The sequence below is a fragment of the Eucyclogobius newberryi genome, unplaced genomic scaffold, assembly GCF_026437365.1.
Source record: "Eucyclogobius newberryi isolate DKJ021-1_F unplaced genomic scaffold, fEucNew1.0.hap1 SCAF_13, whole genome shotgun sequence".
Lineage (NCBI taxonomy): Eukaryota > Metazoa > Chordata > Actinopteri > Gobiiformes > Gobiidae > Eucyclogobius > Eucyclogobius newberryi.
The window spans coordinates 34384364-34524571 of NW_027315757.1; the positions used below are offsets into that span (position 1 = coordinate 34384364).

At 43.2% G+C, this 140208-nt stretch overlaps 11 protein-coding genes, 1 non-coding gene and 1 pseudogene across 21 annotated transcripts in view; 7 read left to right on the top strand and 6 right to left on the bottom strand.

Annotated features, from left to right (window-relative positions):
- The first annotated feature begins 2938 nt into the window (after positions 1-2938).
- Positions 2939-4172, top strand: LOC140357740 (pleckstrin homology domain-containing family F member 2-like). The gene is made up of 2 exons (XM_072442255.1): positions 2939-3221; positions 3510-4172. Exons 1-2 carry the CDS (start codon positions 2975-2977, stop codon positions 4145-4147), a joined length of 885 nt encoding a protein of 294 aa, XP_072298356.1. The 5' UTR covers positions 2939-2974; the 3' UTR covers positions 4148-4172.
- A 13882-nt stretch (positions 4173-18054) lies between these two features.
- On the bottom strand, positions 18055-29341 carry LOC140358826 (MICAL-like protein 1). Its single transcript, XM_072443875.1, has 15 exons — positions 29167-29341; positions 24271-24319; positions 24039-24180; positions 22774-22844; positions 22544-22686; positions 21914-22118; positions 20923-21761; positions 19969-20500; positions 19356-19442; positions 19158-19284; positions 18839-18929; positions 18704-18777; positions 18391-18505; positions 18270-18316; positions 18055-18196 (listed from the first exon to the last, which is right to left on the bottom strand). The coding sequence occupies exons 1-15, from the start codon at positions 29307-29309 to the stop codon at positions 18102-18104; spliced, it is 2760 nt and encodes a 919-aa protein (XP_072299976.1). The 5' UTR covers positions 29310-29341; the 3' UTR covers positions 18055-18101.
- A 1122-nt stretch (positions 29342-30463) lies between these two features.
- LOC140358702 (ADP-ribosylation factor-binding protein GGA1-like) lies at positions 30464-37967 on the top strand. Its single transcript, XM_072443720.1, has 17 exons — positions 30464-30543; positions 31247-31331; positions 31750-31825; positions 31920-32018; positions 32091-32214; positions 32286-32386; positions 32456-32536; positions 32926-33063; positions 33165-33246; positions 33486-33599; positions 33673-33810; positions 33890-33957; positions 34310-34497; positions 36438-36661; positions 36769-36938; positions 37018-37128; positions 37253-37967. Exons 1-17 carry the CDS (start codon positions 30501-30503, stop codon positions 37361-37363), a joined length of 1953 nt encoding a protein of 650 aa, XP_072299821.1. The 5' UTR covers positions 30464-30500; the 3' UTR covers positions 37364-37967.
- A 1613-nt stretch (positions 37968-39580) lies between these two features.
- On the bottom strand, positions 39581-45321 carry LOC140358703 (transmembrane protein 184B-like). 2 transcript variants are annotated; one of them, XM_072443721.1, is made up of 9 exons: positions 45080-45307; positions 43848-44013; positions 41303-41393; positions 41157-41232; positions 41005-41096; positions 40689-40858; positions 40415-40609; positions 40281-40307; positions 39581-39838 (listed from the first exon to the last, which is right to left on the bottom strand). In XM_072443721.1, exons 1-9 carry the CDS (start codon positions 45305-45307, stop codon positions 39609-39611), a joined length of 1275 nt encoding a protein of 424 aa, XP_072299822.1. In that variant the 3' UTR covers positions 39581-39608. The 2 variants fall into 2 exon arrangements, with proteins under 2 accessions (XP_072299822.1, XP_072299823.1); XM_072443722.1 differs by lacking the exon at positions 40281-40307 and having other exon boundaries at positions 45080-45321.
- A 12233-nt stretch (positions 45322-57554) lies between these two features.
- LOC140358706 (casein kinase I) lies at positions 57555-68487 on the bottom strand. Of its 2 annotated transcripts, none has more exons than XM_072443726.1 (11): positions 68279-68487; positions 65573-65663; positions 63101-63211; positions 62787-62935; positions 61934-62162; positions 60968-61138; positions 60167-60315; positions 59893-60088; positions 59668-59774; positions 58835-58894; positions 57555-58754 (listed from the first exon to the last, which is right to left on the bottom strand). In XM_072443726.1, the coding sequence occupies exons 2-10, from the start codon at positions 65646-65648 to the stop codon at positions 58862-58864; spliced, it is 1221 nt and encodes a 406-aa protein (XP_072299827.1). In that variant the 5' UTR covers positions 65649-65663; positions 68279-68487; the 3' UTR covers positions 57555-58754; positions 58835-58861. The 2 variants fall into 2 exon arrangements, with proteins under 2 accessions (XP_072299827.1, XP_072299826.1); XM_072443725.1 differs by having other exon boundaries at positions 59668-59807.
- Positions 68488-69978: 1491 nt separating this feature from the next.
- Positions 69979-85727, bottom strand: LOC140358707 (uncharacterized). 7 transcript variants are annotated; one of them, XM_072443730.1, is made up of 21 exons: positions 85412-85727; positions 84421-84500; positions 84218-84239; positions 83638-84045; positions 80887-83508; positions 80347-80499; positions 80067-80251; positions 79856-79918; positions 79004-79162; positions 78778-78915; positions 77938-78120; positions 77159-77272; positions 76867-77074; positions 76640-76789; positions 75696-75851; positions 75456-75605; positions 74518-74610; positions 74107-74322; positions 73955-74019; positions 72630-72769; positions 69979-71917 (listed from the first exon to the last, which is right to left on the bottom strand). In XM_072443730.1, the coding sequence occupies exons 2-21, from the start codon at positions 84475-84477 to the stop codon at positions 71350-71352; spliced, it is 5850 nt and encodes a 1949-aa protein (XP_072299831.1). In that variant the 5' UTR covers positions 84478-84500; positions 85412-85727; the 3' UTR covers positions 69979-71349. The 7 variants fall into 7 exon arrangements, with proteins under 7 accessions (XP_072299831.1, XP_072299829.1, XP_072299832.1 ...); XM_072443728.1 differs by having other exon boundaries at positions 84421-84503; XM_072443731.1 differs by having other exon boundaries at positions 83638-84039; positions 85408-85727.
- Positions 85728-85989: 262 nt separating this feature from the next.
- On the bottom strand, positions 85990-96321 carry LOC140358708 (caspase recruitment domain-containing protein 10). 2 transcript variants are annotated; one of them, XM_072443736.1, is made up of 24 exons: positions 96300-96321; positions 94450-94692; positions 93266-93403; positions 93003-93189; positions 92271-92409; positions 91152-91412; positions 90608-90727; positions 90409-90534; positions 89519-89692; positions 89336-89431; positions 89187-89223; positions 89037-89074; positions 88875-88963; positions 88733-88779; positions 88558-88672; positions 88325-88499; positions 87885-88008; positions 87536-87776; positions 87389-87458; positions 87085-87187; positions 86851-87009; positions 86655-86767; positions 86460-86575; positions 85990-86321 (listed from the first exon to the last, which is right to left on the bottom strand). In XM_072443736.1, the coding sequence occupies exons 1-24, from the start codon at positions 96304-96306 to the stop codon at positions 86120-86122; spliced, it is 3120 nt and encodes a 1039-aa protein (XP_072299837.1). In that variant the 5' UTR covers positions 96307-96321; the 3' UTR covers positions 85990-86119. The 2 variants fall into 2 exon arrangements, with proteins under 2 accessions (XP_072299837.1, XP_072299836.1); XM_072443735.1 differs by having other exon boundaries at positions 91146-91412.
- Positions 96322-108442: 12121 nt separating this feature from the next.
- On the top strand, positions 108443-115914 carry LOC140358827 (uncharacterized). Its single transcript, XM_072443876.1, has 3 exons — positions 108443-108923; positions 113219-114082; positions 115076-115914. The coding sequence occupies exons 1-3, from the start codon at positions 108476-108478 to the stop codon at positions 115873-115875; spliced, it is 2112 nt and encodes a 703-aa protein (XP_072299977.1). The 5' UTR covers positions 108443-108475; the 3' UTR covers positions 115876-115914.
- Positions 115915-122035: 6121 nt separating this feature from the next.
- Positions 122036-129494, top strand: LOC140358828 (interferon-induced very large GTPase 1-like; annotated as a pseudogene).
- A 293-nt stretch (positions 129495-129787) lies between these two features.
- Positions 129788-130828, bottom strand: LOC140357741 (galectin-2-like). The gene is made up of 3 exons (XM_072442256.1): positions 130744-130828; positions 130505-130676; positions 129788-129956 (listed from the first exon to the last, which is right to left on the bottom strand). Exons 1-3 carry the CDS (start codon positions 130812-130814, stop codon positions 129810-129812), a joined length of 390 nt encoding a protein of 129 aa, XP_072298357.1. The 5' UTR covers positions 130815-130828; the 3' UTR covers positions 129788-129809.
- A 2271-nt stretch (positions 130829-133099) lies between these two features.
- Positions 133100-136709, top strand: pick1 (protein interacting with prkca 1). Its single transcript, XM_072443737.1, has 12 exons — positions 133100-133154; positions 133404-133515; positions 133586-133714; positions 134113-134179; positions 134276-134365; positions 134436-134489; positions 134569-134631; positions 134716-134849; positions 134922-135014; positions 135086-135136; positions 135214-135358; positions 135974-136709. Exons 1-12 carry the CDS (start codon positions 133114-133116, stop codon positions 136234-136236), a joined length of 1242 nt encoding a protein of 413 aa, XP_072299838.1. The 5' UTR covers positions 133100-133113; the 3' UTR covers positions 136237-136709.
- Positions 136710-137189: 480 nt separating this feature from the next.
- trnar-ccu (transfer RNA arginine (anticodon CCU)) lies at positions 137190-137262 on the top strand. Its single transcript has one exon. It is a non-coding gene; the product is annotated as a tRNA-Arg (tRNA).
- A 230-nt stretch (positions 137263-137492) lies between these two features.
- plbd1a (phospholipase B domain containing 1a) overlaps positions 137493-140208 on the top strand; it is a 7052-nt gene continuing 4336 nt past the window's right edge. The window contains exons 1-4 of the mRNA XM_072443738.1: positions 137493-137614; positions 137916-138135; positions 138360-138443; positions 138539-138677. Of these exons, the coding sequence (XP_072299839.1) occupies positions 137536-137614; positions 137916-138135; positions 138360-138443; positions 138539-138677 (522 nt within the window). The 5' untranslated portion in view covers positions 137493-137535. The remainder of the gene's footprint in view (positions 137615-137915; positions 138136-138359; positions 138444-138538; positions 138678-140208) is intronic.

Sequence of the window (140208 nt, forward strand, 5' to 3'; positions counted from 1 at the left end):
TATTAAGTTGGTATAACATCCATATGCCTGAATTTTCCCAATTCCCCAATAAAAAGTACTACTTTTTGTTGTTTGGGCCGACACAGCAGGAAGCTGGAGGACCAACAAAAATTGGTCTGACGGCCGCATTTGGTCCCCGGGCCCTAGTTTGGACATGCCTGCCTCAGAAGAAGGATGAGATTAAAAAAGGCTGCACAGGTTTAAAGGTATTTGAGTTTAACAGAATGTTATCTAAAAGATTACAAACTAAATCTAGCTTTGACTCAATTGGCATCATCCCACGTGGCTCCACTACAATCATCAAAATGAATGGAAATCATGCTTTATTGCTCATTCAACTTGGTTTTTCTGCACAATTAGAATTACTGGTTAAATCCTCCAAATGCTGCCATTGTTCTGTAGGAAACTGCCGCGGTTTGTAATAAAAGTCACAGCCACAGATTAGAATAATGCAGTCCGTGTGTTTGGGGCTGATTGCACCTATTGACCTTCTGATGAGGCCTGACCTCTGCAGGCGACACAAGGAACTGCTCCAAAGTGACATTGAAAAATGTCATTAAATGTCACATGTTGTCAACTTTATTTGATTTTAAGGCAACTATCGCATTTAAACTATATATAATTTTATACACGAATCATTTTAAATAAACAACATCATTTTGGGACCTTCTTTCACAGACAAAGCACATTCTGGGTCCTTTTTATGTGCATTTTTCTTTGGAGAAATGTGCCAATGTGGGTGTTTGATACTAGATCACATGGCCATGCTACGCTGTAATGCCCACGTCTGTAAAGCTGCATTGACGTAGCATATGGATGTCAGAAAGTGGGGACAGGTTACTTTGAAGTGCTGCTGCCTGAAGGAACGTGCTGAAGACTGTGGTCATCCTGCTGTTTGTGGGGCGTGTCCACCTCACTTCAGGTCAGTGTGGGATTCTACTTGTTTATGATCAGGCTTTTATGCTCCAAATCAAGTCTAAATTGCAACACAGTCTTAAATTTCATCTACAGCAGAGTTAAGAGAATAGTACACAGACAATATGTTTCTTTATAATACTTGACTATGTAGTGACAGATTCCAACACTGTTTCTGTTTGCACCATAACAGTTCAGTTCAGCATCTGAGGCAGATCAACATGACCAAGATCCAAATGGCAAGAGTTGGGTTTCTTTTTTCCTTCAGTTGGGGCTTGACTTGCTGCATTAAAAACTCTGCCCTAATAGTATAAAGTATATATTTTTAAATATTTAATAGGTTTTACAGGGTCTGTAGGTCGACTAGTAATTATGGATGTCAAAATACATCAGTTTCACCTAAACTGCCAGGCCTACATTAAGACATTTAGCAGAAACTTGCATGTTTACTACAGGTGCAGTCTGCTTTAGTGTGGCCTTAATCTGTTAAAAACCCAGTTAGAATTCAAAATAATGCTACATGCAACTGAAAAACAAAGTAATTCACTAAAAACACAACAAGAACAACAAATGTTTCTATTGCTTTGTGTGTCATTTTCTCTGTAGGTGTGTTCTTGGAGCCAGAGCAGGCTGACACTATCAGCTGCAGAGGTAAACATCACCCGGAGTTACAGCATTCCAAAAACAATGACGCGTTTCAACCAAGACTCTACAAAGAACCTCACTGCAAAACAGACATTTCCTCATGCCAGACTCCACACACAGACTGGTGCCAAAGTGTTCTCTTTGCAGGGACCATTAGGTTTATAAAAGTACTTTTGATCAAATGATGTGTTTGTCCTCAGCCTGAGAGGTGTGCGAGGTCAACCGGGGATGCGAACGTATGATGGACACCAGTGGACCCGTCCCTCATCAGTATTAGACTGGACCTTATCCTCCGCTGACAGTTATTATGGGGACAGAAGCCACAAGTTCTGCACAAAAAAGGGAATAAAAAAGAAACTTGCATGAAAAAAATATGTTACAAGCTGTTTTACTCAGCAAATGTGCAATAACCCGATTAAAATGTCCTGTTGAGCCGACATTCAGTCGTCAGGTTGTGTCTTTAACCATCTTCCCCCTGCATGTTTTACAGAACTGTTGCATTTACATTTATTTTCCTGTACTTTCCAAGCACACAGTTAAGTATTCTTGGGTGTCAGGGTGGAGTGGAACAAAGGAGAATGAAACCCACCTTTATATTAGTCAGAATATACAGTATAGACCATGAAAATCCTCGAATTCCTCGAATGACATTGACCAGGCAAACCAGCTTGTATTTACCGTAAAGAGATTGTTGTTTCATGTCAAGTGTCACAAATGCAGTCAGACAGGTCTCCGAACACACAAAACACTACAGGATGAGGATATAGTGCCAGTAAAAGTTCATGTCTTCCATCTTTCATGCAGTGTTATTGGCATAAACATGTTTTTTCAAATCTATTGCCTCTATTGACATTGAAAGATGGAAATTGACCTTGCAGAGAAATGCACCTCGTCATAGTGACATTTCACCGTAACAAGTAATACATTTCCAATTTATTTTTTCTGTTGTTGGAATGTTTTAATCCTTATGAAATGAATGTTAAATAAAATCATAAGTTACACAAGTGTGATCCGGGGTGGGCCTGAGGACGTAGGAGGAGCGTGAATCCATCAATATACAACAAATACATCTATGATGTGGGGACACACGCTTAAATGCTCATAAAAGTTGATTAAGTAATTAGGTAATGTTATTTATCTCTGACAAACCTATAACTTATAAAATATTTTGTTGAGAAAAATGTCCCTTCAAATAAGATTAGAATTTGAACTCTTCACTTCCGGGTCTAGTCTGGATCAGCATTTACCAGAACGTGTGCAGAAAATACACCTACTACCTGGAAAAATACCTGTGCTCTGCCTCATGCGCATGCGCCAGAGGACTTATAAAGCACCGCACCTGCGGCTCGACGCGCACTGCACGCTCTGCTCCCAGACTCCACTGCACACTCTGCAGACTCTGCACACTCTGAACATGCAGAAGACACTGACATTTGAACAAGAGAACCATGAGCGCATCAAGGCCGTGAGTGACTCCTTCGGCCCGTCCGGTCACTCTCTGATCAAACCCGGGCGCATCCTGATGGGAGAAGGCCGCCTCCTGAAGCAGAGCCGCAAGAAACCCATGCCCAAAATGTTCTTCCTCTTCAACGACCTGATCGTGTACGGCAGCATCATCCTGAGCGGCCGCTGGCACAAGAAACAGAAGATCATCCCTCTGGGTCAGTGACACGCAGTTTGGCTTATTCTGTTTATTTTAAATGTGTGTTTTTTGCAATGGCGATTAACTAGATTTCACACCAACAAGTATAATTGAGTAAATGTAATATGGATATGTTTATGCAGTGGAACATCTCCATAAAGACATGCAGGCAGCGGCCCCTGATCAGGAATATTACTTTGAGCTTCAGTTTGTGACCATGATGTACCGGACTTTCAGAATATGATGATCACATACATGAAACTATTGTTTAATTCATTTATAATCCACCAAACTCCCTTCTCTGTAGAAAACGTCAAGCTGGAGGACATGGAGGACAATGTCCACCTGAAGAACCAGTGGCTGATCCGTACACCCAAAAAATCCTTCTACGTGGCGGCGTCCTCGCAGGAGGAGAAGCGAGCCTGGATGGACCAGATCGAGGAGTGCAAAGCCACTTTACTGCAGCAGGGCCTCAGTCCCTCCAGTGAGTTTGCAGTGTCCTGGATGCCTGACGGGGCCTCACAAATCTGCCTTGTCTGTGAAGCCAAGTTCACAGCCACCAAACGGCGCCACCACTGCAGAATGTGTGGCATTCTGGTCTGCCTCAAGTGCTGCAAAGAGAAGGCTGTGATTGGACACATCAGTGCCACCAAGAAGCAGAAGCTGTGTGTCCATTGTTACAGCAACAAGAAGCAGCAGCAGGAGGAGGGGCCCCGTATCCGGGGCAACTCGGCAGAGGACGACCTGGAAGAGTCCAGCGATGAGGAGGGCGACATGGACGAGTCCCTGGTGTACCAGTCACACAGCTCCTGGCTGGACGCACGCATGGGCACGTGGTCCTGTGTGGGGCAGTACATGACCATGCACCCGGTCAACACTTCCACATGTCGACCTCCTCTGACCCAGGACGCCCAGTGCCCAGCGGGACGGAGGGAGGACATGTAATTATCTAACACTAAATGTATATATATATATTACACCGTATTTCTCTTTCTTTTTGTCCAAAAACATTGTGTGTCTGTATTTTTTACATTGGAAATACTTTCAAACATATATAATGTATTATTATTATTATTATTATTCTATAGTTTCTTTGTAGCACACGATGAAGAACAGACTTTTGCTCTGCATTTTGAGGTTTTTATTTCGTTACATTTTCCCAAAGGGGGGGTGAGGGGGTTGAGACATTCGGCAAATGGTCGAGACTGGGAAACACTCCACCACTGACAAGAAAACGTATGTGAAAAAACGGATTCATTTAATATTTTAAATCCTTCTCACCCTTTGAACCTCTTTAGAAAGCACATGCTTGTAATAAACTGTGAAAGAATGATTTAACCTTTGAATTGTGTTACTTTCAACTGTAAAAAAAAAAAATTAAAGAAAGTATGTTGTTATGTAATGATAATGATAAATATAGCCGCAAGCGGCAATGATCGGCCCTCGCCACGCCGCCGCCACGCCGCAAGAGGAGGGGGCGCTAACGCGCCCCAATTGTCCTTTTATTACATCTACTGCTGAATCTGTGAAGCTGTCACATCTTCTCCCCTTTGTTTTACCATCAAAAAGCAATTTTATTTTGAATTCTTTGCAAAATGTGCGGCTTTGCCGCACAGACACCGTGACTTTTTGAATAAAAATGTGGATAACTTTTGATGGTCCTGAAGATGAGTCTCACCAAATTTCAGGGTAATAGGGCTGACGCCCTGAGGGGGAGGAGTTTGTGAAAGTCTAAAGTGTAAACATGTTCTGGCGATTTCCCCATTGGAATAACACGGAAAATGGTTACGGCAACGCCATAACAATTATGACATGGGTCTCATTGACTTTTTTGATGGGGATGCTAAAATTGAGTTGTGTGTCAAATTTCATATAATTTTGCAAAACTAAACATTTAACCTCCATATAAAATCTGTAGGGGGCGCTGTGGCGCCAAATGAATTTATTTCACTTCAAGTAGGTTTAGGGCAAAGAGTTTAACAACTGATTCTAATTTGACGCAATTCGGACTTTATCTGCGCAAACGGCAGAAATTTTAAATATGGGAGATTTCTGAAATTCTAGCTACAGTTTGCGCCTTCGCCGCACAGAGACCGTGAGAGGTATCAATGTCATTTGGATAACTTTTGATGTCCCACTCCTCAGTAGCATTTTCACCAAATTTCAGCTTTTTAGGGCCAACGCCCTGGGAGGAGTTCGTAAAAGTACGACGTTTGGAAAAACTCCGAAGTCATGTTTAGCCATTTTTGAAGCAATATGGCCGACATTTGGTTGGGCGGACGGCGTTGCCGTAATAATATTTTTTACTTCTCTTATCACCATCTACCTCTGCGCCAAATTTCATGATTCTACGATCAGATTTTTTTTGGGTCATTTCCCATCTCTCAATGCATTTTTGGTACATTTGGGGGCGCTGACGCGCCAATTTTTTTATTTTAGAAAAGGGAAATAGCCAGAATGTAGAGAGGCACGATTTTTAGAGGTGTGAACATTTTTGTGACTTTTCGTCAATGTTCACTGGGTGAAAAATAGGGGGGTTGGTCCTGAGAAGAAAGAAGAAAGAAAGAATAATATTCCGATGCGAAAACAATGTTTCCCATTTTTCAAATACCATAAACTATACATTTTCGGAAAGCGCTTGCGCTTTCCTACCTCATGGTGTGGGTCCCTGGTCACTGACGGGTACTTTCGTTAATTTTGAGTGGGCTCCGCCCACTTTGTGTTTTTGGCCCTCTATACAGTAATAATGTTCAATTTTAGCATTACATGTTTATATGCAAGGAACATGCAAGAGATGGGGAACATATTCGTGAGCTATTTAGCGCAAATGAGTGCTTTATATGGGGATGACGACCGCTTCGCGGTCGTCATCTCAATGTAAAGTGCTCGTTTAGTGCGCACTTTTGCACGGGCTTCGCCCGTTTACAACGGTAATGTTCCATTTTCCTACTACTAATTAGTATGCACGGGGCGTGCATGAGTGAAGGAGTGCGTTAGTGAGTGTTTGGAAGTGGGCGAGCGCTTCGCGCTCGATTTCGTGCGCACTACGTGCGCACTTTCGCAGCCGTGCTTCGCATGGCCTTACGAGATTAATAGGCCTCTCGCCAGCTTGTGGCGCTCGGGCCTAATAAAAAAAAAAATAATAATATTTTTAGCAAAAACAATATAGCCGTTTCCACTATAACAACAAATGATACATCGTTTGAAAGCTCTAAGCCTTCCCGATGCCGTCATGGGGTGGAATCATCATTACGAGCGCTTACGCGCTCGTCACTCCCTATTCCGTCGGGATGCCCCGCCCACTCCCCATAGACTTCCATTGATTTGAGCAGATACAAGCATGACCCATGCCTGCGGCATGGATTTTCGCGTACGGGACGATGCCAGGAGGGTTTTTGGAGGAATGCAGCGCTTCGCGCTGCTGTTGTCAACAATGAGTGAATGGGCTACGCCCATTCACTCATTCTTGACTATTTCTGTCATAGCAGGAGTAAGTATGCATGATCCATGCCTTCGGCATGGGCTAGTTCACTGTACTTGCCAGGGGCGACGGGGTACCAAACATGCGGGCTGCGCCCGCATGTTTGGTCAGACAGTTGCAACGTTGCCTTCGGCAGCGTTGCGGGAGCAATAGGCCCTCCGCCCTGCTGGGGCTCGGGCCTAATTAAAACCGCAAGCGGCATCCAACGGCCCTCGCGGGCCGCCGGCCTTCCGACTCTGCGCTTTCGACTTGATAAAGATGGCGCCCTTATTGCGTGTTGAATTAAAAAAGAACTTGACAGACGGCGACACATTTGACATGGCCAATCCAGTGCAAATGAACACAAGTGTCAGTCAAATGTGCGGGTCCGCCGCACAGAGACCGTGACACTTGGAATAAAAATATGACTGACTTTTGATGCCCCGCTTGTGTAGATGATTTTCCCCAAATATGAGCTTGATCGAGCTATTGCCCTTAGAGGAGTTTGTTAAAGTGTGAAGCGTAAATGTGAACATTTCAGAGATTTCGCTGTTTTCCCATTTCTGACATATATTTGCGGGTCCGCCACACAGAGGCCGTAGCAATTAGAATCAAAATATGGATAAGTTTTGATGCCCCGCTTGTGTAGATGATATTATCGGACAATTTCCCTAGGAGGAGTTCGTTAAAGTGTGAAGCGTAAAAATGTGGTGATTTGAGCGATTCTACAATTTTCCCATAAGGATAACATGGGATGTTTCTGTCATCGCTACGGTTACGCCGTACAAAATATGACTTTGGCTCTCATACTTTTAATTTGGGGATGGCAAATGAGAATTGTGTGCAAAATGTCATGTCATTTGGAAAAACTCTTGTTTATAGGCCACTCTGAAGGCCAAATAGTCCAAATTCTGCGAAAAGTTTGCGGCTCAGCTGCACAGAGACCGTAAATGTTATACATAAAATTTGAATAACTTTAGATGCCCCACTTGTCTAGAGGAGATACACCGATTTTGAGATCGGTGGGCCAAACGCACTAGGAGGAGTTTGTTAGTGTGAGGCGTAAATGTGAACGTTTCAAGGATTTGGCGTTTTTCCCATTTGTGACATATATTTGCAGCTCCACGGCACAGAGACCGTAGCACTTAAAATCAAAAATATGGATAACTTTTGATGCCCCGTTTGTTTAGATAATTTCCCCAAATATGAACTTGATCGGGCAATCGCCCTGGGAGGAGTTCGTTAAAGTGTGAAGCGTAAAAATGTGGTCATTTTAGAGATTTCGCTGTTTTCCCATTTCTGACATATATTTGCGGGTCCGCCACACAGAGACCGTAGCACTTAGAATCAAAATATGGATAAGTTTTGATGCCCCGCTTGTGTAGATGATATTCTCCAAATATGAGTTTAATCGGCCAATCGCCCTAGGAGGAGTTTGTTAAAGTGTGAAGCGTAAAAATGTGGTGATTTGAACGATTTTGCGATTTTCCCATAAGGATAACATGGGATGTTTCTGTCATCGCTACGGTTACGCCGTACAAAATATGACTTTGGCTCTCATACTTGTATGATCAGGATGGCAAATTAGAATTTTGTGCAAAATATCATGTCATTTGGAAAAACTCTATTGTTTATAGGCCACTCTGAAGGCCAAATAGTCAGAATTCTAGGAAACGTTTGCGGCTCCGTCGCACAGAGACCGTAAAAGTTATCCTTAAAATTTGGATAACTTTAGATGCCCCACTTGTCTAGAGGACGTAAACCGATTTTGAGGTTGGTGGGCAAAACGCACTGGGAGGAGTTCGTTAAAGTGTAAAACATAAAAATGGGGTAATTTGAGAGATTTTGCGGTTTTCCCATAGGGATAACATGGGAGGTTTCTGTCATCGCTACGACTACGCCGTAAAAATTTAGGCATTTTTGTGATTGGCTTTTGTGATCGAGACGGCAAAATAGAATTTTGGGTAAAGTTTAGACAATTTTGGTAAAACTAATTTTTGACCTTCAATGTTAATTCAAAGGTCACTCTGTAGGGGGCGCTATTGTGGCCATTTCAATTTTGTCAGCCTTAACTGGTCCAAACTAGAAAGTTTAACAACTGATTCAAATTTGGTCCTAATCGGACTGGTTTTGATCAAATGGGAGCAATTTTTAGATCTGCAATATTCCAAAATAAGTTGTCCAACTTTGCGGCTGCGCCTCACACAGACCGTAAAAGGTATCTCAAAAAATTTGATAAATTTAGATGCCCCACTTGTCCAGAGGACGTACGCCGATTTTGAAGTCGGTGGGCAAAACGCCCTAGGAGGAGTTCGTCAAAGTTTGACGTGAACAAAATGGCTAACACAGCGTGTTTTCATTTTCAAAGGAAGATGGCGGCCATAGGGTAAGTCTGGGGGCGTGGCCACAATAATATATATTTTTTGTCCTCACGAGAGGAATGCGTGTCCCGAATTTCGTAGCTTTACGCCAAAGTTGACCTCGGGGCGTCTCCCATAGGCGCAATGTATTTTGACTTTTGTCGGTGGCGCTGTCGCGCCATTTTTTAACAAAAAAAAAAATGGCCCAGAAAAAACAAAATTTTTCGCCGATTCTGAATTTTGGGCAAAGTTTGGTGAGTTTTTGAGCATGTTCAGGGGGTCAAATTAAAGCTCAAAGCGCAGATGAAGAACAAAAAAAAAAATAATAATAATATTTTTAGCAAAAACAATATAGCCGTTTCCACTATAACAACAAATTATACATCGTTTGAAAGCTCTAAGCCTTCCCGATGCCGCCATGGGGTGGAATCATCATTACGAGCGCTTACGCGCTCGTCACTCCCTATTCCGTCGGGATGCTCCGCCCACTCCCCATAGATTTCCATTGATTTGAGCAGATACAAGCATGGCCCATGCCTGCGACATGGATTCTCGCGTACGGGACGATGCCAGGAGGGTTTTTTGAGGAATGCAGCGCTTCGCGCTGCTGTTGTCAACAATGAGTGAATGGGCTACGCCCATTCACTCATTGTTTACTATTTCTGTCATAGCAGGAGTAAGTATGCATGATCCATGCCTTCGGCATGGGCTAGTTCACTGTACTTGCCAGGGGCGACGGGGCACCAAACATGCGGGCGCAGCCCGCATGTTTGGTAAGACAGTTGCAACGCTGCCCTCCGCCCAGCTGGGGCTCGGGCCTAATAATATTCCGATGCGCAAACAATGTTTCCCATTTTTCAAATATCATAAACTATACATTTTCGGAAAGCTCATGGTGTGGGTCCCTGGTCACTGACGGGTACTTTCGTTAATTTTGAGTGGGCTCCGCCCACTTTGTGTTTTTGGCCCTCTATACAGTAATAATGTTCAATTTTTGCATTACATGCTTATATGCACGGAACATGCAAGAGATGGGGAACGTATTCGTGAGCTACTTTGCGCAAATGAGTGCTTTATGTGGGGATGTAAAGTGCTCGTTTAGTGCGCACTTTTGCACGGGCTTCGCCCGTTTACAACGATAATGTTCCATTTTCCTACTACTAATTAGTATGCACGGGGCGTGCGTGAGTGGAGGAGTGCGTCAGTGAGTGTTTGGTGGGCGCGCTCGATTTCGTGCGCACTACGTGCGCACTTTTGCAGCCGTGCTTTGCACGGCCTTACGAGATTAATAGGCCTCTCGCCAGCTTGTGGCGCTCGGGCCTAATTAGTCACTCAACGCGCCGCAGTAACGATGACGGGAAGAACTCCACAGACCAGTTTATGACTCAGTCACTGTCATAATAATGTCTTTTATAAACCAGGTTCCTCAGGTGGACAAAGTGCTTTTCATGACTAGAGTAACGTTACACCTGGTCAAATATAAATACTCCAATACAAGTCAAAGTAACTCTGTGAAATGAATACTAAAGTTAAAGTGCTTAAGTGTTCGCTTAAGTATCCAAAATACTTTGAACTCATTTACAATTGCGGCTTTCAGCTCCTGGAGAAATTGCAAATTGTGTTTTTGTTGTATCCTGTCAAACTGGTGTTAAACTATTAGTATTAGTCATTAAAAGTTTAGGTTAGAAAGAAATTTGACTCAAGTTAAGCACCGATCCTAAACTACAAAAACATATATTCTATAGGAACTTTCTACTATATTATTAATTATTCTATAATACAATAATACAGCAGATGCTGCTCATTGTAAAAATGTAAAACCCTCGATTGAAATGATTGTTTTATGTCATGTTAAACTGGTTCTAAGATGATCTGGATAATCTGCCAGAGGAAGTTCTGAAATTAAAATGCATTGAAACAAGTTCAATAGAATAACATTAAAACCCTGAAACAAAACTTTAACGTACTTAAATAATAGTGCTTAATAACACTTTTTACTGTCCAAAACATTTGATTCATCTGATGAAATTCACAAACTGAAAGAATTGGAAAAGGTTGATGGATTTAGTTTAATCTTTGTAAAGACACTGGAAACATTAAGATTGAAGTTCTGATGATTCAAGTAAAGCACAAATCTTCTCAAACAGAACTGCTCGTCTCATTAGAGCCACGTGAAGTCGAAAGATGAAAACAGCCCAAAGGAAACATGTGGCTGACGTTATAAAACTGCACAAAGACCTCCACCTCCTCCTCCATCTCCACCTCCTCCACCTCCTCCATCTCCATCTCCTCCTCCTCCATCTCCTCCTCCTCCATCTCCTCCTCCTCCATCTCCACCACCTCCACCTCATCTGTGATGGAACTACAGCACTAGGAGTTTGGTTTGATTTGTATTATAACTATAATTCCCGGCAGTGCATCGTCGCTATGGAGACACCAGGTCAAACTTGGGCCACACATTGTTATGAGATCACATTAAGGTTATGAGATCACATTAAGGTTATGAGATCACATTAAGGTTATGAGATCACATTAAGGTTATGAGATCATATCATTAAGGTTATGAGATCACATCATTAAGGTTATGAGATCACATTAAGGTTCACTAGCAAGGACCACGCCACAACAATGAAATACGAAAGAATGTTTATTGATAAGTCATGATGGGTCGATATATGAGAGAGCGCGAGAGCGAGATCGATGAGATGGCTGGGTAGAGACTCAGGATGGGGGCTCTGTCTCAGGTAATCAGCCCAGCCGATTCAGAACCCCCAAAATTATTTAAATGAAGGAAGTTGATCTGGATCTTGACGTAAGCCTGATTGAAAATAATGTTACGAGTGGCACGGGGGAAGAGGAGCTGGAAAGCCAAGCACTCTTGAAGAGTAGCTGGATGAAATCGAAAGCAGTCCGTCCGTTACTGAGACGAGGGTTAATTCTGGTACATTTGAATAGTGTTTTAGCGTTTGTGGTCGTCGACGGAAGCAGATGGAGAATGAGATGCAAGAGTGATGGGATTGGACGAGCAGTCGATAGAACTGAATTTATGGTGGAGTCTCCTTGCTCCGGAGTGGAGAGCGAAATGTTTGCATGGATTTAGGAGTTGACGAGCTGCGGGTAGCAAAGAAGTCAATATGAGCGATGAACGAGGGAACTTAATTGAGATGAATGAGATTGGGAATGAGAGGAATGAAAGATATGAGGGTAGTAGTATTGAGGAGTAGGAATTGAAGCAATCGTAGAGCGTCGGATTTGGGACGGTGCATCCAGAGTAGGAGTTGGTCAATTACGGTGACTTGAGTATGAGCAATGCAGGAGACGGATTGATAGAGGGGAATAGACTGAGTATTATGAGTTGCGCATAATAAGATATCCCTTATTGATCTACTAGAGAGGTGTAGAATAAGCCTTCCAACTGATCAAACCCCCAAAATGTCCAGAACGATAGTGGGGTATAATTCTGGCATTATGTGAATGCCTGGTAGAGGAGACTAAGAGCCTGAGGACCGTGTAGTACGCACGGCAGCTGGAATGGGTTGGAAGGGGCCGGAGCGCTCCGAGCGGTCTCCAATGCACCGACCGATGCGCGGTGGATAAGGTGCACGTTGAGAGATGTTTCTTCTGAAAAGAAGGAGGGAATGTGAGATGGCTGAGCAAAAGTGCGCACGAAATAGAGCGTGAAGCGCTCGCCCACTTCCAAACACTCACTAACGCACTCCTTCACTCATGCACGCCCCGTGCATACTAATTAGTAGGAAAATGGAACATTACCGTTGTAAACGGGCGAAGCCCGTGCAAAAGTGCGCACTTAACGAGCACTTTACATCCCCATATAAAGCACTCATTTGCGCCAAGTAGCTCAAGAATACGTTCCCCATCTCTTGCATGTTCGGTGCATATAAACATGTAATGCAAAAATTGAAGGTGCCCGGTGACTGTTCCGGAGAGAGACTGCTTCCCGGTGCCCGATGACCCTGGTGAGGACACAGAAAAGCTTGAGTGGGATGTGGGATGAATGGGGAAGGGGTCGAATGGTTTGGATGAATGGGGAAGGGGAGGGGAGGGAGGGGGAATAGAGCGGGATGAGTGATTAAGGGAGGGATGAATGAAGAGTCGAAAGATCGAGTGGAGAACGGACTCTGTGCGAGCAGAGGGTCGAAGGAGAGACTGTTGAGAACCAGAGGGGCGTATCCCGGTGGCTCTGTGGTAGACGTCCCTGTGCCCGGTGGCTCAGAGAGAGGCTCTGGGAAATGAATACATGGATTGGGGCGAGCATGCGGATGCTGCCGTGGGTCGGGGCGAGCGCGTGGGCGCGGCTGCTGATGAGATTCGTGCTTGGAGTGAACATGTTGCCGGCGGGGCTCTTAGCGAGCGTGTGGCTGCGGGGCGGGGCTCTGAGCGAGCGTGTGGCTGCAGGCGGGGCTCTGAGGACGCGGAAAAGCTTGAGTGGGATGTGGGATGAATGGGGAAGGGGTCGAATGGTTTGGATGAATGGGGAAGGGGAGGGGGGGGGGGAAATAGAGCGGGATGAGGGATGAATGGAGGGATGAATGGCTGCTCTGGGGGGAGCGAGGATGCTCTGGGGCGAGCGTGGGCGAGCGAGGATGCTCTGGGGCGAGCGTGGGCGAGCGTGGATGCTCTGGGGCGAGCGTGGGCGAGCGTGGATGCTCTGGGGCGAGCGTGGGCGAGCGTGGATGCTCTGGGGCGAGCGTGGGCGAGCGTGGATGCTCTGGGGCGAGCGTGGGCGAGCGTGGATGCTCTGGGGCGAGCGTGGGCGAGCGTGGATGCTCTGGGGCGAGCGTGGGCGAGCGTGGGCGAGCGTGGGCGAGCGTGGATGCTCTGGGGCGAGCGTGGATGCTCTGGGGCGAGCGTGGATGCTCTGGGGCGAGCGTGGATGCTCTGGGGCGAGCGTGGATGCTCTGGGGCGAGCGTGGATGCTCTGGGGCGAGCGTGGATGCTCTGGGGCGAGCGTGGATGCTCTGGGGCGAGCGTGGATGCTCTGGGGCGAGCGTGGATGCTCTGGGGCGAGCGTGGATGCTCTGGGGCGAGCGTGCTGCTGGCGGGTTCTGAGAGTAGTAGCTCGGAGCTGTAACTGAGCTGTTGAGCTATTGAGCTGTAACTGAGCTGTTGAGCTATTGAGCTGTAGCTGTAAGTTGAGCAATTGAGCTGTAGCCGTGAATTGAGCTGTAGCTGTGAGCCTGCGCCGCGTTGAGCCTGCGCCGCGTTGAGCCTGCGCCGCGTTGAGCCTGCGCCGCGTTGAGCCTGCGCCGCGTTGAGCCTGCGCCGCGTTGAGCCTGCGCCGCGTTGAGCCTGCGCCGCGTTGAGCCTGCGCCGCGTTGAGCCTGCGCCGCGTTGAGCCTGCGCCGCGTTGAGCTGCAAGGCGAACATGGTAAGATGAGGTAGCATGAAAAGCCAGAGCTGGGGAATTTTTTTTTTTTTTTTACTTCAGGTAATATGCGAATGAGAAGATGAGAACCTGCCGCAATGCTAGAAACAGAATCTTTGAAGATACCTGTGGCTAACATGTGGCGGCGAAGCCAGACAGCTGAATGTGACATGAAAGTAATTTAGTGGAAGCATGAATTGTGAGCCTACGAGGTGTGAAGGTTGCATGAGAAAAGAAAAGGAAGCTTGAGAGTTCACGTGAGAAGAGTAGGAACGATGAACAGCATGAACAGAGGGCTAAAGAAAGGTTAGCTTAAGCCAGAATGATAGTGGATGGTAAAGAGCCAGCGCAGAGAAGATGGTACGTTGATGGTACATGCAGTAGAATGTAGGTACAGAGGAGGGATAGAGGAAAGCATGTTGAGGGAGTCGAGTGCAGCTGCAGCAAAGGTGATGAGAATTGATGGGAAAGTTTGAGAAAAGAGGGAGCGTTTGAACACATTGTTAAGACAAGCTGGGACATTGCAGAGTCCCTATGAACGTTGTTTAATCTGGCTTTAAATTGAGTTGTACAACCTGGCTCCCGCCACCAGGGGGAGCTGAGAGGTCGCACTGCGGCCCGTGGAGCAATGGTGACGTCATCAACTGCGCGCCTCCGGACGGACGTGGAACCAGGAAGTGAGGCTGACGAAAACATGGATATTTATTGACGTAGCGTCTGAAAGAAATGTCCACCGGCTTCGGCCCGGTGCGCCCGCTGCGGTACGGCCTCTGGTGTCCACCTGAGTGGAGACGCGTGCCTGGCGCAGCACGCGGAGCGGCACACGGAGCGCGGGAGCCATGCCCCGCTACGGAAGCTCGGATAGCGCCCGGTTAAAATGAGGGTCAGAGAGCGAGAAGGAGCGCGTGGGTCCAGGCCGTTGCTGTGGAGGTCGGTGTTCTGTGTGGACGCCCGGAGGTGACATGGAGTGTCCCGGAGGTGGGGTCCGTGAGAGACGCAGGTGCGGAGGAGCTGATGGTGTTTGGAGCTGTGGAATCACGCTGGGTGAGTCCTGGGGAACTGACCGACTGAATATTTCAGACTGAATTGCTCAGATTAGGAACGGATCAGAATCTGAGGAAATGGCTCATGGTTGGTTTGAATGAACGCGCTGTACTGAGTGTCTCTCTGTCAAGAGAGCAGAGACAACAAGAGATGCTGGGATTGGCCTTTGCATATATAGGCCTTCTGGGTAATAAGAGGCGTGGTTAAAGAGTGGAGGTGTGGTTGCTGGGGAGGTAAGAGGTTGAGGCGTGGTCCTGCTCCCGAATCTAAGTTAGCGATTACATCTCCAACTACACATATGAGATCACATTAAGGTTATGAGATCACATTAAGGTTATGAGATCATATTAAGGTTATGAGATCACATTAAGGTTATGAGATCACATTAAGGTTATGAGATCATATTAAGGTTATGAGATCACATTAAGGTTATGAGATCACATTAAGGTTATGAGATCATATTAAGGTTTGATCACATTAAGGTTATGAGATCATATTAAGGTTATGAGATCACATTAAGGTTATGAGATCACATTAAGGTTATGAGATCATATTAAGGTTTGATCACATTAAGGTTATGAGATCATATTAAGGTTATGAGATCACATTAAGGTTATGAGATCATATTAAGGTTATGAGATCACATTAAGGTTATGAGATCACATTAAGGTTATGAGATCATATTAAGGTTATGAGATCACATTAAGGTTATGAGATCATATTAAGGTTTGATCACATTAAGGTTATGAGATCATATTAAGGTTATGAGATCATATTAAGGTTATGAGATCATATTAAGGTTTGATCACATTAAGGTTATGAGATCATATTAAGGTTATGAGATCACATTAAGGTTATGAGATCACATTAAGGTTATGAGATCACATTAAGGTTATGAGATCACATTAAGGTTATGAGATCATATTAAGGTTATGAGATCACATTAAGATTATGAGATCATATTAAGGTTTGATCACATTAAGGTTATGAGATCATATTAAGGTTATGAGATCATATTAAGGTTATGAGATCATATTAAGGTTTGATCACATTAAGGTTATGAGATCATATTAAGGTTATGAGATCACATTAAGGTTATGAGATCATATTAAGGTTATGAGATCACATTAAGGTTATGAGATCATATTAAGGTTATGAGATCATATTAAGGTTATGAGATCACATTAAGGTTATGAGATCATATTAAGGTTTGATCACATTAAGGTTATGAGATCATATTAAGGTTATGAGATCATATTAAGGTTTGATCACATTAAGGTTATGAGATCATATTAAGGTTATGAGATCATATTAAGGTTATGAGATCACATTAAGGTTATGAGATCACATTAAGGTTATGAGATCACATTAAGGTTATGAGATCATATTAAGGTTATGAGATCACATTAAGGTTATGAGATCACATTAAGGTTATGAGATCATATTAAGGTTATGAGATCACATTAAGGTTATGAGATCACATTAAGGTTATGAGATCATATTATGTTGTAGTTGATGACAGAGTTTAGTCAGTGGAAACTTAAAAAACCAGTTGGACCATAATCTTTTATTAGATTAGTCGGAACAAGGAAGTTAGTTCTTCATTTGCAGTAAATATAAAGTTGTGGTATTTAGATATATAAGATGTGTATGTTATATAGACTAAACTCCATCCATCCACCTTTACTTTAAGTATAAATATATTTCTCTTCATACTCCACCAGTAAAACAGGTTTGAAAAGGTAACAGACCTATTCATCCTCATCATTTATGTTATAATCTATGTTATAATCCTGTGGAAGAACAATATCACTTCTGTATAAAGCCATCCTGCAGAAATAATTGCAGACCCTGATTATAGAAGCCTTAAGTAATCCTGAGTACACTGCAGAATACAGAATACGAAATACAGAATACATGCTTTTGATTGGTCTTGGAGTTCATGAATGACAAGCTGCACATGAAGAACTTCCTCATTTGAATTCCTATCTAGAAACTGCACAGGTCAGATCAGGTCAGATCAGGTCAGGAAAAAGCGGTTAAAAGTGACAATGACTCAGGTTTGACTTTATTTGAAATACTTTAACCTTGTCGTCAGATAAAATGACTGCTGTAGTAAATTAGATCAGGCTCTTTCTGTGAGAACATCATGCATCATTCGTAGGAAACAATAAGTCTGGACACAGTTGTGGTCAGGAGGATGAGGTGAGGACCGATACATGTGAAATGAGGCCCTCTGCTGGTCAAAGAGAGAAGTACAGCACTCGGCACCACTTATGAAATGTGAATCTGTTGTTACATGAATGTGCTGCATGTAAATCATTTCTCTTAATGTCTTGTATGTTCAGTTAAGTCTACAGTAAACAATGAAATTAATCAGAATCAGAAAAAGCCTTTGTCAATGAACACAATTCACAAACATAGGAACTTTCTCTGTTGATTTGGTGCAACATAAAACAATGAACAATGATAAAACAACTTATATCAAATCAGAAAGGACATGCGTTAAGAAAAAATATTTAAATCTACAATAGGATAAAAATAAAAATAGGTTTACTATGTACACAAATCTTAGTTAGATTTACAGATGCAGAATAAAAATAAAAATGACGTCTGACAAAAATGTACCTCGTCTCTTTCATTTCTCTTTTACTCTGATTTCTTGTTTAGGATTTTAAAAACACTGCTTGTTTTAAACTTTCCCTTTGACTTCTTCAGTTCTTTTAACTCACATTTCTGGACGTCTGATGAAGATACAAAAAAAGACTGTAAACCACAACTGCTGCAAAAAGTAAAGCTGTTTAAACGAGGAAATACCTTTGTTTTTCACCAGAGTTTCCCACTTCACATCATTGTCTCTTTCTCTAAAGTCAGAAAACAGACACAGTCACATCGCGGCAATGAATCGAACCTGGGGTGTTGAAGTGGTTTGGGGCACCTCTGTACGTCGCGGTCCAGACTGCTGATGATCTGGTTCCTCTGCTCGATGATGTGGAGCAGCTCTTCCATCAGACGCTGCTCCCGCCGTCGCTCCGGCTCGCTCCACTCTCCCTCTGAAATCAATCAAGTCCACTGAGCCGTGTTTAAACCCTCTTCAACAGACAGAAAACACCCGACACCATCACATCTACGCTCATGTGCAGTGCCAAGAACACACCATCTCTCCAAACGTGCTTAAGGAAGAAATGATCATGAATGCGAACCTTTTCTGCCTAACAGTATTTGTGTAAAGATGTGATCAAACCTCTGACCTGGTCTATGAAGGAGACACCGGAGTTTGTACTCCACGTCCTCCTGTCGCTGCTCCAGCTCCTGCTGCTTCACGCTGGAAAGACACAAACGTTACTATTACTTTAACAAAGACGTGATCAGAACTTTGAACTTACAGGTGAACGAGCTCTTTGTCTTTCCGCTCGAGTGTGTGTCTCTGGTGGACAAGAGAGAACCAGTCCAGCAAGAGCTTTTCCTCTTCTTTATCTGAAAATTCCCACATTAAAGAAGTCACAGTCAAATCAAATGTTGACCTGGTTGTGCAATGAACTGAAACATTCATTACAATTTAACTCGATTAACTGAAGTAACCCTAACCCTATTAGAACACAATAATTACATTGGGTCAACTGACCAATACGATGTCAGGAGTTTAATTGTAAGATGCACAGTCTAAGACAAACATGTCCTTTTGCTTATATAGTGCAACTTAACTGTTTGTGCAGCGCCGTATGTCCCTCTCCAGCTCCACCCCCTTCTCCTCCAGAGCCTCCAGCTCTTTGGACACGTGTCCCATCTGCTGCTGCAGGTCTTCACTGGACGAGGGCTGGTCAGTCTGCACCTTCTCAACACATGAGTTCAAATCATTTGACTTGAGTGACTTTTAGAGGGCAAATACTGAAGCTGCTGCACCTTTCTCTTGATGAGGGGGAAGCCTTGTGTGGGACTGTGACACGGCAGCTCTTCTACAGCCTCAGACGGTTCCTCTTTGTTACCAGTCTGCAACAAGAAGCATATGTATTATTATGTCAAGGAACTAAAGTGGCTCATGGCAGAATGTTCCAATGATGCAAGGATAAGGTAAGGTAACTTTATTTGTACCCGAGGGTAGATTTGGTTGCAGGTAAAAAGAGTGGGCTGCTCACACACACATTGACATTGGATTGGCAGTTCCATCCCAGCACCAGCGTTTGTATACAGTCATTGTGTCTTTGGGCAGGACACTTAAACAGCCTGAGACTATGTAAGATAGTTTTGGCATCTTACATAGTCTCAGGCTGTTTAAGTTTGCTTAACAGTTGAAAATGGTAACAATCCGATGTGTTAACATGAAATGTATCTCAACCAAATAACCAAAATAGTATAAATAATTATGAGTGTCATGTATATTTAGTCAGAGCCAGAAGCTGGAAATTGGTGTATTTATTGTCTCTATATCTATATATTTACTTAATGTTACACTTTTGTGGAAAACTCTTGGTTTTTACATTTTTAATAATAATCTTGATGTGATCTTTTGCAGTACCTGAGTTGTCCATGGGGGGGCGTGTTCTTCTACATCAGATAACACTGCCACAGCTGCATCAGGAGTATTCTGAGCTCCTGCAGATGCTGAAGTTTGGTCCGGATCCTTAACTGTGTCAGTCATGTCACTCTCTTCATCATTTACATCTGTAACTCTCATATTCTCAGTGGGATTCTGTTGCGTGGCCTCGTCGTTTCTCTCCTGGTCAAAAGGGTTGGGGGCCGGGGTCCTGGGGGCCGGGGTCCTGGGTTTGTACCACACGCCCGACAGGCTGCTCACTGACTTGGATCTGAGCGGGTGAACCAGAGGTGGGGCAGGGGGCAGCTGGGTCCAGGGGCCGGGGTGAACGATCTTCAGCCACGGATGGTCAGTTCTGACCCGACAACTGCCTCTGGTCAGACCAGAGCCACTGGAGGAGGAGGAGGAGGAGGAGGAGGAGGAGGAGGAGGAGCAGGAGGAGGAGGAGGAGCAGGAGGAGGAGGAGCAGGAGGAGGAGGAGCAGGAGGAGGAGGAGCAGGAGGAGGAGGAGCAGGAGGAGGAGACATATGTGACAGATCCATTTCATAAACTACATGAATACACATGACAAATACATGGGCAATAAACATATGGTCAAACATGTATTTACAGTAAAAGGGTTTCACTGAATAAAATCCCTTTACCACAGTCGACCCGGAGCAGGGCGTGTCTCAAATACTCACTGGTGTGTTTCAGGAGCGGGGCCAGTGGTTTTGTCTGAAGCTGCTGCAGATTATGTGGGAGGAGGATAAACATGCTTTAGAAACACGTACAACTGAGGATAAGAATCTGACAGAATCTGATTTAGATTCATTCAAAAATGTAAACAATTGCATGTTGGAACAAATGTAAATGATTCAACATTTAAAATTGTGTCCTTTAGTATATGTTTTATTAACTGCAACACAAAAATACACTTTTGTTTACCTTGTTTACCAGTTGTGCCTGTGTTTCTGGACGACGTAGTCACAGGCGTGGTCACAGACGTGGTCACAGGCGTGGTCACAGACGTGGTCACAGACGTGGTCACAGGCGTGGTCACAGGCGTGGTCACAAGCGTGGTCACAGACGTGGTCACAGGCGTGGTCACAGACGTGGTCACAGACGTGGTCACAGACGTGGTCACAGGCGTGGTCACAAGCGTGGTCACAGGCGTGGTCACAGGCGTGGTCACAGACGTGGTCACAGACGTGGTCACAGGCGTGGTCACAGGCGTGGTCACAGGCGTGGTCACAGACGTGGTCACAGACGTGGTCACAGACGTGGTCACAGACGTGGTCACAGGCGTGGTCACAGACGTGGTCACAGGCGTGGTCACAGACGTGGTCACAGACGTGGTCACAGGCGTGGTCACAGGCGTGGTCACAGGCGTGGTCACAGACGTGGTCACAGACGTGGTCACAGGCGTGGTCACAGACGTGGTCACAGGCGTGGTCACAGGCGTGGTCACAGGCGTGGTCACAGACGTGGTCACAGGCGTGGTCACAGGCGTGGTCACAGGCGTGGTCACAGACGTGGTCACAGGCGTGGTCACAGACGTGGTCACAGGCGTGGTCACAGGCGTGGTCACAGGCGTGGTCACAGACGTGGTCACAGGCGTGGTCACAGGCGTGGTCACAGGCGTGGTCACAGACGTGGTCACAGGCGTGGTCACAGGCGTGGTCACAGGCGTGGTCACAGACGTGGTCACAGGCGTGGTCACAGGCGTGGTCACAGACGTGGTCACAGGCGTGGTCACAGGCGTGGTCACAGGCGTGGTCACAGGCGTGGTCATCCTTGGCCTGGACGCTGGTGCCGGGCCTCGTCCTCTCTCAGGTCCTCCTCCTGGAGCGATCCCAGCTTCATGTTTGACGCTCTCTGACTGTGTCAAAGTGTTTTTTACAACACAGTAAAATGCGACAGAAGAGCATCCTCCTCCATTACAAACCTGTTTGTCCGGTGTCTTTGTTGTCCCAGGGTAACGAGGGACAACAGGGTAACGAGGGACACTGCTGACGGCCAATCCGCTCAGAGACAGATATCCACATGAGTTTGTCTGTCTGTGTTTCACGTGGTGAGAGCAGAACAAGGAGTCAGCCGTGTTTCCTTTAGTGTAAGTTCCAGGGAGAAGGGAAAGATGGCAATGTCTGCACCTGGAAGACAAAACCAAGGCCATATTCATGTGCATATAACTGCATATAACTATAAGAGTGTTTACTTACCATTAGTATCAGTATTATTTAGTCTTATCCTAGCTATTTTTATTTTATTTTTTCATTTTATTTTAATTCATTTTATTTTATTTTTTCATTTCATTTTATTTTAATTCATTTTATTTATTTTTTTCCTCCATTCCCTATTAAGATATGAGTTTTGTTAATAAGAGTTTTTTGTTTTGTTTATAAGAATTCTTCTATTAAGAGTGTGTTTTAAACTTCCTGTAAGTCATCTGTCCTTTTCCTCTGTATCTCCTGCGTTGCAACAATGAAATTTCCCCATGTGTGGACAATAAAGGAACATCTGATCTTAAAACAGAATCCTTCTTTACAGTAGGAGAAAGAATATAAATGTAAATGACCTGAAGCAGTGTCGATGACAGACGTTCCCGTCCACCACTCGCCTCTGGATCAGGTGCACGTGCTTCAAACACACGGGACACGTCACTCCTGGGTTTGTGTCACATGAAGAATATTTTCCAGTGGATTCCAAATGAGTCGAGCTCTGAAAAAGCACGTTGTGTTGTAACCCGGCAACAAAGACACACGGAGGAGGAGAAACATCTGCGTTCAAACCATGTGTTAGAATTACTTTGGACTTCTCAGAACTTTTGGCAGAACTGTTCAAGACGGTGTCGCATAACGAGTCCAGACTGACGAGATCTGGTGGAAAACAAATCAAACTGTTCAAAAAACACACTTTCATTCTACAAAAGCACGAGAAGAACAAGCTGCATCACAATTCAAACATTTACCAATATAACCTATGTAATGCAGAGGGTTAGGCTGCTCCTGTCTGCTCCTGTCTGCTCCTGTCTCACTGCTCCTGTCTGCTCCTGTCTCACTGCTCCTGTCTCACTGCTCCTGTCTGCTCCTGTCTCACTGCTCCTGTCTGCTCCTGTCTCACTGCTCCTGTCTCACTGCTCCTGTCTCACTGCTCCTGTCTCACTGCTCCTGTCTGCTCCTGTCTCACTGCTCCTGTCTGCTCCTGTCTCACTGCTCCTGTCTCACTGCTCCTGTCTCACTGCTCCTGTCTGCTCCTGTCTCACTGCTCCTGTCTGCCTGCTCCTGAATTTTCTCATGATCAATAAATGCACTTTTATTAAAGACAGTGTTTGTTTTGGATCATGCAGCAAGTAATGAGTCTGCATGTTCTTCCCGTGTTACTGCATGTTCTCCCCGTGTTACTGCATGTTCTCCCTATGTTACTGCATGTTCTCCCCGTGTTACTGCATGTTCTCCCTATGTTACTGCATGTTCTCCCCGTGTTACTGCATGTTCTCCCCATGTTACTGTGGGTTCTCCCCGTGTTACTGTGGGTTCTCCCAGTGTTACTGCATGTTCTCCCCGTGTTACTGTGGGTTCTCTCAGGGTTCTCTCGGGGTTCTCTCGGGGTTCTCTCAGGGTTCTCTCGGGGTTCTCTCAGGGTTCTCTCGGGGTTCTCTCGGGGTTCTCTCAGGGTTCTCTCGGGGTTCTCTCGGGGTTCTCTCAGGGTTCTCTCGGGGTTCTCTCGGGGTTCTCTCACATGCATGTGTTGGGCAAAATTGGCCCCTCTAAATTGCTCCTAGTGAATGAATGTGAGAGACTGTTTGTGTGGTGTCTCTGTGATGAACTGGCCCCTGTCCAGAGTGAGCCCCGCCTAAGGCCCAAAGTCACTGGGATTGGCTCCAGGCTCCCACGACCCACAACGGGAACAAACGGTAGAAATGGGGGAAAAATAAGTAAAACTAGTTGCAGAAAGGTGGAGAAACTACTAAGAACAAAATTAAGAAAGTAAACAAATGCAAAGAAAATACATTAAAATGTGTTTCACTAGCGTTTAAAATAAATAACAATAAGTGACAGACAGTGATGTACCTATGGACTTCCTGTTGAAGAGGAAATAAAACTGAAAGACGCAGGTGATCACAGCCAAACGATCCGGCTCCAGGACTGATGCGATTTCTCCAGCCTCCAGGAGCACGGGAACTCCCAGCTGTGCCTCTGCCAGAGCGAAGGCCTCAAACACAGACACGGACCGTTCTGTTCTTGAATATTCACACAAACAAATAACAGTTCACAAAGTTCACAAACACTGGAGCCGACTCACCATTCTGGTGTTTTCACAAGCGTTTTCTTTGGAGAGCGAGCTGAAATCTCTAGTGAAAAAAGGACAGAACTCAACATAAATGTGTACGTTACATTACATACATTGTTGCTTTCATGGGTCACAATCAAAATTGTCCAAGAAACGACAGGTGTCTGTGGTATGCAGAGGTCACATGACGCCTCACGTCGTGACACGGGTCAGAGGTCAAGAGCAGATGACACAGAGGTGACTGATAAAGGTCAGTTTAGATTCAACCAGGGCAATGTGGAGATACACATCGAATTATGATCTCATTCCTGTTGCAACTGGCATTTTTTGTCAAAGTCACTAGTTTTCTGTAGAACGCAGCTCTGAACTCAAAGACACTTTCACCAACACAAACATTCTATTTGTCAGCCTCAAAAATGCAGGTGGATTTAACCAACCAAAGCAATGAGACGTGAACATTCAGAAGAGGCAGAGGACTAAGTTACCTCTTATATACCTCACAATGTAATAAAGATTCTTGCTTAAATGAAGTGTGATCAAATCCAAATCATCTTCGTCGCCCTCCCCTTGGTTCAAGATTAAGACTATAAGATCTTACCAAATTAAGGCATAAGATGGAGATATTGTCTTTTTTCAGCAGAGTAGACACATCAGACAACATGACATCTCCAGTAGCATAGATTGTATAAGAAGTGTAAGTATAAGAAGTGTAAGTGTAAGAAGTGTAAGTGTAAGAAGTGTAAGTATAAGAAGTGTAAGTGTAAGAAGTGTAAGTGTAAGAAGTGTAAGTATAAGAAGTGTAAGTATAAGAAGTGTAAGTGTAAGAAGTGTAAGTATAAGAAGTGTAAGTGTAAGAAGTGTAAGTATAAGAAGTGTAAGTGTAAGAAGTGTAAGTATAAGAAGTGTAAGTATAAGAAATGTAAGTGTAAGAAGTGTAAGTATAAGAAGTGTAAGTGTAAGAAGTGTAAGTGTAAGAAGTGTAAGTATAAGAAGTGTAAGTATAAGAAGTGTAAGTGTAAGAAGTGTAAGTATAAGAAGTGTAAGTGTAAGAAGTGTAAGTATAAGAAGTGTAAGTATAAGAAGTGTAAGTGTAAGAAGTGTAAGTATAAGAAGTGTAAGTATAAGAAATGTAAGTATAAGAAGTGTAAGTGTAAGAAGTGTAAGTGTAAGAAGTGTAAGTGTAAGAAGTGTAAGTATAAGAAGTGTAAGTATAAGAAGTGTAAGTGTAAGAAGTGTAAGTATAAGAAGTGTAAGTGTAAGAAGTGTAAGTGTAAGAAGTGTAAGTGTAAGAAGTGTAAGTGTAAGAAGTGTAAGTATAAGAAGTGTAAGTATAAGAAGTGTAAGTGTAAGAAGTGTAAGTGTAAGAAGTGTAAGTGTAAGAAGTGTAAGTATAAGAAGTGTAAGTATAAGAAATGTAAGTGTAAGAAGTGTAAGTATAAGAAGTGTAAGTATAAGAAATGTAAGTGTAAGAAGTGTAAGTGTAAGAAGTGTAAGTGTAAGAAGTGTAAGTATAAGAAGTGTAAGTGTAAGAAGTGTAAGTATAAGAAGTGTAAGTGTAAGAAGTGTAAGTGTAAGAAGTGTAAGTGTAAGAAGTGTAAGTGTAAGAAGTGTAAGTGTAAGAAGTGTAAGTGTAAGAAGTGTAAGTATAAGAAGTGTAAGTATAAGAAGTGTAAGTATAAGAAGTGTAAGTATAAGAAGTGTAAGTATAAGAAGTGTAAGTGTAAGAAGTGTAAGTATAAGAAGTGTAAGTGTAAGAAGTGTAAGTATAAGAAGTGTAAGTATAAGAAGTGTAAGTATAATAAGTGTAAGTATAAGAAGTGTAAGTGTAAGAAGTGTAAGTGTAAGAAGTGTAAGTGTAAGAAGTGTAAGTGTAAGAAGTGTAAGTGTAAGAAGTGTAAGTATAAGAAGTGTAAGTATAAGAAGTGTAAGTGTAAGAAGTGTAAGTATAAGAAGTGTAAGTATAAGAAGTGTAAGTGTAAGAAGTGTAAGTATAAGAAGTGTAAGTGTAAGAAGTGTAAGTATAAGAAGTGTAAGTATAAGAAGTGTAAGTATAATAAGTGTAAGTATAAGAAGTGTAAGTGTAAGAAGTGTAAGTGTAAGAAGTGTAAGTGTAAGAAGTGTAAGTGTAAGAAGTGTAAGTGTAAGAAGTGTAAGTATAAGAAGTGTAAGTATAAGAAGTGTAAGTGTAAGAAGTGTAAGTATAAGAAGTGTAAGTATAAGAAATGTAAGTATAAGAAGTGTAAGTGTAAGAAGTGTAAGTGTAAGAAGTGTAAGTGTAAGAAGTGTAAGTGTAAGAAGTGTAAGTATAAGAAGTGTAAGTGTAAGAAGTGTAAGTATAAGAAGTGTAAGTGTAAGAAGTGTAAGTATAAGAAGTGTAAGTATAAGAAGTGTAAGTATAAGAAGTGTAAGTGTAAGAAGTGTAAGTATAAGAAGTGTAAGTATAAGAAATGTAAGTATAAGAAGTGTAAGTGTAAGAAGTGTAAGTGTAAGAAGTGTAAGTGTAAGAAGTGTAAGTATAAGAAGTGTAAGTATAAGAAGTGTAAGTGTAAGAAGTGTAAGTATAAGAAGTGTAAGTGTAAGAAGTGTAAGTGTAAGAAGTGTAAGTGTAAGAAGTGTAAGTATAAGAAGTGTAAGTATAAGAAGTGTAAGTGTAAGAAGTGTAAGTATAAGAAGTGTAAGTATAAGAAATGTAAGTATAAGAAGTGTAAGTGTAAGAAGTGTAAGTGTAAGAAGTGTAAGTGTAAGAAGTGTAAGTGTAAGAAGTGTAAGTATAAGAAGTGTAAGTATAAGAAGTGTAAGTGTAAGAAGTGTAAGTATAAGAAGTGTAAGTGTAAGAAGTGTAAGTGTAAGAAGTGTAAGTATAAGAAGTGTAAGTATAAGAAATGTAAGTGTAAGAAGTGTAAGTGTAAGAAGTGTAAGTATAAGAAGTGTAAGTATAAGAAGTGTAAGTGTAAGAAGTGTAAGTGTAAGAAGTGTAAGTATAAGAAGTGTAAGTATAAGAAGTGTAAGTATAAGAAGTGTAAGTGTAAGAAGTGTAAGTATAAGAAGTGTAAGTATAAGAAGTGTAAGTGTAAGAAGTGTAAGTATAAGAAGTGTAAGTATAAGAAGTGTAAGTATAATAAGTGTAAGTATAAGAAGTGTAAGTGTAAGAAGTGTAAGTGTAAGAAGTGTAAGTATAAGAAGTGTAAGTATAAGAAGTGTAAGTGTAAGAAGTGTAAGTATAAGAAGTGTAAGTATAAGAAGTGTAAGTATAAGAAGTGTAAGTATAAGAAGTGTAAGTGTAAGAAGTGTAAGTATAAGAAGTGTAAGTATAAGAAGTGTAAGTGTAAGAAGTGTAAGTATAAGAAGTGTAAGTATAAGAAGTGTAAGTATAAGAAGTGTAAGTATAAGAAGTATAAGTATAAGAAGTGTAAGTGTAAGAAGTGTAAGTATAAGAAGTGTAAGTATAAGAAGTGTAAGTGTAAGAAGTGTAAGTATAAGAAGTGTAAGTATAAGAAGTGTAAGTATAAGAAGTGTAAGTATAAGAAGTGTAAGTGTAAGAAGTGTAAGTATAAGAAGTGTAAGTATAAGAAGTGTAAGTATAAGAAGTGTAAGTATAAGAAGTGTAAGTGTAAGAAGTGTAAGTGTAAGAAGTGTAAGTGTAAGAAGTGTAAGTGTAAGTATAAGAAGTATAAGTATAAGAAGTGTAAGTGTAAGAAGTGTAAGTGTAAGAAGTGTAAGTATAAGAAGTGTAAGTGTAAGAAGTGTAAGTGTAAGAAGTGTAAGTATAAGAAGTATAAGTATAAGAAGTGTAAGTGTAAGAAGTGTAAGTGTAAGAAGTGTAAGTATAAGAAGTGTAAGTGTAAGAAGTGTAAGTATAAGAAGTGTAAGTATAAGAAGTGTAAGTATAAGAAGTGTAAGTGTAAGAAGTGTAAGTGTAAGAAGTGTAAGTATAAGAAGTGTAAGTGTAAGAAGTGTAAGTATAAGAAGTGTAAGTGTAAGAAGTGTAAGTGTAAGAAGTGTAAGTATAAGAAGTGTAAGTGTAAGAAGTGTAAGTATAAGAAGTGTAAGTGTAAGAAGTGTAAGTATAAGAAGTGTAAGTATAAGAAGTGTAAGTATAAGAAGTGTAAGTGTAAGAAGTGTAAGTGTAAGAAGTGTAAGTATAAGAAGTGTAAGTATAAGAAGTGTAAGTATAAGAAGTGTAAGTGTAAGAAGTGTAAGTGTAAGAAGTGTAAGTGTAAGAAGTGTAAGTATAAGAAGTGTAAGTGTAAGAAGTGTAAGTATAAGAAGTGTAAGTGTAAGAAGTGTAAGTGTAAGAAGTGTAAGTATAAGAAGTGTAAGTGTAAGAAGTGTAAGTGTAAGAAGTGTAAGTATAAGAAGTGTAAGTGTAAGAAGTGTAAGTATAAGAAGTGTAAGTGTAAGAAGTGTAAGTATAAGAAGTGTAAGTGTAAGAAGTGTAAGTGTAAGAAGTGTAAGTATAAGAAGTGTAAGTGTAAGAAGTGTAAGTATAAGAAGTGTAAGTGTAAGAAGTGTAAGTATAAGAAGTGTAAGTGTAAGAAGTGTAAGTGTAAGAAGTGTAAGTGTAAGAAGTGTAAGTATAAGAAGTGTAAGTGTAAGAAGTGTAAGTGTAAGAAGTGTAAGTATAAGAAGTGTAAGTGTAAGAAGTGTAAGTATAAGAAGTGTAAGTGTAAGAAGTGTAAGTATAAGAAGTGTAAGTGTAAGAAGTGTAAGTATAAGAAGTGTAAGTATAAGAAGTGTAAGTATAAGAAGTGTAAGTATAAGAAGTGTAAGTGTAAGAAGTGTAAGTGTAAGAAGTGTAAGTATAAGAAGTGTAAGTGTAAGAAGTGTAAGTGTAAGAAGTGTAAGTATAAGAAGTGTAAGTATAAGAAGTGTAAGTGTAAGAAGTGTAAGTATAAGAAGTGTTCTCACATGAGCTCAGGCTTGTGTCTGTGGATGATGGCACAGAAGGCGAGTCCACTCTTGAAGGAGCTTGACCAGTCCTTCACCTCCACGTTGGAGTATCCAGCACATGTGACGCGGCACCACTCCTGCAGAACCTTTGGGGACGTCATCTCTGTTTGTCCACGAGCGGCTGGTCTGCAGGAGATTAAGAGATTAAAAAAAACAACGTGTTTTTTAGCGCAGGAAACAGGAAGCGACTCTCTTTGACCTGACTTTGAAAGCACCGTTTCTGCAGCCCACTATTGGAGTTCTCCCGAGACTCGTGCATTCGTCATTCTCTGTCTGGAACCGTCAGTTGGCTTCTCTCTCCTCTCCTCTCCTCTCCTCTCCTCTCCTCTCCTCTCCTCTCCTCTCCTCTCCTCTCCTCTCCTCTCCTCTCCTCTCCCCTCCCCTCCCCTCCCCTCCCCTCCCCTCCCCTCTCCTCTCCTCTCCTCTCCTCTCCTCTCTTCTCTTCTCTTCTCTTCTCTTCTCCTCTCTCTTCTCTCTCTTCTCTCTTCTCTCTTCTCTCTTCTCTCTTCTCTCTTCTCTTCTCTCTCTTCTCTCTCTTCTCTTCTCTTCTCTCTCTTCTCTTCTCTCTTCTCTCTTCTCTCTTCTCTCTTCTCTCCTCTCTCTTCTCTCTTCTCTCTTCTCTCTTCTCTCTTCTCTCTTCTCTCTTCTCTCTTCTCTTCTCTCTCTCCGCGTTTTGTTCCGTTCACAAAAGTCTGAAGCGTTTGGCCCGCGCACGTCTCCAAAAGTGAAACCGCTGCAAATCCCACGCTTCTTGAGCTTCCGAAAAGTCCAGGCGTTGCATCCTTTGTGAAGCCCGTTTGGAAGTCCCCCACGATAATTGGGGGACAAAGTTTGCGTTAATTTAAGTCACGTTCCGTTACTTCGCCATCATCACGTTACCGCTGTGAGTGACGTGCGCACTGTCTGTCGCCAGGGGGAGACCGAGAGCCGCCAGCGATCGCTATAATTAGGCGGAGCTGGTTTCTAATTACAGGTCAAGCTTCTTTTCCTGCATATTCATATTCTATTGTACACTGTGCCTTTTCCATGAGCATCAGTCTCACTTTGCAAGCGTTTATTTCACCATGTTATTGATTTGTACATTTAAAAATCATAATTGGACCCCTAAATGAAATGACAAAACAATGCGGGGTTTGACAGTGAAAACACGCGCGAATTGTTCCATCAAAAACCGCAAAAAAAGACCAAAAATAATAAGCTGTTGTCAAACGCGCCTCCTCACGCGCTTGTACACGTGCGCGTGCGTCTGCTCTCGCGAGACTTCACGCGGCCACATAGATCTCGCAGTGACGATGGCTGCGCCGCCCGACGAGGAGAGTTTGGAGTCTCGAATCAGTGAGTTTCTCCCTGGTTTGCTCCGTGCCATTGTCGTAGACGCGCGCGGACAGGTGTAAACGAAACACGCCGTGACGGACCGCGCGGAGGTGACACGTCCGCGCCGCCAAATGTCCCGTATTCTGCCGTCACGGAGCGGGATGCTAAGCTAGCTCCGGAGCTACTGTGGCTGCCAGCTGTCAACACGGCAAACACACGGCACGACCACACGTAGCTTTAGCGCGCTAGCACCGCTGCCCGTGGACGAAGTGACATGTGTTTTGACCCTAATGCGAAAGTAAGATGGAAATGTGATGTTTGTGCTCCAGAAAGTTCAAGGCAAGTCGAGCATACATTACGAACAGGAACGTGAAGCTAGCGTTAGCCTCTGCGCGGTGCTCGGTGAGTCGCTTGGCTCGTGTGTCACAGTCTGGATGCATGTTTTATTTTAATTAAATGCATGTTTTTAAATGAGAAATCACCTGCTCAGTCGGTCTGTCTCGAGCAGCCCACGTTGCCCTGTCGTAAGATGCTGATGAGCTGTTGAGATTCTGATGTCGTGGCTTCAGGTTGGAGGGTGAAATGTGGAGAAAACCTGACGGTTTAAAGTGTTTATCCTGTGTAAATGTGGGCTTGACCCATGTGTGTCAATCAAGTGAGCCACGTGCCATCGTGGTGGTGTTGTTATAGATTTGATTTTACACTCTTCATTTAACTTTTACAGATCGAGCAACAAACCCACTGAACCGGGACACGGACTGGAGCAGCATCAATGCCTTTTGTGATAAACTCAACAATGATCTGGAGGGGTGAGTTCAAGAAATGATCTTTTGTTTTGTTTTTAAACCTAGATTTTTATTCTCATTGGGCTCAGTCTCAATTTTCAATACAATGTTATTTTGGTCTTCGTGGAAACAAAATGCATGTCAATATAAATTTCCTGAACATACAGACTTGCTACATTACAGACTTTAATCAGTGCCATAAACACAGGTGTTTAGTCATATCATCTATTAACATTTTATCATTGCACAGCCCTAATTCACATGCTGTAGCTATGCTTTTTTTTTAGTTTACCTTTGTGACAACCAATGCCCCCCTTTCTGTTGCAACTCTAGGCACAAAACTTGTTGGAAAATTAACAGTTTGTTGCTTTGTCTTTCCAAAACTGGGGCGCCCTGTATTTCAATGCCACGTTTAGTATTAATAGTATTGTGTCCACTTTAGTCCACAGTTGGCCACCAGGCTTCTGGCCCATAAGGTCCAGTCTCCACAAGAATGGGAGGCAATGCAGGCTCTGCTGGTTTGTCCTTTTTCTTTTTACCCTTAAGAATTGAGCCTAACATAATTCCTGTAACATACATTTTTTTTACATGCTGTGATTTATTTCTTTGTAGGTGCTCGAGACCTGTATGAAAACTTGTGGCAAAAGGTTTCACAGTGAAGTGGGCAAGTTTCGTTTTCTAAATGAGCTCATCAAAGTAGTTTCTCCAAAGGTATTCTAATGTTCTATTCTTTTCTTTGTGTATCTGCTATATTTCTAACGTCTTCCATTTCTTTCATCTTAGTACCTTGGCTCACGGTCGCCAGAACCGGTCAAAAAGAAGGTCTTGGAGTTGATCTTTAGTTGGACGTTAGCGTTGCCTGATGAGGCAAAAATAACAGATGCTTATCAAATGTTGAAAAAACAAGGTTGGTGACGGTCAAGAGACTTCAAATGTATTTGATCCCGCACGTGTGCTTCACATGTTCTCTTTGACCAGGTATTATAAAACAAGATCCTGAGCTCCCGCCCGACATGCTGCTGAGTCTACCTCCTCCCAGGCCCAAAAACACCATTTTTGAAGATGAAGAAAAATCCAAAGTAAGCACAGCTTCATTTTCTAAAATACACTTTATTTCAAACTTGATAAAAGACATTTTCTTTCCCCAGATGCTTTCTCGTCTGCTGAACAGCTCTCACCCTGAAGACTTAAAAGCTGCTAATAAGCTTATAAAAGAAATGGTCCAAGAGGTAGTTCCATTTTTTGCATTATTTTAACTTTTTTGACTGAATGACCAAAGGATAAACTTATTAGAAGACACTAATTCACATTCATCCACATTGTGGGACATATCAAAACTCCTCTTGTAAATGACATTCCTTTTTACCATGAAGTTAAATGCCAGAATGTGCCACTTTTGGTCAGGAGCAGACGCTGAAGGAGGAAGTGGGTGAGCTGCCCTGAGGCTTTGGCCAGTGAGTAATGGCCATGTCTCAGAATAGCTTAAAGACACTTGGAGACTTCAAATCTATGTAAAATCTGCCTCTTCTGTAGCCAATAGCTGAATACTTAATATTCTGTTTTATACTTTTACCCAAGTCTTTGTCTTTTGTCTTTTTATTTTCATTTACAATGTCAGGATCAGCGAAGGACAGAGAAAGTATCCAAGCGAGTCAATGCGATTCAGGAGGTGAACGGGAGTGTGGCTCTTCTCACTCAACTCTTACAAGAATACGACAACACGAGCAGCTCTCCGAGCAACGCTGAACTTCTGCAGGTGAACCACCAAATATATTATAACCAAATATTCAAACATCGAGCCCTCTCACGAAGCGGTCCATCTCACACTTTGTTTTATTTGTGCTTTTGTGCATTAAGGATTTGTACCAGCGCTGTGAAAAAATGAGACCTACTCTGTTTAGACTGGCCAGTGACACAGAAGACAGTGACGAGGCTTTAGGTGAGATTAAAGGGATTTTGGATCTGGCAACCCCTGTGTCAAAGCAGAATGTATTTGGTGCAGTTTCTTGAAAGACACTTCTAATAAGGCCAAATGACCACGGGAGCGTCCTTCATTTGTCTACACATTGAACTGAAGCTTTATAGATCCCAGACATCTCTTTTGTAAATCAATTCAAGCTAATTTGGCACTTTCTTTCATTAGAATTGATTTTTCTTTTGTTTTATTTTCTCTGACAGCTGAGATCCTGCAGGCAAACGATAATCTGACTCAAGTTATTAACCTTTACAAGCAGCAGGTGAAGGGGGAGATTGTCAATGGGAACACTACAACCAGCACACAGAAGCAAACTGGTGAGAATAAAGCAAACATTGTCCATTTGAATGATTTTAAAACGTATTCTAAACAAGTCGTGTCTTGCTTCAGGAGGAACGGCTCTGTTAGATCTGTGCGGACTGGACGCATCGCCTCAGTCTCCCCCAGAATTCCGCCCTCCAGAGAGCCTGGTCGCCCCCTCTCAGGAGATGAAGCTCAGTCTCCTTGACGATGAGCTCATGTCTCTAGGTAAGAGCGCCACACCACCTTTTTTTATCTTCATCCTCTCTGGGAAATGAGTTTAATTAAGACGCTCTTGATCGAACAGGTTTAAGTGAAGCCACGTCCAATCCCGCCTCGCAACCCGACGACTCGACTGCGTGGGACTCATTCCAGGTGAAGGACAAACATCATTCAGACAATTGTGTTTGTTTTATTGTTTCATTTCAGATCCCCATGTGTTATTTCTGTAGCAATAACCGGTTTGTTCCACTTAAAACGACACAATTACAGTTATTCTGCCACAAAATATCCAATTCTATGTAATCAGAGTTTACACCTCTGAGATGACCGAGTTGAGAGTTCACTTCATATTTCCGTCTTCTCTGAAATGTCAGTGACCCCGGAGGTGTCTGAGAAATTGCAATTGGATATTATATGCACAGTTTCCTAGAAGAATGAGCAGAAAAGGCACAAGGGTAATTCAGTTTAGTCTTAATGAATGACGTCTCTTGCCTGGTGCTTTCAGTCCTCAGAGAGCGTGGAGGCCGATATCCCAGCAGCCCCCAGTCTCCTGCTGAGCCCTGACCCCGCGGGCTCCTCCCTCAGCCGCTCCAGCACCTCCACCCCGGGGAACTCCGCCTTAGACGAGCTGGACCTGTTGGGAAAGACTTTACTGCAGCAGTCGTTGCCTCTGGAGGGGCCACACGTGAAATGGTGAGGAACTGAACTGCATCGTTTCATTCTGGTCTTTCACGTTCTGGTTTTCTTTGGGCGACTGGAGCTGGAGAATGTCACTAACGGGAGAGTTGAAAGTTTGAGTCGTAAAGCGGCTGTTCACGGCAGGATTTTGGTGATGAAATGAAAGATTTGGGGGAAAATCTTGTGGGTCGTAGGTTTCACAGCGAGAGGCCAAAGACCAACTCAGAACTGTTGTACGACCAAATACGAGCTGCGATTTATATCAAATCTGTGATATTTTAGAATCTTGGTGACAGAGTGAGCCCTCCTGTTGCTGCGGCGACGATCAGTTTGTGTAAAACATGAAAACAAAAGCTCTCCTAAAAGTGGAGCGGAGGAGCTGTAAACGTTACACTTAGTCATTTAGACACTACTACCAAGGCAAAAACACTGCTAGCATGTTGCACTAGCCTCGGCTAACTGGTAAAACTGACTTCAGACCGAGCAGAGATGTTCACCTAGAAAAACGTGAACCATCGCTCTGTCCTGTCTTATGACTTAACGTCCCCTCGTCTTGTGACATCTGTAAATCTTATAAGACGAGTGAACCTCTTCCCCTCCAAAAGCATTGCCAAAGGGCAGTGCCCTGAGATGTGGGATGGACATTTTCATTTACTACAGGACATTTACAAGACTTTTATGGTGTTGCATTTTTTTAGGCTATTGTATTTTTTTCGAATACTGTAAATTGTATTATACATGTATAAAACATGTACTATATTTAGGCCAATTATATGTATTATTTGGCACACGAATAGGCCTCGGTCTAATCCAGCAACAATCTCTATGGCAACACTCTGAGATCACTGTGTTGTACTGATGCACTCAAATGCATTTTTAAGAAATATTGTGCACTGTGTATTTTAAAATAAGGCTCAAATATATTCTAAAATATTAAGTTGGAACACATTATACCCTTAAACATTTGTGGAAGAAAGTTTGAATAAAACATTTGAAAGACAAATGTTTTATTTGGCTCAGTTTAGCTAGAGATGGACTGTATAATATAATACAATATGATCACTTTTCCTCTAATAATTTCCTCTTATTTTGATTATTTCTATAATGGCTTACCGCGAGCCGTAACGTCTCTAATGTTCTGAAACTCTAGTGGTGTCGTCCTCCTCAGACTCTGGTTCTCGTCCTTTAAACTTCTCACACTAAAGTGATTTGGAGTAAATGTGTTTGAACTGATCGTTAAGGAGGAAAACTAGTCAAATGTCTGCAGAGTTAACGCTGCAGAGTAACTCTCACATGACCGAGGTGTAAAATCTCAGACTGATATTGGGGCTTTTGGACTGAAATGGCCCAAGTCGTTGTTTGGCTCAGTGTTTCGCTGCTGCAACAGTTTGATTTAGTTTCATTCCTGTCGATCAGAAATATTTTACAGCCAAAAACACAAACATTTGTGCTCCAGAGAAACACTGTAAAGTAAAATATCAACTTTTATCTTCACAAAAGTTACTTCAACCGTCTGTGCTCTAAACACACATTAATATATGATTTATTACTTTGTTTCACCCTTTTTAATCCAATGTCTGTCAAAGTATGGGGCCCAATGCAAGGGCTGCCATGACTTTCACTTCAGGGCCCTGAACACACTGCAGTGTTCAGGGCCTCACTTCAGGGCCCCACACCGCTCCAGCAGAACGTCTATTTGTCTGTGGCAAAATATGAATCATTTTAGATTAAACTGTACAATACACGTTGTGTTGTACACTTTATTACAGGGTCAACAAAGGAAATGACTCGATTATAATTCAGTTGTGGAATTATTGTGGTGGTGGTGGTTCTTCAAAGTCATTTGTCATGTACTTTGTCATGTACTTTGTCATGTACTTTGTCATGTACTTTGTCATGTACTTTGTCATGTACTTTGTCATGTACTTTGACTAAAGTGCTTCTCACTCCGTCAGGGACCGGCAGCAGGTCAAACCGACCCTGAGAGACCTGCAGAAGTCCAGCCTCAGTCCTGGCCTCATCCCAGCGTTCCCCTCTGAACCAGTCGCTCACTGTCCTGCAGCGTCTCTCCTGGACATGTCCCCAACACACGCTGAAGCCCCGCCCACTCATGTACAGAGCACGCCCCCTCAAGTCCCTCTCACTGATGTTTTTGTACCTCTAGAATCTATTAAACCCAGTGAGTATTTGTCTTTCATTTGACTCTCTGGTGTTTCTTGGATTAACCCCTCGTTGCTCCTCCTCCTCCTCCTCCTCCTCCTCCTCCTCCTCCTCCTCCTCCTCCAGGCAGCCTGTTGCCCGTGACCGTGTTCGACGGACACAGTTTGCGGGTTCTATTCCACTTTGCCCAGAACCACCCTCCGTCTCGTCCCGACGTGTTGGTGGTGATCATCTCCATGCTGTCGTCCGCGCCTTCCCCCGTCTCAAAGATCGACTTTGACGTCCACGCTCCAAAGGTCAGGGGGCAACGGTCCAAAGGGAACCTTTCATTTGTCAGAACGAGCGCGTCACGTTTTGTTTTGTTCCGTTTCTCAGTCCATGGCCGTGAAGCTCCAGCCGCCGACGGGGACAGAGCTCCCGGCGTTTAACCCGATCCTTCCTCCCGCTGCGGTCACACAGATCTTACTGCTGGACAACCCCAACAAGGTACGCAGAGTCTTCTTTAAGAAGCTTTGAATCAGCTGGTGAGAGTGCGTCTGGGACTGTTTTCCCTCCGGGTTTGTACGTGTGTTGAGCAGTGAGTGTAAAGCGTGTTTGTCTTGTGTTGCAGGAGAAGGTGCAGCTGCAGTACACACTGGCCTTCACTCTGGGGGAGCAGCAGCACAGGGAGAGCGGCACTTTAGAACAATTTCCCCCTCCGGACACGTGGGAGAACCTATAGCACTAAACGCCCTGAACTGACAGACTTTCTACTTCCCCTTCAAACAATTCTACTCCGAATACGACTCTTCTTTTTGAATTGAATGCGTTATCTCCTCCTCATTGTGTCGTGTCTCGCTCTTGTCTGCTGTACGTGCTGCTTCCACTTTATCCTATGTCATGACGGGTAAATCATTAGGTGTGCTTCATTTTAGGATTATTTTGTTTGTCATTCCATGTTTGAGACGCATGCTCAGCACTATTGATCGATTATGTCAAGCAAGGTCACCTTCGAACGAGATTATAAATGTGCAATTCTTGCCCAAACTGGAGCATTTACTGTATCATCAGCCGGATGTGCCTCTTTTGCAGAACTTCTCATTCATTTTTATTTGTTACATGTCCACGATTCTATTCGATTGCTTTATATTGTTGGCATAATATTCATTTTAACAGACGGATGAGTGACAGATTGTTTTGCATGTCAGCCATGTTGGATTCACACTCCTCTGCACTGGACGTCTCTGCTCTGTAAATAACGGACATTATGTGGAACATTGTGAATGGATCATGTTTGGAAGGACAAATAAGCATTTATCCTGTTCAAAATGTTAATTTAAATGTGAAGAAATAAACTATTTCAATTTGGGACTAAATTGTTTAAGACTTCAGGTCATGTTTTCCTTAAACTATTTAACTTTAGTGCTAGAATTAAATGTTTAATTTTAAAATCTATAATAGATTAACTTACGCCACCTACTGGCCATTTGTCGTAGGTTCAGTGACTCGTGTAGTTTATGAACTCAAAGTTTCACACATAATGGGCCTTTAACTTTGAATAGAATTTTATTTTTTCTATTGCGAACATAATAAAGCATAAAAACATGAACAATACCAAATATACAAAAGCATTAAACGATACAAATAAGAACCAGAAACGTCAATGACAATCATACTTCACATTTCTTTACTGTAAATCTATACAACATTTTAAGGTTTTATTGTCTGCTTTGATTTTACAGCATTTCTATCAGCGTAAGTATCACAAGTAATCATGATTTTTAAATTAGATTAACAAGCTGTGATTTGATTCAGGAGCAAAGTATTTCTAAGGCAGATGTTTTTAAAGTCAATATAACCCAAACTATATTTAAGTATTAGGTCTGAGCTCCTGTGAAGTGAAAGGTGCCGCTTTTGTGTTTATGACTCCGTTTGCAATTAATATTAATCAGACTCGACCACAACAGGAAAAACATGAGGAAACGGCAAAGGCAGCGTTAGAAACGATGGAAAGATTTGTTTGGACCACTTTGTCTTGGACCTAGTCACATTACGGTCGGCACTGACTGAAGCAGCTAAAAGCCCCATATATCACTTTAAAATGGTCCCATTCAGACCGAGTTTTCATCTGTACAACAAAGTAAAGCTACACAACAGAAGTGTCATTGTAAAACCAGCAGAGGTGTCCGTGCCCTGCGTGTGATGAGATTACATCCCTGGAGCCGCTCACCACAGCTGCGCGGCCCTTTGGAGCCGCTCACCACAGCTGCGCGGCCCTTTGGAGCCGCTCACCACAGCTGCGCGGCCCTTTGGAGCTACTGCTGCTTCTCCATAATCTCTAATCTGTAACGTGGGCGTCGCCCTCAGCAGCTTTGGCCCGTGTTTGAAAATGTGCAGCAGCTTTTCCTCCAGTGCAAAACCACAACACAAACTACCAAAATCAGAACAAACTCACAACTAAAAACATCTTCCTTCTGGAATTACAACTTTCCAACTCAATTGTTCCTTCAAGGTCACAAACATTGCAACAATGTAAAAGAATATGTGACATAAATCTTCAAACTTAATAAAGTCAAGTAGTTTGACAGCCAATAAGACTTAAATTGTATGTAAATCTCACAGCAGTGTTTCATTTAACAGCAGCGGTTCATGGCCCTTCATTTGGCAAGTTTAAATTCAGAGGCAGACGTGGCAAAAGGAGCGAGCGCCTGGACAATAATCAGTATAAAACAAAAAAGGCCGAGCGTCACCAAAAGATGGCACTTTGAATTGAAAAGATCTGTAGTGTAACAGGCAGTTCTCAAAGTAAATCTGCTGACCTCCTGACCTCCCCTGACCTCCTGACCTCCCCTGACCTCCCCTGACCTCCCCTGACCTCCTGAACTCCCCTGACCTCCTGAACCTCAGCATCACATATTGTCAATTCTCCCTGAAATCACGCTCTTCTTCCTTAAACATTTGCCTTGGACATCTAGAGAACGGATCAGTTAAAACTCGTCGTCTGAGCTGAGCAGCAGAGTCTTCTCGTTGTCCCCTCTGGTGCTGATGCTGCTGTGGCTGCGGGACAGGGCCGGACCGCCGCCCCGCTCCAGAGTGGACTGCTGTGTGTACTGCTGATAGGCCGGGGAGAAGTTGTGGATGGCGTCTTGCACCATGTCCCCGGGGTTCATGGTCTCCTTCAGGCTGCTGGAGATGCTCTTCATTGGAGCACAGCGACCTGAGGGAACCAGAAGAATCCACTGACTGACCATAAACCGGTAAAACATGGGAATAAATGAACAATGTGGATGAGGAAGACGGTAAAAAGAAATCTCTTCTGCTTTTTGTTATTTAGGGAAAGGGTAAAAAGCCATATAATTAACTTATTATTAGCTACTATAATTAAATCGAATGACATGGCCAGGCTAAGAACCAGATTAAAAGGCTGAAAAAGCAGCTTGAGACATGTTTCCCGTCAGCACTTTGACATGTTTGAGTAATACTTTATGTACAAACTTAAATATTTATCCAGACACAGTAATAACCTCACAGATGGAACACAAAACAAAACTGTGCCAATGAAGTGAATGAACTGAGAAAATCCAAAAATAAACTCATGCTCAACTTAAACGTTAGAAGCCCCAAAAAAATCACAGCTACGTCACAAACATCTGACCTACCGTACTGTCCGTAAATGGGAAAGGAGCCTTTGAGAGCCGAGGAGCCAGAGAAGAGACAAGAGTCAAGATAAAGGGGCAGATAAAGAGTCAGATGTAAACGGGAGGAAGAAGAGCACGTGACGGCGGCTCGTTACCGTAGGAGTCCAGCCTCTTGTCCATGTACACTTTGTAGGTGAAAGCGTGGCGTAGAGCAACGGCGGCGAAGAACATCTCAATGCAGATGATGAAGTTCTGGTATCCCGCGGCAACCGTCCCCTCTCCCACCGAGACGTCGGCGGAGTTGATCTCGGGGATGGCACCGCACTTCTCCATGATGGCCAGGAGCATCCCTGAACGTTCAAACACCATCATCAAAGAGCTGGATAAATTAACTGTTCAAGAGAAAAGACGAGAGAGGTGTTTTCTGACCTTGCCAGAAGGAGAGGAAGATGACCGACTTGACCATGAAGAACTTGAGCACCGGGTTGTACGGGATCAGCAGCTCCCGCGTGGCAAAGTAGAAGAGGAACAGAGCGTAGAGCGAGAGGCTGACGGAGATGTTGTAGATGATGGTCACGTACAGGTATCCACTGTTCACACTGAAGAGAGCACATGTCACATCAGCACTTTATGTCCCACATGTCCTAAACAAACATCACACGTGGGGTTGATGATGTGTCATGGCAGTCACATGTCTTGTTGTAGAGGAAAGGACACTAGTGAGTACGTGTTAAAAGTGAGTTACCTGAAGTATCCATCTCTGTACTTGCCAAAGGCCTGCAGAATGACAGTGATCATCGCCATCAAAGGTTTGACCACACAGAACTGAAGAGTAGCCTACAAGACAAACAAAAGTCAAACCTGGAATACTTTTTTGAAAGACATTGTGGGCGTTACCTGTTTACAGAACCTGAGGAACCCAATAGAATATGTCTTGCCCCATAAGCAGCACGTCCCGTACACACAGCTGGACCTGAAGGTCACAGTGGCTTTAGAAAGAGCAGTCGTTTCACATGTTTCACATCCTCCAAACTCAAACTCACTCGATGGGTTTTCCTCTGATCTCTGCCATGATGGCACTTTCCCCTCCCAGATACTCGTAACACAGACTCAGGAAGTTATAGATGACAAACGCTGCAAACACAAAGTATTAGTATTAGTCTTAGAAGTATTGGACCATTTGTTCTTCTTATTCTGAAGAAATTCAGTTTATGACCTTGGCAAACCATCAAATCTTAGTTTGTGGTGAAGTGACTTTGTGAAAATATTGTTCATATCCTCAGAGTACATTTCACAACTGTGTTCTAGAGCTCGTTATGGAGAAAAGAGTCAAACACATTAGATTCAGTTTGTGCTCAATCCTGTCTCTGAACTGCATATGTACATATACTACAATATACTACAATATACTACAATATACTACAATATACTACAATATACAACAATATACAACAATATACAACAATATACAACAATATACAACAATATACAACAATATACAACAATATACAACAATATACAACAATATACTACAATATACTACAATATACTACAATATACTACAATATACTACAATATACAACAATATACAACAATATACAACAATATACAACAATATACAACAATATACAACAATATACAACAATATACAACAATATACTACAATATACTACAATATACAACAATATACAACAATATACTACAATATACTACAATATACTACAATATACAACAATATACAACAATATACTACAATATACTACAATATACTACAATATACTACAATATACTACAATATACTACAATATACTACAATATACTACAATATACTACAATATACTACAATATACTACAATATACAACAATATACAACAATATACAACAATATACTACAATATACTACAATATACTACAATATACTACAATATACTACAATATACTACAATATACAACAATATACTACAATATACTACAATATACTACAATATACATATACTACAATATACTACAATATACATATACTACAATATACATATACTACAATATACTACAATATACATATACTACAATATACTACAATATACTACAATATACAACAATATACAACAATATACATATACTACAATATACTACAATATACTACAATATACTACAATATACTACAATATACTACAATATACTACAATATACTACAATATACATATACTACAACTACAATGTACATATACTACAATGTACATATACTACAATGTACATATACTACAACTACAATGTGCATCCATTTTCTACCGCTTGTTCCCTTTCGGGGTCGCGGGTGACTGGAGCCTATCCCAGTGACTTCGGGCCTTAGGCGGGGTACACCCTGGACAGTGGCCAACTTGTCGCAGGGCCAACACAGAGACACAGACATTACAGACAGTTCACTCTCACATTCATTCACTAGGGCCAATTTTAGAGTCACCAATTTTACCAAACACATGCATGTCTTTGGACGGTGGGAGGAGCCGGAGAACCCGGAGAACCCGGAGAGAACCCACAGTAACACGGGGAGAACATGCAGACTCCACCCAGAGAGATCATGTGATGTTGGTCTGGTCCGGGAATCGAACCCATGATCTCCTTGGGAGGCAAGAGCGCTACCGCCTTTGCACAATGTACATATACAACAATATACATATACTACAATATACATATACTACAATATACTTCGAACTATTATAACTATATACTACAATATACATACATATATACAATAGACCTCTTACTACTTTATCTGATAGAAAAGTACACGTAGTGAATATTTATTATAGTTTTACATTAGTCAAGTGGCGCGTAGTGGGGAAAATAAAAAAAATTCAATTGAAGTTAAACATTTGAGGAATTCAAGGAACACATTTTTCTGACAGTTTTACAAAAATAATGTCATAGGTTTTATTTGTTTATAACATACAATACGTATACGTTTTGACCCTCGTATACATATACGTTTTGACCCTCGTATACATATACGTTTTGACCCTCGTATACATATACGTTTGACCCTCGTATACATATACGTTTGACCCTCGTATACATATACGTTTTGACCCTCGTATACATATACGTTTTGACCCTCGTATACATATACGTTTGACCCTCGTATACATATACGTTTTGACCCTCGTATACATATACGTTTGACCCTCGTATACATATACGTTTTGACCCTCGTATACATATACGTTTTGACCCTCGTATACATATACGTTTTGACCCTCGTATACATATACGTTTGACCCTCGTATACATATACGTTTGACCCTCGTATACATATACGTTTGACCCTCGTATACATATACGTTTTGACCCTCGTATACATATACGTTTTGACCCTCGTATACATATACGTTTGACCCTCGTATACATATACGTTTGACCCTCGTATACATATACGTTTTGACCCTCGTATACATATACGTTTGACCCTCGTATACATATACGTTTTGACCCTCGTATACATATACGTTTGACCCTCGTATACATATACGTTTGACCCTCGTATACATATACGTTTGACCCTCGTATACATATACGTTTTGACCTTCTCACCTTCATAACAATCTCGAACAGTGTCAAAGTACACGTAGTACTCTTCATTGGTGAAGAAGAGGAGGCTGAGCCAGGAGTCGAAGGCGAAGATGGGGACGATGAAGAGGACCCTCACGATGTGCCTCTGCTCGTTGGGAGAGCTGTAGTAGCGCAGGTGCATGTAGATCTGAGGACAAGGTACAGCCAACGTTTAAACACCTGAAGACTTAACTTACTGGTGAAACATTAACATATGTTTTAAATACAGTTCTGAGACAGTGATGTATACATTAGTAGGCAGTTAAAGCGATGAACAGACTGTCACTCAAGGGCCACACATGGGGACCGTGGAGTTCCTTTCTCAAAAACCTGCTGTGCTCGGACTAGAACAGACGTATCATCTCGGCTGTAAGCGCTGGTTGCAGTTCCATGCACATTCAAGTATCTTATCTTATCTTAATCTATGTATTGTCCTCGTTTCAACTCTCACCCAAGAGTCATTCTCAATCAATCAAAACGAGTCCAGATGATACAACTGAGTATTTGTCTACAATGGAACCCTCCTGGGCTCACACCGACATGTTAATCTACGTAAACAAGAACTTTTAGCCACGGCTTGTTTAATGAAGCGGTTTGGGTCATGGTCGTGTCGGCACGCTGCAGCCTCACTGTAAACCCCTGTGACCCGGTCCTGTTGTCGTGTGCCTGCTCCTGAACAATGCCCTTGTCCCTGTACCCAGAATGCCTTGTGTTTGGTGAAAGTGATCCGGCTCTTTTAACGCTCCTTTTGAGAGCAGCGCCGGGCGACATGTATCTACACGACAGCATAAAGCAGCTTTTCCGTTTGTCTGGCCTTCCATTGTCACCTCCACTGGCCCCAAAACAGACACACACCTTTGGAAAAACATCACAGCCCAAACAGGGCCCTCTGGTTGCTAAGTGACCTGGGGTCCTCCTGAGCATGACCGCACATATGAGCTGCTCTGTGATGATGTTATAGGGAGCTGGCAGCACCTGTTGTCAGAGCGATGAAGAGCTCTATGTAAAGAGACCGTACAATAAAAGACAAACAGCAACAATGGCCCCGGGTCCAAAAGCTCTCACTTACATAACACGAGGACTGAAGTGAAGCTAATGACACCAGCCAGTATTCTAAATGAAGCATTAAAAAGAACATGATGAATTGTCTCGTGACTCATTCATTTAGAGAGACTGTAGTTGGTTGATAAGTGGGTGTGGCCCTGAGCGCTCACCTGGTGACACGTGATGAGGAGAGCGGTCCACACAAAGACTCCTGAGATGGTCTGAGCTGTGGAGGTCATGAGGAAGAAGGGCTCCTCTGGGGTGACCACAGGGGCTTCTGGGGCCCATGACGTGTTGGAGCCCTTCGGGGCTAGAGTGGCCGGGGGACCGGGGGCCAGAGCGGACAGCGAGTCGTTGCCCAGCGACAGGGGAATGTCTCTCCTCCAAAGTCGACTCATCTGCACAAAGCAAGAGAAAAGGACTGTCACCTCTGAAATGTACTTTTAGAGTTTATCGTACGACAAAATGAAATAACAAAAATTTGAGATGTGTAAAATTAGATTATCGAGTTCAATTCAGTTTTGTAAGGCCCAAAATCAATACAGCAATTGCCTTGAAGGGAATATATTCACCTCATAAGTGACAGAATCTCCTAAACAAGGTCATAAAGTCAAATCTGCCTTTTTGTGGTTATTTTTATGGTCCAATCACATTTTGTACAATACTTGAAGCTCAACCAAGAGATTTACAGGCACATTTCTTATGAAAATACCCCCTGAATATTCTTATGACGATAATGGAAATAATATAGAAAGATATTCCTTTTTTGCTGCCAAACACCAATTACACCACAGCATCAGCTCAGCTTTGATTTTCATCTCATTTCATCAGAATACAGGCCAAACACAAACCTGGCAAATATATCTCTATATAAATATCTATATATATATATATATATATATATAGATACATATATATATATAATCACAATAATCACAATCTTTGACATAGAGTGTATGACTCTTGTAAATGTCAGTCTTTCATGATCCATTGTCTTTAGAGCTCCATAAACCTAACCACATGTTCTTCCACTTGACTCTCATCATTAGAGGGGAAATGATTATGATTCCTCTATTTTTTCTCTAAACACTCCACACATCTGAACCTAGTGTAAAGCCATACATTTTAAATGTTGCATGTTGTTATCTTGAACTATACATGTTATGCAGTCAATGGCATATATAGCATTAGCTTCTGTGTGGGAAATCAGATTGAAAAAGTCAACAAGTGTGATTTCCCAGATTTAGGGAAGGCACAAATGTTAATGATTATTTCATTCACTTTCTCTGTAAATAAACTGTAACCAAAGGCTGTTCTGTGACATGGATGAGTCACGCTCGGTCACAAAAGCTCTGCAGTAACACACCAGACTCCAGGAGAGAGGATCCTGTGTTTGTCACACCACAGCAGATTATTACAGGTCATACAGATAATACTGTTGTACCACTGAGCATCGATCAGACGTAACCATAGTAACCACATCGTCTCAGCCCACCTTAGAAACTAGGCCTGCGAGTACCAGAGGCAGTGGCTCAGGGTTAATAGACTGTGCGTGTGGAGAAAGGGCCCATCAGTCCTGCTCACGGCCCCGTGGCAACGACTCAAAACAATTGTACGTTGACCCCGATCGATTCAGCGGCTCTCACTGTCCAACAGATGAATCCTCAGGCTGAAAGCACCAAACCTGAGGCTGAAAGCACCAAACCTCAGGCTGAAAGCACCAAACCTCAGGCTGAAAGCACCAAACCTCAGGCTGAAAGCACCAAACCTCAGGCTGAAAGCACCAAACCTCAGGCTGAAAGCACCAAACCTCAGGCTGAAAGCACCAAACCTCAGGCTGAAAGCACCAAACCTCAGGCTGAAAGCACCAAACCTCAGGCTGAAAGCACCAAACCTCAGGCTGAAAGCACCAAACCTCAGGCTGAAAGCACCAAACCTCAGGCTGAAAGCACCAAACCTCAGGCTGAAAGCACCAAACCTCAGGCTGAAAGCACCAAACCTCAGGCTGAAAGCACCAAACCTGAGGCTGAAAGCACCAAACCTCAGGCTGAAAGCACCAAACCTCAGGCTGAAAGCACCAAACCTCAGGCTGAAAGCACCAAACCTCAGGCTGAAAGCACCAAACCTCAGGCTGAAAGCACCAAACCTCAGGCTGAAAGCACCAAACCTCAGGCTGAAAGCACCAAACCAGGACGAGCCGCTGATGGAAGGAACAACATCAAACACAGACTACATCATGTTTAAGTCGATGATACTTTGAGACATAAAACACATCAATAATAACTGTTATCTCAATAATAACTGTTATCTCAATAATAACTGTTATCTCAATAATAACTGTTATCTCACTGTTCGTTGTTTAGCTTTAGAGAAAACACAGGTTAGTTTGACTCACCTCTTCTCCGTAGTTGGATTCTACCGACTTTCAAACGACTCATCAATTAGCTCACAGCGGCCCAATCCATCAAGAGGGAACACGGCACAAAACGTGATGTAAGAGTGATGTAAGGGCAGAATAAAAACAAAGAGCAGGCTAAAAGCTCAAATCAAACTGATTGAATCGTTCTTCAGGCGGCTGCGGCAGAGCGTCAGACGCGTTAGCAGATGCTAGCGCAGTTTAGCCTGATGCTAGCGCTGTTACTCCTTCCACTTCAGTGTAAACATCAGTCAATGAAACGAAATGAAACGAAACGAAGCAAAGACGCGCATTCCAATGTATTTGCTCCAATAATGATACTGAGCACGAGAGACGCGCGGCGCCGTTATTTCCTCCACATCATCATCATCATCATCATCATCATCATCATCATCATCATCATCATCATCATCTGCAGTGTAAACAGCTGAAACACGGCGCATGCGCAGTCTGTGCTGGAGCCTGCACTCGGAGTGACGTCACCAAATAAACTGTCTCTTCTTCTTTGATGTTTTACGGCGGAAGTATCCAAGTATTACTATACTTCAGACTTTATACTTTATACTTTATACTTTTTACTTTAGCCTTTAGACTTAATACTTAGACTTTAGACTTTAGACTTTAGACTTTAGACTTTAGACTTTAGACTTTAGACTTAATACTTAGACTTTAGACTTTAGACTTTAGACTTTAGACTTTAGACTTCAGACTTTATACTTTATACTTTATACTTTATACTTCAGACTTTATACTTTATACTTTATACTTGTTGTTGTTGTTGTTGTTGTTGTTGTTGTTGTTGTTGTTGTTTTATGGCGGTTGGCATCCGAGTGTTGCATTACCGCCAGACTTTATTCCTCAGACGTTTCGTAGTCCTCAGACTCTGTCGTAGTCCGTAAAAGTACTCCTCCCATTGCTTTGGCGTTACAAAGCCCATGAGGTCATGATGTGTTTTTGTGACTAGAATAGTTGTTGTGTCAGAGACCAACCGGCTTTATTCCAGTGAGACTCTTCTTCACCTTCCTCGCCCTCTTTGACGGTCGGTGCTTTGGAAGTACAAAGCCCATGAGGTCATGGGACGTCTTTGTCGTTTTATCCTTTAGAAGTCCTTCTTCCATCACTTTGGCGTTTCTAGGCCCATGAAGTCCAAGCGCGTTAGAACATCCTCTTGCTCCTCATCCTCGGCTCAGTCTCCACCACCCCCCACCTCTATAAACGTTTACCCAGCCCTGTGCTACATAAGTAAGCAACCACAGCCTGACACAAACCCTGTGACTGGATCGCCAGAACGTTCCGCAGATTGAACTCCCGCCCATTATTCCGAAACCACAAGGCCAACCCGGCCCTTTCCCTATCATAAGCCTCACAGCAAATCAGCACATGCTCGACAGTCTCTGGCACCCGACAGTGACCACACAGACCGGTCGGATGTTTGCCTATCCTACTCAGTGACCAATTGAGTCCAGTATGGCCAATCCTCATGCGGGCGAAGGCCCTTTCCTCCCACGCGTTCCTGCCCATAGACCCGCAAGGACCCACACTACCCTGTACGTGATAGAGATGCCGTCCAGTAACACAGTGGCTCCAAAATTCCTGCCAAAGGCCGACCACATGACTCTTGATAACGGGCTTGATTTCAGACTTGCCCAACTCAACCGCCACATCAATTGATGGCCGCCGAAGGGAACGTTTAGCCAGTGCATCAGCCATTTCGTTACCATCCACCCCCACATGCGCAGGGACCCAAATGAAGGAAACCCTCACATCCTTCCTGGACAGGGAGAGCATCAGACAGAAGATGCCATTCAACACATCCTGTCTGCAATCCGATTTCCCAGATTTAATGCTTTGCAATGCAGAAAGGCTGTCAGAGGCCACCACAATGCCGCAACACTGCAAAGCAGATTCCGCCCATTCCAACGCCAACTGTATCGCTATAAGTTCCGACGTGAAAACAGAAAGGCGATCTGTCAACCTCTTCTTGACCGCTAGCCCCAGGTCAGGCACAAAATAAGCGGCGCCAGTACGCCCACTCTCAGGATCCCTAGACCCGTTGGTATAAATAAACACATCACCTGAGTGCTTATCGATGAGCGCTTGAACGGCAAACTGCGGTGCCCTCCCAGCGACTCCTCTAAGCTTGCCATGCAAGCTAACATCAACAGGAGCCGGGACAAACTTCCACGGAGCTATAGCAGACAAAGCCACCGACGGGCTCACACGCAGATCACCAACCCCCGCAAGCCGCGCCTTCGCATTTCCTACCTGGCTGAAAACCATACCGCCAGCCTCACTCTGCCCCCCATCAACCCTGAGAAAGTCCCTCACCGGGTGAGAGCTCGTATGACCTTGCACATTCACCCAGTAAGCCAACAGAAGTTCTAGCCTCCGGAGCCGTAACGGCAATTCCCCCAACTCAACCTGCAGCGCCGAGACAGGGGAGGTCCTAAAAGCCCTACAGCAGATGCGCAAGGCCTGGGCTTGCTCCACATCAAGCTTCTTTAAGTTAGTCTCAGCCGCAGACATGTAGGCTATACAGCCATAATCAATAGCCGCCCTCATGACGGCCCGATAAATACCCAGGAGCGACCTTCTGCTGGCCCCCCAGTCCTGGCCAGATAGACAACGAAGCAAGTTATTCACCCTTTTGCATTTACCACTGACCTCATCAATGTGCCGACGCCAACTAAGCCTCTCGTCAAAGGTGACCCCCAAGAACCTCACCTCCCTGACCTGTTCGAGCACCTGCCCATGCAGTCGAAGGGAGACGTCCCTATGTCCATTGAAGAAACAGATCACTTGAGACTTCCGTACGGACAGTTTAAACCCCCACTTCAGGGTCCACTGCTCCACCTGCTGTATTGCCCTTTGCAGTTTCGCCTCGTAAAACCGGAGATTCCTCCCTCTCACCCATAGAGCGCCATCGTCAGCATAAAGGCTCCTCCCAACAGACCCATCCACGTCGTCAAAGATGTCCTTAATCATAACATTGAACAAGATAGGGCTACACACACTCCCCTGCGGGATCCCATTCTCCACCCCATAGACCCCAGAGTAAGCAGCGCCCACTCTGGTTTGGATACGCCGGCCAGACAGAAAGCTCCGGACCCAGTTAAACAGTTTACCCTTCACACCACACTTCCGCAGCTTAATGAGGAGCCCATCCTTCCAAACCATATCGTACGCCTTCTCCACATCAAAGAGCACCGCAATAACCTTTTCTTTCTGAGCCCTGGCCAGCTGGATATCAGATTCCAAACACAACACGGAATCCATGGTGTTCCTGCCCCTACGGAAACCACTCTGGTGCGCAGGAAGCAAACCCTGACTCTCCAAGAAGTAATCCAACCGCTCGGTAACCATGCGCTCCATCGTTTTCCCGAGCTGCGACGTCAAGGCAATCGGCCTATAACTTGAAGGGTCAGACGCTGGCCTACCCGGCTTCAGAACCGGCACCACCGTAGACCGTTTCCACGCAGATGGAACACAACCTGAATCCCAAACACGGTTGAAAAGACCCAGGACTAGCCCAAGCGTGTCATCAGTCAAATGAGAGAGCATGTCATAGCACACCTCATCTTTACCCGGGGCTGTTTCGCCTTAGAAAGTGCTCTCCTTAGCTCAAACAAACTAAACGGAAGGTCAAGGTCATCTTGAGTCGAAGGCTGGTGCCCAATCAGCTCAGAATTCTGGGCCAAAGTACTCTCCCTGTAGTGCCTTTCCGCAGGTGAGAGATTGTCAGAGCTGTGCACCGACACAAAGGTGCTGGCCAACAGTTCAGCTTTGTCAACGTCGCTGACTGCTTCAACACCATTCAGTATTAGGACCGGGGTCCCATGACGGCGCTCAACCCCATGCATCCGCTTAATCATCCCCCAAACATCCCCGAGACGCGTTTCTCTCCCAATTTTGGCCGTTCTCACAGTTTTCCGCACAACAGCGCGGGCCCTCTTGTAGTCAATGAGGGCACCCTCAGTGTGGGTAACCCTTAGCCGGCGAAACGCCGCATTTCTCGCCCTAACAGCATGACCACATGCTTCAGTCCACCACGGCACCCGCTTCCTATGTCCACTACCACCACTCTTAGGAATCGTGCCTACCGCTGACTGCGTGATGAGCGAGACAATTGCACTATTGAGATCATCCACCTGAGTCAATCCTCCTTCCTGCAGAACCCTAGAACCATCATCAGCTTTCCTCAGGAAAGCCCCCCAGTTCGCCCTTGCCAACTGCCACCTCTGGATCCTCGTCCCCCTGACCACACAGCTCCCAAAGCCAATCACGGTGCGGACTAGATAGTGATCACTACCAAAAGAAAGATTACCAAGAACCTCCCAACTACAAACACCAGCTAACTCCTTGGACACAAGTGTAAGATCTATTGCACTTTCCGCACCGGTCCCCATATCATAGCGGGTCCCACCCCCATCATTCAGACAAACCAACTCCCTTTGATTGATAAAACCCTCTACCACCTGCCCATACCTATCGGTACCACTACCGCCCCACAAAGCGCTATGCGCATTAAAATCCCCACACCACACGGCCTTTCCCCGAACATCCTTACCGATACTATGTAAGGACTCTAACGTTAACTCACCACACGGATTATAAAGGTTAACCACAGTAACAGCTTCACCACCCAGCCAGACCCTCACCGCCAGGGCCTCCGGCGCTTTACTCACACTGACAACAACGTAATTTAGGTCATCTCGGACAAACACAGCCACACCTCCGCCTCTACCCTGCTCCCTATCATTCCTAACACACACATACCCTTGTATCCCAAAACCCCACCTAGGTCGTAACCAAGTCTCCTGCACGCACATAACGTGAGGCTTGTTCAACAAGGTAGAGACAAAACGCTTAAATTCCTGGCCATTAGCACGAAGACTACGCGCATTCCATTGCAAGACAACCACCGCCATTATGAGCCCCCGGAACCTGACGGCGCATCGGGAGCCCCCCCACTCCCACTGCCAGAATGGGGCAGGGCGCCCTCCCGTAGCGCATCCTCTATCTCCGTCCACTCGGGGCCCCCAGCTCCAAAGTACTTCCCTGCAGCCTTAGCGATGATCTTAGTCTTTTCGGATCTCTTCTTGGTTTGCCCAGTACAGTTAATCACTTCCACTATAAAGAGGAAGAAATCTTTCCTCTTCACAACCAGTACATCCTCTGCACCCACAGGGCCTCTGCCCGTGGAAGCCACACTCACAGGCATCCCAGTGGGGACCTCCCCCTGGCCGCGGGCAACGCTGCCCCCTCCCCTGTCGCCTAGGACACCAGCAGCACTGGCAGCCCCCACTGCATCCACCGTCACCTGACTACCAGACACCTTCTTGACCGCATCCGCGTAGGATATGCCTTGAGAGGCTCTAACTTTTTGCACCTCCGCAGCCCTCTTGCTGAACACGCATCCCCCGTAGGCAGAGCTATGCTCTCCCCCACAGTTACAGCACTTGAGTTTTGCTCCGTCGTCACACTTCCCATACTCGTGGTCTCCTGCACATTTACCACACTTCTGCTTCCCTCTACAGACCGCTGCAATATGCCCAAAGCGCTGGCACTTGAAGCAACGCAGGGGCGGCAGAACATATGGGCGTACGCCATAGCGCATGTACCCAACGCACACCACACGAGGCAGGATCCCACCTTCAAATCTAATCATTATCGACAGGCTGTCACACCTTACCCCATCCCGGGTCATCTTCAACCGCCTAGCATCCACCACCTTAGCTCCAGTCAAATTCTCCTTTATGTCATCCACAGATGTCGTCGTAGGGACGCCTACTATAACTCCCCTGACCGTGCCTCTTACAGCATCAGACACAAGAATGTCCTTCCCCCCCAGACACTTAGCTTCAATCGCCTTCCTTTGCTGAGCCACGTCCTTGCACACGACCAGCAGCGAGCCATCCCTAAGGACACTCGCATGCTTGACCACTCCCACAGCTACAGTCAGGCTCCTTGTCAACGCCATCGGATCCCACCCCTTAAAGGACGCATTATCCTGCGCGAGCTTTATGAACACCTTACACTCTGAACTCACATCCCCGACATCTGCAACCCCCCCGCCCTGCTCCTCACTGAGAGAGCCCTCCATAGACGAGCAAGAAGACGCCCTACGCTGCACAGGATCAGTGGCTCCAGGGGGGTCCTCCCCGCTGTTCATATCGTCACCGACCAGGTCACGCTTCCTCTTCTTCTTCCCCGTCATACGGACCGAGGCGTTCCTCTATGTTGCCGTAATATCCAAACTGTTGTCGTTGTTGTTTTTTATGGCAGTTGGCATCCAAGTGCACGAGGTAGTCGTATTGCGAGTGTTCAGGACTAACAGTGTTTGTTATAGTCTGACAGCAGCAGTGTTGTGTCCATCCGAGTGTTGCATTACCGCCAGACTTTTTCAGACTTTATACTTTATACTTTATACTTAGACTTTATTACCCCCCGGGGGGGGGGTTATTGCCATTGTCAGAACAGAATCACAAACACAAAGTCTGAGGAATAAAGTCTGGCGGCAATGCAACAATTGGATGCCAACCGCCATAAAACAACAACAACAACAACAACAACAACACAGGAACTTGTCTTGCAACATAAAACAATGAACAATGAATAAGTCAAAAAGAGAAATAATTTAAATCTGCTATGGGATAAAAATATCAATGTGCTATAAGATAAAAAATAAGAATAAGATTAAAAATTATGCTTAATATGTACACGAATGTACAGTTGAGTTTACATTTGCAGTGCAGAAAGTGAGCATTGTTCCCTTTACCACAAACAAATAAATTGTACTGGATTTATTGGAGTGGACGAGCGACACAAAATGGCACACAATCGTGAAGTGGAGGTTAAATTAAAGAAACTTTCAGTTTAATCTGAAAATAATGTACAATTTTCCTTCCACTTCAAAATGTTTTGCCAATTTGTGCTGCTCTTTCACAATTTACCGTATTTAAGTTTGTGGTTGTGACAAATAGTGTAAAAGTTCCAGGGGAACAAACACTGTATGTTTAGGGCCACATAGAGCATTAGAGCTTATAGAATCTAATATTAGATCAAGCGTGAATCCCTCTAATTCACGTTCACACATGATTTAATCACATTTTTGTATTTGTAAATTATCTTTAGACTTATACATCATGTAATAGTGTGTTTAGACTTATACACATGTAATAGTGTGTTTAGACTTATACACATGTAATAGTATGTTTAGACTTATACACATGTAATAGTGTGTTTAGACTTATACACCATGTAATAGTATGTTTAGACTTATACACCATGTAATAGTGTGTTTAGACTTATACACATGTAATAGTGTGTTTAGACTTATACACATGTAATAGTATGTTTAGACTTATACACCATGTAATAGTGTGTTTAGACTTATACACCATGTAATAGTGTGTTTAGACTTATACACCATGTAATAGTGTGTTTAGACTTATACACCATGTAATAGTATGTTTAGACTTATACACCATGTAATAGTGTGTTTAGACTTATACACATGTAATAGTATGTTTAGACTTATACACCATGTAATAGTGTGTTTAGACTTATACACCATGTAATAGTATGTTTAGGGTCTTATACACCATGTAATAGTGTGTTTATGGTGCATGTACCTTTGGAAATAATGAAGGTACGTTAAACCATCTTTGGAGGAAAATGCATGAGGCATATTTTCCATCCCTTAAAACACTGCGGTTTGTCATATCTATGACCAGATTATATTGAACTCTTTTCACACATCAAAACAAACAAAATTGTATTCATTAGGCCCGAGCGCCACAAGCTGGCGAGAGGCCTATTAGTCCCGTAAGGCCGTGCAAAGCACGGCTGCAAAAGTGCGCACATAGTGCGCACGTAGTGCGCACGAAATCGAGCGTGAAGCGCTCGCCCACTTCCAAACACTCACTAACGCACTCCTCCACTCAGCACGCCCCGTGCATACTAATTAGTAGTAGGAAAATGGAACATTACCATTGTAAACGGGCGAAGCCCGTGCAAAAGTGCGCACTAAACGAGCACTTTACATTTAAAGCACTAATTTGCGCTAAGTAGCTCACGAATACGTTCCCCATCTCTTGCATGTTCCTTGCATATAAACATGTAATGCAAAAATTGAACATTATTACTGTAAAGAAGGTCAAAAACACAAAGTGGGCGGAGCCCACTCAAAATTAACGAAAGTACCCGTCAGTGACCAGGGACCCACACCATGAGGTAGGAAAGCGCAAGCGCTTTCCGAAAATGTATAGTTTATGGTATTTGAAAAATGGGAAACATTGTTTTCGCATCGGAATATTATTCTTTCTTTCTTCTTCTTCTCGGGACCAACCCCCCTATTTTTCACCCAGTGAACATTGACAAAAAGTCACAAAAATGTTCACGCCTCTAAAAATCGTGCCTCTATACATTCTGGCTATTTCCCTTTTCTATAATAAAAAAAATTGGCGCGTCAGCGCCCCCAAATGTACCAAAAATGCATTGAGAGATAGAAAATGACCCAAAAAAAATCTGATCGTAGAATCATGAAATTTAGCGCAGAGGTAGATGGTGACAAGAGAAGTAAAAAATATTATCACGACAACGCCGTCCGCCCAACCAAATGTCGGCCATATTGCTTCAAAAATGGCTTAACATACAAACTCCTCCCAGGGCGTTGGCCCTAAAAAGCTGAAATTTGGTGAAAATGCTACTGAGGAGTGGGACATCAAAAGTTATCCAAATTACATTGATACCTCTCACGGTCTCTGTGCGGCGAAGCCGCAAACTTTAGCAAGAATTTCAGAAATCTCCCAAATTTAACATTTCTGCCGTTTGCGCAGATAAAGTCCGAATTGCGTCAAATTAGAACCAGTTGTTAAACTCTTTGCCCTAAACCTACTTGAAGTGAAAGAAATTAATTTGGCGCCACAGCGCCCCCTACAGATTTTATATGGAGGTTAAATGTTTAGTTTTGTGAAATTTTATGAAATTTGACACACAACTCAATTTTAGCATCCCCATCAAAAAAGTCAATGAGACCCATGTCATAATTGTTATGGCGTTGCCGTAGCGATGACCGAAACCTCCCATGTTATTCCAATGGGGAAATCGCCAGAACATGTTTACACTTTAGACTTTCACAAACTCCTCTTAGGGCGTCAGCCCTATTACCCTGAAATTTGGTGAGACTCATCTTCAGGACCATCAAAAGTTATCCACATTTTTATTCAAAGAGTCACGGTCTCTGTGCGGCAAAGCCGCACATTTTGCCAAGAATTCAAAATAAAATTGCTTTTTGATGGTAAAACAAAGTGGAGAAGATGTGACAGCGTCACAGATTCAGCAGTAGATGTAATAAAAGGACAATTGGGGCGCGTTAGCGCCCCCTCCTCTTACGGCGTGGCGGCGGCGTGGCGAGGGCCGATCATTGCCGCTTGCGGCTGTATTTTTGATTATTCTTGTTTGAAAATTTCATATCCACTAAACTATATTTTCAAAATCCAAACCGTGTTTTCAACTACTAATCGAAATGACACCCAAACTGTTCCTCACCTAACTAAGAAAATGCCATACTAATAGTCAATAAGTAAAGCTGTAATACTCAGTTAATATTTATATCATATTTCCCTCCAAACAGCTCAAATAACTTTCTAGGATATGTCTCAACTCCTTATTTCATTTATATCATTTTTATAGATTCATTTATTACCTATATTTTTTTGTTTTATATGTTATGTTCATGGGTTTTTACTCATGTTTGGTTCGGAATCTCTGCTCCATGTGTATATTTTTACACATAACCAGATCATAATTACCCCAGGAGGGTCCTGCACATTCAAGCCTGTGTCCCACGTTTTATTGACAATAGATCAATTAAAGTGAAAATTACAAATACAATCCTTAAGTTTGTTTTAAGAAATTCAAGATTTTATGAGTGTAAGTGTTGTGTGTTGGAACCGGTTGCTATTCAAACGTCTGTACAATTGATAGAAAACTAAAAGTCATAGTGTGTTATTGGTTATTATCTATGAGCGTAACATTCCTGGATCCATCCCTTTTTCCAACAATTTGAGCTGATCACCCGACAACCGAGGCACGTTTCACTATTCGATCAAGACGTGGGACAAACATGAACTCTGCTTGAATTTATGTACATTTGTAATTTAATTAAAATACACGGTGCAAGGACCCAAACTGTGGGAGAACATCACACAACGGTGCCTAGTGACTTGTGAGCAACATAATTCATTTTTATTACTTCATAAAATATACACAAATACTGTAAATAAAGTGTTAAAGAACTGTACAAGATATCAGTACACCATACATAAAGTAAATTCCCCAGAACCCCAAACTGAACCATTACAATGCCACTGGGTCATGGCCTGTACAAGTAATTACACACAATACACGGCTATTTACACATCCCTGCCACACGTGCATTACAATTTTAGTGACATCAAAGAGTGAAATCCAAAAGTTGATATCACAACATATTTTTTGCTAGAGGGTTTTCCCCAGTGTTGCACGTCATGGGCAGAAATAAAATATGATCGGAACGGAACACAAAAAGTCATGTATGCAGGGATCTCGCCTACAGTGACCCAGCTGGCATAATAAAAGTACCTTTAGTACAATTTAGTAATCCGACCCAATTTCAATCCAGAGTAAAGTATTTTTCTACTAAAACATAACTATTGTTTTGTTTTACACACAAAAAAACCAACATATTTACAGTAAACATAAAAGAAAAATACCCCATCCAGACTTCTGTGTAACGAGTCTGCCCCAGTCCTGTATTTTTTTCAATAACAAAAAATATAAAAAGGTAAGATTAAGAACAAGCATAAAAATTGCAGATTAGAGGAATTAGCTGGAATAACCAGCAATGGTCAAAGTTTCCTGAGGAGTTTGTCCCTCAAGAGTGCGCCGCCGTTGCAAAATCTATGGTCAATTCTTCAGTTTACCAAAATAAAAGCGTAAAAAGGAAGTGGAGCTGGGGATTTGGATGGACTTGAAATAAAACATGAACCAAGCCATGTGGCATGTGAAACAAAAACTAAACAACAGCCTGGAAACTTGCCTATCCCACTATGTAGACTCTTGACATCGTAACCTTTCACATAACTAAGTCCACCTGCTGTCGCTGCCGTCGCTCTCAAAACATGAACAAATAAACCTCATGTAGTGCTAAAACATCAATGAACAGTTTTCACATTTAACATTGTGGGAATGTGGAAAGGAACCCGTAGGTAATAAAGATGCGACTGCATTTTTGAATTGTGGTGGTGATCCTTGCTTCAACAGTAAAAAGTGGATTTTTTTGGATCATTTGGATTTATTGTTCTTTTTTTACAAGTCCATGTGTCCATGGCATCAGTCTTGAAGAAGGTAAAAACAAACTGGAGCCAAGAGTAATCTTTTTAGCCCTGTAATCAGATAAAATATTTGATTAGCCACGATTAGCAGACAAATACCACATGTTTTTCAATCAAAACATCAGCGATACCTGAAGGTTTGACGTGGACACGGAGCGTTACTTCCCCATGTGCTCAAATGGCACGCTGACCTGTGGCAGACAAGAACATTCAACTTAATAATGAAACTATTTTGTTACCTTAAATATTAAAAATGTTGATAATTGAAACAAATATGGAACAGGAGCGATGAAGGATAACCTGGTCTGACAATAACAAAGAGCGGTGGGTTTGGATATTCTGCCCAAACTCGGTACCACAAAAGTCTTTAACATGGCTTTATTAGTTACTCGAGTAGAGTAATGACATTATAATTTAAAACTGAGTAATCAATTTACAGTTACTAGTAACTTTGCAGAGGTGTCTTTGACCTAAAACATGCCTACAGCTAACACAAATATATTTCATATCAATATATATTTAAAATAGGGCAGAGATGTAGGAAGACACTCATCACATGTAACTTGCTTCGAAGCTTCAGATTAATGACCAGAATTGATTTATTCAGTTGTCTTTAAAAGCCCATTTCTTTTCTTCTTATAAATGAGAGTACGATTTTCAATCATTTACTTTCCAGAGAAGCTCGCCAAACACTGCAAATTCAATCTACTAAGTGTTGGTTATTGAGCAAACGGAAAGACACACGTGGGGCGTGAGCGGGCGATATACGGCAGTCTGCGGAACCTGCCATAAAATGACTTTCGTGGCCCTAACTGACCCACAGACAATGTGGACACCTGAGGCCTAAACATGTACAAATCATTTTTGTAAATTTGTTTGTGCAGCTTATATTCAGCCCGAAAAGTATGGTCGTTAATTAAGAGCTGGACTTTAATCAGTATTTCGTATGATTTGGGGCATTTACCTGTGATGTGGAAATTCTGGACTGGTCATGCCGGGCAGTGAGATCAGAGGACGACACGTTGGCAGGAGCACCTCTGTGCAGACGCATGCTCACCTTCCTCTCCCTCTCTGCACGAGAAATTGCACGTGGTGATGAGTTCCCTATATGATGCATTTACGTTGTATAAAAGAAAACAAAAATCAAACTAAAATTGGTCTAAAAACAGCAGTGGTGATGAAAACTCACCAGACTGCTGCACACGGGAGGCAGGGTTGGACAGGGCTTGCTCCTGACCATTGCGGACCCTGTTGGCAGCACCAGGGTTGGGGCCTGGTGCGATGCCTCGGGCTGCTGACCCTCTAGGGGCCCCCCCAATGCGCTCGTCCCTCTCTTCTCCCGTCCGCCTGTCCCGCTCCCCGTCCTCCGCCGTCCTGCTGGCGCCCTGAGAACATGACCCACAACTATTAAAATACATGTTTACAGAATGTGTGAACGTGACAATGTTGTGTTTTAAACGTACAAATTTGAGCATGTTCCAGTCAAAAACGTAGTCATAAGAGAAACCTTGTCTGTGGAAAAGGTTCCTGAAAAGTTGTCGGAGATACGAGTAGTCTGGCTTGTCGTCGAAACGCAGCGAGCGGCAGAAATTCAGGTATGTTGAAAACTCGGCTGTAGAAGAAAAGAGAAGGTCAGATATAAGATGAGTTCTCTTCTCTGTTGTAGAGTGCATCTTTAATGATACACAATCCACTGCAGCAGTGAATGAGCTCAAACACAGTCTCCACAACACAACTGGGCTCCAACTGAAAACCCCATTTCTTTCTAGCATAAGCAGTGATGTGCCAGGATGATATACATTACATTACATGATAAATTTGACCCATCAGCACAAATCCTGGTCAGTGTAACATTAGCTGAAGCGCTCTAGACCCAAAAGTTGACTTCCCTTTCTGACAGATCCAGAGTGGGCTTAATCAAGCTTGTGCCTGGTCTGACTTACAGGGGGTACCCTTTGGTCTGACTTACAGGGGTACCCTTTGGTCTGACTTACAGGGGTACCCTTTGGTCTGACTTACTTACAGGGGTACCCTTTGGTCTGACTTACAGGGGTACCCTTTGGTCTGACTTACTTACAGGGGTACCCTTTGGTCTGACTTACAGGGGTACCCTTTGGTCTGACTTACAGGGGTACCCTTTGGTCTGACTTACAGGGGTACCCTTTGGTCTGACTTACTTACAGGGGTACCCTTTGGTCTGACTTACTTACAGGGGTACCCTTTGGTCTGACTTACTTACAGGGGTACCCTTTGGTCTGACTTACAGGGGTATCCTTTGCACAGGACCTCGATGGGTGTGGACATCTTCTTCTCGCTGATTCGTTCGTACTTCTGTCTCTTGGTCGCGGCCTTCAGGCCCTGCCAGGGCAGCGAGCCCAGGTTGAAGTACATGAGGACATAACCCAGAGACTCCAGGTCATCACGCCGTGACTGCTCTGTGTACGAGAGAAGGACACATACAGGACTTCTTCAATCTTTAGAAGTATATTTTGTTTATAGTGTTCAGAGTACATTTACAGAAAAGGCTAAAACAAAATATAGGGTTAAGTAATAAGTATTTGCTTAAGCACAATTACTGTATTTTCTGGACTGTAAGTCTTTTTTCATAGTTTTGCCTGGGAAGCGACTTATACTCCAGAGCGACTTATATGTGATATTATTCGTTATTTTCATACTGACAACCACAAGAGGGCGCTCTAGGCTCTAAGTGACGCAGAAGAAGAATCTGCACTTCCTCTTCCTCTCGAGTTTGTGGAGTTGTTTAGAAGTGACACAGAGGAAGAAGAATTCAATGGATTTAGTGATTTGGGGTAAAACTGATGCTTTGCTAAACTTAGCATGTTCTTTATGCTATAGTTATATCTGAATAACTGTTCATATGTTACGTTAACATACCAGACACTTTGTGTCTGTCTGTGCCTCATGTAGCTGAAGGTGTTAGCATTAGCATACGTACACCTATTCACCATGTCCTCTAATCTGTTATTATTTTAAATTCAATTTCAAGATTAAATGTCTGTTCTTGGTCTTGGATATTATCAAATAAATTTCCCCAAAAATGCAACTTATACTCCATATGTATAATGCATTTTTTGGCTGGTGCGACTTATAATCTTACATTAATTGTTGTGGCCCCAGAGTCAGTACATTTGCATGAGTGTATGGAAACTCTCTGTACTAAACACAACAGCTGTGACGCTGAGGAAAAGTGATCAAAGTCATGGATTTACCGATGCCTAAGTGCGTGTTGATGGAGGCGTAGCGGGCGGTTCCGGTCAGGTTCTTGTTCTCCCTGTACGGGATGTGCTGGTGCGTCCTGGCATCACGGTACTTCTTCGCCAAACCAAAGTCAATGATATAAACCAGGTTCCCTTTCTTTCCAAGTCCCATGAGGAAGTTGTCCGGCTTCACGTCCCTGTGGATGAAGTTTTTGGAGTGGATGTACTCAATGCGACTTATCTAAGAGGAAAAGAGAAAAGAGAAGTACATTAAACTCAAACAGATAAAATACTGTTGTTACAGCAACACAAGTCATGCATGAAAGAACTGCATGACACAAACTCAAAGATGCACGAGGAACAGAGCAGAAGCCTTGGGGTCCAGAGTCTAAGGTTTATATATAGAAACATGAAGAAGTAGTGGGTCAAATGTATGAAAAGCAAATTCATAAATATAGTAAGAATAAATCTGAGAGTAGGCTGAATATCCATTGTTTTTTACAGGTACACGTTGCCTCTTTCACGTTCCCTTCACGCCGTCCAAACTATAAGATACTCTACGATAATGCTGAAAATAAAGCCAATCACAGGTTTCCAATCCGGCAAGTATGTTTGGGGGAAGGGTTATAGTTATAGATATCAGTGAGGCTCCAAATGTAGCCGGGAGTTTGACTCCTGGCTCTGACAATATGCTGCATGTCCTCCCCTGTCTCTCATCCCCCATTTCACGCTAAAAGCCGTCTTATCAAATAAAACCTGCGGCCCAAAAATCCCGTAAAGATAAATGTGTAAAACAGACATTAATAACAGCTGATATGCATTCTGTGTTCAAGGATTGACTAAACACGTCAGGTTTGTGTCCCACCATCTGGTCAGCCAACAGCAGCACAGTCTTCAGGCTGAACTTCCTTGAGCAGAAGTTGAACAGGTCTTCTAGACTTGGACCGAGCAGCTCCATCACCATCACATTGTAGTCTCCCTCAGCACCGCACCACTTTATGGAGGGAATTCCCACTAAAACAGATGAAGAAACACACCAGCCTTTATGTTATCACAAGTATTCCACATGTTCTAAGTTACAGGCTTTCAGCCAAAAAAAAAGAACCTAACTGTAAAAATACTGTATCATTGAATATAGACTACGGTACAGAGTGTGTCAAAGGCGTGGTTGATCCTTACCTCCTCCTTGCATCATCTTGTAGAATTTGCTTTCGATGTGTAACTGTGGATGTTTGGTCTTGACACACTCCAGCTTGATGGCGACCTCTTCACCAGTGGCAATGTTGGCACCTGAGGGCAGACGCACACGCACTTGAAACACGGCTAAAGGGCCATCGCTCCAGAGCAGTTTGGTTAATGCAAGTGGCTTGAAAGGACATATTATGAATGATTTGTATCGTTAGTGCGAGTACCTCCGCTTTGGCATTTCATGTTTAAAAACTTTAAAAATGTGTCTACAAAAAGCACACATGACTTCATATCACTCATCGACCCCCTCTACTGGCTGCAAAGGGAAATACTCAGATGTTTTCTAAAGATGATGCCTCCCATTGCGAGAGAGGGCCGCACTCTCACATCATGCTTTGTGGTTTCTTATATTTTCCTGACTCATTGTATGATTTTATATATTCTGTTCAATGAATTTGATAAATCAATCTCAAGATCCGGTTCAAAACTCGACAACGATCAAAAGAAAATGGTGGTAGCGGTTTATTGGTCTGAAAAATGACTTAATTTCAGCTCCAATCAGAGCGTTGCTGTGTGAGCCTCAAGTGAAGCTCAATGGAAAAACATTGAGATTAATGTTGCACATGAACCTCCAGCACGAGCTTTAACATGGAGAGAACATGCAAACTAACAAATATATCAGAGTTTTGCACCAACAGCACAGATTTAAGATTTAAAGTCTGGATAACAAACATATTTTCTACCAGGTTGTAAAAGCTAATCAAATGAAAAGCTTTCATATGTTGAAAGAATCTTTTGGCTTGGGAAAAACAAGAATTTCAAGGTTATTTACGAATAGTTATTATAGTAGTAAATAGTTATTAAGAAATCAAACAGGAAAAAAACCTTAAATATTTATTGAGGCTTATAATTCTGAACTTTTAAGAATTATTTTTTTTCTGTTTTAATTTTGTTTTGCACATGCCAGTAAATGATCACAAAATCACAATTCTATTGGGAAAATGTGTCACGTTTTTTCATAACACCATTTCAAAGTGCTCAATATTCACAAGGAAATTCTGACCGCTGAAGAAACTGGATGTCAAACTGTAACACTAACACGGTCACACTGTCATTATACCGTCACTGTCATTATACTATCACTGTCAATACTGTCATAATACTGTCATTATACTGTCATAATACTGTCATTATACTGTCATTATACTGTCATTATACTGTCATACTGTTATTATACTGTCATTGTCACACTGTCATTATACCGTCACTGTCATTATACTATCACTGTCATTATACTGTCTTATACTGTCTTATACTGTCTTTATACTGTCTTATACTGTCATTATACTGTCATTATACTGTCATATACTGTCACTGTTATTATACTGTCATATACTGTCATTATACTGTCATTATACTGTCATTATACTGTCATTATACTGTCATAATACTGTCATAATACTGTCATAATACTATCACTGTCATTATACTGTCTTATACTGTCATTATACTGTCATACTGTTATTATACTGTCATTGTCACACTGTCATTATACCGTCACTGTCATTATACTATCACTGTCATTATACTGTCTTATACTGTCATTATACTGTCATACTGTTATTATACTGTCATTGTCACACTGTCATTATACCGTCACTGTCATTATACTATCACTGTCATTATACTGTCTTATACTGTCTTATACTGTCTTTATACTGTCTTATACTGTCATTATACTGTCATTATACTGTCACTGTTATTATACTGTCATATACTGTCATTATACTGTCATTATACTGTCATTATACTGTCATTATACTGTCATTATACTGTCATTATACTGTCATACTGTTATTATACTGTCATTGTCATACTGTCATTATACTGTCATACTGTCATTATACTGTCATACTGTCATTATACTGTCATACTGTTATTATACTGTCATACTGTTATTATACTGTCATACTGTCATTATACTGTCATACTGTCATTATACTGTCATACTGTCATTATACTGTCATTATACTGTCACTGTTATTATACTGTCATTGTCATACTGTCATTATACTGTCATACTGTTATTATACTGTCATACTGTTATTATACTGTCATTATACTGTCACTGTTATTATACTGTCATTGTCACACTGTCACACTGTCATACTGTCACTGTCATAATACTGTTATTATACTATTATACTGTCACTGTTATTATACTGTCATTATACTGTAATACTGTTATCATACTATTATACTGTCACACTGTAATACTGCTGTACTGAGATCCATTAAGTGCTACAGAGTTTAGCGAGTTGTGATTGTGTTTTCTGTGATTGTTCTGTGCTACTTGTGTTTCTTTACCATTGATAACTGCTCTGTGTGTTTTGTGTTCTTTATATGTTCTAAAATAAAATCATACAACACAATATATATTGTTTCGTGTGTTAAATCACTTACCAAGATAAATGTCTCCAAAGGAACCACTTCCTATCTTCCGCCCGAGCCGATACTTATTCCCCACTCTCAGCTCCATCGTTGAAAGAAGTCACTACCAAAAGAAGAATAAGGTCATTAAACATAATTTGTCATTTAAAAACCTGCAACTTTGACTCTGTCACTGGCCTTGAAATAAGTCAAATGCCGGAGTAAAAGCCATTTGGTCACGTACAGGCCCAGAAGAAGGAAGCGCCACAAAAACATTCAATAAAATTCAATACAGACTTGACGAAAACAAGGAAATGCCACACGTGACTGTGACGTAGCATCGCTCAGTGTTCGGTCTCTGTTCAAGCATGAGCAGCACAAACGCTTCATCTGCGCTTCAGACAGAAGAGCAAAGCTGAGATGGAATCAGTGTCTGATCATTTTGTAGAGCTCAAGTGAAACTCTATAGGCCACAAAAGCATCCATAACCTCCACCAGAGCAGCTTCAGATACATTGAAACACGGTGATTGTCGTTTGGAATATGCTATAATCAAAACTGTTCAAACTTATCTAAAAAAGGATGGTCAAGTGAAGAAAAAAGTGTAAAAAGAAGTGTATTTTTAGATGTGGTTTATAGATACTTCGAGACAATGCGAAAAAATATTGCCAAATAATCGCTAAATTAACTGAACCAACGTTATAAATCTTAAAAACGAGAAGGAGACGTCTTAATTTAGGCTCGAAGTGCAATACACTGTCATGATACAGAAAATATCACTAAAGACCATATTAAATTACAGTAACCTTTCTAAATGTACAATATTGTTTTGAAAAACATGAGCTGTAGAAAAAATAGCAAAATGAAACACTTCTATACGACTTAAATAATAAAGTTTGTTTACGTCCCGCTAAAGCTCAAATCTTTATCATACTTCAACAAAAGTGACAATACTTTCCACTAGTGCAAAGAAAAGGTACAAATGTCATGATGAATATTATATTGAACAATAAGTGGTTATGTTTGAGACAGAGGAGAAAAGCAGCCTCATGACCTCTGTAAGACAAAGCGTCCTCACACGTCCCATGTGAGGACGACACATTCACAACAACTGATGAAGACGAGTCACGTATAAAAACCATGGCAACCGCAGAGTGAGCCTGAGCGTGACCTTTGACATATGTCAACAGAGCGAGGGATGTGAATCATCATCGAGCTGCAGCTATTTATCCTTTTGTTTATCCATTACACGGATTCTTTTTTTTTCTATTATTTGAGTTGTTTAAAAGGCTTAAGTCACTTGAGGATCTGGTGGAGCATATTTATTGATCAAAAGTGTTTAAAATTACACATTTCATCTTTTTCATGCAATTGTGGCTCAATTTGAGTCATAAAAACGTATCTTCTCAGCTCAAGTGGAGCCAGTTAAAAGGCGGTATGGACGATTTTTCGGCGATTTGAGAACGCAGGCGGAAGTGCGCATGCCCCTCCCCCGTGCACATGCCCCTCCCCCGTGCACATGCCACTCCCCCGTGTGGACTGATACAACACACACGTGCGTTTGTTTATTAGCGCGACGGATCGCATCGCATCTCTCGTCTCCCGTAGATTTCTGTCCACTTCTGCGTCAGCTCGAACTGTCTTTCTCTGTCTTCATTTTGCCCCGTACACTGAGGGAACTATATTATGATAGATCCATGCGCTTAGGCACACGGAAACGTGGGCACGAACCGCACACGGCTGCAGGTGAGCGACAGGTGCGTTTTATGATTGATACGTGGCAGGACAAATGATTTATCCACGCCACGAGGAAATATGATAAAAAAAATTGCTGAAAATAATCGTCCATACCACCTTTAATGATTATTCCATTACTAAATTAGTTGACTATTATATCGATCATCAATTAGTTGCAATTCATCAATTAACTTGTTTTACAAAAAATGGGGCGCTGAACATTTATTTATTATGAGAATGTTGCAGTAATAATCAGATGTTAGTGTCATGGGTGAGTCTAAAACCAGTGTCAATAGTAATATTCTGGTGGTTAATTTCAGCAGTTTTTGCCTCTGTCACAAACTGAATATTATAAACTTTCACGTCCCGTAAACTAAAAACACTGATGTGGAATTGAACAAATGATTGACTCAGGATCAGTTCCAGCAGAAGGAAAAGTGTCTCTTCCTCTGTCACTGCGGCTCGTGCCAAAACAAAGAACCAAGAATAAACTCTAACGTTCAAATGTAACATTAATCTAGTCATTATTAGAAGTTATGATTAAGATGTTCTAATGCTGCTCAAATAAGATGCTGCAAATGCACTCGAGCAGAAGTAACAGTGAAAAGGAAGAATAGTTTTGCTGAAAAGACATCATTTGTTTAGGTTAAATGTATGTTCGGTTATGATAAATGATGTAAATGTGTCTTAAACAGAAAGTGTGCTGAGCCCGTTACTTCGTTACTCGCGTTAGCGCCGCGCGGCAGCTGCGTAACTCGTGATCCGCACGTACTGCACCACAACATACGACACAAAAACAAGCCTCAAATGCACAAGTTGTAAAGTATTAAAAATCATTCTATCGGTGTTTTCCGCCGCGGCCATAAGTGCGTGGAACACGGTGAAGACATCCGGCCGCAGGCCCCCTCCCCCTCTCCTGTAGCCGACAACACTAGACTCGGAGTCGGACGGATCAGGCCGCTTTTCCCCCCTGGTTCCTGCGGCTCCCCGGACCAGAACTCACCCGATACTGGGCTCTTTAGAAAGCGGTGTCGGTGGAGGTTCTGCTCCCGCGGTTGTCAGTCCGATAGGGCCCCGGGTGAAAGAGGATGGGAGCGGATTCTTGCGGCTCTCATTCCCCCAGCTCGGTGCTCTGTCGTCGGCAGCGCTCCCTGTAGATAATCCCTGAAAGCTCCAGCAGCAAAGCGGCCGCGCGCCACTCGAGTCTGTCTCCCCCTCGTGACGTCACAACGTGATGTCATGTCAGGAGAACGTCACGGACACTGCCCACAAAGGAATACGCTTCATGATTTCTATTATTTTAGTTTGTTTAGGTTTTTAGTAGAAAAACACCAGGTCAAACAAACTAAAGAAACCACAGCACAGACCTAATTCCACATGTGTATTATTATTATTATTTATAGGCATTATATTCAGCACGAAATAGCCTCGCTGTTTCGGCCGCGCGCCGCGGCTCTGTAGACACTCCCCGTGGCACAGGCGAGTGGCACAGGCGAGTGGCACAGGCGAGTGGCACAGCACAGGTGAGTGGCACAGCACAGGTGAGTGGCACAGGTGAGTGGCACAGCACAGGCGAGTGGCACAGCACAGGCGAGTGGCACAGCACAGGTGAGTGGCACAGCACAGGTGAGTGGCACAGCACAGGTGAGTGGCACAGGTGAGTGGCACAGCACAGGCGAGTGGCACAGCACAGGTGAGTGGCACAGCACAGGTGAGTGGCACAGCACAGGTGAGTGGCACAGCACAGGTGAGTGGCACAGCACAGGTGAGTGGCACAGGCGAGTGGCACAGCAAAGGTGAGTGGCACAGGCGAGTGGCACAGCACAGGTGAGTGGCACAGGTGAGTGGCACAGGCGAGTGGCACAGCACAGGTGAGTGGCACAGGCGAGTGGCACAGCACAGGTGAGTGGCACAGCACAGGTGAGTGGCACAGGCGAGTGGCACAGCACAGGTGAGTGGCACAGGCGAGTGGCACAGCACAGGTGAGTGGCACAGCACAGGTGAGTGGCACAGGTGAGTGGCACAGGCGAGTCTCCGTGTCGTTTCATAGTGCGCGGGGCTTAGTGACATGACGCGGTGTTAATTGGGATCGGATTGTGGCCTTTAAGTGGCAGATGGACTTGCTGGTCTGTTATTCTGGGATATATTTGTACACATATTGTACACATTGTACACATTGCAACGTCTTTGGGTCACTGAAAAGCGCCATATAAATAAAAGTTATTATTATTGGCCTTGAATGTAATGTATTCAGTGATGGGGAGAATACTTCTAAAATGTATATTGAATACTGAATACTGCAATAAAGTGTATTTTCTAATATATTTTATTACTTGGTCTAATCAGTTTTCTGAATATTTGAAGTAAAACATTGTTTTAGTGTAAATACACATTTGTTCTGCTTTTGTTAAGGATTTAAAGAAAACTCACAAATTAGAGAAGGAATAATTGCCAAAGCACTCGCCGTAAGACTTTCTATTTTCGCCACTAATTCTGTTCAATTTGAAAGCGTAAACGCGTTGCTCAGGTTGATTCCATCATGTTTTCCTCCGATTAGAGAAGTGAATTCCACCAAATGAAAGAGTAACTGTTTCAGAATAGTTTCTCTAAATTAGTATTCTGAATGTGTATTTTTGTTACATATATTCCGTTACTTCATACAACATACTTGAGAATGATAAATCAAAAATCAAAAGAAAAACGTAGAAGCCAATACTTTCATCTTTATTAATCTTGTTCATGTTTAAATAAAATTTCCTTTGTAAAATCTCAAAACAAAAACACTGAACAGGAGTGTTAAAGCCTGTCTTAATTTAAAATGAATACACAACAGAACATTAAAAACGTACGTAACTCTTATGCATCTGTAAACAACCCTCCCGCCCCGCCCCGCCCCGCCCGGTCAACACAGTTTGATAAGATTTGGCATGTCCATTCTCAACGCTTATGCCTTCAGCTCTTTGTATCATTAAAATGTTCTTTTTTTTATTATTGCAGATCAGACAATAAAAAAGACATCTGCTAATAAAAAAAACAATTTCAAATGAAAGAAACAAAGCATTAGTGCCAATAATTCTCAACACAGTCAGCAGTATATATCAAATGCACTCAAACATTTTGTATAGACCTTCTTTATAGTAAGCAGCCTTGCCCACAGGCAGAAACATGCATACGACATACATTCACACACAAACTGGTGGTTCACGTCCACCTACTTGGTCTCAACGCCTCACTCATACGTAATGTTCAAAAAGGTGTGTGATACTGCGCTCGGCATCAGCACATGGAGAAATGCAACGTAGCCTCAACTCAAAACCACTGCCTGCAATTAAACATTTATCACTGCAACAGTAACAAACATTTTCAAGAGAGAATAATATAGAGTGCGTGAGATACAACAGTAGGAGGTCAGCATTTTGAAAAACAAAACAATGAATTTCCATATTTTCACTTTCAAATTAAAGCCATACATTACTAACTGAAAAAAAGAACATACACAGTAAGATACAATTCTCATATCAGACAGAACTCTTTGCATGTGTTTGGATTCGGTCTCCATCTTTACAGATGTTAATACAAACTGCACTCAAACATCACATTATGTAGTTTGAAGTTGTACACAATGAAGGTAATGCTGTTTATAGTGCTGTCTGTCTGAAGGCTTGTCTGTATTTGGTGTGTGCATGTGGATGTAAATCTGTTGACAAGTCCACCATCTAATAAACATATTCCATTCAAGTCTTTCAGACCAACTGACTTTTCATTAGTTTTCAGGTTTCAAGTCTATACAGTTGAAATCTTCATCTGTGGAAAAAGGCTGATACACATCTAACAGTCCCTGCAATTTATATAATAGCTTAAGTCTGGCCACAAGAATGTGTGTAAGCAAGTCTCACATTTCTGCTTTGTGTGTGCACAATAACGGCCATACCTTGTTGAAGTACGCCTGTGTCTTTGTATGTGCACGTTCATAATATGCATACATGTCAATGTGTAAGTGTGCTAAAGTACATATGTAACCCAGTGTATGCCATTTCAAATTCTACATCAAATGGTACAAATGGACAAGGCTGGTCAGATGGAATCAGCCCCTCCACCTAACAGGTCGCCAGGCAACAGTGCTGCAGGACTGTCCATTTGGTGCCTCTCTTCCATTTGTGGTGCCCCCCAAAGGCTGTTGCTGCTGGGATAACCTGCGGCCATACCCCCCCACAGCCCAGACCTCCCAGACTCTACTCCACCTACGACGGGTCCCTCCCCGGCCCCATTGGTGCTCCATTGGGAGAATATCCCCAGTCCAGATCCCTGGGCTGAAAGAGTCTCTGTAGAAGTGCCAGTACCGTCCAGGTTCTGCCAGTTAGAGGAGGAGGATCTCACAGCAGGCAGACCTGCTCCACTGTCCCCTGCTCCGCCATTGCCACTTTCACCAGAGGCAGTGCCCCCCGACGCCCGCTCACTGCCCGGGGAGCTTCCTCCACTACTGACCACAGAGACACCGGCTCCAGAGGAACTTTGGGCTCCACCTGCTACTACTGTCCCTGGGCTGGTACATTCTCCTCCAGCCTGTGAATGTGCAAAATAGCGGGCAACTTCTTCCTCACTAACAAACTCCGCCAGGATTGTGGTGTTGCCCAGGACACACCTATAAAAACAATAATAGATTAGATTTACAAGCTACATCTGTAGAGATCTGGTTCCTGTTCCCACCCAGCCTCCAGTGTGCATGTAAGTAGGTGTATGAATGTGAGAGTGTTGCAGGACAACTGATGACATTCCAGCGTGTTTTCAGCATGTGTATCATGTCTGACCAAATTAACTAAATAATAAAAAGGGGCCTAGGCTCAATTACAAACCTTAGTTTAATGAATTATACTTGATTTTAGATTTTAAATTAAATTAGCAATTTACCATTTTTAACTAATCGGATGATAAATACTTAAATTGTTTAATATTTTAATGCACTAAAGTACTAAATTGTGTGTGTAGTCTTTTTTTAAACAACATGTGTACTTCAATCCACTGACAACGTCTCAGGGCTGGTCACCTCTTAAACTCCGGGTTTCTTTCATTCTTCACATACACACTGACTCTAGTTAGGTCGACGCAAAGGAACCTTCGTTCCGAGAGCGGTGCCAATGTCCTAGTGTGAACGTGGCCGCTGCAGTAAACTGCTGATCCAAGAGGGCTTAAAACAGGCGGACTAAGAATTCCTTCACAAAGTACATGTAAAGTATTATAGTAGTAGTATAGGCAGAATAAGGAGCGGTGCAGGGTACAGGAATGACCCAAACGTGAAGTAAACTGAACTAAATGAACTAAAATCTAATAAAATGACCTGTAATTTAAAAACCTACATGTGGAGTGCACCCTGGGCCTTCGCTGCTTCCTGTCGGCTGCTGTAGCGAATCAGAGCACTGCCCTGGGTCAGGCCAAGGTGGAAGGTCAACAAGGGGCCATGCTGCATGCATATAGTCCTTAACGTGGAACCATCAATCTGTCAGACAAAAGAAGAACGTACAACTTTAACGTTAAATTGTTCCAGTAACAAGAATAAACTAAAATTAAAGCCGCAAGCGGCAATGATCGGCCCTCGCCACGCCGCAAGAGGAGGGGGCGCTAACGCGCCCCAATTGTCCTTTTATTATGCCTACTGCTGAATCTGTGACGCTGTCACATCTTCTCCCCTTTGTTTTACCATCAAAAAGCAATTTTGCCGCACAGACACCGTGACTTTTTGAATAAAAATGTGGATAACTTTTGATGGTCCTGAAGATGAGTCTCACCAATTTCAGGTTAATAGCGCTAACGTCCTGGGAGGAGTTTGTGAAAGTCTAAAGTGTAAACATGTTCTGGTGATTTCCCCATTGGAATAACGTGGGAGGTTTTGGTCATCGCTACGGCAAAACCATAACAATTATGACATGGGTCTCATTGACTTTTTTGGCAATTCGGACTTTATCTGCGCAAACGGCAGAAATGTTAAATTTGGGAGATTTCTGAAATTCTAGCTACAGTTTGCGGCTTTGCCGCACAGAGACCGTGACAGGGATCAATGTAATTTGAATAACTTTTGATGTCCCACTCCTCAGTAGCATTTTCACCAAATTTCAGCTTTTTAGGGCCAACGCCGCAGCAGTAGCAGTAGCAGTAGTAGTAGTACTTTCGTTAATTTTGAGTGGGCTCCGCCCACTTTGTGTTTTTGGCCCTCTATAGAGTAATAATGTTCAATTTTTGCATTACATGTTTATATGCACGGAACATGCAAGAGATGGGGAACGTATTCGTGAGCTACTTAGCGCAAATGAGTGCTTTATATGGGGATGACGATCGCTTTGTCATCCCAATGTAAAGTGCTCGTTTAGTGCGCACTTTTGCACGGGCTTCGCCCGTTTACAACGGTAATGTTCCATTTTCCTACTACTAATTAGTATGCACGGGGCGTGCATGAGTGGAGGAGTGCGTTAGTGAGTGTTTGGAAGTGGGCGAGCGCTTTGTGCTCGATTTCGTGCGCACTGTGTGCGCACTTTCGCAGCCGTGCTTCGCACGGCCTTACGAGGCTAATAGGCCTCTCGCCAGCTTGTGGCGCTCGAGCCTAACAATAACAATAAGGAAAAGATCAAGCAATTGTAAGTAGCGTTACCAAAACTAGTGTCACCAAAAAGCACAACAATGTCTTTACCTGAGGGGTCAGATTGCTGAGCAGTAACCAGCAGCTGCTCCGACAGGCTGTGCCATCGCTCCAGGCTGAAATGATCACAAAACAAAGACTAAGCAAAGACTTCTGATTATGCTGTGGTCAAATCTCATTTATTTATTGAAAACAAGCAGGACCTTGCCCAAATCTTGACTCTTGGCTAACCCCACCCCCTCCCCAGCCACGAGCCAACCGCGGGCCCCCACTTCCCCAAGGGGAGGGAGAGGCCTGCTTTTGATTAGTCAAGCCAGGAGGGGGGCGTGGCAGCTGAGAGCTGTTGCGATTGGTCTTCCACATCTTGTTTTGTCCGATGGGTTCAGGAGGCCAGCTGGGTTTGTACTCAGAGTACTTTCCTGAAAAGGAAATGGAGGTGGGGGGAGGAAAGGGGGGAATAAGTTGAACAAACAAACCACTGAAATTAGAATTGAAGAGGGCTTTCTCCCCAAGATTCTCCTCTTTTGCACCTATGTTAAAAGGCACCATTGGAACAAGTTCATTAAAGTTGTCAAAGCATGAAATAGTTGAGTTTAGGTCAAAGTGAGGAGTACCTGTGCTGTGTGCATTGCTGAGAGGGCTGTCTGAGGCACTGTAGGGCCAGGCACCTGGTGAAGGCAGCGAGGTGTTGAGAGAAGGGTTTGGCCCTGCACAACAACACAAATCAAAGGCAGACGATTATGTAACACACAATGGAATAAACCATGTTCACAAGCCACAAGCAGTTAGTTCAGCTCTTTCCCAAAGCAGCTCATCCTCCCAAGCGCCTCACACCCGCTGAGAGGTGGCCTTTTGTTTAAGCTGTACACACTTATATATATATATATATATATATATATAATAAATAATTCATGCTAGTTATGCAAGGGGGGCTGTCACTGAACAATATATATCCAAAATACAAATAGGCATCATTGTTTTACAAGTAGCCTATTGTGCTTATTTAAAATAATTTGGGAGAAAAAAGTATTTTGAGAAACTACTTTTATTCAAACATTCGAGTAATATTTGACCAAATGTATCTGCACTTTTCCTTAAAGGTGGAATGCAGTACTTGGACCACTTTTGATTTTATATTGACTCAATGGTCTTCACATCATGGCGCACTAAGATGCATAATGCATGTTTGATTAGTGCCAATCTAGATCAGCCTAAATTTACATTTTGTAAGTGAGTAAAAGATGTGAAATGTAATAATCTTGGTTAAAATGTTTTCCAGAACCAATACATGCATATTGTGTCTCAGTATTATTTTCTCTTTTGTTTATAAATGCTTACATGATATACACATAAAAAGATCTATAATAAAGTGGAAAACACTCCAGTGTTACACAATGGTGTTTAGTCACCAGCATCAAGGGCCTCATCAGCCCCCCTCCCTTGGGGCCTGATCATTTCAGGTGCCACTCAATGAAAAGCTTCACGAGCACGTGCAAAAGCCAGTGAGAAGGCAAAGGGAAGGGAAAGACCCTTTACACATTAGGTTCAGTACCTATGTTGTCTCTCAGCAACTGATGGTCTGAGTCATTGAGTCCTGGGGGTCCAGGAGATCCAAGGACACTTCCACCAGGGGTCATGTAGGGGTCAGACTCTGGGTCTCCACTGTTCTGGATTCCCTTCCATGGAACGCCTGGCTGAAACTCTTAACAAAGCAAAAACATTGTACGTTATACAAACAGACATCATTATTTTATCTTCCAGTGTGTTTTAACAGCGGTAAAAGTGGACCGACCTGGAGGCCAGCTGGATGTGGCAGCTTTGTGGCCCATTTTGCTGCCAGGTGAGCGGTGCCAGTTGTCAGAACTTTGAGGAGGAATCCCCAAAGCATCACCAGCCATAATGTCATACTGAGAGTAAGGAGAGCCTCCTCTGACCTTCATACCTCCAGCTAAAGGACCCAGGTCAGAAATGTGTCAAACTTTCAAGTAAACAATTCAGGTTAAAAAAGATGAGCGGTCAACGCAAGTAGGAACATTGTGTTTGTAAAAACAGATTCAATTGTAGTTATCCGTGTTTTAAAAAAACAAGACCTTTCGATTTTCATCCAAGTCATTCTCAATCTACAGACCTACTCTGGGTTTCCCACCATTTTGGCAAAACGAACGTTAAACCACCATTTCTGAACCTCAACCTACAATTTCTAAATAAAGAAGGATACTCTTTAATAAAAATCTATTTCTGAAAAAAAATCGATAAAATTAAAATAAAATAAAGATAATCCCCCTTTAAAACAGAAATGTTGGTTTAAGGTTCACTTTTATAACTACGTTCTGAAGCCCTGGATAGGAAACAGTACAGACCAGTCCTGCACTTATCATGGTGAGGGAGTTGCAGTCAGCAAACAATGTGATTTCTTTGGCCCATTACAGGGTCGTTAGGTTAACAAAGACAATTTGTTTCAAGTGAAACTTAGACAGTGTAAACCGATTGTTTCATAAAACAGCTCGTTATCAGGAAGCCCCTCAGAGGGAAGGGCTTACATAGTCCAGAGAAGGATAAATATCTGAGTATTCAAACAAGCTCCACAGATTGAGAATGATCCCATTTAAAATGTGGAAACCGGGTCCTGACGACTACAATTGAATCTTTTTCTACGATGCAACACTTCTGGACAAATAAGGGATTACTCAGATTTGTCAATACATTTAGTCACAAATCCAGAGTATATAGTGTTACAGAACATACCATCCGTCAACACACCATTTTTGTTGAGTGTGAGATCAGGGGGAGATGGAACAGGAGAGTGTCCCTCCATCATCCATTTGAAGCGGGACTGCTGTCCTCCAGTGTCCTTCATTCCCCCCATCACAGAACTAAGTTCCATTCCTGAGGGATCAAGAGCAACTCACTTAGAAAAAATGTATTTAGTTTAAAAAAGGTTTTCAAGTCACATTAGTGCTTACCAGAGTACATGCCTTGAGTTTTGGCATGAAGGTCTGACAGTGGGCCACCCATCCCGGGGTGTTGCAGAGGGTCTACAATTGATTGTTTGGAAAGGCCTCCTCCCAAATGAGAAGGTGACAGTTTGGAGTTTGCTCCGATAGGTGCTGGTCCACCAACCCCAGTTTGCTGCTGCCTCTGTTGCTGCAGAATTGCCATGATTCGGGCCAACTTAAAGAAACAGGGCTCACTTGGTATGAGTGAAGTGTACAATACTGAACATAGACATAGGAAACAAAGTCTGGATACTCGTACCTGCTGCGGGTCTGACTGCTGCCTCACAGGCTGAGGCTGTGGAAACTTCCTCTGATTTGGAAACATTGGCTGCTGCGGTGGCTGCTGTTGATGTTGTAGTAGTAGCTGACAAGCCTGTAATTTGGAAATAAAATAACATTAATAATACATTTATTTTTGTTCAGCTCAATATCACAGCATTCGCTTCATTGAGCTTCACAAATGCAAAACAAACCAAACTGCTCCTAAGCATCCGTCCCCTCCTTTACTAGGAAAACCCTAGTAAAGGAGGAGTAAACCCTAAACCCTCCCAAAAAACAGACGTGATGAGATCCACTTCTTTGGACAGACTGTACATTGTGTTATTGTTACCGCACAATACACTGATAATAGTGCCTTAATCGCAGATTTTCTATACAATGCAAAAATGTCTTATTTAAGTTGAACTGTGGAGGCGCAGCAGCACACGCCTTCAGGTTCAACAGGAAGTACAGAATAGACCCTTATTTTATATTATTGTAAACAATATTGATCTATAGAAATAGATAAGAAAAGTGGTTCCATAGACTTTCAGGTCATTGTTTTAAATTGGTTAAGAATATTTTAAATTGGTTTAAAGCTATACAAGTTGATTTTGTAAACCGTAATATGTTGCATAAACTAAATAATTGTTTATCTTTTATATCTGTCATTTTAACCAAACTGCTTTGTTTGATGGAAATCTGGAACAGTGATGATTTTTCTACATGCCATAATTCATATATTGACAACTAATTGATGAATCATCCATTGCCACCTACCAGATGGAACTGCTGCATGTGAGGGTAGATGTTGCTGAGCATTGCTAGCTGCTGCGGCGAAATCTGAGGAGGGAACACTCCCCCGCCGACACCTCCCACTCCCCCAACACCTCCTACTCCTCCGACCACTCCTCCCATACTGCCACCAGGAGAAGGCATCTGCTTCAGCATAGGACCTGGCACCTACACGACACACCGCCACTAGATGGAATTATTTGACATATGCTTTGTGGTCTAAACCAAACAATAGTCGGGGGGAAGAAGAATTCTCACAAGACGGGACATGAGAACAAGATTTTTGATCGTTTTTGTTGTTCTGCGATACAGCATTTCTATATGAATCTTAACGTGTCAAAATAAAAGGGATAAAAATTAACGCCATTGACATACTGTACATGCTTTTACTTTTGTCAATACAGACTTTTTAGCTCTGCTGAGAGGGAAGGGGGGGATTAAAACAAAGTTATGGATGTAGAAAACATCTCATCACGTATCATTTTCAGATGTCAATATTGGTCCAATCAAAAGTAAAATAATGCTGGGACAGAGTTTTAAATGTTCTGTCATAATATGATCTGCAAGTCAAGCTCAAACACTGTATATATGCAACTTCCCGGCGTTTATTCTTTTTAAACCTGTGCCAAATTTAGAAATAAATCTTGTGATATCATTCTCTACTTGTATTCACAAACTTGTGGCAATTTCCCCAACCCTTCCAAACAAACAATAGTAATGTGTCCTTTAGTGAAGCTCAGAGCCATAGCCTGAAGTTACTTGATAAATATAATACAAACGATGCCAAAATGTATAAACCCAAACATATTGTAAGGGTCGACTGACCTGAGCAGACAGGAACTGATGAGGCACTTGAGCACGTAACCCTGGGGTGGGATTAATGGGATGCATGCCAGGCTGGTGCATCCCTCGAGGCGGCGGCATCCCTCCACTGCTGCCAGCAGACACCCCATGACTCCCCATCTGTGACAACGAGAGACATTATACATTAAATAAGGGTTTAACCTCCAGCAGCTCAAATTTCAAATATTAAGTTTAATAAGAAACATACCTTCTCACCATAGGGTCCCATATCAGCAGGACCCATGTCTTTTGGACCAGACATGCGATACCCTACACCCCCTCGGACTCCTCTGCGTATGTCCCCGTTATAGTCCCCCATTCCTCTTTTTTCACTATCCATCTTTCTGTCAACATTAGGATCCTCGCCCTACAATCAAACATTCATTATGACACGTTTATACAACAAAGTTCAAAATGCCGTTGTGCTCCTCTACTTCAGGGTGTCCAAACTGTGGCCCGGGGGTCAAATGCAGTGCTCAGGACAACTTTTGTTGGCCCTCAGGCTTCCTGCTTCCAAACTTCCTAAGTTAAAACCGGCCCGAACAACAAAAAGTACTGTAAAATTGGAAAAATTCAATTCAATTCAATTCGTTTGTTATCCATCCATCCATTTTCTACCGTTTATTCCCTTTCGGGGTCGCGGGAGACTGGAGCCTATCCCAGTGACTTCGGGCCTTGGGCGGGGTACACCCTGGACAGTGGCCAACTTGTCGCAGGGTTCGTTTATGTTATACCCACCTAATATTAATGTTCTTATTAAAAAGGTGCGGCGGTGCATTGAAACCATGTCAAATGCAACATTTTGAATGGTTCACTTCATTGTCGGGTTGTGCGTTGCCTTTTGCTCAAAGTTTCAAAATGTGGCCCTTAGTGACAAAAGTTTGGACACCCCTGCACTACAGGAGTACTGTTCTGTGCTCATCAAATAAAACCCAATTAGCTAATTCCGTATTTGTCCTATTTCTTGACTTTCAAGTAGTTAATCTGTAAACTAATAATAAAATGTAAAAATGCTAAACCAAAACCTGACCTCAACTAAAAAAAAACTAAAACAACTTACCAGAAGACCCATATTTGAAAACTGCCGCGACATTGGGTTCATCCAGCCATCACCTCCTCCTCCCTTCAAAATAAAACACATTGAAGCAGTTAGATCCAATCTGCAATAGGAATGGGCGAGCTCTTATGCAAAGGTAACATGGGATAAGATTTGACAATAGGCCAAATACCAAAATGTGTGTCACTGTCCAAAATAGATAAGAAAAACACACCCTGAGATTGCCTCTCTTCCCTCCATGAGCCCATCCTCCAGAGTTATAGGAGGAGCTGCTTCCCTGTGGTCCGGCGCTGTTCCACACTCCCCCAGTGCAGTCATCATCCTCGTCCCAGCTGGAGTGACGTGACGCAGCCATCGAGCCTTCCCCTTTCCCACCCCAGTTCTCCATTGACTTTGTGCCTGCAACAATAAAATGACAGATGGTTATGTGCCATTTAATGCTCAGCACAACCTATGTACAAACACAAACTTGACACTGACATATTGATTCTTACCAGATTTAGCAGAGCTGGAGGGAGGATTACCCCAGCCTGAATGTTTACTGGACTCATCTGAGTCACCCCAACCTGTGGTAGCCTCTGACGTCTGGCCCCAACTGCCAGTCCCTGCATCTGCACACTGAGCACCTCCGCCCCACATGCCAGGCCCTGTCGAGAGGAGAGGCACTAAGTATCTGCTTCAACGTTTAATAAAGCTTAAGACCACTTAAGAGACACGGTTTGCACGGCTAGTGAATCTTGTAGTTGACTAGCCGAGCACACTAGTCGAGTCAAATACATGTCAACGATGTCTCTAATAAAAAAATAAAACTGCTCAAATGTGCAATGATTTTGCCATTTATTTGACTCAAACTTTTTAGGGAATAATTGGTTGAGTTAGAAAATATGTGTTAAAATATTTGAAGCTGAAATATTCATTTTAGTGCAAAAGTAACCGTAGATACATTTTATTGTGTGCCAGAGTTAGGAGAGGGACTAACAATGGCCAGTTGTTATTTTTAGTAGATTATTCAGGAAGTGGAGGGGTGGGCTTACCTGGTTGTTGCGGCACATGTTGTCTTCTCTGGACTGGGGGTTGCATGGGCATTGGAGGAGGCTGCTGACTAAGACTTTGGGCAGCAGCAGCATTTTTATCCCACAGGTTAACATTCTTACTGTTGTAGCGATTGGGATCTCCCCAGGCTGAAGTACCATCATCAATATCAATTTTACGACTGATGGACTGAGGGGACGGTTCCTCCCACCCACTGGACTCCATGGAGTCTCCTGGAGCCCCTGGGATCTGTGGAATTGGACCCGATGTCCAGCCTGTACTTTGGTTTGGATTTTTGGATGGGGGTTCTCCAGGTGTGGACCGACTGCCCCACCCTCCTTGAATGGGCCCTCCGGGCTGCTGACCCTGTGATTGGGGCTGTTGATTTGGGGCTTTCAGAGGTGCCACTTGGCTGTTTGGTATCTGTGCTGTTGCTGTATGGGGCTTTGCATTGCCCCAGTTTTGAAGAGATTTACCTTCACCCGGTTCCCCCCCACCCCACCCACCTCGATGAGAGCCACCCTCGCTCCATGATGAGCCCTCTTCTGAAATGCCCTCTCTACTCGGTCCATCACTCCATCCTCTCCCAGAGGAAGAGTCTCTCTGCCCCCATTCCCCACTCCATCCACGAGGCTCGCCGCCGCCGCCACGAGGCTCGCCGCCGCCGCCACGAGGCTCGCCGCCGCCGCCACGAGGCTCGCCGCCGCCGCCACGAGGCTCGCCGCCGCCGCCACGAGGCTCGCCGCCGCCACCACGAGGCTCGCCGCCGCCACCACGAGGCTCGCCGCCGCCACCACGAGGCTCGCCGCCGCCACCACGAGGCTCGCCGCCGCCACCACGAGGCTCGCCGCCGCCACCACGAGGCTCGCCGCCGCCACCACGAGGCTCGCCGCCACGAGGATCGCCGCCGCAACCACCACGAGGATCGCCACCACGAGGATCGCCACCACGAGCCTCATTTTTCCATCCTCCAATCCCTTTATCTTCTGGATGGTCTTCCCATCCAGTACCCTGTTTTCCTAATTCTGGCCATTTACCCCCTGCTTTGCCGTCAGACCACTGCTCTTCACTCCCCCATCCTTTTCCTTGGGTTTCAGTGCTGTGTACCCCCCAGCTTCTTTCTGTCTTTCCCGGTTCGCTTTCCCGTTCATGACTGGTCCTTCCCCCATCCCAACCTTCCCTCACTGAACTTGATCCAGGATTGTTAGCTCCACGATTAGTGCTAGTGTTTACATTTGCTGATGACAATGAAGTGCTTTTATCATTTCGACTAAGGTTCCAAGCCACATTCTGTCGGATTTGGGTCTGGCCCCAGCCTGTGTTTGACAAGACCCTGGGGTCCAAGTCTGATCGATTGAGCATGCTCTGTAAGGCCACGTCTGCATTGATCTGGTGGGATTGGCGTTGTCCTGTTCGGTCCGTCTTCTGCCCCGCACCGCTGCTTCCAGCTGTAGACCCCTCATCCTTGCTTCCTCCCGTGCCCCACTCTCCCACTTTTCCATCGTCACCCTCTGCCTCCTTCTGATTGTCCCATGCCTTTGACATAGTTGCAAACTTTGGTGATACAGAGTCTGTCACAACGCTGCCACCACTACTGCTACCATCCTCGCCTTTTCCATTTCCTATTGCTAAGTGACCCGAATTACCCCCTCCCACAGTGCTGCCCCACTCCCCCTCTGGACTACACACTACCTTTTCTCCCTGAGATGCCACCTGGGTAATTGAACCACCATCCAAACCCCAAGAATTTCCCTCCTTCCCTTCAGCAACAGTATCCATAGGGGGCCTAGCTGTCCAAGAGGAAGCGGCAGCTGAAGCAGTGGAGGAAGACAAAGTTGTACTCTCTTCCCCTTGCTTTGCTTCAGCATTTTCTTTATTTGGTCCAACGCCATCGACTAAATCTGTTGCTAGGTTTGCTGCTTGCTGCTGCTCTCCACTTTTGGCGCCCAGAGCTGTTCCTGTGTGCTGCTGCTGCTGCTGATGGGCACCTGCTTGACTGACAGATGAGTTGGTGGAGAGTAGATGGCTGCTGGCAGAAAATGAGGAAATCACAGATGAGTGCAAAGGAAGGCTGTCACAAGCTGAAACGGTAGTGCCAGACTGTTGATGGTGGGCAAACAAGTTGGAGCTGGGGTTACAATTGGCACCAGGTCTCTCTTGAAGATGGGAGACTTTGGAATTGTGAATAGCTGCTGATCCTTGCCCCACTTCCACCTGAGAGGCCACAACACCGCACGACTGAGCACATTCGTTAAGGGAGGTCGAGGGGGAGAGAGGAGAAGGTGGTGAAGAATTGTTCATGTTCTCTTCCCCTTCTCCCTTCTGCTGGGTGTTGGTCTCGCTCCATGAGGCACTGCTGTTGTTATTGTTACCACGGTTATCTTGCTCCTGCTTCCCTTCGCTCACTGCCTCTGAACATGCTTTGGGCCAGTCCGTTGCAGCCATTCCATCCGTCCTCCCGCAGCCCTGAGGGGAGGACTGGCTGCTAGAGCCGGCCCCCCATGTGGAACTTGCATAAGTTGAAGTAGTACTAATAGTAGTAGTAATTGTAGAAGACGACAGAGGAGCCACGCATGATGAGGATGAATTATGGGCTGAAGGGGAAGATGAACCCAAATTGGAATCTGAAGAAAACAAAAACACATTTATGTGATCTGTTACGATAACTTCCAACTTACAAAAAAACACTCTTAACACATTCTCACAGAAATACTTTTGGCTTTAGAAATTGCACTCGGTGCTACGAACTGTACCTGTAGCTCCAGGTGATTTTGCATTGGGGTTATTTTCTCCCGGTGCACTGCAGCCACTGGCCGCAGCAGCCTCGTCCACTCCTCCTCCCCCCAACAGCATGGAGGACAGGGGAGGCTGGCCCCTCTTCAGTAGCACTTTGTGGTCCTGCTGGCAGCGAAACCTGGGTGGAACCTCTCTGGACATGTATCGTTGCTGCTGGAGGGCCTGGTTTCCAGGAGAAGATGAGGAGGTGGGCTGTCCGTTGGCCACAGAGGTCCGCTGCTTTGCATTGTTCCCAGCACCAGGACCAACTGGTGCAGAGGCTCTGGCAGCACCGGGACTGGAAGGAGCGGCTGGGCCGGGGCAGGGGGACACTGGGCCTGGACTGGAGTGTGAGCCTGGACTGGATACCTTGGTCGATTCTGGCACTGAAATACACACATGCCCATGAAGAGAGACTGATAATGGCTAAATATATATGCCTCTAATATAAGAAAATGTAATGTATATAACATGCATCCACTGTTAAAAATTAAAACAAACTGTCCAATGAATATACATATGCAATTATCATGTATGAAATTTGAAACTAAAACTTACCTTTGATTTTCTGGTCTGGCACCTTAAACAGAAGAATAGAGTGGAATTTAAGAGTAATTAGTAACAGCAAATGGGTCTGATTAATGTCGGGATATTACCCAGCTCTAATTTATTAATTTTAGGGGAAAAAATAGGTATCAATATGTCAATTAATAAATGCATTAAAACAATTGCAAGTCAGTATGTGATTGGTATACATTTACCTTCTGTGGAGTTTCCTTTTTCTTATTCTCCTCTTTCTTCTTTTTCTTGTCTTCCATGAAACACAGTTCCCTTTTGGATGCTTCTGTCAGAGGAAAGAGTTGTACATTAAATGTACAGCCTTGGTTGCATGTGTGTGAGGGCAGAGCACTGAGGCAGAGGCCATGTTGTTTGAGCTGTAATGTTAGCCTGGGGTAGACAGCTTGTCAACCTGCCTTAGTATTCTCGCCTCTCACTGCATAATTCATTAACTAGAACATGGACAGCATTGGCATTGGTGGAGCAAACAGATTGACCTCAGATTAGACTCTAGAGGGAAATCCTTTCAGCATATTGAAGGACTTCTTTCAGTTGTGAAAATGGTGTCGCTCATTACTATGGTAAGATTGTAAACACCTCCCTGGTGACACAACTGCCTAAAAGCACCGCTCACAACTCGGTACGATATGCAAAGTATAGTTAGGACAGGCGAGTTCTGTTTATGCAATACAAAACAAGAGGTTGAGAATTACCCGGATTCTTAAAAACGTACATAATATAATTGCATAATGAGTCCTACAAAACAAACATATTCTTGTAAATTAAAGCAATGTTTTAGTGTCGAACGTGTACCCACAACGAAATCATAGGCTTGCATCGATTCTATACGTTTAAAGTTTTGCGTTTTGTTCATTTATTAGACAGAAGTAACGATTTTGTCGACTGCCCCTAAAGGAGAAGAGTGGTCCTCTTGTGACCTAAAGAGGCAAAGAGAGGTTCAAAGGTGGCGGTCTGCAGCCAGTGCACACAACACGACACGCGTGAACACTCACCAGGCATTAACGTACTCAAATAATTCAGATAATGTTGCTATTGGCTCCAAAATTATAATCTCACGAACAAGTCATCCAATATCAGACAAAATGTACAACGCCACTAACAAATGCAGAGTGCTGTGAGCTGATAAGCACGAGTGAAAATGTAACATTTCTGCAAGCAACAAATAGCACTTACCTCGGGATTCACATGAAGTTAAGACATAAAGTGCTTCTGTGCAAAAATATTTTGCAGAGCCACCGCTAGCGAGCTAGCTAAGTAGCTAGGCTAGCAAGCTAGCTCGAGGCTTTCAAGGCGAACTTGTGTAATAAATGACATCAACCAACGACGAAATGCTAGACGGTAAAACGTGTAAAGACGATTTCCCCTTTGTCTAACTCTGGTTCTCACGCGGTAAACAAATCATGCATAATCCTCTGATGACTGTCGGACACCGTATGATCGGTTAGTTTACAATCGGCCATTTTGCTTCTGTGTAGGCTTTAGCAGCGTATGATATCACCAGGCTCCGGCCGCGCGCGAGGGGCGGGGCTGTTGTTGATCACAGAGGGGAGGAGCCAGTGCAGAGCAGGCCTCGGGCGCTAGAGGGCGCTAGAGGACGCTGTCATGTACAGACCGTGCAGACGCTTCTCTTGTCTCTTATTTGAATAGATGCATCAGGAGACTCTGTTTCAACTTTCAACTTTAATTTCATTTTGCAGTGCAATAATAGCAAACATATTCTCCTCATCACCACAGTGATCACCACAGTGATCCATGAAATGTATATGAAAAAAGTTCAAATATTGCTAGTTGCATTAGTAATAACGATGACAACGACTAGCACAGATGCTTTTTATGATGTATTATTGTTTGTTGCATGACTCAGTTACACCACAAAGTGCATCATTGCAACCGATCCAATTCTACCCATGCCACGGCCCTCTGCTGGCTGTGTATGACACTGTGTAAGGAGGACAGAAGCTCCTCTGTGGCGCTCAAAGTGTTTGGCTCCAGAGTGTGATAAAGCAGAGGCAACATCTCCAGCTGCAGCTCTTCAGCACGACACGCCTCCTCCATGTCCTCCCCACAGCGTGGAAAAAACTTCCTTTAAGGAAATAAATAAGAAATATAATATATATATATATATATATATATATATATATATATATATATATATATATATATATATATATATATATATATATATATATATATATATATATAATCCAATAGCAAAGCTTGCCTTAGTTTTTTGTGTTTTTTGCTTTTCGGGCGAATGTGGATCACAATAGGGTACATTCCCTGTCTCAATAGGCCTTCAACACTGGACAGACCAAGTTCCAACAGACAATGTTTGTCCTACAACAAATAGACAAGAAAAAAGGGGAAAAGTATAATAGGTTATTGGATATTTGATTAAAAAACATGTGTACTTTACCTGGCTGATTACGTCCTGTATAGACTGCACCCGCACACCCAAAGCCTGCTCTGGGGTGTAAGAATCTAACATGAAGACTTTCTGGTCACCTTGTTCTGAAATGGGGATATGTTCTGACAAGTCAGAAAGAACAGGTAAGCTTTCTGGTTTCTTATTGTTATATGATATACATGCATACAACATATAGAGTGTTTACCAGGGGGGCAGGTACTGAAGTTAAGACTTGAGTCTACAGGCTGCATCAGCCTCTCTATAAGACCCCGAGACAAAAGAGAAGGGGAGAAAATAACTGGTCGTTTAGTTTGAACCTGTAATGGTTTCACTAAACTGTATGGAATCAGGTGCTCCTCGTGACCTTACAGGAAGGAGAAATACAATCAAATGTGAGAACAAATGCATAAGGCCTAATGCAGACATAATTCTGTCTTACGTTTACTGAGAGTGTAGAAAACCTGCTGCCCAGAGCCAATGCCACGAAAGCTCGGGTCCACAGCTTTAACAAGACGTACACGCCCGGCTGCTTTCTTTAAAAACTGTTGGGAAAACATAGAAATAGCTTTTTACTTCATTCAAAAAATATTCCATTCCGTGGGTTTGGAGTAGGCTTCAAGGACATTTCAAAACAGAATAACATTCTATCTATTGAACAATGAAAAGTCCACAAAATGGTACCTATAACATTAGAGTGAAACCCACAAAACGAACCAAATAATTTAGACATTCTGTAGATTTACCATTTTTTTCTTGAAGTCTTTTTGTTCAAGTGCCAGTTTCTTTAACCTCACAAGCAACAACTGTTGAGCCCTTCAAAAACAAGGATTATCAAAATATATTACGCTCAGAAATATAAAATGAATAAAATATACTGTGTCTTTGTGTACCTATTGTAATTAGGCATGGTCCCTGCCTGCAGGGGCGTGGCTGTGTTGGGGTCGACCCGCCAACAGCACCAGTGATACTTGCCATTCAATCTGGTGTCTGTGACGTATATGATGTCATCACAGGACACGCCCAGAGATGGGGGAACCCCATGAGGCTCCATATTGAGATTAGCACGAACATAGAATGAGTCGGCCCCCATAAAAGAAGAAGATTGGATCTGGGAGCACAGTTTGGCATAGGCTGAGGAGAGAATGAAGGCAGGACTCAACACAACATTCAATCGTCTGTAAAAATGACTACATATCATGAATAAATAAAACAAGTTGTCTGAGACCTGCTTACACTCACCCTCTGGGTTACTTCTGTGTTTAAGTGAAGAAGGCTCCGTCCACCACTGAAGAGAAAAGTGTGCTATTTCTGCAGTGCATTGAGCCAACTGTACACTGCCTCCACCAGACAACACACGCTCCAGCTGCAAAGCAGAACAAATATCCTCATGCTTCAATATCCAAATATCCAACGCAGAATAAAACTTTACCCCAAAGACTTTCTGGATTCTAAAATAATTGTATTATTGAGGTTGCAGAGAAGATAAGGACATTAAACAAGCACCAAACAAGACCAAGACCAACTAAACCAGAACTAAACTAGGATAGTATAATAATAATTATAGTAATAATAATAATAATTAATAGATGATAAATCTAGGAATAAATCAGGCCTGAAACAGGTTTCAATATGATGTTTCAATATGTCTCTTTTCCTGACCCTGTGTCCTGTCCTCTCACCTCCAGCAGCTCACTGCCCTGTGTGAGGCCGCACTGTTCAGCCGGAGAGCCAGGCTTCACGTGGCTAACAAAGATCCCTGTTCGGTTTCCTCCCACTATTGTGATGTCATCGGCAAGACTGGCCTTTCTGTCCCGAGGAGAGGTCGGGGGGCTGGAGGGGGTGAGCGGGGGCGTCCTGCAAGAGAGCATGTTGTATCTTAGCAAGTCAAAGCAGAGATTTGTATGAATTTTACCTTGGGATATTTTCGTCAGTGAGTTTGGGGGTTGGTAATTTAATCAGATCAGGGGGAAATGACTGCGAATGTAACGAGGTCCATGAATCCCACAAAGAAAGTTCACTTTGTTCACCTGCAATGAATAAGAACATCAGGGTCGTAGAGACGTTTGTGAACGTAGAAACTAACCAACCAGCTGTGTTTTCATTCTCATCACTGCCCCAAGAATCCAAGTCCAACCTATAAATAAATGATAATGTGTAGTTAATATATCTGTATCCAGATGAAAACAAGATGAATGAGACTATACAGCCAGCAAAAGTCACCAAACTTACTCTGCATTAAATCTTCTGTTGATGGAGTTCACACAGGGAGGAAAGGGGAACGTAGAGAGGCGATTGATCTCCTTTTCATTGTCTTCTGCCTAAAAAGGAACTTCTGTGGTGAATGAAATCCAATGGCTTTCATAATCAATTCATGTAAACAATTGTACTTACTGAAATCAGGAGGTTTTCTTCAGAGGTGGAATGAGAATCTGTTATTAAGAAGCAATTGTTATTTTAAAACTTTGTAAATGTCAACCTAACCTCGCACCTAGTGGTGGTAACATTCTGCATGATTGTTGCGTATACTGAGCCATATCTTACCAGTAGAGTTTGCCTTTGTTTTCCCTCTTAAGTGTGTCTGAGACAGAGTCAAAATATAGTTAAAATAATTGAATGTGCCTTGTTACTTGAGCAGCTAACAATGACCACAAAGTGTGGCCCATAGTCTGAATGTAGGTGGATGATCCAACCTTCCGCAGCAGCAGGTTGTTGTTTGACTGGGGGCTCAGGCCCAGGGAACAACAAGGGCCATAACACTGGTCCTCACTCCACAGAGACAGATGAGACTGTGGGGACAAACAGCAGTGAAAGCCCATGGTCTGTGGTCACAGCAGAAGACGTGGACACTTACACTTGGACACAGTTACACTTACACAGTGCAGACAGGAGGTGCTCTGGTTCATCTGGCCTCGAGCCCTCTCTCTCTCCAGCTCCCTCTGCTGCTGCTCCACACTGGCCTCAAGTTCAGCTATTCTCTTCCTCAGACGGTTCTTATCCAGAAGGCAGTCTGTGTACTCCAGCTGCAGGCTGTCCCTGCTTCGAAGGGCCTATTGAGTATTCATTTCAATTCAGCATATTCATCTGGTAAACCTGTGCCATATTATATTTGATCACACTTTTATCCCAAACTCGGCCGGTCAGAGGACTTCATTGATTAAACTACAGACTATGGACCTGCCTTGCTGCTGCGTTCAGTGGGACAGTGTCACTGGAAGCAGCATTGATCCTGCTCCCACAAATCACTGAGCACACATTTTTACCGATCTCATAATAACTCTCTTGATCCAAATGCACACTTAAAATAAGATGTAATATCTATCCCTTCTCACTAACCTGTCCTGTGTATGTCATGTGATTGTTAAATCTACATCTGTGTGCAAAGTGGCAGCCAAGAGCAAAAACAAAACTTGGCATAATGTAATGTGATAATAATGTAAAAGTATTAACTGAACCACGTTTGAAATGCAAGTGGCTTTACGGCTGCCTTAAATGAGACGTGGATGTGGACCCATTAGTCAGTGAAAACTCTGTGTCTAAGGTGAGAGTCAAGGGTGCGGACAGTGGACAGGCAGAAGGAGCAGGAGTGACCGGAGGAGAGGGAAGGTCAGAGGTCAGAGGGAAGATCAGTAAGTCTGCTGCTGTGGGAGCAGAAGAGAAAGATGTGTCCAACGCAGAGAGAAAAGCAAAAAGGTTGATGTGGATCTGTGGATATGGCAGTGCTAATGAAACAGAATCATAATATATTGCATGTACACAGTCTGACCTGATCCCTCTCCTTCTCCAGCTCCATGATCTGGTTGAAGTAGGACAAGCTCCTCTTCTGCTCCGTCTCCCAGTCCAACTGTAGAGTCCTGATCTTCAGCTGGAGCTGTTCACATTGTTCCTCCAGCTGCAGACACAGGTCAGCATCAGCATTCAAATGAAACACATCTGTATTCCAGGAGAAAAGAGCATGTACTGACTTGGCCCATCTGCTCCTCAGACCCATGTGCCTCCTCCTGCAGTGTGGTGATCATGTCACACAGCTCCTGTCTCTCCTCTGCTGCTTCTCTGCGGTCCTGCTGCAGGATGTCCATCAAAGCCTGAGAAATCACAAACACACTGCATTAATGCAACACAACAGTGGGCAAAAGAGCTTTTACTGCACTACCAAATACATCAAATACATCTTTATTATAACTGATATTGTAAAATATAGTATGTGTTTTCAAATGTAGAGTTGCTACATTTTCACCCTTGAAATAGAGGTTACGATCTCAATGGGTTTTACCTGGTAAAATAACGGTTAATAAAGAAATGAATTAATAAATAGTACATGTGTATTTAAGAAGTCATTAAGCTTTAAGAGTCTCCTTGCTTTAAGAGTTTTGCATATAGTGATTTCATTTATTGATGATTCTTTAGCATCAGGTTGCTAAATATTGCGTTCTTTGTGAAGTCCAATTTGTGCTTTTAAATGTTTCAAAATGCAAAAAGAAAAAGACGTAGACCTATACATACGATTACCCCTGAATCCCGAGTGCCATTGCCCGTGTGGTCTGCTCTGAGACATTTCACTGGTTTCTCTGGCAGAGCAGGTGGAAGTGGCTGTGACCCACTGGTCACTGAACTGTCCCGTCTGGACGACACTGAACTGTCCCGTCTGGACGACACTGAACTGTCCCGTCTGGACGACACTGAACTGTCCCGTCTGGACGACACAATCATGTCGTGAGCTTCTGTTGAGAATGTGTCAGCGTCGCCCATTCTTGACTTTAGCGCTTCCACCTGCATCGACAAACACACACAACACTGTTAAACCAAACACACACAACACACACAACACTGTTAAACCAAACACACACAACACACACAACACTGTTAAACCAAACACACACAACACACACAACACTGTTAAACCAAACACACACAACACACACAACACACACAACACTGTTAAACCAAACACACACAACACACACAACACTGTTAAACCAAACACACACAACACACACAACACACACAACACTGCTAAACCATGTTACAAAGTCACAGTTATTACACAATTTTGATGAGAGTTAAGTATAGTCTAAATTAAAGTTGCTGTTGTATAATTGTATATAATTATAGACACCTAAATACAAGCATAAAACCCACAAAAGCATTCTCAAAAATGCCCAGTGTCAGAAGAATGCTGCTGGTGCAGGTGACGTGCTGTGACACGACGTGCACAGAACAACACTCATGTTTTTACAGTATTGTGCTGACTGGAGTTTGGCTTGTTATGTCCAAATCAAAACTTAACAAAACTATATTCTTTGTCCTCGTTTTGGGACCATGTAGTAGCAAATTAAACTGTATATTTATGAAATAGAGGCATGTCCAAACTAATGCTATTTTCTAAATTCCAGCTAAGTTGGTTCAAACAACAAATAGTAATACTTTTTACTGTAAAATTGGAAACATTCAAGCAATTTGATGTAATACCAACATAATATGAATGTTCTTATTAAAGGTGTGGGGGCGCATCGAAACAATGTCAAAAGCACAATTTCAAATCATTAACTTTGTCATTGGACAAACTGGACATTGTCTGTGGCCCTCTGCTCCGGATAAGTTGGAAAATGCGGCCCTCGGTTTACAAACCTGCCTCAGCAGCTCTCCCTCTCGGCTCGTGGCTTTCCCTTGCTCTTCTAAAGCTCTGGAGTACTTCACAGCCTGCTCCAACAGTCTGTCCTTCAGTTTGCCCATCTCCCGACTGGCCGACTCCCAGTCCTGACGCAGCCTGCACACAAACACACAGTGTCACGTTCAGATGCTTGATAAGACCCTTGGTTACATTTGGGACATAGCTTTGGGTGCATAACTTTCCTCTGAATGACTTTAGAGATTGTGAGTTTAAGTTTAAGCTCTGTGGTAGGTCCATCCTGGGAATGTCTACAGTTGTGAAGGACTTTAGTTAGTCAGGGCAGTGCATGTGAATGAACATACATGTTACACACGCTGTAAACACACCAGATTGTAGCATGGGCTAATTTTCAACCACTAACACACTCTCATTCATACAGGGACACTGGAGACAAGGTGGGTGAAGTGTCATGCCCAAGGACACAATGGCATGTGCACTACCGGCCCCCTGTCCCATCCTTACTTAGCTTCTGAGAACAAAGAAGATCTGGTATGACACACACAGCAGGACCCCATGCAGCAGAGACAGGAATATTGTCATAAATCTTATTGATGCTCCTCAAGGTCAAATAAAGAATATCTTGTACTCTGCAGAAACATCACTTTCCAGCAGAATCATTGGAGCAACAATGAACTTCCACATGAAATAGAACTGAGGATTAAGAAATATAAAAACCCCAGTGACCCGACCTCTCGAGCTGCAGCCTGTCGTGGCGTCGCTCCTGTGCTTTCCGCTCGGCGCGGCTCCGCTCCTCCTCGGCCATTCGACAGCGCTGGGACAAGCGGCGCTCGCACAGCCGGCTGTTTCTGAGCTGCTCACGCAACCGTTTCACCTCCAGGAGCAGGAACTGTGTCAGCCCCTCAGGACCCTCTTCGTCTGAAAAAGACACGGACATCATCGGTCACTCACCTCTCTGTCCTGTCCAGACCAGAGGGTTTGTACAAACGCTCACCCAGAATGAGAGAGCAGCGCTGCGTGGCCTGCGCTCCCGTCAGCTGCGTGTACTGCTCCGGGTGGTAGAACTCCAGAGACTCCATGAAAGCCTGAAGACCTCTTTGGCCTTGACCTCGCAGGATGTCCAGCAGACGGCCTGTGAGAGGAGGACATGAACCGAGACATTCTATGGACAAAACAACAGCCATAACATGAAGAAAGAAGAAAGATTCCAACAGTTCTCAGGCATGTTTATCGTGTCTCCTCTGTCCCCTGCACTTGTCTCCTCTGTCCTCTGCACTTGTCTCCTCTGTCCCCTGCACTTGTCTCCTCTGTCCTCTGCACTTGTCTCCTCTGTCCTCTGCACTTGTCTCCTCTGTCCCCTGCACTTGTCTCCTCTGTCCTCTGCACTTGTCTCCTCTGTCCTCTGCACTTGTCTCCTCTGTCCCCTGCACTTGTCTCCTCTGTCCCCTGCACTTGTCTCCTCTGTCCCCTGCACTTGTCTCCTCTGTCCCCTGCACTTGTCTCCTCTGTCCTCTGCACTTGTCTCCTCTGTCCTCTGCACTTGTCTCCTCTGTCCTCTGCACTTGTCTCCTCTGTCCCCTGCACTTGTCTCCTCTGTCCTCTGCACTTGTCTCCTCTGTCCCCTGCACTTGTCTCCTCTGTCCTCTGCACTTGTCTCCTCTGTCCTCTGCACTTGTCTCCTCTGTCCCCTGCACTTGTCTCCTCTGTCCCCTGCACTTGTCTCCTCTGTCCTCTGCACTTGTCTCCTCTGTCCCCTGCACTTGTCTCCTCTGTCCCCTGCACTTGTCTCCTCTGTCCCCTGCACTTGTCTCCTCTGTCCTCTGCACTTGTCTCCTCTGTCCTCTGCACTTGTCTCCTCTGTCCCCTGCACTTGTCTCCTCTGTCCCCTGCACTTGTCTCCTCTGTCCTCTGCACTTGTCTCCTCTGTCCTCTGCACTTGTCTCCTCTGTCCCCTGCACTTGTCTCCTCTGTCCTCTGCACTTGTCTCCTCTGTCCTCTGCACTTGTCTCCTCTGTCCCCTGCACTTGTCTCCTCTGTCCCCTGCACTTGTCTCCTCTGTCCTCTGCACTTGTCTCCTCTGTCCTCTGCACTTGTCTCCTCTGTCCTCTGCACTTGTCTCCTCTGTCCTCTGCACTTGTCTCCTCTGTCCTCTGCACTTGTCTCCCCGTAGCCTCTCACCCGCCTTGCTGATCCGCAGAGGGTACTGTGTGGAGTGGAGCACCTCGTCTTCGTCCTCCTCGTCCATGACCTTGCACTGGCGCAGATACGGCGTGAGTTTGGCCGGGTGGAGGACGCGCGTGAGCTTGTGTCGTACGCCTTCGATCCGGTCCCAGAGCTCCTGACAGTGTTCCTCTGTCCAGGACGGAGACCGCACCTCGTCCCGCGCAACGCCGTCCGCATCTTCTGCCCACTCGGTCACACCTGGACAAGACCAACAGAAGAAACTATTGCAAGATAGGGCCAATATTGTATGGACATGTTTGATTATAGTGTGGCGTTACAAACTCTGATCAAAAAGTTACAACTAATCGATTATAGAAATAGTTTTTGACTAATTAAGTAACGGAATCATTGTTATTTGGTCCATACACAGACTACAAACGAGCCATGAGCCGAGAGAACTGGTTTTATTACTTTTATTGTTATTTTTTTGATTTTCTTCTGGCAGGTATTCTCCAGCAGGACATCCACAAACGGCTTGAGTTCAGCTTTATCTGGGTAAAACTGAATAAAACTCTCACTGGCATTTCACGTTCGAACCAACTAATCAATGATTCAAAGGAATAATCACTAGACTAATCGACTGCATAAAAATAATCATTAATTGTGTGAACCGTTTGCATTTAATTATTTATATGAATAACCAAATTCAAAATGTGTATTGCAATTGAAACTCAGGGTCCAACATTGTAGACTGCTTGGATTTGGATCGGATTCAAGCAACTGCTGGACACAGAAAGTGACATATTGTTTGTTCACGTTCATGTCACTTGTTGCAGTTGGAGGTGGATTTCATAAACCACACACATAATAAAATAAAACAGACATATGGTCATAGATGAAAAACAAGAGTTCCCCGGAGCTAAAAACATAAGAGGTTAGAGCCCATAACTAAAACTTCACAGTCAGCGTAAAAAGAATCACACAGATGAACAATTTAAGGCGCAAGTTTCAGTGTATTTAGCAAACAAACAGCTGTTGGGATGAAGCTCTTTGTTTGACACCAGGAAACAATCACAATCATTGACAACATTTAAAATAATGAGAACTGATTTAATGACACATGTGCTTTAAAAGAATGTATTTAATTGGGAGTAAAGTCTGTTTCACACCCGGGGCCCGTCTTAACCTAAGGGTCAGTGTCTCAGAGCCATGGAATGAAAATAATGGAGTGAGTCACGAGGTGCTTTAAAAACAAGGGAGAACGGGACCCCAGTGAAAAGCTTCAGGTGATTTCCCCAACTGGAGTTATGGAAAGTGGATTATCCTGACAAATCTCTATGAAGTGTTGCATAACATTAAACTATAGAGTTTATGTTGTTATTGTCATGTATGAACTTTGTGCAAAGATCCACACTTACACATTGCCATTTAAGAATAACAAGGATGGAAATATGTTGAGTAAGTATGGTTTTTCATGTGTAAATACTGAATTGTCCAGTGAGTTGTTTCTCTGGCTGGTACAAAGGGGACCATGCAGCTGTTCAGATGGATAAGGACAAGCTGGGACAAGTCTGTGGTGCTCCGGAATCTGTGCAATTATTAGTCTTCTCTATTTCTACTTCGGTTTTACAGTTGTACTTCATGCGTGAAATATAGTTGAAGTTAAGTAGACAACAGAATACTGACATATGCTCTATAATAAAGAGCCACATCAAACACCTGTGTCCAGTTTAACAAGTCACTATATTGTTTTTCTGATTTGAGTTTCTGGATCTATGTTTGAGTTGTACCAGTTACAAGTGTCAGATAAAAGTAACAAACAAACTTCTGTAACACCGCAACAAAAACAGAAAATGTCGACTTACCACTCATTTTGTCCAATATCACGAGACGAAGGATGTGATCAATCCAAGTTTAAGTTATTACCTCCAGAGACACAGAGACTCAGAGACACAGAGACTCAGAGACACAGAGACACAGAGACTCAGAGACACAGAGACACAGAGACACAGAGACTCAGAGACACAGAGACACAGAGACACAGAGACACAGAGACTCAGAGACTCAGAGACACAGAGACTCAGAGACTCAGAGACTCAGAGACACAGAGACACAGAGACACAGAGACACAGAGACTCAGAGACTCAGAGACACAGAGACACAGAGACTCAGAGACACAGACACACAGAGACTCAGAGGAGACCGGGGCGAAACTGCGCGGTGAGGTCAGTCTGACGTGGGCGGGAGCACGCGCACCTCCACAGATAACAGTGTCCAATCAGCGGCCGAGTGTCCCATGTCCCGGCTCATGTCCCGGCTCATGTCCCGGCCCATGTCCCGGCCCATGTCCCGGCCCATGTCCCGGCTCATGTCCCGGCTCATGTCCCGGCCCATGTCCCGGCCCATGTCCCGGCCCATGTCCCGGCCCATGTCCCGGCTCATGTCCCGGCCCATGTCCCGGCCCATGTCCCGGCTCATGTCCCGGCCCATGTCCCAGGACCATGGATCATACTGTCAGGACCCTGGACTCGGGTCTTCTACGTGAGCAAAATGAATGTGCACTTTTCTTTTTTAACACTAGGTGGCGTCTCAGTACAGCCAAGCCATTCAGGCCGTGGCTACAGAGCCGCAGCGCGGTCAAATAGCCCAGTAGTTTCAGGAGCCTGGCAGCGGCTCTGTAGCCACTCCCAACAATTTATGTGTTGACTTTCAGTTTAATAATTTATCTCAAACGTTTTTCAAAAAGCCTTTCTAGTTTATGATCTACTCTTATGTCATTATGAAGAGTGTTATCGTGACTCACTGGTACAACACTGCACATATGCACTGGAAACAGGTGAGAACAGTGTCTGAGGTGGAAGTGTCAGTCACTGCAGAGGCAAATAAAAGGACTAAAAGAGTAAAAAACAGTGATTTAGGCAATATTGTTTGTAACTTTGGGCTCGTGGAAGCTGTGAGTTAGTCTCATTTATACATTTAGAACAATTATGTCATAAGTAGAGAGCAATTTAGGGTATTATTGTTTTGGCTCGTCTGAAATCTGGGTGAGGCTTGAAGATAATAGTGTATTAATAAAAAGCAATTGAGGAAAAAAGCCGTCATGTTACAATTGAACGGTTGTTTTGAGTAAGTATGTAGTATTTATAATAAGCCTGCTATAAAGTGTAAAATAGTTTGTGTGTAGATCCTCACTGGCTTCACACTGCTTGTTTGGCCCTGGTTTAAGCCCCGTTTGGTTCAGATGTAGTCTTGGTTTGGTCTTGCTCTAGTCCTGGTTTAGGCCTAATCCAGGTTTAGTTCCAGTTTAATCCCAATTTACAAGCGTGAACACACCTTTGTCTGCTTTTCTGCCTTTCAGAGTCAGTCCAGAGCATCCCGGAATCAGGGGAAAGAATGAGCATTCCAGTAGTTTCTGAGGTGACGGCGACACAGAGGGGCCATTGACACCCGGGGCCCATGGTCTGTGCAGGAATGCCACACACACATCACACTGGACCTCACACAAGACCAAGACTCAACCATCGTTTTACTATAAAACAATCACAGCAGTAGATCGTGTTCAACAACTAACCCATGTTCCACCGGCCCACAGTTCTTCCACCGAGAGAGGGAAAGTGATAAGACGTTACAAAGGCTTGAATAACACATTATTATGGTGTTAGAGAGGAAGTGGCACTTATAAGTAGTAATAAGAAATAAGAGAATGAATGCATTTTACATTTTACACTGCAGTCCACGATGCAAGAAGAGACACAACTCTCACTGCATTTAACACAACCACCACCACATTCTTAAAGAGCTTTTTGGGGTCTTTCGTGACTGCGTTTGTCCCACTCGGCCCGTTTCTGGCACACAACACTGGCCCTGACCCCCAGTGGCTCTGTCCATGACTCAAGGGGGACGAGTGCACAGAATTGGCCCTTTGTGAACAAGAAGAAAGACTCTGTTCAGGACTTTTCTGCAGCAAGAAAGCAAAAAAAAGTCAGAGAATGCATAAGAAATATGTGACACTGTAGTATGTGCGTGTGAGACCATTGTGTCCGGCTGTAATGAGGATAAAGCTACCATCGTGTCCGGCTGTAATGAGGATAAAGCTACCATCGTGTCCGGCTGTAATGAGGATAAAGCTACCATCGTGTCCGACTGTAATGAGGATAAAGCTACCATCGTGTCCGACTGTAATGAGGATAAAGCTACCATCGTGTCCGACTGTAATGAGGATAAAGCTACCATCGTGTCCGACTGTAATGAGGATAAAGCTACCATCGTGTCCGGCTGTAATGAGGATAAAGCTACCATCGTGTCCGGCTGTAATGAGGATAAAGCTACCATCGTGTCCGGCTGTAATGAGGATAAAGCTACCATCGTGTCCGGCTGTAATGAGGATAAAGCTACCATCGTGTCCGGCTGTAATGAGGATAAAGCTACCATCGTGTCCGGCTGTAATGAGGATAAAGCTACCATCGTGTCCGGCTGTAATGAGGATAAAGCTACCATCGTGTCCGGCTGTAATGAGGATAAAGCTACCATCGTGTCCGACTGTAATGAGGATAAAGCTACCATCGTGTCCGACTGTAATGAGGATAAAGCTACCATCGTGTCCGGCTGTAATGAGGATAAAGCTACCATCGTGTCCGGCTGCAATGAGGATAAAGCTACCATCGTGTCCGACTGTAATGAGGATAAAGCTACCATCGTGTCCGGCTGTAATGAGTATAAAGCTACCATCGTGTCCGGCTGTAATGAGGATAAAGCTACCATCGTGTCCGGCTGTAATGAGGATAAAGCTACCATCGTGTCCGGCTGTAATGAGGATAAAGCTACCATCGTGTCCGGCTGTAATGAGGATAAAGCTACCATCGTGTCCGGCTGTAATGAGGATAAAGCTACCATCGTGTCCGGCTGTAATGAGGATAAAGCTACCATCGTGTCCGGCTGTAATGAGGATAAAGCTACCATCGTGTCCGACTGTAATGAGGATAAAGCTACCATCGTGTCCGGCTGTAATGAGGATAAAGCTACCATCGTGTCCGGCTGTAATGAGGATAAAGCTACCATCGTGTCCGACTGTAATGAGGATAAAGCTACCATCGTGTCCGGCTGTAATGAGGATAAAGCTACCATCGTGTCCGGCTGTAATGAGGATAAAGCTACCATCGTGTCCGACTGTAATGAGGATAAAGCTACCATCGTGTCCGGCTGTAATGAGGATAAAGCTACCATCGTGTCCGGCTGTAATGAGGATAAAGCTACCATCGTGTCCGGCTGTAATGAGGATAAAGCTACCATCGTGTCCGACTGTAATGAGGATAAAGCTACCATCGTGTCCGACTGTAATGAGGATAAAGCTACCATCGTGTCCGGCTGTAATGAGGATAAAGCTACCATCGTGTCCGGCTGTAATGAGGATAAAGCTACCATCGTGTCCGACTGTAATGAGGATAAAGCTACCATCGTGTCCGGCTGTAATGAGGATAAAGCTACCATCGTGTCCGGCTGTAATGAGGATAAAGCTACCATCGTGTCCGGCTGTAATGAGGATAAAGCTACCATCGTGTCCGACTGTAATGAGGATAAAGCTACCATCGTGTCCGACTGTAATGAGGATAAAGCTACCATCGTGTCCGGCTGTAATGAGGATAAAGCTACCATCGTGTCCGGCTGTAATGAGGATAAAGCTACCATCGTGTCCGGCTGTAATGAGGATAAAGCTACCATCGTGTCCGGCTGTAATGAGGATAAAGCTACCATCGTGTCCGGCTGTAATGAGGATAAAGCTACCATCGTGTCCGGCTGTAATGAGGATAAAGCTACCATCGTGTCCGGCTGTAATGAGGATAAAGCTACCATCGTGTCCGGCTGTAATGAGGATAAAGCTACCATCGTGTCCGGCTGTAATGAGGATAAAGCTACCATCGTGTCCGGCTGTAATGAGGATAAAGCTACCATCGTGTCCGGCTGTAATGAGGATAAAGCTACCATCGTGTCCGGCTGTAATGAGGATAAAGCTACCATCGTGTCCGACTGTAATGAGGATAAAGCTACCATCGTGTCCGGCTGTAATGAGGATAAAGCTACCATCGTGTCCGGCTGTAATGAGGATAAAGCTACCATCGTGTCCGGCTGTAACAACTGACTGAAAGTGTATTGTTGCACAAATGAGTAATTCTGACCATAGATTAAAAGTGTACTTCCTGGTTGGACATGGGCAGCAGAGGAAAAGGTCATTATATATGTAACTATAGCAACCATCATGTAAACAATGGACAAAGCTGGACACAAACACAGGTTTTTCTAATTATTATTTTGATTGGTGGGATGGAACCTGTAGTAATATTTGTCATATCAGTGTGTGTGCTTCATCTTCAGTGTGTGTGCTTCATCTTCAGTGTGTGTGTGCTTCATCTTCAGTGTGTGTGCTTCATCTTCAGTGTGTGTGCTTCATCTTCAGTGTGTGTGTGCTTCATCTTCAGTGTGTGTGCTTCATCTTCAGTGTGTGTGTGCTTCATCTTCAGTGTGTGTGCTTCATCTTCAGTGTGTGTGCTTCATCTTCAGTGTGTGTGCTTCATCTTCAGTGTGTGTGTGCTTCATCTTCAGTGTGTGTGCTTCATCTTCAGTGTGTGTGCTTCATCTTCAGTGTGTGTGTGCTTCATCTTCAGTGTGTGTGTGCTTCATCTTCAGTGTGTGTGCTTCATCTTCAGTGTGTGTGTGCTTCATCTTCAGTGTGTGTGCTTCATCTTCAGTGTGTGTGCTTCATCTTCAGTGTGTGTGCTTCATCTTCAGTGTGTGTGTGCTTCATCTTCAGTGTGTGTGCTTCATCTTCAGTGTGTGTGCTTCATCTTCAGTGTGTGTGTGCTTCATCTTCAGTGTGTGTGCTTCATCTTCAGTGTGTGTGCTTCATCTTTAGTGTGTGTGTGCTTCATCTTCAGTGTGTGTGTGCTTCATCTTCAGTGTGTGTGCTTCATCTTCAGTGTGTGTGTGCTTCATCTTCAGTGTGTGTGTGCTTCATCTTCAGTGTGTGTGCTTCATCTTCAGTGTGTGTGTGCTTCATCTTCAGTGTGTGTGTGCTTCATCTTCAGTGTGTGTGCTTCATCTTCAGTGTGTGTGTGCTTCATCTTTAGTGTGTGTGCTTCATCTTCAGTGTGTGTGTGCTTCATCTTCAGTGTGTGTGTGCTTCATCTTCAGTGTGTGTGTGCTTCATCTTCAGTGTGTGTGTGCTTCATCTTCAGTGTGTGTGTGCTTCATCTTCAGTGTGTGTGTGCTTCATCTTCAGTGTGTGTGCTTCATCTTCAGTGTGTGTGCTTCATCTTCAGTGTGTGTCCTTCATCTTCAGTGTGTGTGTGCTTCATCTTCAGTGTGTGTGCTTCATCTTCAGTGTGTGTGTGCTTCATCTTCAGTGTGTGTGTGTGCTTCATCTTCAGTGTGTGTGCTTCATCTTCAGTGTGTGTGTGCTTCATCTTCAGTGTGTGTGTGCTTCATCTTCAGTGTGTGTGTGCTTCATCTTCAGTGTGTGTGCTTCATCTTCAGTGTGTGTGTGCTTCATCTTCAGTGTGTGTGTGCTTCATCTTCAGTGTGTGTGCTTCATCTTCAGTGTGTGTGTGTGCTTCATCTTCAGTGTGTGTGCTTCATCTTCAGTGTGTGTGTGCTTCATCTTCAGTGTGTGTGTGCTTCATCTTCAGTGTGTGTGTGCTTCATCTTCAGTGTGTGTGCTTCATCTTCAGTGTGTGTGTGCTTCATCTTCAGTGTGTGTGTGCTTCATCTTCAGTGTGTGTGCTTCATCTTCAGTGTGTGTGTGCTTCATCTTCAGTGTGTGTGCTTCATCTTCAGTGTGTGTGTGCTTCATCTTCAGTGTGTGTGTGCTTCATCTTCAGTGTGTGTGCTTCATCTTCAGTGTGTGTGCTTCATCTTCAGTGTGTGTGCTTCATCTTCAGTGTGTGTGTGCTTCATCTTCAGTGTGTGTGTGCTTCATCTTCAGTGTGTGTGTGCTTCATCTTCAGTGTGTGTGTGCTTCATCTTCAGTGTGTGTGCTTCATCTTCAGTGTGTGTGTGCTTCATCTTCAGTGTGTGTGTGCTTCATCTTCAGTGTGTGTGTGCTTCATCTTCAGTGTGTGTGTGCTTCATCTTCAGTGTGTGTGCTTCATCTTCAGTGTGTGTGTGCTTCATCTTCAGTGTGTGTGCTTCATCTTCAGTGTGTGTGCTTCATCTTCAGTGTGTGTGTGCTTCATCTTCAGTGTGTGTGCTTCATCTTCAGTGTGTGTGCTTCATCTTCAGTGTGTGTGCTTCATCTTCAGTGTGTGTGTGCTTCATCTTCAGTGTGTGTGTGCTTCATCTTCACAGCACAATGGATGTTTCGAGCGTGCACTTGGAGGAGACATTCAGGGGCTTGTTCTCCAGTGTCTGTGGAGCCACTGCTGGAGTCCTCTCCGCTCACTTTTTTCACTCTCCTGAATTATATTCTAATTATCCTTAATGTATTTGTTTTATTTCTGTCAGGAAGTGAAATGTCAAGTTCTTCAGTTTCTTCTTCTAACATTTATAGCTCTTGTGTTTTGCTAAATCAGCTTTTCTGAGATTTTTTTAAACCTAATTTTATGATTCCTTATTCTCTTTTGAACACTTATCTGATGTCAACAGACACCAATGAGTCAGTATGTTATTAGTAGACTTGATTTTATATCATAAATATATTTTTGTATATGATATTGACCAGTTTAGCCTCACAAGGTCCTGGGTTTGACTGCTGGGCAGAGATTTCTCTACCACATAAAACACTACAAATGTACAGTACACTTCCCTCAGGGGATAGAATTTCCCTGAAAATTAGGTTCCTAATCTCAGTTGTGACTATCCTGGCTAACAATAGTTAGTATCCTAATATGGGAGCTTTAAAAATCAGCCTCACATTGCCTTGTACATTTAAATGTTTCTAACCAATCAGATCCTGTTAGGTCCAAGAGCTGTACTTCTACTCTTTATTTACTAAAGCAGTGGTTTAACATTACAAAGGTTTATTGTCTGCTGGCTAACTTCCTGTCCTGTCCCAGGACACGGAGACAGGAGCGCAGCCCAAACACAGCCACAGAGAAGGACCTACACTATATCCAGTGTTCAGCTTCACTTCCTGAATGAGGCTCTCCATGTCCACATCTGGAGCCCATAAGAACGCTGCTGTGTCTTTAGTGGATGAATCTGCACTAGACACAGATTAATCCCTTTAAGATCATCATCATGTTTTTTGTGGTGAAAATGTAATTTATGGGTTAGGTGGATCTTTTCTATAGTTAAACTGTATCTTTACGTTTTTATGAGCATTTAATAATTTAATAATTGACTTGGTCCTATTTTTAATTATGTGAGTTCATCAAAGTGTTGCCAGTCGCTGCAAAATCTGTAGAATTGTGTCTATAATACTTGGATTACCTTAAAACGTGGTTAACTTATCATAAAATGAAAGGCATAAATGAAAGCGAAGCAGTTTGACATGCTTTTCTCCTCAGCCGTGTCTAATCCAGTTGTGTCCTGTCCAGTATTTAGCCCGTCCCGCTCCTCCTCCTCTTCCTCCCTCTCATCTTCATCTCCATGAGTCGCAGCTCAAAGAGAACACGCAGCTGCCCAGAGCAACACTCGTGCAGAGCCAATGACCAGAGGAATACTTCACTGTCACTTAAAGGTAAGACGTCTGAAGGAAACAGCTTGCGTTCTAATATTTGCAATAAAATCTTTTCAAGTAAATAATTTAAACCTCCATCCGTCCTGTTCATTCTAGTTGTAGGATTATTGTAGCGGTGAAGAGCATTATTTTAAGTTTTATATTAACAATTTACTCTCAGACTTTAGCAGTTAATGCAGATAAAGCACAACTATTTTGTTGTTATAACCACAAAACATTGTCATAGTTATGTTTATTCTTGGTCAACAGTGATGAGACCATTAACACCTCCAGCTTTACCATCAATGTCAATATCAACTACATTTTTGAAACAAGAATTCACCCTGTTTTGTTATAGCTACAATCTAAATGTAAAAGTGAGCGAACTTCACTGTCACCGCTTCATTCATGTTGTATAATTTGATATAAGACTCGGTACAATAGAAAAGAAATGACCAAGATTTTTATTGTTACTTATATTTTGATAATATAGGGACACTTTTTTAGTTGTCTTCATAAAAATAAATTAAAAATGCTTTAAATATGAAATGTCCTCAAAATATACTTTTAATCAGTGCCATTTAAGACAAAATATAGTCAAATTTCTTCTTGAAGTCTGCTCCAAAAAACCATGTTCTTACAGAGGATGCTGTGGAGTACTATTAAATACTATTAAATACTATTAAATGCAGCATATAATTAGAAATGACTGAGGCTTAACGTGATGTGACTTGCTATGAAACCAAAACTGTCTCGCATTTCATTAGTTATAACTGTATTTTAATAAACATCACTTATACGTTGATCACTTTAACTGAGTTTATTGCACAGTTTATTGCACAGTTTAGTCGGGGACACAAACACCAAACAGAAGTGCTTGGATTCTTTCAGCTTTACGCCTCGTGCACCTCTCTGCACGTCTGTGTGACGTTTGGACTGACAACATTTTCTGAAACGTTTCGCAGCCGGGCCATTGTCGTGCGCTGAGACGTGTTTACTTCACACTGTTCACTCCGTTTCCCCTAAAGAGCCGCACAGGGCGGGTGTGACCGTAAATAATCATGTGCTTGTTCAGGCCGCTGCTGTTTGAAATGCACGGACCGTATGTGGGCATACAGTTTGAATCATGTCTTCAGACTTTATGCATTTGAAAAGTCTGGATTAAACAGCGCAGCAAATCTATCTTATATTTATAGATGCATTTTGTAACGTTTCAGGAGAGGGATCCACTCGCTTGTCTCTATGGAGATGCCTGGAATGTTCCACAGAATGGCATTAAATCTATCTATGTAGCATTTAATTAGCAAGGAAATTAGCAAATGGAAAATGTCTTTCAATCTTACCGTGAGCAGGGGTCACCTCGCCATAGATCTGACCTGTAACTTGGCTTTGGTGGCATCATCTGCTCGGAGATGGTTAAGTTCAATACAGTGAAACATTCCAAGCAAGGCAGCGTCGTCTCCATGGAGATAAGTACACAGCAGACCTTCCACCACAACAGTTACAAAGTGCAAAAAAGTCAAATACAAGGCCATTTTTTTTCCAAGACAATGTTTGCAACTTTGAGCCACAGATTGTGCTGAAACGGGACTTAAATCTGTGTTAAATTATAAACTAAACTCTTTGATTGATCAGTCACATGCCAGTCACCCTGGGATCATTTACACATGTCATATTTAAGATGTTTGTTCAGGATAAACTGCATTGCACAGATTGTTCTGCCACGTTGCACTTGTTGTATTTTGGAACGACTTGCACTGGTCAGAGCGAAGTGACCACAACCACAGCAGAGGAAGAAAACTCTGACCCACACTGCACCACAGCCCTGTCTGCGTGCATACCACTCCCACAATGCATCTCTTCATAGCATAACTTATTTGATTTAGAGCTGTGTAAAGAAAGAGATGATGTAAGACAGAATAAAGAGACATAAACATAAAAGAGAGTGTAAACATGGAGGTGAGACCTATATATTCATAAATATGTTCACCTGTCAGTCATGGACAGTCACTACACATCACATGCATTAAACGTATAAACTTAACATATCAACTTAATTTTATAGCTTTTTTGAAAAGTGATTCAAATTTGTGCAGTATAGAGAGTTTTTACAATATTGAAATCTAATACATAACATGATTCAGTCTATAATATGTTTTAATGTGGACGAGTCGTAAGGATGTGAAACTGGGCACCATGTAACTGCAGGGTTAGTGGTTCTGTTTATGTCCAGGTTATATATATATATGATGATATCTCAGCATACAACTGAAACATTTGCTGGCCTGCTCCTGGACTAGGATTAGTTCATTTAGAGTTAATCTATGCCACAGCAGTGGCACCATCACCACGGTCTGTTTGGCGTGACATTAATCCTGGATCTGCTCTCAAGAAGTCACATGTTGTAAATGTTGTAAGTCTTGTTCTTGCCCAGGATTCACTATCTCAAGAGAGTTTAACCGTGTTTTTATTCCAGTGATGAAATCCCTCCTTTGTCCAGGAATAGTTCATGGTTTTGAAGGATCATCTGGATAATATTTTATTTGAAATTTGCCCCCAGATGAAACCTTTTCTACAATATTGTAGAGGACATTCTTCATCGTACATTTCCAATACTTCTCTTTAGACATCATTTTGAAGGTAAAAAGATTAAGATTCCTCGTCACACAAATAGAAACATAAGTACATATAGAAAAAGCCTCTTCCAAATTAAAATGCAGGAAATGTGCTTTGACATACTAATCATTGGAATATTGTAAGTAGAAAACAATGCCAATGGACTCAAAACTTCCACAGTTTCACATCATTTCCAGTATATAGTTCCCTACAAAGTCATCAAACTCAAATTCACTGTGTATTTGGATCATAACAAACGAGTTCATCCAACAAGCCTCAAAATGTCTCTTTTTCCTTCTCAGTCGGCCTTGATTGAACCAGGAGTCGATGGCGAAGCCCCCGATCTGCTCCACTGTGAGCCCTAAGGGGATTGAAGGAAGACAGAAAGCAAGTGTTTGGAGTTCAAGAAGGTAGAGTGAAGAGATTATGGTCTAATCCTGTTCACGGCCAATCAGTGAGCAGCCTGACCTCACCACAGCAGCGTGCAGACAAAACACCGGCTGGATTAGGACGTTTTACTCCGTTAGTCTGTTCGTGTAAGCCATTTCCTGCTCTGGTAGATGTCACTGGTTCTGGACAAGAGAGTAACTGCTCCGTGACAGGTGGTGGGGACGGGTGGTGGTGACAGGTGGTGGTGACGGGCGGTTCCCATGGGCCGGTGGCTGTTACACATGGACGAAACTCTTCAGCACAGCCCAATGGACGGAAGAATCTACATGGATGGAAGTCGGTCAGTGAATCGGATGAACGATAGTTGCAGAGGTAAATAAAAAAGAGATGTATCCTTATAGATAGAGATGATGGTTTTCTGAATGATATTACAGTGACGAAGCATGTTGGAGACAGACACAACATGCCCAGGTGATGTCTCGTTCGTATGTGTTTAGCGGCCTTAAAGTCTTCACAGATGCAGCACGTTAAACTCACATTTTATTTGGCAGCAGCTGAGATTTTGAATCTAAATCTCGAATCTATTTACGGTTGCGTTTGTTTTTTCTCCTCCCTCTGTCCACAAAGAGCTAAAAGTGAATCCTCTGCCAGGTCCACACCACATAAACTTTGCTTCAGAGATTCCTCTGTTATTCCAGAGGCACAAATGACACACACACAGCCTGTTAAGTGGAAGAAACAACATCCAATTCATTTATTCATTTTTTGGGGGAATGAGACTAAACCAGAATAATAAAGAGTGGTAATTAAAGCGGTAACATGACATAATCACCCGTGGGCAGAAACAATCTAGCTTTCAGGCCTTGTGCATGTGTCTCATGTAACTTTTCTGGTGGAGGTTCTGCTTGTCTCCATGGAAATGGTTTAGCTTTACCTGGAGCGTCTCACAGTATGGCATTATAATGATCTACCTTGCATTTATTTAAGTATGTTTTCATTGCTCAAATTGACCTTGACGTGTGTTGTTATCATGAGGGGGCTCGGCTCTCCACAGATCAGACCTGTAACTTTGTCTGGAGACATCACCTACTTGTTCTTATGGAGTTATACATGTTTAAGGCCTGTGACCATTCCAGGCAAAGCGGCCACATCTCCATGGTGACAAACAGGTGTCGCGACCCTCCACAGGAAATGTTAGACAAAGTTCTAATCCTCAAAATTGTCTTTCAACGGTTAATTCTAACATCACAATTTAGAGGGACAGAACTTGCAGACGCAGAAGAACAACCTCCTCGTTTATACTTTATTCTTCTTTTCATTGGACAGATCGCTGAAGCGTCAGTGGAAGCGACTGGATAAGACTGGATAAGGGAAGAGCAGAGCACCATGAGTCTGGCTAAAGTGCCTGGAATAAAGGGCCTTGTGTCCAGCTCTCAGGCCAAAAGGCGCTTCAAGAGTGACCTGTCTGTGGACATGATCGGCCCGCCCATGGGGGACTTCCGCCACACCATGCACGTGGGCCGCGGGGGCGATGTCTTTGGGGACACGTCTTTCCTCAGTAATTATGGCGGGGGCGCCAGGGAGCCGGGCAGTCCTGACTCCACCACCTCCAGGACCAGCTTCTTCACGCGCACATTCAAACACGTGCGCAAGAACTCTGGACCGCGCCCGAGAGGCGGGTCACGTGACCTGTCATCTCCGCCCCCAGATGTATCGCCCATCATCAAAAACGCCATCTCCCTGCCACAGCTCAACATGGTGGACTCTGGGTGCCTCCAGAGGGCAGTGTTGACCACCTCGTTCAGTTCTGCAGACGATGTGCTCTGTACGTACGGTGAGAGCCTTCACTTTCTTATGTCCTTTTACTGGCTGTGGTCAGGCAGACATGACGCCCTTTTCCCAAATATATTTATTGGTAGTGTACGCACAGCAAAGATTAGGAATAAATCAGGACTGAAGCAAGATTTAACCTTGCCTTGGATGAACCAGTACAAGCATCACAGACGGTATCACCAGTGGTACGTGGACCAGGGTTTGAGAACCACATTCAAACGTTTTTTCAGGAATCTGGGTTTGTGCAAATGTTTAAGACAAAATGTTTAAGACAAATGTTTAAGACAAAATGTTTAAGACAAATGTTTAAGACAAAATGTTTAAGACAAATGTTTAAGACAAATGTTTAAAGGCGCTATGGACGATTTTTCGGCGATTTGAGAACGCAGGTGGAAGTGCGCATGCCACTCCCCCGTGTGGACTGATACAACACACACGTGCGTTTGTTTATTAGCGCAACGGAGCGCATCGCATCTCTCGTCTCCCGTAGATTTCTGTCCACTTCTGCGTCAGCTCGAACTGTCTTTCTCCGTCTTCATTTTGCCCCGTACACTGAGGGAACTATATTATGATAGATCCATGCGCTTAGGCACGCGGAAACGTGGGGACGAGCCTGACGCGGCTGCAGGTGAGCGATAGGTGCGTTTTATGATTGATACGTGGCAGGACAAATGATTCATCCACGCCACGAGGAAATATGATAAAAAAATTGCTGAAAAAAATCGTCCATACCACCTTTAATACAAATGTTTAAGACAATACAATAAGTCACATTCCTTCTAAAACACTACCTTAGCTCAAAGCGGTCAAAGTCAAAGAGACCGTGCTCCCGCTGGAGTCTCCTCTGTCCTCTTGGCAGTGGTGGTACAAAAGTAAAAGTAGTGTATTTAAGTATTTAGGTATCTGTGCTTTACTTAAGTCGTTTTTACAGTGGACGCTTCGTCACTACATTTGAAAGCAGGAATCTGTGCTTTTTACATTTTTGAACTGGACTGAAAAAGTACTGATCTTTTGGGTTGAGGAGGTATTTTATCTTGAGTTCAAGACCCAGCTTTGAGCAAACAAAATATACAGATAAAATTAACTTTAAAAATTAAGAAATGTATTTTAATTGACATTTGTTGACTATTCTATACCAAAATCACGACATTTAACACGTAAAACAGTTCTCAAAATCTGTGTGAACTTTTACTTTTTACTCTTAACATAAATTTTTAAAAAGGCACCACTTCAATACATAAGTAGAATTTTTTTTTACATCTCATTTTGGTACTTTTATTTAAGTAACAAACTAGAGTACTTTTTTCGCCAGAGCCTCTTGGAAACAAATGCTATTTAACTGAATCTGACAGATGTATTGTAAAAATCTGAACTCATATTCTAGAGACCATGAGGGTTTCATGAGGGTTTTATGAGGGTTTCATGAGGGTTTCATGAGGTTTCATGAGGTTTCATGAGGTTTCATGAGGTTTCATGAGGTTTCATGAGGGTTTTATGAGGGTTTCATGAGGTTTCATGAGGGTTTCATGAGGGTTTCATGAGGGTTTCATGAGGTTTCATGAGGTTTTATGAGGGTTTCATGAGGGTTTCATGAGGTTTCATGAGGTTTCATGAGGGTTTCATGAGGTTTCATGAGGGTTTCATGAGGGTTTCATGAGGTTTCATGAGGTTTCATGAGGGTTTCATGAGGTTTCATGAGGGTTTCATGAGGGTTTATTGTGGATTTCATGAGGGTTTCATGAGGTTTCATGAGGGTTTCATGAGGGTGTCATGAGGGTGTCATGAGGGTGTCATGAGGGTTTCATGAGGGTTTCATGAGGGCTTATTGAGGGTTTCATGAGGGTTTCATGAGGTTTCATGAGGGTTTCATGAGGGTTTCATGAGGTTTCATGAGGGTTTCATGATGGTTTCATGAGGGTTTCATGAGGTTTCATGAGGGTTTCATGATGGTTTCATGAGGGTTTCATGAGGTTTTCATGAGGGTTTCATGAGGTTTCATGAGGGTTTCATGAGGGTTTCATGAGGTTTCATGAGGGTTTCATGAGGTTTCATGAGGTTTCATGAAGGTGTTATGAGGTTTCATGAGGGTGTCATGAGGGTGTCATGAGGTTTCATGAGGGTGTCATGAGGTTTCATGAGGTTTCATGAGGGTTTCATGAGGTTTCATGAGGGTTTCATGAGGGTTTCATGAGGTTTCATGAGGGTTTCATGAGGAGTCATGAGGGTTTCATGAGGTTTCATGAGGGTTTCATGAGGGTTTCATGAGGTTTCATGAGGGTTTCATGAGGGTTTCATGAGGTTTCATGAGGTTTCATGAGGGTGTTATGAGGTTTCATGAGGGTGTCATGAGGGTGTCATGAGGGTGTCATGAGGTTTCATGAGGGTGTCATGAGGTTTCATGAGGTTTCATGAGGGTTTCATGAGGTTTCATGAGGGTTTCATGAGGGTTTCATGAGGTTTCATGAGGGTTTCATGAGGGTGTCATGAGGGTTTCATGAGGTTTCATGAGGGTTTCATGAGGTTTCATGAGGTTTCATGAGGGTTTCATGAGGTTTCATGAAGGTGTTATGAGGTTTCATGAGGGTGTCATGAGGGTGTCATGAGGTTTCATGAGGGTGTCATGAGGTTTCATGAGGTTTCATGAGGGTTTCATGAGGTTTCATGAGGGTTTCATGAGGGTTTCATGAGGTTTCATGAGGGTTTCATGAGGAGTCATGAGGGTTTCATGAGGTTTCATGAGGGTTTCATGAGGGTTTCATGAGGTTTCATGAGGGTTTCATGAGGGTTTCATGAGGTTTCATGAGGTTTCATGAGGGTGTTATGAGGTTTCATGATGTTTCATGAGGGTTTCATGAGGTTTCATGAGGGTTTCATGAGGGTTTCATGAGGTTTCATGAGGGTGTCATGAGGTTTCATGATGTTTCATGAGGGTTTCATGAGGTTTCATGAGGGTTTCATGAGGGTTTCATGAGGTTTCATGAGGGTTTCATGAGGGTGTCATGAGGGTTTCATGAGGTTTCATGAGGGTTTCATGAGGTTTCATGAGGTTTCATGAGGGTTTCATGAGGTTTCATGAGGGTTTCATGAGGGTTTCATGAGGTTTCATGAGGGTTTCATGAGGGTGTCATGAGGGTTTCATGAGGTTTCATGAGGGTTTCATGAGGGTGTCATGAGGTTTCATGAGGTTTCATGAGGGTTTCATGAGGTTTCATGAGGGTTTCATGAGGGTTTCATGAGGTTTCATGAGGGTTTCATGAGGGTGTCATGAGGGTTTCATGAGGTTTCATGAGGGTTTCATGAGGTTTCATGAGGTTTCATGAGGGTTTCATGAGGTTTCATGAGGGTTTCATGAGGGTTTCATGAGGTTTCATGAGGGTTTCATGAGGGTGTCATGAGGGTTTCATGAGGTTTCATGAGGGTTTCATGAGGGTTTCATGAGGGTTTCATGAGGTTTCATGAGGGTTTCATGAGGGTTTCATGAGGGTTTCATGAGGTTTCATGAGGTTTCATGAGGGTTTCATGAGGTTTCATGAGGGTTTCATGAGGGTTTCATGAGGTTTCATGAGGGTTTCATGAGGGTGTCATGAGGGTTTCATGAGGTTTCATGAGGGTTTCATGAGGGTGTCATGAGGTTTCATGAGGTTTCATGAGGGTTTCATGAGGTTTCATGAGGGTTTCATGAGGGTTTCATGAGGTTTCATGAGGGTTTCATGAGGGTGTCATGAGGGTTTCATGAGGTTTCATGAGGGTTTCATGAGGTTTCATGAGGTTTCATGAGGGTTTCATGAGGTTTCATGAGGGTTTCATGAGGGTTTCATGAGGTTTCATGAGGGTTTCATGAGGGTGTCATGAGGGTTTCATGAGGTTTCATGAGGGTTTCATGAGGGTGTCATGAGGGTTTCATGAGGTTTCATGAGGGTTTCATGAGGGTTTCATGAGGTTTCATGAGGGTTTCATGAGGGTGTCATGAGGGTTTCATGAGGGTTTCATGAGGGTTTCATGAGGGTTTATCGTATCCTACATGTATAAAGTATGAGCGAAAAGGTAAATGATCGACCAAAAACCATCCATGTTTCTGTCCCGCTCTAATAACTCAGCTTTAGTCTGTAAATGTCAGTCAGCTCACCAATAATAGTGAATGAAGTTCCCTACGCTAACTTTATTCCCACATTCGCCATAGTAAAACTGTGGTTACCGAGGCAACAGCAGTAAACAAAAACACCTCAAAACAGCAACATACACAGCTGGTTTGAAGGACAAAGTGGGCATTTCCTGTCATCTCTGTCTAACCATCAGTAAACATGCTTCAGCCAATCAAAGCACAGCAGGCAGCAGTGAGCACCAAGTGCACTGGAAATCCCCTCATGGTCACAACGTGTCCCCTCATGGTCACAACGTGTCCCCTCATGGTCACAACCTGTCCCCTCATGGTCACAACGTGTCCCCTCATGGTCACAACCTGTCCCCTCATGGTCACAACGTGTCCCCTCATGGTCACAACCTGTCCCCTCATGGTCACAACGTGTCCCCTCATGGTCAAATCTGTCCCCTCATGGTCACAACTTGTCCCCTCATGGTCACAACTTGTCCCCTCATGGTCAAACCTGTCCCCTCATGGTCACAACTTGTCCCCTCATGGTCACAACGTGTCCCCTCATGGTCACAACGTGTCCCCTCATGGTCAAACCTGTCCCCTCATGGTCACAACTTGTCCCCTCATGGTCAAACCTGTCCCCTCATGGTCACAACTTGTCCCCTCATGGTCACAACGTGTCCCCTCATGGTCACAAATTGTCCCCTCATGGTCAAACCTGTCCCCTCATGGTCACAACTTGTCCCCTCATGGTCACAACGTGTCCCCTCATGGTCACAACGTGTCCCCTCATGGTCACAACCTGTCCCCTCATGGTCACAACGTGTCCCCTCATGGTCACAACCTGTCCCCTCATGGTCACAACGTGTCCCCTCATGGTCACAACCTGTCCCCTCATGGTCACAACGTGTCCCCTCATGGTCACAACCTGTCCCCTCATGGTCACAACGTGTCCCCTCATGGTCACAACCTGTCCCCTCATGGTCACAACGTGTCCCCTCATGGTCACAACTTGTCCCCTCATGGTCACAACGTGTCCCCTCATGGTCACAACCTGTCCCCTCATGGTCAAACCTGTCCCCTCATGGTCACAACTTGTCCCCTCATGGTCACAACGTGTCCCCTCATGGTCAAATCTGTCCCCTCATGGTCACAACTTGTCCCCTCATGGTCACAACTTGTCCCCTCATGGTCAAACCTGTCCCCTCATGGTCACAACTTGTCCCCTCATGGTCACAACGTGTCCCCTCATGGTCACAACGTGTCCCCTCATGGTCAAACCTGTCCCCTCATGGTCACAACTTGTCCCCTCATGGTCACAACTTGTCCCCTCATGGTCAAACCTGTCCCCTCATGGTCACAACTTGTCCCCTCATGGTCACAACGTGTCCCCTCATGGTCACAATGTGTCCCCTCATGGTCACAACTTGTCCCCTCATGGTCACAACGTGTCCCCTCATGGTCACAACCTGTCCCCTCATGGTCAAACCTGTCCCCTCATGGTCACAACTTGTCCCCTCATGGTCAAACCTGTCCCCTCATGGTCACAACTTGTCCCCTCATGGTCACAACTTGTCCCCTCATGGTCACAACTCGTCCTCTGCTGCTCAGAGGGTCTGTTTAGAGTGGGACAGGGCTGGTGACATAGGGCCCACACCACACAATATACACACTAAACTGTCCTCAGTACTGTACATATACCTAAATGTTTTATAGTATGTTTTTATAGATGATCTACTGAATATCTTTGTCATACTCTCAAACAATAACCATAATACCGTTTAATCCTGGTTTAGACCTTGTTGTTATATTGGTTATTACTTTATAATAAGGCTCGGCTCCTCTGGTCCCACACTGCCCCCTCCTGGTGAAAGTGTAAAACTGCCACTTCTTTTCAGAACAGTTTGTCTGGGTTACTATGCATAAAAAAGGTAGTCAACATAATAACATTTATTATTTGCACATTGCTTAAACCATAACTGCAGCATAATTAACTATAACTATATTTACCTTATGTATATAGTTGATCAGACTGAATTGTCTGTAAATAATGATCATGTGTTTTGTGTGGACAGGTTACCAGTCCCTGCCCCGGCTCTCCCGTATGGAGCGACCGGGCCCGGATGGAGAGTCCTGCCGGGGCTCCCTGCCACGCTCCGACTCCCTCACCTCCTTCACCCTTGACCTGGGCCCCTCCCTCATGACTGAGGTGCTCAGCATGATTGACATCCACAGCTGCCTTCAGATGTCCAATCAGAGCCAGGCAGAGAGGGAAGGAGAGGGTCAAGAGGAGGAAGAGGAGGAGGAAGAAGAGGAAGACTCCACGCCTGTACAGAGCCCTGAGGTCCTGTCCCCTGACCCTTGTGTGAGAGTGTACGACAGACATATGAACAACAGGGGGCGCTGTAGTGGCTCAGACTTCACACAGCCACAGGAGCGTCCCGAGTGTGGGATCCAGGCCCAGAGTTTTCAAAGAGCAGCAAGTGTCCTGTCCCGTCACTATGGAGGCGCGTCCTTCACACGGAGCAGAGGGGACAGGAGCATGTCTCCTGTCTGTAACCATGACAACATGTCTCCTGTCTGTGACCGCCACAACATGTCTCCTGTCTGTAACCATGACAACATGTCTCCTGTCTGTGACCGCCACAACATGTCTCCTGTCTGTAACCATGACAACATGTCTCCTGTCTGTGACCGCCACAACATGTCTCCTGTCTGTAACCATGACAACATGTCTCCTGTCTGTAACCATGACAACATGTCTCCTGTCTGTAACCATGACAACATGTCTCCTGTCTGTAACCACCACATGAAGTCAGCATCTACTTCTTCAGAGGACGAGGAAGAGATTAAAGTATGAAATAAACATTAAAGGTGCAATGGACGATTTTTCGGCGATTTGAGAACTCAGGCGGAAGTGCTCATGCCACTCCCCCGTGCTCATGCCACTCCCCCGTGCACATACCACTCCCCCGTGCTCATGCCACTCCCCCGTGCTCATGCCACTCCCCCGTGCTCATGCCACTCCCCCGTGCACATGCCACTCCCCCGTGCTCATGCCACTCCCCCGTGCACATACCACTCCCCCGTGCACATACCACTCCCCCATGCTCATGCCACTCCCCCGTGCACATACCACTCCCCGTGCACATACCACTCCCCCGTGCTCATGCCACTCCCCTGTGCACATGCCACTCCCCCATGCTCATGCCACTCCCCCGTGCACATACCACTCCCCCGTGCACATACCACTCCCCCGTGCTCATGCCACTCCCCCGTGCACATACCACTCCCCCGTGCACATGCCACTCCCCCGTGCTCATGCCACTCCCCCGTGCACATACCACTCCCCCGTGCACATACCACTCCCCCATGCTCATGCCACTCCCCCGTGCACATACCACTCCCCCGTGCACATACCACTCCCCCGTGCACATGCCACTCCCCCATGCACATGCCACTCCCCCGTGCACATGCCACTCCCCCGTGCACATACCACTCCCCCATGCTCATGCCACTCCCCCGTGCACATACCACTCCCCCGTGCACATACCACTCCCCCGTGCACATGCCACTCCCCCATGCACATGCCACTCCCCCGTGCACATGCCACTCCCCCATGCACATGCCACTCCCCCGTGCACATGCCACTCCCCCGTGTGGACTGATACAACACACACGTGCGTTTGTTTATTAGCGCGATGGATTGCATCGCATCTCTCGTCTCCCGTAGATTTCCGTCTCTTCTGAGTCAGCTTGAACGGTCTTTCTCCGTCTTCATTTTGTCCCGTACACTGAGGGAACTATATTATGATAGATCAATGCGCTTAGACACACGGCTGCAGGTGAACGAGGCTCTGCAGGTGAGCAGTAGGTGCGTTTTATGATTGATACGTGGCAGGACTAATCGACAGTCCACGCCACGAGGAAATAAGACTCAAATTTGGGACAAAAAAATCGTCCATTCAACCTTTAAGAAAGTGATCAGCGCTACACGACACATGGGAATTTTATGAACTTCAGATCAAACTATAATATGTTCAAAAAAATAAATGTATATAAACATGACATTTTCATCTGGAGTGTGTTTCTGTTGTGCTTAAACATTCATGCGTAACACACTTTTGATGCTGCTTTGGATTCAGATCCAGTGCAAATGAAGTGAATCAGGCTCAACATTCCCTCTTCTCCACGATCATCCAGGTTCCTCCTGTAGCACCTCGTCTATTAGGCCATAGGCTGTAACTCAGAATGTGGCTAGAAAATGAATTTCGCTCCACCACATCAAGACTACTTTTCAAAAGTGGTTTTCCAATCTCAAAGATGTACTTGAGCTGGGGGAAAAAGTTCTCCGCATGATTTCTGCCAGTATTTGAGAAAATAGGTGTCGAAGTTGCCAGTTTACCCAAATATGTGACAAATTGGGCTGTACACCCATCTTCATACCTTCTTATTTTTTTCATTCTTTGATTGATTACTTCAGAAACTCAGATTCTCAGAGACATAACTACTTTCTTGAAGGATGTAAAGTGGTAAGACTCTGGGTGCTTTAGTTTATGTGCAAATGTAAGTTAAAAAAACAGTTTTAACAATTTTGCATGTTATCGTTACGCACTTGAAAACTCTTACTCCACATTTAGTATTCAACTGATGCTTCAACAATTACAAATTCTCTAGTCTTGATTCATACTACACTATAAAAACATAATCTAAAAGTAGTATTTTAACCCTTTCAACACCAGTTGCCCATTTGAAGAAAGAAAACATAGGCTATTGGTAAAGGTTTTATTCTATAGAACGGATATAATTTTATGTAATGTATTTACAATATGAACAATATGAATAATTACAATCATAAAAGCAGTATTTACATCGTGATAAACAGGCTAATTAACATCTTTCGATCTAGTATAAGGCAAACTTTCTGCAGAATAGGATATACAAACAAACAGAGGAATGATATAAGTATGATTGATGTCAAAATGTGTAAGTACAACATTAACATGAGGCCATGACATTGGACTGGTTTGATTTTTACCTTTTGAGGACAAATATATATCTTGGCAAATTGACAGTAAACAAAGCTCAACCTCCTCGGATACATTTACAATGTTAGACAATGTCAATTTATCACTAGCACCTACACACCAAAAATGTAAGTTATAAAGTTCAATTGGCACAATCTTTCTGGCAGAGGAAACATTTAGATCCTCTGATGTAGGAGGCCAATTTACATCCATACTAGGGGCACTCTTGACCGCTTGTTTCATCCATACTAGGGGCACTCTTGACCGCTTGTTTCATCCATACTAGGGGCACTTTTGACCGCTTGTTTCAGTGATACTAGGGGCACTTTTGACCGCTTGTTTCAGTGATACTAGGGGCACTTTTGACCGCTCGTTTCAGTGATACTAGGGGCACTTTTGACCGCTTGTTTCATCCATACTAGGGGCACTCTTGATCGCTTGTTTCATCCATACTAGGGGCACTTTTGACCGCTTGTTTCATCCATACTAGGGGCACTCTTGACCGCTTGTTTCATCCATACTAGGGGCACTTTTGACCGCTTGTTTCAGTGATACTAGGGGCACTTTTGACCGCTTGTTTCAGTGATACTAGGGGCACTTTTGACCGCTTGTTTCATCCATACTAGGGGCACTCTTGACCGCTTGTTTCATCCATACTAGGGGCACTTTTGACCGCTTGTTTCATCCATACTAGGGGCACTTTTGACCGCTTGTTTCATCCATACTAGGGGCACTCTTGATCGCTTGTTTCATCCATACTAGGGGCACTCTTGACCGCTTGTTTCATCCATACTAGGGGCACTCTTGACCGCTTGTTTCATCCATACTAGGGGCACTCTTGACCGCTTGTTTCAGTGATACACCTGCACTGTAAACTGTCCTTGAGAGCTCTCGCAGTGCTGCATCTTTACCACTTTCTGGCTCCATTTCTCCATCACTACATGACATCTCAGAAACTGACATATCAGTTTCAGTGGAAGAACCTGGTGGAGAAGTCCTGTCGTCTCCGTGGAAACCATTTCACTCAGGTTTCTTCTTGGTGGTTTGTGAAAATTCAGCTGTGGGAAGTCTGGCTGTAATCTCTTCTTCAGAAGATCGGATCTGTAAAAATTAGACAAGGAATAGAAATTCATAAGTATTGATAGATTACTATTTTATTTGTGTTTTAGTTTTAGAATTATTATTTTATTTGTGTTTTAGTATCCTATGTTTGTTGTTTATTTTGTGTTGTGTTTTAACAGGGTAACCACTTTTCTCACTGGGTTTTCCCTGTATAAATAAACAAAATGAATGAGAATATGTAGACTCCTGTAGCTAACTGGATTAGTTTGATCTTGAATGAAATTTCATGAATAAACATAGCTGTGATGTTTATCTGATCTTCTATTGTTTTCTTTCATAAACAATAAGAATAATTTAATTACCGGTAACTTCCATGACCAGGGTGTTTTTTGATGAATTTCTGGAACAGGGACAAGAGCTTCTTCATTCTGAGGATTTCCTGGTTTTCAATCAGTCGTGTCCGGATGACAGTGTCACAGAATGCTGTATGTCTGCCGTACTCCCAGACTTTAGCTCACCTGTATAAAGCAAGGAAATGCAGTGATTGAAATATACTAGCTCACTACAAACAGAAATTTGCTTTGATTCAAACGTCTTTAAAATGATCGTGTAGTCATTACAATAATTTTCAATTAAATTATGAATTTATCTAAATATATGGAAATATATATATTTTATTTGATTACCAAAATGTTACCTTTCATCACTTGTCTTCTTTGTCAGAAAGCTTGTGTATTCTTTGTAACACCTCTTGTGATAGAGGTGCCTCTGGTACACATCAGGATGGATTCATCTGCTCTTGATTCAGCTGCTTTGACCAAACTTCCCAGTAAAGGAGAAGTAAAAGAATTTCAATCAAGGGTGAGCACAATCAGTAAACAATCGCAAAAGTTGTATTGCCTTTTTATTCAACTCACATCATCATACAGTCTCACGTACATTACATCTACACCTACATGTCATAAACTAGGCACATATTCCTATAGTGATCTGTTCTCTTCTTCTGTATCTACCTCTGGATCTTCCTGCGTTGCATCAATGAAATGTCCCCATGTGGGACAAAAAAGGAATATCTTTTCTTATCTTATCTATGTATATTTTGGCCAACTTATTTCATTGTGATTAGTCCTATTTACCACAAGCAAGAGAAAACACACATGCAAGAATCAGTATATAATCTACTCACCAGCAGTTAAAGTTTCAGCTTGGACCAATTTATCTTTCTTTGTCTTGTGAGCCTCTTTGATACAGCGATCAACCTTCTGCCAATGATGCAAACTGCAGGAAGTACATCGCTTGACTTTTTAGATGATTTTGTCTTTACATCTGTGGTAGATCTCAGTCGTTTGGGAGAAGGTGGCAGAGTTGATGTGGTAGATTCACCTTCTCACCCTCGCCATGCTGCCCACATACCGACTGTTTTGCTTTTCAGCACTAGTAATTCGTTTCTTGTCAATGAAACGTCTATAGCATGTAGGGTGAAACGTCTATAGCATGTAGGGTGAAACGTCTATAGCATGTAGGGTGAAACGTCTATAGCATGTAGGGTGAAACGTCTATAGCATGTAGGGTGAAACGTCTATAGCATGTAGGGTGAAACGTCTATAGCATGTAGGGTGAAACGTCTATAGCATGTAGGGTGAAAGCCTGGCTTGTTACTTTCCAGAAAATTAGAAAGATTTCCGTCCGAAGAAGCCACAGAAGACGTAGGATAGTTTTGTTTGGCGAAGTCATCGTTGTGACACAAACAGCTGCCGCTAACGCGCGGTCTATTCCATCGATTTCTATTCACTTCTGAGCACAAGTCACCAGCTTCCTCCAGAGGACAACAGCTTCCTCCAGAGGACAACAGCTTCCTCCAGCGGACAACAGCTTCCTCCAGAGGACAACAGCTTCCTCCAGCGGACAACAGCTTCCTCCAGAGGACAACAGCTTCCTCCAGAGGACAACAGCTTCCTCCAGCGGACAACAGCTTCCTCCAGAGGACAACAGCTTCCTCCAGAGGACAACAGCTTCCTCCAGAGGACAACAGCTTCCTCCAGAGGACAACAGCTTCCTCCAGCGGACAACAGCTTCCTCCAGAGGACAACAGCTTCCTCCAGAGGACAACAGCTTCCTCCAGAGGACAACAGCTTCCTCCAGAGGACAACAGCTTCCTCCAGAGGACAACAGCTTCCTCCAGAGGACAACAGCTTCCTCCAGAGGACAACAGCTTCCTCCAGAGGACAACAGCTTCCTCCAGCGGACAACAGCTTCCTCCAGCGGACAACAGCTTCCTCCAGAGGACAACAGCTTCCTCCAGAGGACAACAGCTTCCTCCAGAGGACAACAGCTTCCTCCAGAGGACAACAGCTTCCTCCAGAGGACAACAGTCTGTGGTTGTGTTTGTTCTTTTTCTACCGATGAAATGTGTGTGATGCACGTGTTATCCATATTTTCATAGTGTTTTCTATCGGCTCGAGAGACAACATGCCGCTCCACGGGAGCAGCCATCTTTTATGTTGTTGTTGTAACTCTCACCTGATTGGCTGATTCAGAGGCGGAATGATTCAGGCGTAGGGATATTGCGCTATCAGGCTGAGAATATAGTTCCGCATTTAAGTTATCGCCGTAAAAAAACTGGCGCGATCCGAGTGGAGAACTTTTGGTCATGAGCTAATGGTACAATGATAATTTTATATTTGAAGTTTTTTTTTAGTCTTGTGACAGGTGTAGCGAACTTGAACGATACAGGCTACAGCCTATGGCCTATATGGCCTACTAAGGAGGGTCAACACGAGAGGCTCAACAACAGAAAAGGTGAGTTTATTTATTTTTTATCAGCTACTACGATCTGTAACATTTATTAACAAGTTATGTTGCAATTCTATAATGTAGAAAATACAGTTCATAACTTTGCAGCTCAATAATATTATCTTTTTTTGTGCAGCGATGGAGTCAGACGAAGACGAAGTAACAATGGAGTCAACGACACAAAGTATTTGATCATTACACAAAACAAGTACAACTGTGGACTCGTGCTGATCCTCAGTTTTTTGTTCTTTTCCAGGCAAATATTCAGAGGACAGTGACCTTCAATCATCTAAAACACAGACCATGTTTTCAGTGAAAGTGGAGACTAAAGACTTTGAAGTGCAGATCCAGGTTCGCTCTCCGTCCTGTGAAGCCAAAGTCCAGGTCAAGTCTGAGACCTCAGATGTGCAAGTCCAGGTCATGACCCCAGGCTCCAGGCCAAAGGTGCAGGTGCTTCTTTTTTATACATTTATTATGTGTATATTATTGTTAAAGGTGCACGATGTAAACGTATCTTTGTTGCATTTATTGAACACGTTCAGATCTTACAACTTGACCTGGCATCACTGGCTTGTCTCCATGGAGATAGGAAGCATAATGCCAAACTGTGCAACATTCCAGACAAGCAATACAATCTCTATGGAGACAAGCAGGTGTCTGTCCTCTACCAGAAAAGTTACACAGTGTACTTTTAAAGAATCCTGCAGAGCAAAGTATTTCATATTTAACATGCATCTTTCATCTGGTCTTCTTGCAGCAGGACAATGAACAAAAGACAGAGGTGGAACATGAATCAGGTGAGATATGAGACATACGTGTCATTATTAATATGCATATGAATGTAACATACATTAATGACCATGTTCTGATGAACTTCTGACACTCACAGCTCAACCAAACAAGAATGGACCTGTGTTTATGTTGAAGGTAAGAAATACTATGAAATATATATATTTATACTTCATAAAAACATATTACATCTTAAAGTAAACTTTGATTAATTAAATAGATTGATAATTATGAATCTGTTGTTTAGGATGACAATGTAACATTCTTGGCTGGACATGAGCAGAGCCTTGTGCAAGTCCAGATCCACATGAACTCTGAACACAAAGGTATGAGAGGAACAAGAACAATACAAAGCAGAACATACTGTAAATATGTTTTTTTACTAATGTACAGACATACTGGAGGAGATTGTTCATTCTGTCGACAATAAGGTAAGAAAAAATATGTTTCAAATAGAATAATTTATGCTTGATATTTACTTATTTAAGAAGTTATTTTACGTGTGTTTTACTGCTTAGTACAAGTCATATATAAACAATGCACGGCATGAGGACATGAGTGTCTGCAGTGCCGCGGCGCGCGGCCGAAAAAGGTTAAGGTTAGGGTTAAGGTTAGGGTTAGGGTTAGGGTTAGGGTTAAGGTTAAGGTTAGGGTTAAGGTTAGGGTTAAGGTTAGGGTTAAGGTTAGGGTTAAGGTTAGGGTTAAGGTTAAGGTTAGGGTTAAGGTTAGGGTTAAGGTTAGGGTTAAGGTTAGGGTTAAGGTTAGGGTTAAGGTTAGGGTTAAGGTTAGGGTTATGGTTAGGGTTAGGGTTAAGGTTAGGGTTAAGGTTAGGGTTAAGGTTAGGGTTAGCCATGAGGCTATAACGGGCTTAGGGGTTAGGGTTAGGGTTAAGGTTAGGGTTAGGGTTAAGGTTAGGGTTAGGGTTAAGGTTAGGGTTAAGGTTAGGGTTAGCCATGAGGCTATAACGGGCTTAGGGGTTAGGGTTAGGGTTAAGGTTAGGGTTAGGGTTAGGGTTAAGGTTAGGGTTAGGGTTAGGGTTAGGGTTAGGGTTAAGGTTAGGGTTAGCCATGAGGCTATAACGGGCTTAGGGGTTAGGGTTAGGGTTAAGGTTAAGGTTAAGGTTAGGGTTAGGGTTAAGGTTAGGGTTAGGGTTAAGGTTAGGGTTAGCCATGAGGCTATAACGGGCTTAGGGGTTAGGGTTAGGGTTAAGGTTAAGGTTAGGGTTAGGGTTAAGGTTAGGGTTAGGGTTAAGGTTAGGGTTAGGGTTAGGGTTAAGGTTAGGGTTAGCCATGAGGCTATAACGGGCTTAGGGGTTAGGGTTAGGGTTAAGGTTAAGGTTAGGGTTAGGGTTAGGGTTAAGGTTAGGGTTAGGGTTAGGGTTAAGGTTAGGGTTAGCCATGAGGCTATAACGGGCTTAGGGGTTAGGGTTAGGGTTAAGGTTAGGGTTAGGGTTAGGGTTAAGGTTAGGGTTAGGGTTAGGGTTAGGGTTAGGGTTAGGGTTAGGGTTAAGGTTAGGGTTAGCCATGAGGCTATAACGGGCTTAGGGGTTAGGGTTAGGGTTAAGGTTAAGGTTAGGGTTAGGGTTAAGGTTAGGGTTAGGGTTAAGGTTAGGGTTAGCCATGAGGCTATAACGGGCTTAGGGGTTAGGGTTAGGGTTAAGGTTAAGGTTAGGGTTAGGGTTAAGGTTAGGGTTAGGGTTAAGGTTAGGGTTAGGGTTAGGGTTAAGGTTAGGGTTAGCCATGAGGCTATAACGGGCTTAGGGGTTAGGGTTAGGGTTAAGGTTAAGGTTAGGGTTAAGGTTAGGGTTAGGGTTAAGGTTAGGGTTAGGGTTAGGGTTAAGGTTAGGGTTAGCCATGAGGCTATAACGGGCTTAGGGGTTAGGGTTAGGGTTAAGGTTAAGGTTAGGGTTAGGGTTAGGGTTAAGGTTAGGGTTAGCCATGAGGCTATAACGGGCTATAAGGGAAATGCCGCGGTCCCTGAAACTGCGCGGCCATGTGACCGCGCCGCGGCTCTCCAGCCACGGCCATATTTTTTACTAATTTGACAGAATGGACATAATTGTGGTGGCCTCTAGGAGCCTCGGTCATGCTTGGATATTTGGACAAAAGTGAATAAAAAATGAAATAAAAAATATGTCTTAACATCTTAAACTTAAATATCACAGGACACGCCTTTGGAGCAAAGCCAAATTCATCAAATCCAAGCTCTGTTGGCCAGACTGCACCTAAAGGACAGATTTGAGCATAAACTGACCTCTGCAGAGCTTCTTCAAATCAGTCCAGCTCTGAAACGTGACCAAGACTTATCTGAGAGTGATCTCTGCTCTGTTTATCTGCACAAACTCTTGATGTTAGACTACAGGGCTAGGAATATTTGGATTAAAGCAAAAGGCTCTAAAGATCAAAGTGATGATAGCGCAGAAGTATTGTCCAGTAGCATCTACCCTCTGAACGTCCAGATGGCCGTGTTCCACTGCTCAGACAACTTTTTAAGGCAGATTATTGTCACAAAACTGTCCATGTGTCAGTATGCCTTACCTCTGCTGGTACCTGACCCTTTCACTAAGGACATTGAGTGTCCTCTGTGGACGTACAGACAGATTCAAAAAACAAGAACTAAGGCCAAAGAGAATTCTGAAGTTGTGACTATGAAAGCAGTTCCCATCTGCAGAGAACAAATGCCAATGGTGTTTTGTTTCCGTTTGGGCTCTCTGTCTGTGTCCAAATCTCAGCTCATCAACACTTTGATTAATGACCACCACAGCACCTTCTTCCACAGAAACTGCCCCGGCAGCACCAAAAGCCGCCTTCTGATTGACGGTGTAGCAGAGATTGCCTGGTACTATCCTGATGGAAAACCCAATGACAGATTCACTGAGAGTGTGGCCTTCTGTAACCTTCACGGGGACGGTCTGACTCATCATGAACAACTGAATATACTAATGGAGTCCTCAGTCAATGTGGTTTTTGTGCCAACACTGAGAAACGATCATGTGAGTGCTGAAGTAATGTCTGCTCTCCTGGAGTCTTCAAAACCGCTCATCGTTCTCTCTGAAGACAGTGGCAGTTGTGTGGTTCAACATAAGAAGGGAAAATACAACGTCGGCATTAAAGACACAAACCAGTCAGATGTTTCTGAAGAGCTGAAAAGTATCATCAGAGACATTTTATCTGGTCCATGTGAGTCCTTTCAGCTTGAGTCAATGTCAACCACAGGAGTCCAAGTGGATGAACAGGATCTCTGCTGTTCAAAGGGGTTTTCTGCCACCATGGAAGTGATGAAGACCATTCAAAAGATAAATAACCGAAATAAAAAGCAGTCTCCTTCCCTGCCAAGGTAAACTGCTGCAGGAGTGGTGCAGAATAAACAAAGAACAGTATCGTCTCAGAGGAAATATTGAGAAAGAAAGATGTAAGAAGCAGAATGAGTTGCAAAAGCTACGAGAAGATCAGTGCAAAGCTTCCTGTGATGACCTGGTGGAGGTTTTTGTCAGACACCTCTCATCTTTACCTCCTACAGAGAGAAAGTATTTCCTCACATGGACACAGATCTTACTGGACGCTCATACCACAGATAACTTTCTTCAATTCTACAAAGCTATGAACAGAAGTGGGCTGAGATCTGGGTCCTGAAGAAAAGTGCTGACAATTCTTCTGAATTCAAATCAAAACAAGCAGAACTTGAACAAATATCATCCAGACTTCAGTCAGCAACATGTGGCCTGGAGCACATCTTCAGAGAAATGGAACAGATCTATGAAGCCCATAAGTCTCTATCTAAACCACCAAAGGCGGCGCAGCAAGACTGGTCTAAATTCCCCGAGCTGGCAGCAGAGCTGATGATCTCAGGACGCCCCATGGAGCTGATGGATGGAGATTCAGGCCACGTCCCTTTAATCTGGATCTCAAGCCTCATCGATCAGGTCATTCACAAACTGGGGGACAAGAGAGTGTTTGTTTTGTCAGCTTTGGGCATACAGGGCAGTGGGAAGACGACTATGCTGAACGCCATGTTTGGTCTCCAGTTCTCGGTCAGTGCAGGCAGATGCACCAGAGGAGCCTTCATGCAGCTGGTCAAACTGTCAGACGAGATGAGGAAAGACTTTCAGTGGGACTACATCCTCATGGTGGACCTTGAGGGTCTGCGAGCTCTGGAGTGCGACAGAAATGCAACAATTCACCACGACAACGAGCTGGCCACATTTGTTGTTGGTGTGGGAAACATGACTCTGGTGAACATCTGTGGAGAAAACCCCTCTGAGATGCAAGATATTCTGCAGATTGTGGTTCAGGCTTTCATGAGGATGAAGAAAGTCAAACTTTCACCAAGTTGTGTGTTTGTTCAGAAGAATGTGACAGATGTTAGCGCTGCTGAGAAAAACACGGATAGAAAAAGGAAACTGCAAGAAACACTTGACCAGATTGTCAAGCTCGCCGCCAAAGAGGAGGTTTGTGACGCTGTAAGTTTTAGTGAAATCATTGAGTTTGACATTGAAAAAGACGTCAAATACTTTGCTCCGCTGTGGGAGGGAAGTCCTCCAATGGCTCCTCCAAATCCAGGTTACAGCGAAAGTGTCCAAGACCTGAAGAGCTTCATCCTCTCCAAAGCATCCAAGTCTCCTGGAGTCACTCTTTCTGAATTCAAGACTAAAGTGCAGGATCTCTGGAATGCTCTTTTAAACGAAAACTTTGTTTTCACCTTCAAAAATACTACTGAGATCTCTGTTTACAGGAAACTTGAGGTTGAGTTTGGAAACTGGACCTGGGCCTTAAGGAGTGAAATGCTCAACATTGAAAAAGAGCTTCAGACAAGTATTGAAAATGGGACAATTGACAAAATCGACCTTACTTATTTGAATGGGCAAATCGGCAAAAAATATGAGGAAATAAAAACAGCTATGTCCAAATACTTTGACAGAAAGGAACACAAAGAACTGCTGGTTCATTGGCAAGAACAACATGAACAAAAGATTAAAGAGTTTTGTGATGAAATGGTCAGAAGAACACAAAGAAATCTGAGTGATATTCTTGAAGAAAGGAAAAGAAATCAAAAGCTAAATGCAAAGAAGATCCAATTAGAGGACAAATTGTTTCAGAAAAGCATTGAACTTGCTCATCAACTGAAAGACAAGATGAAAGACGAAGACCTGGAGAAACAGTTCAGCTCCGTGTGGGAAAGCTGTGTTCCTGAACTGGAGGAACACATCAAATGCATCAGGAAAATCAACTTGGCGCTTGATCAAATCAAGATTCTTCAAGAGATTGGTTTTGAATCTACTTTTATAATTACACGTAAGAACTCAAAATGCTACAAAAATCTGTCAAAGGTTGAAGATTATTCTGCTTATATTGAGCAGCAGGATAACCTTAAGAAACAACACATCACAGAGTTCATCCACACGGTAGAGGAAGAGGCTGTGGAGGTCATCAAGGGCAAACCAGTGGCAACAAAAGGCTACAGCACAAATTACCTGAGAGAAATGGCTCAACACGTGAACACACGTGTGGAGGAATTCCAAACTAAGTGGGAATACTCTCTGAAGCAGGAGTTTCCCGTGGATCTCACTCTGCACATCATTGACGAAAATGAGCCGTGGATTTCAGAGACGCACGAAAAGTTTGCGAAGAGAGAAACACACAAGGATTTGGAAAGAATGAAACATGAACATTACACAGTGTTTACGATCTCCTGCAAAGGAGAGTCGTCAGCGGTGGTTCTGTCTGAAGTGATCTGTGAGAAGCTGAAGGCCTCCATGACTGAGGCCGTGTGTAACAGAACTGCCATCGATATCGCTCAAGTCATGAGGGACAGTTATCCAGCGTTTAGAGCGAGCAGGCTGAACTTAGAGAAACATGTGCTGAAGTCTCTGGCAGAGAAAGGAGATTTTCAGAGATACATGACCTACATAGAGAATGCAAATACGTATATTGAGAACTTCATCAAAGAAGAAGTGCAAGACTATGTCCAGAGGGAGACACATGTGAAGAGTCTACTAAAGAAGAACACTGATGAGGTCAAAAATCATGTGACGCATGCTTTATTTCAGGCCACTGACATTGTAAAAGAAGGAGACATCGAGGTGTGGCTACAAGCCTTTCACACAACGCTACGGGAGAAACTCAATTTTGGCCAAATTCCAGCTCAAAATTTTAGTGATGTGAAGATATTTAGTTTCCTTAGAGACGCCATTGAGAAACGTCTTGTTCCCATCACCGAGGAGCTCAAAAACCTGCCGCTTGATAAAATGAATGAGTGCCAGTTCCAGCCAGACCAGATCGATCAGCTTTGTGACTGCTGCTGGGAGACGTGTCCCTTCTGTGCTGCTGTTTGCACCAACACAGTCAAGGATCACAGTCCTGAGAACCACAGCGTGCCCTTCCACCGCCCCACTGGGATCGAAGGATGGCACGTCAGAGGAACTGTGGAAATGGTCATTGATTCTTGCACAACATTAGTCGCCAGTGACAAGAAATTCCGTCCTCAGTCCTTCACACAATTGGCTTTTCCTTACAAAATATATCAAACTGCAGGCACAAACTACGCCGAATGGTTAATCACTCCTGACGGATCAAAGCTGGTCTACTGGAAATGGTTTATTTGTCAATTTCAGAAGGAACTGGAGAATTATCACAAGTTAAAATTTGTGGGACAAGGAGAAATTCCCTGTGATTGGAGAAAGTACAGTAAAGAGGACGCCATAGAGAGTTTGAACGAAATACGTGTAAATGCACAGAAAACAGTGATGAACATAAAGCCAGTCCTACACAGAGATAATAGTAAACAGGGAAATAAGGATTATTCAGATTGATTTTTGAAAACCCATTATAAAAGGTGTACTAAAATAACTACTTTATTTGAATTTGTTGTTGTATTTGATTTGATCATGTGGTACATGGTATGGTGGTTTATAATTAGATTGTATCATCTTGCAGAATGCTGTCACTTTACTTATATAATCTTGAAATGAAATATAATAAATGTGATTTCATGATGAACATTGTTCTTGTTTTTGCTTCTCAGCTGCAAAACATGAGGCACTGGATAATATTTTCATTTTACTTTGTAACTTTTTTAATTTAGAAAGAAGACAATAAAAAGTACTAGTGTGTAAATACAAGTTTATCTAGCAGATCTTGAAGGACGTCAGTTTGAAGTCGCCTCTGATTCTGAGGTAGTTGAGAAGGTCCATGTCCTCACGGTTTGGGAAGTGCACTTCCTGTTCATCAGGAAGTTCCACCTCAAACATGTGTCCGCTAAACGTCACCACGATCTGAAGTCAAACAGAACAGACTTTAGACATTAAATACTTTATATTTTACAACAGCATCAACCCTGACCTGACCAAAGAACAAACAAAAAAAACAATACCCTAAAACTAATTATTGTTTCTATCTGAACTACATAACCTACACATTTGAGAAGGTATATACTGTACTATAATACTGTGCAAAGTAGTATGATCACGTCAAAAAATATACTATTCTGCATGGAAAATTACATTATAGTATAAAATAAATATAACATGGGCATGGTAAAGGAGTAAAGCAGTGTCAAAATTGCTATTGGGTTTTCTCCTCCATAGTATAAGAAATCGAATCGGACATTTTGTGCCGTGACAACACATTGACAAAACCTAAATTGGGATTCAGTGTTAAAAATTCCAATCTTTAAAAAAAATTAAATTAAAAGAAGATTAGATTATGTGATGTGAAGAAATATTTAAAAAGACAAATTGTTTGGGTGGGGCTGATGCAATTAATTGAAGACTTTTTTTTTTAAAGAAAGATTTTGCATCAATAAAACATTTCCTCTTCCCACCTTGACTTCAGCCCCTTTCTGCAGCGTAAGGTTCAGTTCTCGTTTCTCGTCGCCCCAGCAACCAGCCGTCTTAGAGTTACACACAAAAACTGTTCCATCCAGGTCGTCATTGAAACGGGGATTGAAGTGCAGAGCCAAGTCCTCTTTGTCACAACCGAGGTCGATCTGGAATCTAAAACAAATAGTGTGTAGAATAAATGCAGCTTTGACTGAATCTACAGTCTGGTGGTTAACTTTACCCGTCAGCGTCATCCAGAACCATTCCTTTTATTTTCAACTTGTCTCCAGCTTTAAGTTCCATATTCTTCATCTCAAGTTCCTGTGGAAAAAGACAAAGTCACACATTTCAACAACGAATGAAGAGGATTAAATGAGGCATTTTGTGGTTTAGTCCACAGTATATTGTTTGAATTTCCATAAACAAGATAAGCAGACAATGCACCGATTTGGCACTTATAGCAAAGTATGTGTGTCTTGTGTTTTCTTTGCAATGGTAAAAATGTATAACCCACGACACAAAGGCCAAACATGAATAATGACTTGGTCCCGGACACATTTTAACATGAAGTTTGATTTTATGTAACAGAAATAATCACAAAAAGCCTCATCAAGTGTGTCTGGAGATGCATGGACAAAGTTAAAGCCTTACCATGTTTGTGGATGAGAGTCACACACTAAAGGACACGGTCTTTTTCCTGAAGAGACAAAGGTGAGAATTTTACCTCCACTTGTTTGTTTGTTGGCAGCAGCTCTGTAAGTGTCGTGTAGGTCACATCATTACAGATTATGAATGCTTTGAATCAAACAAACCCTTTTGTCTCAATTAGTGATGGGAAAACTCAGGATTAACCACACCTGCGCAGATCTGACCGCATTTACCCCGACATGCTCTGACGTCACGAAGTGAAAGCTCGTGAAATCCAACGGGATCCGCAACTCCCGCGTTATTATTCATTTACCAAGCAATGGTTTGATTCTTTGTCACTTAAGGCTTAAGCATTGATCAATGTTCTGTTTTTTTAGGTTTTCATTTTCCCTCCTTCCTTTTTCTGTGGCTCAAATACCTGACCTTCGATTGTCATAATTATCTTCATAAATAACATAAAGTGGCCAGCTGAATATTTCGTGAAGTTCGTTTCGCAGCTAATTAACCTCATGAACGTGTCTAATGCGGACGATGTAGTTCTAAAACAAACCACGAGATGTCACTGTGGAAAATATGTTATTGTTTCACAAGCTTCACTTTCCCCATCAGTGAGGGCTCAAGACTGAACACTCAAGCTATTAAAAACTTTGGCTACAGTATAAAGTTGTAATATAAAATATAATATAATATAATATAATATAAGACGCATTAGCCTATTGTTAAACTGCTGTGTGTATGACAGACATGATGACAGAGCAGTGAACATGGACCAATCATCATCGACTGTGACAGGTGTTTCCGGTTGATGGCGGAAGTGACGCCGCAGAGTAAATAATGAGCTTTTAGTGCATTTTATAATGGTGAAAAGTACATCAAATCCGTGACTTTTAAGACATATTTTGAGCACGACGGTGTCGAGCTTGGAAACAAAATAGGTAATGCTAATCCTCCTTAATATTTGTAACAATGTTCTGCTCTATAATGCTAGTAGCATCATTACCATTAGCTAGACGTGTTTGTTGTTGACTACTTCATTTAGCGCATGCAGTTTATTACCCGGTGAATATATTCTCATAAAGTACCTCAAAAACAATGAAACCATGAGTCTGAGTATATCATATTACAATGTGCGCGGGAGCAGCTGTCGGTGCTTTTGCTACTAACAAGTGCGTCCAATGTGATAAAGGGACGTTCAGACACAGCAGTATTATTATATCACTCATTATTATACTTTACTCTTTCACGTTCAGACACTGCAGTATTATTATTTCACTCACTATTATACTTTACTCTTTCACGTTCAGACACAGCAGTATTATTATATCACTCATTATTATACTTTACTCTTTCACGTTCAGACACTGCAGTATTATTATTTCACTCACTATTATACTTTACTCTTTCACGTTCAGACACAGCAGTATTATTATATCACTCATTATTATACTTTACTCTTTCACGTTCAGACACAGCAGTATTATTATATCACTCATTATTATACTTTACTCTTTCACGTTCAGACACAGCAGTATTATTATATCACTCATTATTATACTTTACTCTTTCACGTTCAGACACTGCAGTATTATTATTTCACTCACTATTATACTTTACTCTTTCACGTTCAGACACTGCAGTATTATTATTTCACTCACTATTATACTTTACTCTTTCACGTTCAGACACTGCAGTATTATTATATCACTCACTATTATACTTTACTCTTTCACGTTCAGACACTGCAGTATTATTGTATCACTCACTATTATACTTTACTCTTTCACGTTCAGACACTGCAGTATTATTGTATCACTCACTATTATACTTTACTCTTTCACGTTCAGACACTGCAGTATTATTGTATCACTCACTATTATACTTTACTCTTTCACGTTCAGACACTGCAGTATTATTGTATCACTCACTATTATACTTTACTCTTCCTACAGCTGTCAGTGCAACAATGTTCATGGACATGGATTACGAATTGGAAGAAGACAAGCTGTGAGTCACTTAACTTGTATTGATCATGTCTTGATTAATTTTAATGATTGTTTTATTTGTGTTTTAGTTTCCTATGTTGCTGTTTATTCTGTGTTGTGTTTTAGGGCCACGAAAAATAACTTTTCTCATTGGGTTTTCCCTGTATAACTGAATAAATGAATGAAATGAAACTTAACTTACTAGATATAACTGTTATATTACATTTATGGATTGCGAAACGCTTCAAACAATTATGACTTTTGTTTAAAGTGGGATACCAACAGTGCCAGGAACAGTGACTCTACAGAAAGATCCCAACAACCTGATTGGAATAAGCATTGGTGGAGGGGCACAATACTGTCCTTGTCTCTACATTGTGCAGGTAGGACTGTCTTTAGAATTGCTCGTTCATCTTCTAATACAATGGCACATGAAGATTGTTCCTCCTGCAGGTCTTTGATAACACTCCAGCAGCTTTGGAGGGAACACTGGCCGCTGGCGATGAACTCACGGGCGTTAATGGCAAACCAGTGAAAGGAAAGACAAAAGTGGAGGTAGCGAAGATGATTCAAGCAGTTCAGGTACATTCTTTACATTTATGAATATTATTATTTTCATAGAAATGTTGTACTCACGTTTCCTGCTGCGAAATTGCCAATAAGAAGTGGTCACTGTCCGAGCGCACCGCTGGACCGGTTCATAAGTAATGCTGCGCAGTGGAGCTGTGTTAGAGCCGTTAATACAATGAACAAAAGCAATGGTACGACGTCATCAGTCTAGTAGACTTTGTTGTTTTTAGGGAGTCATTGTTCACAAGCGGGGGAAAAATCCATGACATCCTGGACCTGGATTAAAGTCGGACAGTGCTGTGAGAATAAAAGGATTAGTTTGCTTTGCTGGAGTCGGCCATACTCGGGTCTCATGTGGCAGTCGCAGCGTAATAACACTTCATTTACATGTGTTTATTTTTGTTTTCCAGGGAGAAGCGGTTATCCATTATAATAAATTGCAAGCGGATCCAAAACAAGGGAAATCTCTGGATATAGGTCTCACCTTAATTTAATACTTGCCTATTCAGCCTATTTTATTTTTTAAATTGACAATATAGAACAAAATTATGAACATGTGTATCTCTGTTTTAGTTCTGAAAAAAGTAAAGCATCGCCTTGTTGAGAATATGAGCTCCGGCACTGCAGATGCCCTCGGACTCAGTCGAGCTATTCTGTGCAACGGTGAGACTCATGATGTGGATTTTAAACTCGAACACTTGTACAGTGTCTGACTGTTGATAGTGATTTGCAGATGGATTGGTGAAAAGACTAGAGGAACTAGAAAAGACTGCAGAACTCTACAAGGGTAATTAAAGAGTTCTAAAACGCTTGTATAGCTGTTTGTTTTTGACAGTTGCAGTATTGTAACATATGTTTGTTAACAGGACTTATGGAGCACACAAAGCGACTGCTGAGAGCTTTTTTTGAGCTTTCTCAAACTCACAGAGGTGCATTTGTTAGTGCTTTAAATTTGTTCTATAAATCAAAAATGAAATGGTCTAAAATGTATGAACGCCTCTTTGCTTGTGCAGCATTTGGTGACGTCTTCTCGGTCATCGGCGTCCGGGAGCCTCAGGCAGCAGCCAGTGAGGCGTTTGTCAAGTTTGCAGACGCTCACCGCAGCATCGAAAAATCTGGTATTCAGCTACTGAAGACCATCAAACCTGTGAGTGAGATGTGAGAGAAAAGAGTGTCGGACGTCATTGTGCTCATCTCGTACCTGGACTCTCGTTTACAGATGCTCCATGACCTCAACACTTACCTTCACAAAGCCATTCCAGACACCAAGCTCACCATCAGAAAGTATCTGGATGTGAAGTTTGAATATTTGGTAAGAGAAATTGAGCAAATTATTATTACAGAGCGTTGAACAGTGAAGTAAAACATGTTTATGTCTTTTAGTCGTACTGTCTGAAGGTCAAAGAAATGGATGATGAAGAATATAGCAGCATCGTGAGTTCATTGAATATTATCTGCATGTTTCATTGGATATTGTTTATTGGTGAGTTATAAATGGTTTTCTTCAACAGGCCATGGGTGAACCTCTGTACAGAGTTAGCACAGGCAATTACGAGTATCGCTTGATTCTCAGATGTCGTCAAGAAGCCCGCGCCCGCTTTGCAAAGATGAGGAAAGATGTTTTGGAGAAAATAGAACTTCTTGACCAGAAACATGGTACGTGTCTGAATGCGTGTCAACTAACGGATCATTACCAAGGCTTTGGCAAAATAAATGTTAAAGTAATGGCTCTTGGTAATGTATTTTATATATTTATATATATTTATATATATCATTTTCTAGTAAATGTCCACTTTTATGTTTATGATATATTACGCCAGATTCACATTTAAAGTACGTGTGGTTTGGGTCCAAAGTCAAATATAAAGGGACTAAAATCAGTGCCTGCACCAGCCTCGGGAGCGGGGGCAGGGCGGGGGCAGGGGCAGGGGCAGGGATGCGGAAAGAATCCACAAGGAGTCTATTTTTCCTGGACACTGCCCTTACACAGCCCACAAGTAAACTGCTCTAAATAACATCCCCAAAAAGTTACTGATTCTGAAATCCATGTGTTAGTTTGACCATAAGGGGCTGCTCTCGACCTACTTATGAAACATGATATTTTTAGAGATCCATGCCTGTTTAAGTGCTAGGAAAGTCAGGATTTTAATGTTTGACATATTGTACTTGGTTTTCTAAGTAGTATAAAGAGGTCCAATAGGCTGATTGTCTCCTGAGCGTCCTTCTGTGAACTGCACTGACTTGTGCTTGTTTCATTTCTCTCAAACACAGTCCAAGACATCGTGTTCCAGCTGCAGCGCTTCGTTTCAAGCATGTCCCACTACTACGATGAGTGTTATGCAGAGCTGAAGGAGGCGGACGTGTTCCCGATTGAGGTGGACCTGTCCCGGACCATGATGAACTACAGCAGCCAGTCCTACTCCTACACAGACGAGGAGGACGAGGAGCCGAGGGACGGTGGTGATCAGCTGCAAGGAACCAGCACCGTCCAACAGGCGGAGAATGGTGAAGAGAAGCTGATCGACGATTACTAAGTCTGTGGTTCTAATAAAATGTTTTAACTTCACTTTTAAAATGGATAAACAATCAAAGAGCATCAGGTCCAGGTCCATGTGGTTGTTTCACTTTAGTTCCAGGTCAGTGATGAATGCAAAGTATGTAATTTATATGAAGTGTGCAGAAACATGAAGGTTCTACATGAGATGTGCCTTCTGTCCCTGATGAGGAGTCGGCTCCTGTTGGATTGTATCGTTAATAAAAATGTTATTATTTTTCAATACTATGCTACTGATAAGTCAACAACTAATCCTATATTTACATATCTTAACATATGTCTCTTATTTATTTTTCAGCTTTCACTATAGCTTTACATTTCCTCAGATTTGTGTGACTTTTAAATGTAATATATTTAATGTTTTTGTTGTTTGCTAAATGTTATCCAAAGTGACCCACTATACAATGTATTCGATGGTTAAATTAATCATTAAAATGATCTTTTGGAAAATCATGAATAGTAAGAGATTGGTGTTATTTGTGTATGATTCAAATAAGAAGCTTCACAAATGTGTGTTTTGTTCTACTCTTGCAATACATCGCTTTGAAAAAATATAATGTAACTTAAAAATAATTCGATTATTAAAATGAAATAAATTAACAATTCTTGTGGGTTCTTTAATTATATTGTAATTTTCAGCCAGGGCTGTAGTGCTCTGCCACCACCAGGGGGCTGTAGTGAGGGCTGTAGTGCTCCACCACCACCAGGGGGCTGTGGCGAGCAAGTACAAAAGCAACGTTTAAGATCACGCGCGCGGCCGCAGCGAAAGAAAAATGACGTTCCACATTGGTGTCACGTCACGTGAAAACTGCAGGGACAGAACAAGAAGCACGAGCGCGTCATTATCGCTCCCGCGGTATAAAACATAAAAACAGAAACAGAAAGAAAGAAAGAAGAAATAAAAACCTTACTCTTGGTGATTCTCATTACGTAGCCCCAGTGGCCTAATGGATAAGGCACTGGCCTCCTAAGCCAGGGATTGTGGGTTCGAGTCCCATCTGGGGTGAACTCTTTTCATGTGTTTTTCCACTAAATTGACTTAAACGTCAGTTCCAAGTTAATCATTTAATTTAAACTTCTCCTAAACACAGACACTGCATTTTACCAACACAACAACACAACGCGACGTGCAGAGGAGTCAACACATTCAACCAATCAGGAAACACCGCCTCAAAATTCCTTCGCTCGTAACAAAAAGTCCCTCCTGCTTCCACTTTCTGCTCTTTCCTCTTTCCCTCTGTGCAGTGCCGTGAACACACTTGTAAAACAGGGTTCCACCATGTTTCTAACACGGTGGCTGTGTGTTTGTGCTTTAGCTGGAATCAGCTGCTTGACCGCGACATTCGCCTCTCCAGACAGTAAGTACAGCAGGTCACGTGACGTCAGGAATGTCTGGATAATGTTGTGTTTCTGAGACGTAAAGTGGACTCTCTGTGGACTCTAATGTCAGACGCAATTGCAGTCATTGTAGTTTATTATTATAGTTTCAGGACAAATGGAACATACAGCATTACAGTAAAACATTACAGAATACAAGAGACAGGCCCATGATCAGCACATGTCTCTTATATTGTGATTGTTGTACATTTATTACACACTGCATATTTCCTGTAAAACTCCATTGACTGTAAGTTGTATTATTATATTATCATGTGTCAGTGTCTGCAGCCACTGTTTACTGGGACTCCACACACAAGACTGTGGTGCTGAAGGAGGGGGTTCTGGAGACTGAGGGCGATGCCTACGGTTACCTCAATAACACCATGGACAGCACAGGCTGGAGCATCCTGGAGATCCGCGCGGGCTACGGAGTGACCCCAGAGAAGGATGAACTCACCTTCTATCTAGCAGGATACTTGGAAGGTTTCTTAACAGCGCAGTAAGTGTCAGGAATGTGCTGCCTGTGCACTATTGGCTGAATGTGTCTCATGATGTCGAATAACAATCCAAACACGAGCATGTAACCTATGGGACAAGCACCGTAGCACAGTCCTAAACTCTATATGTTAAAGGAGTTTGGACATGTTCCGCGGATGAATGAACAACATATTATAAAAGGCAAACGGTTTATTACAATTTACTGTTTGTGCTTTATATTCTCAGGCAGATGCTGGACCACTACACCAACATGCTGCCACAGTTAATCCGCGACAATAAGACTCTCAGCCTTGTTAAAACTTTCATTGAGTAAGATTCTCTGTTGCCCTTTTTGCTTCTTTGAGATTCTTTTTGATCAAATGAGTTCTGCATGAAGTATATTGAACTTGTACTTGTACATGTAGGAAACAGGACTCATGGGTCAGATCACAAGTGAAGCAGAGTCAGAGTGACCCTCTGTGGGCACACGCAGGCTTCATCGTGGCACAGATGGACGGATTACAGGCTGGAGTTACTGACTGGGCCAAGAAACATGGAAAAAAGGTTTGTTTTATACTCTTACAGTCAAATGTAAAAGATACAAACATAGTACAAAGTACTTTGCTGTAAAAATAGAGTGTAATAAGGAAGTTACAGCCGTGGCGATCCTGTGATCATGTATCATTGTTCTGGAAGTTCATATTGTGATGATAATTGAATTCATGGTATTTGTAAATAAATATGAATTAGTTTATGATCCAATTATCAAAAATTGTGTGTTGAATGGACATGTTTTAATGAACCAACACAATCTGGTGCATGTCTGACCCTGTCCCATCGTGGATCGACTACACTAAAGAGCTCATAGTCTTGTAAGTATGTTGTACAGTTGGACAGTTGGACAGTTGGACAGTTGGACAGTTGGACAGTTGGACAGTTGTACAGCTGCACAGTTGCACAGTTGTACAGTTGGACAGTTGGACAGTTGGACAGTTGTACAGTTGTACAGTTACACAGTTGTACAGTTGGACAGTTGCACAGTTGCACAGTTACACAGTTGTACAGTTGGACAGTTGTACAGCTGCACAGTTGCACAGTTGTACAGTTGGACAGTTGGACAGTTGGACAGTTGTACAGTTGTACAGTTACACAGTTGTACAGTTGGACAGTTGCACAGTTGCACAGTTACACAGTTGTACAGTTGGACAGTTGCACAGTTGGACAGTTGTACAGTTGTACAGTTACACAGTTGTACAGTTGGACAGTTGCACAGTTGCACAGTTGCACAGTTACACAGTTGTACAGTTGGACAGTTGCACAGTTGGACAGTTGTACAGTTGTACAGTTACACAGTTGTACAGTTGGACAGTTGCACAGTTGCACAGTTACACAGTTGTACAGTTGGACAGTTGGACAGTTGCACAGTTGCACAGTTGCACAGTTACACAGTTGTACAGTTGGACAGTTGGACAGTTGCACAGTTGCACAGTTGCACAGTTACACAGTTGTACAGTTGGACAGTTGCACAGTTGCACAGTTGCACAGTTACACAGTTGTACAGTTGGACAGTTGCACAGTTGGACAGTTGTACAGTTGTACAGTTACACAGTTGCACAGTTGCACAGCTGCACAGTTGGACAGTTGGACAGTTGGACAGTTGGACAGTTGGACAGTTGTACAGTTGGACAGTTGGACAGTTGGACAGTTGTACAGTTGCACAGTTGGACAGTTGTACAGTTGCACAGTTGTACAGTTGCACAGTTGGACAGTTGCGCAGTTGGACAGTTGGACAGTTGGACAGTTGGACAGTTGCGCAGTTGGACAGTTGGACAGTTGGACAGTTGGACAGTTGCACAGTTGGACAGTTGGACAGTTGGACAGTTGGACAGTTGGACAGTTGCGCAGTTGGACAGTTGGACAGTTGGACAGTTGGACAGTTGCACAGCTGCACAGTTGCACAGCTGCACAGTTGGACAGTTGCACAGCTGCACAGCTGCACAGCTGCACAGCTGCACAGTTGGACAGTTGCACAGTTGGACAGTTGCACAGCTGCACAGCTGCACAGTTGCACAGTTGGTCTCACAGGTGTTTATCT

Excerpts from the sequence above, each read along its gene's own strand:
- LOC140357740 (XM_072442255.1), top strand. The coding sequence starts at position 2,975 with ATGCAGAAGACACTGACATTTGAACAAGAGAACCATGAGCGCATCAAG. Across the intron at positions 3,222-3,509 it reads ACAGAAGATCATCCCTCTGG|AAAACGTCAAGCTGGAGGAC; the intron begins GTCAGTGACACG and ends CCTTCTCTGTAG.
- LOC140358826 (XM_072443875.1), bottom strand. The coding sequence starts at position 29,309 with ATGACGTCCCCAAAGGTTCTGCAGGAGTGGTGCCGCGTCACATGTGCT. Across the intron at positions 24,181-24,270 it reads CTTGTGAAAACACCAGAATG|GCCTTCGCTCTGGCAGAGGC; the intron begins GTGAGTCGGCTC and ends TCTGTGTTTGAG. Across the intron at positions 18,197-18,269 it reads AACTCTGGTGAAAAACAAAG|ACGTCCAGAAATGTGAGTTA; the intron begins GTATTTCCTCGT and ends TATCTTCATCAG.
- LOC140358702 (XM_072443720.1), top strand. The coding sequence starts at position 30,501 with ATGGCTGCGCCGCCCGACGAGGAGAGTTTGGAGTCTCGAATCA. Across the intron at positions 33,064-33,164 it reads GCAACGCTGAACTTCTGCAG|GATTTGTACCAGCGCTGTGA; the intron begins GTGAACCACCAA and ends TTGTGCATTAAG. Across the intron at positions 33,600-33,672 it reads CAGCACACAGAAGCAAACTG|GAGGAACGGCTCTGTTAGAT; the intron begins GTGAGAATAAAG and ends GTCTTGCTTCAG.
- LOC140358703 (XM_072443721.1), bottom strand. The coding sequence starts at position 45,307 with ATGAGTCGACTTTGGAGGAGAGACATTCCCCTGTCGCTGGGCAACGAC. Across the intron at positions 41,394-43,847 it reads TGTTCGAGATTGTTATGAAG|CGTTTGTCATCTATAACTTC; the intron begins GTGAGAAGGTCA and ends TTGTGTTTGCAG. Across the intron at positions 40,610-40,688 it reads CTTCCTCTCCTTCTGGCAAG|GGATGCTCCTGGCCATCATG; the intron begins GTCAGAAAACAC and ends TTGAACGTTCAG.
- LOC140358706 (XM_072443725.1), bottom strand. The coding sequence starts at position 65,648 with ATGGAGCTGAGAGTGGGGAATAAGTATCGGCTCGGGCGGAAGATAGGA. Across the intron at positions 61,139-61,933 it reads CAACACGCACTTAGGCATCG|AGCAGTCACGGCGTGATGAC; the intron begins GTAAATCCATGA and ends TCTCGTACACAG. Across the intron at positions 60,316-60,967 it reads CCTGTGCAAAGGATACCCCT|CCGAGTTTTCAACATACCTG; the intron begins GTAAGTCAGACC and ends TTTCTTCTACAG.
- LOC140358707 (XM_072443730.1), bottom strand. The coding sequence starts at position 84,477 with ATGGAAGACAAGAAAAAGAAGAAAGAGGAGAATAAGAAAAAGGAAACT. Across the intron at positions 80,252-80,346 it reads CTCCAGCTCTGCTAAATCTG|GCACAAAGTCAATGGAGAAC; the intron begins GTAAGAATCAAT and ends TTATTGTTGCAG. Across the intron at positions 75,852-76,639 it reads GTTGACGGATGGTATGTTCT|CTGGAGGTATGAAGGTCAGA; the intron begins GTAACACTATAT and ends TGGGTCCTTTAG.
- LOC140358708 (XM_072443735.1), bottom strand. Across the intron at positions 92,410-93,002 it reads GACAGGCTGCAGCTCGAGAG|GCTGCGTCAGGACTGGGAGT; the intron begins GTCGGGTCACTG and ends GTTTGTGTGCAG. Across the intron at positions 86,768-86,850 it reads CTTCAGTACCTGCCCCCCTG|AACATATCCCCATTTCAGAA; the intron begins GTAAACACTCTA and ends CTGACTTGTCAG.
- LOC140358827 (XM_072443876.1), top strand. The coding sequence starts at position 108,476 with ATGAGTCTGGCTAAAGTGCCTGGAATAAAGGGCCTTGTGTCCAGCTCT. Across the intron at positions 108,924-113,218 it reads CGATGTGCTCTGTACGTACG|TAAACATGCTTCAGCCAATC; the intron begins GTGAGAGCCTTC and ends TCTAACCATCAG. Across the intron at positions 114,083-115,075 it reads TCACAACCTGTCCCCTCATG|GTTTTGTGTGGACAGGTTAC; the intron begins GTCAAACCTGTC and ends TAATGATCATGT.
- LOC140357741 (XM_072442256.1), bottom strand. The coding sequence starts at position 130,814 with ATGAAGAATATGGAACTTAAAGCTGGAGACAAGTTGAAAATAAAAGGA. Across the intron at positions 130,677-130,743 it reads GTTCTGGATGACGCTGACGG|ATTCCAGATCGACCTCGGTT; the intron begins GTAAAGTTAACC and ends TATTTGTTTTAG. Across the intron at positions 129,957-130,504 it reads AGAAAGGGGCTGAAGTCAAG|ATCGTGGTGACGTTTAGCGG; the intron begins GTGGGAAGAGGA and ends GTTTGACTTCAG.
- pick1 (XM_072443737.1), top strand. The coding sequence starts at position 133,114 with ATGTTCATGGACATGGATTACGAATTGGAAGAAGACAAGCT. Across the intron at positions 135,137-135,213 it reads ATGAAGAATATAGCAGCATC|GCCATGGGTGAACCTCTGTA; the intron begins GTGAGTTCATTG and ends TTTCTTCAACAG. Across the intron at positions 135,359-135,973 it reads ACTTCTTGACCAGAAACATG|TCCAAGACATCGTGTTCCAG; the intron begins GTACGTGTCTGA and ends TCTCAAACACAG.